The sequence below is a fragment of the Haliotis cracherodii genome, unplaced genomic scaffold (assembly GCF_022045235.1).
Source record: "Haliotis cracherodii isolate W230 unplaced genomic scaffold, xgHalCrac1.p SCAF_7, whole genome shotgun sequence".
NCBI classification, from domain to species: domain Eukaryota; kingdom Metazoa; phylum Mollusca; class Gastropoda; order Lepetellida; family Haliotidae; genus Haliotis; species Haliotis cracherodii.
The window spans coordinates 14,376,595-14,520,773 of NW_027266330.1; the positions used below are offsets into that span (position 1 = coordinate 14,376,595).

General features: G+C 39.7%; 2 protein-coding genes and 1 pseudogene across 2 annotated transcripts; 2 read left to right on the top strand and 1 right to left on the bottom strand.

The window, feature by feature from the left end:
- Positions 1–8,058: 8,058 nt before the first annotated feature.
- LOC139448455 (gamma-aminobutyric acid type B receptor subunit 1-like) lies at positions 8,059–84,074 on the top strand. Its single transcript, XM_071230005.1, has 16 exons — positions 8,059–8,399; positions 11,700–11,837; positions 35,208–35,378; positions 39,846–39,947; positions 55,791–55,856; positions 57,066–57,402; positions 60,662–60,817; positions 61,125–61,208; positions 62,898–63,048; positions 69,129–69,246; positions 69,917–70,024; positions 71,503–71,622; positions 75,672–75,815; positions 79,780–79,968; positions 81,426–81,575; positions 83,894–84,074. Exons 1-16 carry the CDS (start codon positions 8,142–8,144, stop codon positions 84,017–84,019), a joined length of 2,418 nt encoding a protein of 805 aa, XP_071086106.1. The 5' UTR covers positions 8,059–8,141; the 3' UTR covers positions 84,020–84,074.
- A 16,985-nt stretch (positions 84,075–101,059) lies between these two features.
- Positions 101,060–104,669, top strand: LOC139448682 (uncharacterized; annotated as a pseudogene).
- Positions 104,670–106,459: 1,790 nt separating this feature from the next.
- Positions 106,460–109,377, bottom strand: LOC139448347 (uncharacterized). The gene is made up of 3 exons (XM_071229890.1): positions 109,107–109,377; positions 108,574–108,759; positions 106,460–107,661 (listed from the first exon to the last, which is right to left on the bottom strand). The coding sequence occupies exons 1-3, from the start codon at positions 109,371–109,373 to the stop codon at positions 106,522–106,524; spliced, it is 1,593 nt and encodes a 530-aa protein (XP_071085991.1). The 5' UTR covers positions 109,374–109,377; the 3' UTR covers positions 106,460–106,521.
- Positions 109,378–144,179: the final 34,802 nt, after the last annotated feature.

The window sequence follows — 144,179 nt, forward strand, 5'->3', positions numbered from 1 at the left end:
TGACATACTGTTGCACACGGCGCTAAACCTACCTCACTCACTCACTCTATAACGAGGTTTCTCTGTAGAAAGCATACCAGGACCATACCCTGGTGACATTACACCTTTGGGAAAGGGTCAAGATGAAGTGATATTTTGCATGAATAAACAAACGCGTGTCATACAAATTTCGTGTTACTGATAAGTCGCAATGTTGGAAAAAGGTCACTGAAGTAAAATTAGGAATCTGTAAATAGGAACATGAATTTGATTTATTTTTTTCTCAAATACGGCTGCAACATTTGTTACAATAAACATGTATTTTAAGATCTCCAACAATCTGATAAAACAATACAGTTTAAAAAGGATATTTTTCTATTTTTTAAACCAAACAAATGATATAAACGTTTAATGAAGGTCAAACGAATATCCATCGTATTTGAAAACGAATCGCATTTAATGTTTTCATGCTATTGTATATTATTAAGTGACAAGTATGGGTTTTCGTGACTTTTAGCTATATTCCATCAATATCACGGAGTGGCAAATGAGCTTGACACATTTTGCCCATATGGGGAATCAAAGTCTCAGCTTCATCTTGTCAAGGGAACGCTTTAATCACTGGCTACCCCACCGCCTGCTTAGTGAAATGTAAGATGGCAATGGCGAATTTAGTCACATAATACGTTGAAGTCATGTTTATGATAATTCACTACTAATTCTAATATAGTAAAGTTTCGAATTCACAATCAAATCTGTGCCTGCTACTATCAATACTGTTGGACAATACGTCGGAAGTGATACGTGGATACGCAATTGTGCATAATCATGTATCTTGGGTCGTATTCAGTATGCCTTTCTGACAAGACAACCAGAACAGATGGTCCAGGTGAAGTTGAACTTCATTCGGTAGAACTCTGTTGAACAAGGTAATAGTGATCATTCAAATACAATCGGATTAATATCGTTCGATAATGGTAACATGGCCTATGCCCTTTACTGATTTACCCACCGGAACTAGGAATAAATAAGACCAGCGATGCCGCCTCCTCTGTCTTACATTTAGATCTATGTAAAAAGAATCAGAGTTACAAAACATCCCCCACAAAGCTGTTTGACAAGAGCGAGGACTTAAACTTTCAAAGAGCCATCTGTTCCTTTTATGTCGAGCAATATTCCTGCAGCTCCAGCCTTTGCTGTCTACTTTTGCACAACTTGTGAGGTACAATAGAGCATGCTCTAACTACCATGATTTCAAAGGGCATCATACGACTCTTTCACCAAAGATTTTTCATCAGTGTTACCATAATTATGGCCTCATCAAAGCTTTCAAAAGGTTTTACTGTCTGTCTGTGCCTTGGTTTCTGACGGGCGCCACGGGTGGTGCAGCATACGCCCACATTTTCGCGAACACTTGGTATCATCACTATTTGACAGTGATTCATAAACACATGCGTATGATAAAGTCGGAATCGTACCATCGACTCATGTTTATGGAATAGTTTTATCAAAACTTCAATATGTTGTTTTGTTTCGTTTCTTTGTGATCTTTCATCTATGTGACGGCGGTCTGTAAATAATCAAGTGTGGTAAAGTCAATCCTTCTGTGATTGACATCAAGAGCACCGAACCTGGCGTTTCAGCTAATAGTTACGCTGACATGTTCGGAATACGATTCCACAACATTTACACTTCAATCGGTCAATAATAGAATTCTTCATTTAACAAATTCATCAGAGTCCATAATTGAACAGCACTGTGAAATTGTTCAATGAGATGTGTGGTTTATGTTTTGGAAGCAACGGTTAATTATATTACTTCAAACACATACATAACAAATAAAGGCGACAACACCCTTGCCTTATTCATAAGAAACCTCTGCTGAAAGCAGAGTCGATTGTACGATTCTGACTTTTATCATGAGCATGTGTTCATGAATCACTATCAAATAGTGATAATACCAGGTGTTCGCAAAAAGGTGGGCGTATGCTGCTCCACCGGAGGCACTCGCAACAAATACATGCAAAGGCAAATCAACTGTTCACCTGAAAAAACAAACACTAGTTCATAAACTCTTCTCCAATTAAGCCCACCTAACAAAAAAACGCTATCCGTTCTTTGAGCGTCCATCTCATTCTATTACAGATACGAGATTTCATGTTTGCTTTTGAAAAAGTGATTCGTTGTTCGTTAACACCAATCAATTGTCGGCGACCGCGCTGCCTGTACCTATCTCACTCCTGTATGGGAATATAATGGCTGAAAGGTTCAGATCTCGAGAGAATTACGTTAGCTTGCTCTAAATCATCGCGGAAACAGGAGCAACGGATGGAGCTCGGGCATCGAGAAACATAACGATCTACGGTAAACCAATCGGATGAATCCACACTGGAGTGTGGGCCAGTGAGAGAAATTACAGAAAGATAATGCTTTAAGCGTGATGGCAGAATTCGCACAAATGGTACTGCACGTTTATTATCGCCGTTGCTGGACGTTACAAGGGGAAATATACGTTGTTTGTAGTTCAACCCCTGCCTGACCGTGCATGAGAGTACAGCTGTTCCTTGATTTCATCTTAAAGGAAATTTATTCTTTATCGCTGTTTCGACCAGTCACACGTATTTGGAATGCTTTTGAACAATTGACAAGGTTATCACTTTAAGAAGGAGGCAGTGTCACTCATCTACCATTGCTTCAAAGGAAGGGACAAGGCTGTGAATAAGAAGTCACCAACCACTGCAAGAACAGCTTTAAAGTCGAAACCTGTACTGCAATCGGAGTATTGTTGCGATTGTTCCATTCGTGGTGTCGGATTGCTCACTCTGATATGGAGATAATCTTGTATATCATGGTGGATGTAGATATGTTACTTTAAAGAGACCTGGTGAAGGTATGTAACTTTATTTTCTGAATAGCATGTACCTTCATACGTTATAGCTCGCTAAATGTCACTCTATCATGTAAGCTTTCTGTCAGGTACACATAGAAAACTACTTCAAGTTATCCAATGTGTATCACAGCAGCCATGCCGAACTTTCATTGTTTGTAGAACACTATAGCTATCCACCAGCTTACTAAATAATTCATAATTAGGAATACTGTCTGTGTGAAAGAGGTTTTGTGTTTCTCTGTTTCCTTTGACAAAAAACAGTGAAAATGAAATGGCTCATAAAACGACAATACAAATATTATTTCCTTACAAAATTGCAATGTGTACGTTCGCGATAATGCATGGAGGTCACGACTTAGCAATATACATGTATGCTACTGGACAAATCAATATTAACACCATATCGGATATCTGCTGTATCTGTGTACGTAGCCCCATTTGGATCATTCATTTGTCTAGAAAATAGTACACATGTCCCCTGCCCAACAGTCACTAATAGCTACGTATTACTGCTTGAAACCATTTTGTCATCCCGCATGGGAAATATCTATTCCGTTTTCTAGATTTGATATTCTGACATCTGTCCGCAAATCTATTTGATCAAGACCTAACGTTAATAAAACAATGGTTTACCACATCAGAACAGTTTTGGAGTTGAGCCACTTTATTCATCAACGCCTACTTACGATTAATGAAAGCGGCTCTCTGATATTTTATATATTTTTTGCTAACAGCCAAGGGAGCTATAACTGCGACCGGCGCTGTGAAGGCTGAAACACTTCATTCTAAATTGGCATGTATGTTGATGATATCCTCCAACATGGTACCATTCTATTCCAACAGTTTCGACATTGATCTTTCTAATGACCGAGTAGTGTCACGAACCGAATATAATACACGGCTGTTATTCCTGAATACCTAAACCTTACCGCCTATAAAATCTCAATTTAAAATGCACGGTGGATATTAAAGGAGGGTTGTACAGTAGGAAGCGTTATATATCACATGTAGTGCTTTCCACATTCTTTACAAGAGCTTGCTTTCAATAAGCCGTACATAGGATGTATCCGTCCACGTGACAGGTGCCTGAGGCGTTAAACGACAGTTGCGTCCACGTTTTATTACTCTATTAGATATTACACCTACTGGTTTGATAGTTTCACTTTAATCTGTCTGCGGAACTGGTTTTCATCATCTCTGAATGACATTTATTTCCATGGCGACTGTGGCTTCCCAAGTTGGCGTGTTATTATTGCTGTTTCGCATTTACATACTTTAATGGTTCGGCATGGAAGTCAGTTTACATGACAGTAACGTGGACAGAAAATAAGAAGGAAGAGAATTTAGGGACGTCAACTTCATTATTATGATGAAGACAGCGTTTCGGCGTATATGCTTACTCCTTCATCAGGTGAAAGACGTAAGGACATGATGAAGGAGTAAGCATATAAACTATGAAACGTTGTGTTTCTCCTAAATTTAGAAGTTGACATCCATCAATTCGCTTCCTTATGTGTATCACTCCTAAATGCCTCTCACCGACTAGAAAATAAGAACACTAACATTTGTTACATTTTAGTTTCACTTCTGCAATTTTATGTAAAAACTCGTTAAAAATAATTATTAATTAGAATCATTGTCATCATACCACCAATTTTGTTTTAAAATGTTCACTCAAATCACAGACAAAAATTAACCTCATGTCGTTGACACTAGTTTTCTAACATCTTATTTCTATATGTCTAATTCTCACGTCGTTGATACTAGTTGTTATAACATCGTTGATACTAGTTGTTATAACATCGTTAAGACGCACGTGTAGCTCAGTGGTCTGCAGTTGAAGCACGATGGCTGTGCCGAAATGAGTCCTTTTGGCATACTATAATCAGATGATCGCGTCTTCGAATCTAAGATTCGACCATTTTATGATTCTAGTTCCTCAGCACTATGACGTGCTCGTCAGTTTCGCACAAATACAACGTCTGATACCTGCATCACTTCAGGCTTTCCTGCCACACCAGGCTGACACGACGAGATGTAACTGAAATATTGTTCAAAGCAGCGTGAACCTAACTCAATGACTTCGATGACATCAATTGTTTTTAGGACATCGTTGATAGTAGTTCTTCTAACGTTGCGTGTCACGTTGCGAGTACCAGTTGTTTTAACATCGCTAACACCAATATTTCTCCCGTGGATGATTCCAGTTATTGTCACATCGTTGGTTCTAAGACTATTGGAATTAGTTATTCTAATAGCATTGATTCCAGTCGTTTTACAGTCGTTGACCTTAGCTTTTCTTAAATTGTTGGTTCCAGCTGCTCTAAAATCGTTGGCATTAGTATTCTTATATCATTAATTCCGGTCGTTCTAAAAACGATGCCATTAGTTATTCTCACATCGTTGATTCAAGTGATCTAAAATCGATGGCATCAATATTCTCACGTCGTTGATTCCAGTTGTTCTAAAATCGTTGGCATTATTTAGTCTCACATGGTTGAAACAAGGTGATTTAAAATCGATGGCATCAGTATTCTCACATGGTTGATTCCAGGTGTTTAAAAATCGATGGCATCAGAATTCTCACATGGTTGATTCCAGTTGTTCTAAAATCGTTGGCATTATTTAGTCTCACATGGTTGAAACAAGGTGATTTAAAATCGATGGTATCAGTATTCTCAAATGGTTGATTCCAGGTGTTTAAAAATCGATGGCATCAGAATTCTCACATGGTTGATTCCTGTTCTTAAGGTCGTTGGCATTAGTTATTCTCGCGTCCAAGGCGATCTAAAATCCTTGAAATCAGTACTCTCACATTGTTGATTCCAGTTGCTCTAAAATCTTTAGAAGGAAGTATTCTCTCATGGTTGATGAAAAGTGATCTAAAATCATCGGCATCCGTATTCTCACATGGTTGATTCCAGTTGCTCTAAAATCTTTAGAAGGAAGTATTCTCACATGGTTGATGAAAAGTGATCTAAAATCATCGGCATCCGTATTCTCACATGGTTGATTCCAGTTGTTCTAAAATGCATTATATTTCCCCACATCGCTGCTACAAGGACTTCCAACAATATTGATGTCTTTGGGACGTCCATCCTGGCGAAGAGATAGTCTTGCATTGTTAGTCAGTTCAAAATTGCTACACGATATCCAGAGGTAAATGAGCACTTGCCATGACAGGACTATTGTTTATGGAGCTTTTCTCTCTTTTAGTCATGGTACAACCCAGCGGAGAGGTATTCTTCCCTAGCTGACCAATTCAATATTGCTTCACAACGTTTAGTTATGACTCGGCACTAGACAAGCGTAGATAAGATTATGGCTTCAGGGGAAGTTTGTTTTTGCACTTCATTACAACACATATACATATGTTTGACACAACTTGGGATTTATTAGACAGTGCCGCACACAGTTTGTCGCAACACACGTAAACCTCGTACGGTTTAGGGCCGGAGGGCTCGGGTTCAGTCTGAAATATTGCATTAATGCCAAACGTGATTTGATTTACAGATCAAGGGCATGAGTTCCGACAACTCATTGTGTACATGTGTCAAAACATCTCTGATGTATACTCCAACGATACGAGTGAGTTAAAGTTTTAAGTCTCATTGGCAATATTTCGGCCATATCGTGACTTTCAAAGACATAATATACATAATAAATACATGATAACTATAAAAAAAACTGCCAACAAGGGACAGTAAAATCACTAGACGTATCACAGATTATGATTGGAACCATTGGAAGAATGGAACCATAAAAATACATCGCTAGACAGTACAATACATCATTAAAAAGAGCTATAGATCTTTAGTAACTGAAGGTAGATCACCTTACTAGGGACCATGGGGACTTACAGTACCTTTGCTACCTGCAAGGACCCCAGCAGGATTTACATCATTCCTTCAGTTGTTGGCAACGATTACGAAATTTATCCAAATTTAAAAGAACATGCAACCCCCGATTAAAACTTTGATAGGAATAACGCACTTCGAATGATTTGGACTTACTGTACCCTCTCAGGGTGTATTTTAAAGTACTTTAACCCACGTCAAGGGCACAGCCAATAACAAACTCAGTTAACAATTAGACACTACCAATTTGAGAAACAACTATGTACATCAGAATTAAGTAATCAGTTCAATTTCTTTTAAAAATCTAATAATTAAATGAGGACTTACACTATTAAAAAGATCCTTAAGCGATGATCATTTGAAATAGTTATCCCTTGATTGCAGGTTTTTTAAGTGTTGGATGTCGAAATCTGACACGATTTGCATTAACCCGACGTGATTTCAAGAACAACGAATCCACGTTAGTCCAGTCGCAATTGTTACGGGTACACCAACCTTACAAACACATTTCCATATCAACGAGTTGTTAGCGTATAGAAACATTACAACGGCAATGGTCCGGATTACGGGCTTTTATGGCATCAAGGAGATTCGGACTCAAACAATTTCACCTTAAAAGACGAATGCATTCACCTTCTCATGACATATAATGCTTGTGTATCAAAACGGTCTACAACTCTCGATATCAGTGCAGGACATGATGGGTTAGCGCTGTATACTTAACACGAGAAGCTTTCGCGAATAACCAGTTTATATTTATTGTGACGTAGTTGATATGTTATCCCTAAACCAGACACTGCCCTAGGCAGCAACTTAACATTGCTAAAGGAACTCTTTATTGACACTATGCACTATGAACACCAGTGTCATTATAACACCCGTTCATTTCTTTTATTTCTGCCCACAGCAAGTCTGGAACAGATGGCTGACGTTTAACTGGTGATCAAGAGACTATTTACCTACCCAATCAACGTTTACTGACCTGCTAATTTTAGCGCTGCATAATTCCCAATCCAGCAGATGGCTGCGACCTGTGTGGCGTGGCCTTCCTTCCACAGTTAAAACGTTTATGAACCTTTAATTTATTACATTCTCGCTAATGGTGTAACACTGGAGAGATGTGTTACAAATAGCCTGACCTTGTTTACACTAAAATTACCTTGCCAATCGATGATATTTGTCTGGTTACGAGCTGATACTCATCAACTATAGTGCCAGGATCCTCAAGCCCCAAGGAGAGCTACAGTTATAGAAGTGTGTGAACAGCATCGCTTAAGAAGCCAGACGCGCACTTATTCATACGTGTTGAGGACAAAGCCCCAGTCTCCGTGTCACGTTATCCTCATCCTACAACAAGATTGTGTGGTTGCTGCTACAAACCTTGTAAGACTTGACGCATCTCAGAGTCTGACATCATGATGGCCAATTATAAAACTATAGCATTCCTCAGTTTCTATTTCATCATTGTGACTATGGATCTCCAGACACTAGGGAGCCTTCAATACAGCAATGGTCTTCGGAATCTGACAATCCTTGGACTTTTTCCACTCACGGGAGGATGGGGAGGGGGAGAAAGCGCTTTGACGGCTGCTGAGATGGCTCTTGATCATATCAATGCACGGACGGATATCCTACCTAATTATAACCTCATAATGGAATGGAAGAATACTAAGGTAGGTTAACGATATTCATTAAAACCAGTAGCTTTGATTGATTAATCAACTTGACCTGATCAATTGATCTCATTTGATCCAGACTTCTATTGTGGTAATTTTTTCCGCGGTACCACAACAGTAATTTTGTTAATTTGACTTGTATTATTGCTTGATAAGGTGTATTTGATGAACAGCATGGTAACAAGATACGCGATGCAGACATAATCGGAAGCTTATTAAAATACTGCAATGATGTTTTCGTGCAGAGCAGTGCAATCTCGATTGTGTCGGTCGTCTTAAAGAAACAAGCGTAGGCGCTATTAAGTCAAGAGTACTCTCAAATCAAATCTTAAGTTCCTGGTTTGCTAACCTACTTCATACATGATCCTGGTATAACTGACAACGCTCAGAGCTGGAGGAGTCTGTCTGATTAATTGTGACAGAGCACGTGTAAATATATTTGATACATGTGGAGACACTGACAATTCGAAGTTTTATTAATATCATACCTAATTCTTCTGTATTAGAACCCTGAGCATCTGTAAATCCGTGTGTGCTTATAATACCCTCTTTTCACTTGTGTTCAATTTTGAGATCTTTTCTAGCGTGACATTCTACTTCATGTGCAAATTTGTTTTGTTCCAGAACATTAAGAACTTTACGCTATTATTAGCGGACTTTGCAAATATATCACGTTCTTCATAACCTAATTACTTTTTCCATTAATATGATTTTAGTGCTACTTCTTGCTTGCATATATAGCTACAATACGATGTTAAGACGAGTGAGGAAATATTGTTTTTTCTTAAACGTTGTCAGCAATATGGCATCTGTTTTAATGGCGAATTTTGAATAATCAAGCCTGGATGATTATGATCGCGACTCAGCGCCTATTGTACATGTAATCCTCTAAAATCTACAAAGGATTTAGTGAAGCGGATCTGTGACGCTCTATTACTAGTTGAATTTCCATTAAAATGTCATGGAGTCTGCCCTATTATATTTAAAGGTCCGAGTATTTCTCCCACTGGAGAAAAATATTAGCCCAGCTCATGCTAACCAAGCGGAGGGTGACTGAACTATGTTTGCTTATTTGTTTGTTGTTTAACGTCGCACTCAGCAATATTCCAGCTATATGACGGCGGTCTGTAAATAATCGAGTCTGGACCAGACAATCCAGTGATTGACATCATGATCATCGATCTAAGCAATTAGAATCGATGACATGCATCAACGTCGTCGACGAGCCTGACCACCCGATCCCGTTAGTCGCCTTTTACGACAAGCATAGACGCCTTTGTAGCAAGCATGGGTTGCTGAAGACCTATTCTACCCCGGATCTTCACGGGTCGACTTAACTATGAGTTTGACAGATCCCTGCTGTGGACACGTGTCTGTGCAGGCGTGTGACGTATGTCATCGAATGACACGTCTAATGTAAATTTAGTGGAGTAAATAAAGTAAATATAAAATTCAAGGTAATTTTTCAGACATTTATTTTTAAAAATACGAATACTTTCTCCTTGCCAATAACTCCACAATATCTGCAAAGCACTGGCAATAACCTTTGTGTATATTTTGTTCTACTACTATAGCAAATCTCCATCAGAATTCTAATATTTGAATTTTGAAATTACCTAACATCTGTTACTTTATTTTCATTTCTTCATTTATATAATTCATCGTGTGTATATATACAGTTTGCTTTTGTTTGTTCTCTAACGCCATACTCAGCAATGATCGAGCTTTATGACGGCGGTATGTAAATAATCGAGTCTGAACCAGACAATCCAGTGATTGACATCATGCACATCGAACCACGCAATTGGGACACGATCATATGCATTAACCAAGTCAGCGAGTCTGACCACCCGATACCGTTAGGCTACTGAATATTAGATGTTATAGAAATCAACAAAATCGAACACAATTTGTACTAGTTGTCAATCACTCCATCTTTCCAATGAATAATGTTCTACACATTCTCCCACTGATGAACTCTTTTGTTCGTAGTGCCCTTTGCGAGCTTTAGTCCATAGGTATACAAGGAGAATATTGAAACATTTGTGGTGACAGCGCTAATGATCCCAGATAACCATATTTCTACATTCCCCTCCTTCACCAGGTCCTGGCTCCACTCGTATCGCCTTATAACGTTCACAGATGGACTCGTTAAACGTTAGAAGATTTGATTGGTTTGGTTGGTTTGTTGTTTAACGCCGCACTCAGCAATATTCCAGCTATATGGCCGCGGTCTGTAAATAATCGAGCCTGGACCAGACATTCCAGTCATTGATATCATGAGCATCGATCCACGCAATTGGGATCAATGACATGCATCAACCAAGTCAGCGAGCTTGACCACCCGATCCCGTTAGTGGCCTTTTACGACAAGCATAGTCGCCTTTTACGGCAAGCATGGGTTGCTGAATACCTATTCTACCCAGGAATCAGAAGATTTGAATTTCTAGAATTTCTTTGCAAAATATCTACTCATGAATGTTATTTGAATATTGACTTTACTGTCTGAAATCCCTGAAATAAATGAAGTAAAAACTGAGCATAAAAATATGCCTTTGAACTATAAATATTTTCAAAAGAGCAGTCAAAGTGCTGTAGGGTTTCAACGGCTTCAAGTCAATATTTTGCCATCTTTGGGAGAGGTCCACTATTGTAAGGGAAGTAGGCCTTTAACAGTTCAAATAAATAGCAACACAAAAACAGTTCTCGTTAGGACTTTCCTAACTGAAGGAACATTAACATACAAATAAAGATTATCCTGTTAATCCCACGGCCAGAAGAATAATTCATAATCCAGGGAAACAATGATACTCTCCCCATTCCTTCCCATCTCCCTATTATTGCAATCATTAGCTGATTTTATATGGACATTTGTGCTACTAATCGGTAGATTTTCGTGGTTTACAGCCTAACTGACGCTGCCAATAATTTCAGTTAAAGTTTAAAAGCGGCTTTGGTCATGCCTTATGTCGAGAATGTGGCTCCCTTGGGACGACATCGCAGATGCAAATGAGAAGAAGCATTATCTTGATAACAACGTTACCAATATGTAATATCCACGTGTTGTCGACCCCAAACTGCGCCACTGAAAACAATTATTGATAATGTTGAAAATGGCAGACAGAACTTTGTTTGAGGTGTACGCGATGATTAGTGCTCCTACAGTTATAATGTAACACGTCATCTGATGCATTAGTTGTATCCGGCACTATAAAAATAAACCAACTCTGTCACACAGAAAAAAATAATTTTGTGCTTGGTTGTCAAACATCATGTCTCCGTCTTCATCATTTCCAGTGCAACCCAGGATTGGGAATCAATGAGATGTACAGGCTTCTGTATGATCCCCCGACGAAAATCGCCATCCTCGGAGACGGTTGTTCCTCCGTCAGTGAAGCAACAGCGCAGGCGTCGTTTTTATGGAACATCACGCAGGTTTGTACACGTTAAACTACTCAGTGAGGTGTCTCAGAGTCTCATCCAGTGACCATCCACGCCATGCTGATACTTTTACCGTCGGCGTTTGTTGTTGCAGCACAGCATGCTTCTGTTTGGCATGTTTAACTTACAAAGCATATAGTTTTCTACTCACGAATGCCTTTAAAATGGACGATGTTTGATCAAGGTGACACAAATAACGTCCCTAATAAAGCTTTAAAAAAATGGGATGGCGCAAATGTGGAGGACATTTCCAGATTTGATGCATCAGTGACAAATATGACGTCCGATGCAGTTCTCTATCTTAACCTGTTCCCGAGATTTTATGTTAACAATTGACTTTCCTTCGCATGTGTTTCTGACTGGTGCCACTGGTGGCACAGTATACGCTCACAGATTCGCCAAAACTTAATTGTGATAGTGACTAATAAGCACTGAAGGATAGACTGTGTATCTTTTTTCGGTTCATTGAGGTATGAATCGAAAAAACCGATGTGCAAACTGTATGAATCTGCGTCAGCGAGCCTGACCAACCGATCTCTTACGACAAGCATGGGTTGCTGAAGACCAATTTTGTCCATGATCTTCACGGGTTAGCAAATAAATGAATACGAAAACGAAATAGTCACATTGGATAAGAATGTCCTTCTAAGACATTTGATGTAAAATGTCGTTAAGACGTCTAAAAGAACGTTTCGATATTGTGATGGATAGTCTGTTTATTATTGTGGGCGATCGCGATGTGTGCACACAATGTAATCGAAATTCTTTTTTTTTTCAAGAACCATGAAATACTCTCCGACTTGTCAAACTCTCTTTCAGTATGAGAAAATGTAGCCTGTGTTATCCTAATTCAATGATCCAGTGAACGTTATTCGAATTAATATTACAGATTTGATGGGTTTAGAGAAGGTTGCTAACATGTGCCTGTGTTATACCCAAACTGATTCTTTTAGCAAATTAACATACATGTAACGTTCACAAATTAACAAAATCAGTCCATTTTGATCATATAAGCCATTGCAGCTCGAGCATGAGACCCTATACCAGGAGGCTCTAACACGTTTTGTTGTGTTCGTTTGTTTTGTTAACGTCGCACTCACAATAGTGCATATATATGACGGCAGTCTGTACAAAATTTCAAGTCTGGACCGGCCAATCCAGTTATTGACACTAGGAGCATCATGGGATACGATAACATGCAAGAAATGGGTCTGCGAGCCCCCCGATCCAATAGTCGCCTTTTACGACAAGCAAATCTTACTTGGGGCCAATATTCTTTTCGTAATCCAAGTAAAATTGCCAATTATCAGTCACATCATCTTGTCCTGTCAACTGCATGCCAATCTTTCGGGCAGTGGGGTGGACTAGTCGTTAAAGCATGTCACGTCACAACGAAGGCCCAATTCAAGTCATTTCTGTCTCCATGTCGTTGCATGATTGGAATATTGTTAAACTCACTCACTCATAACAATATTTCTAATTTGTTCTTAAGTTGATCATTTTCGATTAAACGTATTCTCCCTCTTCCATTCGTTGCCCCACTGATGATGCCATACACATCCACGACAATTAAAGCCATGTAAATGTAGGGTTCGGAGAAAAACAGAAACTGAATAATTCGCAGCCAAGCTGAACATTCGTGTGATACAATGTGTCATGTCACCTGCTTACTATCCTGCATTTTAGGTTGGTTTGTTGTTTAACGCCACACTCAGCAATATTCCAGCTATATGACGGCGGTCTGTATATAATCGAGTCTCGACCAGTCAATCTAGTGATTGACATCATGAGCATCGATCCACGCAATTGGGATCGATGACATGTATTAACCAAGTCAGCGAGTCTGACCACCTGATCCCGTTAGTCGCCTTGTACGACAAGCATAGTCGCCTTTTACGGCAAGAATGGGTTGCTGAAGACCTATTCTACCCCGGATCTTCACGGGTCCTGTATTTTAACTTATTATTCGTTTTTCTTCCTACAATGTAAACAATCATTACGATTTCCGGACTTAAACTCCCAACACATGGCAGTATTACATTCCCATTTGATTCACAATATCTTTTGTGAAGGTACCCGAAGGCTGCCGAGTCGGATAATGCACGTCAAATATTTGTACATTGGCATTAAGCAATCACTGGGCGGATATTTTCTGTCTTCTGTTCGCACAGAATAAAGGATCCAGATAATGTGTTCCAACTAATTCTGCAGCTAATATTGGCCATTGTCATGTTCCATTACTCTTGAAGAAACTAAATGTGTGTTATATTGACATGGGGACAAACTTCATCGTTCACAGCATGCCATGCGTAACAGATCTGAGGTAAATTCATTTTAAGATTAAAGTTTTCTGATTGGAAAACTTTCTATTTATCCGGATGTTAAAGTAAATATGTAATACACTGCTCGACACACGGTGTGTTCGGGTGTTTTATCAACAGTAATGGCTGCAAAGTCGATTTGGGTGCATTAGCGACAGCGCATTATTGGCATGTTTATTTGACTGAAATAATTACAACAAAAATCAATTTCTTGGTTTCTGTTAACAGAAAACACGGTGTTGGATTGCCCGGCTGTATGATCATGTAGCTTCTGTCAATTCTGAGTTTTAGTGTGCAGTTTTGCAGCCAATATGAGTGAGTGAGTGAGTGTTTATTTGTGTGTGGTTTTGATGCCGCACTCAGCAATATTCCAGCTATATGACGGCGGTCTGTAAATAATCGAGTTTCGACCAGACAATCCAGTGATTGACATCATGTACATCGATTCACGCAGTTAGGATACGATGACATGCATCAACCAAGTCAGCGAGCTTGACCACCCGATCCCGTTAGTCGCCTCTCACGACAAGCAAAGTCGCCTCTTACGGCAAGCATGGGTTGCTGAATACTTATTCTACCCTGGGTCTTCATGGGTCATGGTTTTACGCCGCTTCTAGCGAACTCTGTGTTGTTCACCTTAAATGATTCAATGAGTGAAAATGGTAAAACGCCGCTTTCAGCAATATCCCAGCCCTATCACGACTGAGGACACTCATCTTACCGCGACAAAGGTTTTAACTTTACTGACTTTATAAAAGATCAGTTTCATGAAGTCAGTTAACACCTTTGCCCCGTGAAGATTCCGGGGTAGAATTAGAAGATAAATACTATGTGTGTGTCTATTTTCGAGTATTTGCATCTTGGAAATTCATCTCGAAACTCAAAAGCGTTAGCTTGAGGGGCTCGAATGAAAATTTCCAAGATGCAAATACTCGATAACATTCCGGAAACAGACACACACATTGTATTTATCGATATTGTAAACCTATTGTTTTATTTAGAAAAAAAATGCGCACTCTATAACACCACGTACTTACTCGGTTGTGAGGCGTCAACATCGAACGTTCTGTTGTTGCTATGGTGATTGTTATTTTGCTAATGACCCCTGCGATCAGATGATGACGGACTACTTTCCTGAGTGTAAGTCATTTATAAGTTGCTCGTGCTTCAGTCGAATGTCCCTCCTCTTCAACCCTCACTTCGAAATCGAATAAAATTCAAAATACATCACGCAATGTAATACACTTCACAGTTTTGAATGTCCCCTTCTGTTTATCATTTACTGTCATTTAAGGCAATTCAAAATTACTGAAAGTGACTTCTGAGAATTAGGTACATTGTAAATCTCGCCAAATCACAATTCACGGCGTTATATAAATATTTACTGTGTGTTTAGAAATCTAAATATCGGATATTTACTCGAATAATTAAAGAAGAAAAATAGCATATTAGCGTTCACGGGTATCAAATCACTACTGATAATTCTGAAACGTCGCTGATCAGCCTAGAATCGTTTAGAATGTTTTGGCAAATACGCATACACGAACGCCGAAGTGTACGTTCCGCCATATTGGATTGTGTTTACAAAATGCCGGTTATGAGACGCCTATTCGATCAGGTAAATTTCAACCTCAGCTGCTCTACATGCATCCCTGAATTCCTAATACATTTTCGAAACAATGGATAAATGGTCTTGGTCACCGATGCAAATTATCTAGATGAAATCATGCGAAATAAATTAGGTATGGAAACGAAAACTGTGCTCGGAAAACTGTACTTGCTGAAATGTAAACAAAGCAAAATTCAGATTTAACACTGTGTAGCATTTTTAGAGGTACTTTCGTCTAATTGTTGCATACATTGGCTCGATCACGCGTTTGAGAATTTTCATGGGAAGAGTATCGCAGCACTAATTATGAAATTACACATATATACATTACAATGATGTGGTAAATTCAACAGAAGCCGTTTACAAAAGTTTCCGTCCTGTGTGGCGCAATGACTGACGCTAAATCACGCACAACGATGACGGTAGTTATCTGCATTTCTGACTAATTCTCTTTGTTACATTGGAAAACATGGTAAACAAATAACAGTACGCAGATTGTCAGAATGCTTCTGATTGCTTACGTGACCCATTTATGTGTATACGATCCCTCTATCAACGAAAATCCTCTTCTGGAAATCCCACGTACTGTTGTGAGTGAACACGCCATTTTGTATAAGTCGGTCATCGGAAGTGATGTCATGCGGAAGTAAACATTGTTGTACATATTTGGTAATTTCTTCGAGGTGTAAACTTTCAACTTGGCACCCAGCGTGTTCTTTGTGTTTGTCTAGTCTGTATTTTCATCATCGCCTTGATAATCCAGATATGACGGAAACCTTTTAGTGTAGGGTCACATTATTTATGAGTAGTGGTGTCATGTATTAATGCGCTACTGCAATCATGAGAATAGACAAAATTCATCGGTTCGATGCTAAAAAGGTGCGATTTTGGGGGGTGTAAGAAACAGATTACTGCACTCGTGCCTGTCAGATACTCGTGTAGTAATCTCTATTTCCTACACAGTGATTCGGTCGCTTGCTTCAGGGAATGCAAATCATATTTTCACCCTTTGACATTTGGTCATGCCACCCAAATAAGCCAATCACAACACAGAACACACTTTCTATAGGTTTACGGTAGGTCTTCAGCAACCCATGCTTGCTGTAAAAGGTCATTATGCTTGTCGTAAAAGGCGACTAACAGGATCGGGTGGTCAGGCTCGCTGACTTGGTTAATACATGTCATCGGTCCCAATTGCGTGGACCGATGCTCATGATATTAATCAATGGATTGTCTGGTCCACACTCGGTTATTTACAGACCGTCGTCATGTAGCTGGAATATTGCTGAGTGCGGCGTTTAGCAACAAATCAACCAACCACTATACTGCACCCATGTGGGGAATCGAACTTCGGGTGTTCGGCGTGACGAGCGAACGCTCTAACCACTCGGCTACCCCACCGCCTGCACCCAATATGAAGCCAAACAGAAAGCATCTTAATGATATGGCATTCTAGAGACCTTTGGTCTGAATATGTGAAAAACAAAAGATGAAAATGAGACGCATTTAGAAATGTTGGGTGGCATTAAGTGGGTAGTCGCCATCGGCATCGTCATCATCAAAATCAACTTCAGCAGCATCGCCATTAGCCTCATTGATTGACACTCATGTTACCACGAGACCCGTGAGGATCCGGGGTAGAATAGGTCTTAAGCAAGCCATGCTTGTCTGGTTTGTTTAACAGAACACCGTCGCCTGTTAGGAGTACCGCTGTGCAGCATCAGGCAACAAACAAACCTTTACGTCGTTATGCAAATTGTAAGTGGCTGTCGTACTGGTATTTCTAGACATGCTTACCCTTGTCACGAACACCCGATGCCATCACTGTATTTTAGTGAGCCATTCATGTAATCTTCTCCGTTAGTTTGCATTAGAGCTATTCGCCCTATGGATAATCGACACTCTGGCGTTGGCTTTGTACGTGTTTAGCAATGTCCTTTTGAATTTGTTCATGCGTTATACTGGAATGAAATTCATGAATTCACATCTTGCTTCCAAAATTGTAAAGATTGCATCACAATATTAACATCAGATTTCGTGAACCGAGTTCCAATGATAATGATCTTCATCACTGGCGACAGTGTATTAATGTGGGCGTAGACATGACAGATTTGACTGCCTGCGGTGATGTAGCATGATAAAGCTTTTCCGGCCTTCAAACATAATGTATTGGTCTACTTGAAAACATGATCTCATGTCTGCAGAATCTGGAGTTGATGCGTGAGATATCTTTCTGGCATAGTCCAAAGCCACACAGTCATACCCTTTCTTCAAACGCTCAAACGTACTTACATTTGCTTTGGTTTGTTGTTTAACGTCGCACTCAGCATTATTCCAGCTATATGACGGCGGTCTGTAAGTAATCGAGTCTGGACCAGACAATTCAGTGATTGACATCATGAGCATCGATCCACGCAATTGGGATCAATAACATGCCTCAACCAAGTCAGCGAGCCTGACCACCCGATCCCGTTAATCGCCTTTTACGACAAGCATAGTCGCCTTTTACGGCAAGCATGGGTTGCTGAAGACCTACTCTACCCCGGATCTTCACGGTTCCATTTTGTTTTCAAACATGCTTACAATAAAACACACTTAAATCATAACAGAGTCGGAACACACGCTTAAGCACAATACACATGCCGCGTTTCACAATTAAACTATGGGGAATTGATGAACATAGTTTCCATCAACTAAATATTTATACATTGCCTATGTACTCTAATCCCACGAAGTTAGTTTAAATGTCGTAATCTTTTCTTTCAATTTGATAATATTCCATTGTCCCTTTTTTAATGTCTTCTGTTAGGTATGTTGTTTTGCAATCCAAAGAAGAACTACTGTTTGATAAGAAAAACTGTTTTACGAAACTTCGTACATCTGCTGGTATATTGCCAATGGATTAAGATCAAACCACAGTGCGTTTCTTCGTTCTTCGTTTGTCCTTTGTTGAATAATACTGTGGACCAGACTACCGTCACGGTGGCTTTACGTGCTCCTGTATTGCAAATGTCCCAATAAGACACAGCAATGTCGTGTATCCTCGACCTTCTGAAGATCTCCAGAATGGATTTGTATGTATTTCGCTGCAGTAATTCCGAGATAACCAGACGTTCTACAAATTCAATAGCAACGTTCTTAGATAAAAAGCATGGAGCTGAACATGAAAAAGTTTCGGTTCGTTTCTTGTCGAATTTGGGATTCATCATGCATGTATAATGCTTCGTTGCCTGTTATTGAAGTCGTAGATGGAGACGAGTAGGAAAGGGACATCACATTTAATAAACGTCAAAGAGATGCTAGTTTCAAAATCTGGGAGTTGTACTGCGTGCGCATTTGGGGGGAATTGTCTACAAAAATAGTTATTGAATGAGAGTCATGATAGGTGAAAGCATGTTATGCATTATGAATGAAGGAGTCTGGGTTTACTCCCATTTGCGCAATGTTTCATAAACACTCTAGAGGGGACTTGGCTTCACACATTGTATCCACATGGTCAACAGAACCTGGACCTTCGGCGTGACGAGCGAACGCATTATGTAATTAACCTCTATGCAACTCCACCGCCCTCAAACATTATGAGGTCGTACACTAGTGTCTGAACGACGTTCAAATTTTGCAGTTCTTTATCTACTTTAATACTCTGAAACCAAATCTTGACTTCTTCATAAGTCACCTCGCCAAGTGTTATAATCCAGTTATATCACAGCATGTCAGCGCAATGACCGAAGTGATGCAGGTCTCAGAGGTTTACCTCTTTAGTTAAACCTACGAGCACGGGTATGGTGCTGACAAACCTTAAATGACTGGGCCACCCCGCCAAGCTTTACGTTAAGTGGAGAAGATATGATGTTTGTTGTATTTTAGTTCTTTTCGCCCCTCTGAGCAATAATCCGGCTTTATGATGACAATCTAGTGGTTGGTTGGTTTGTTGTTTAACGCCGCATTCGGCAATATTCCAGCTATATGGCGGCGGTCTGAACCAGACAATCCAGTGATTAATATCATGAGCATCGATCCACGCAAGAGACGGGAGACAATCTAGTGATCCACATTGTGAGCAACTATTTACGCTGTCAGGGTACGATGACACGTGACCAAATAAGTCACCGAGTCTGACAACCCGATTCATTTAGTCGTCTCTTACGACCAGCTTACGTTACTGGGGGTTGATAGTGCTTGGACGTTACCTACTCTTTCATAATCATTTTTATTACACGTCCCACACTGAAATTGGAATTGGTATTTGGACAGGAGAGGCAATCCAATTACTGTTTCGAAATAGTGCCACTGGGATCCATAACAAAGTTTCATCAAAATGAAATGAGAGAACAAAGTGGACGCTGTACTTTCGGACCTATAATCTTGGTTAGAATAGGGAAGGGGGGGGGGGGGGGGGGGGGGGTACGGGTGGACCAGTCGTCCAAGGCGCCGCGATTCGCTTTGCAGAGTTGCGTCCCCTAGGCACGCCAGAAACCTATGATTGTGGGTTCGAATCCCGGTTCACCCCGGTTAAGTTTCTAAGTTTGTCAGCACCTTACGCGTGCTCGTGGGTTTCACCGAAGTGGTAACATCTGAGACCTACATCAATTCGGGTTTTTCCTTCCACATTAAGCTGACACGCCGTGATATGACTGGAGTACTGTTAAAAGTGGGGTTAAACCAGACTCACTCACCAACTAGAATAGGTGTTCAGCAACCCATGCTTGCCGTTAAAGGCGACTATGTTTGTAAGAGGCGACTAACGTAATCGGGTGGTCAGGCTCGCCGACTTGCTTGATGGATGTCATGGATCCAAATTGCGTGGATCGATGCTCACGATGTCCATCTCTGGATTGTCTGGTCAAGATATATTTACAGACCGCCGTCATATAGCTGGAATATTGCTGAGTGCGGCATTGAATAACAAACAAAAAATAAACTTAATATCAACAGTTCGTGCTAGATGAAGAAGGAAACGTTAATGAAACTCGGGTTTATGTGAAGTGAGTGAGAGAGTTTTTAGCAATATTCCCGCAATATCACATCGGGGACACCAGAAATGGGCTTCACACATTACCTATGTGGGAATCGAACCCGGGTCTTCGGTGTGACGAGCGAACGCTTAAACCACAAGGCTACTCCATCGCCCCGGTTAATGTGAAGACCAAGAGAACATGAATACGTTCGGATACAAAGATGAAATCCAAGTTAATTTAATCAAAAGAAGTGTCAAAATTCCATACAAAAACTATCAAAATTATCGATTTTAAATGTCAGATCTCGCTTAGGGTCTATGTAGTCCATACATTCGTGATTATACATAAATAAAATCCATGTTTCAAATATCCATGAAAAAACATGCAAAATTATCGAATTCAAATTTAATATCTCGCATAGTCCATTAAGCTCTATACTTCAACCGAATATAGTTTTTAAAAGAAACTGTTCAAAATTAACGAATTCAGATTTCATTTCTCAGTTCTTTAGTCAATGATCTTGTACAAAAGTAGCGATTTGGACGTGGGGGGACTTCACACAGATGAGGCATACTCCTTGGTCATGTTGAAGTCTGCCAGTGAGCACGAAGTCGGTTGGATATATCCAGTGCTCAAACGTTAACACCTGCTCGCGCCTTGATCTTGTCGCCTCCACCTACACAAAATCAATTGTCATAATTTTACTCACTCACTAACTCACTCAGGCCATCGTCATCAGCTGTTGTGGGAGACACCATTTTGGCACTTATCTAGTTAACCCCAATTGACCAACTGTCCTTTGTGAGCCAACTGTTATCAAGAATTCAGTACGCTTTCTGGTGTATTTTCCTCGAGTGCCCTGGGGTCTACGTGTCATGTACGTTTAATTCTCGAAGGGAATACAGAAATTGGTTGTCATGGCAGTTGATAGTTGAATTTGATTTATTTCTGAACATGACATCGTGATGTGAATAATATTGTTTAGCAGGAATGCAGTTTCAATACCCTGTCAAGCCCAAACAAATTGCATTGATATGGAAAGACTGGGAATTTTTCAATTACTCCATGTCAATTGAAGCTTTCACGTCCGAAACAATGGCTGAGTCGCAAATTCATCATTTCCACATAGTTTCATTAACTCTCCTCCCCGATACATTCTGAAACGCGACACGTGTATCGTGCTGGTGCGTGTGTTCTAACTCTGGTATTTATCACAGCAGGTTTGAGCGTTTGAGGGCATAGGGATGGCCAGTTGGGGAACGCGTCCGCTAGTTAAACCGAAAACCCTGATACGCTTCCCAACATAGGGACATTCTTGATATGCCCAGCCTCGACATGACTGAAATAATCCTTAAATGTTTGATTTTTCTGCACATTGCATCCTAATATTTTAACATTTTAAATAGTTTTTAGATATCCTAAATATTTTTTAATTTAAATTCTAACAGTGTTTTTTGGCGTTTGGCATCGGAATGTGCCTTAAACGTTAATGCCGTCAAAATCGAAACGTCGCATCTCCGTCAACATAATTTTCCATCATAAGAGTTCATAGACAACATATTATAAGTCATTGCCTGGGAATAACCTGTAGAAGCCTTTTTTTAAACTTATAAAAAATAAGCTTTGTTGTGGTGTAAAAGACGAAACAATTTATATGATTAAGATTTTCAAAATGTTACATGTGCGTGTATTAACATTCGGTAGATTTCAGTCTACTGTGCATGCTTCGTGTGTGTAACCTTGGTGAAAAGCATACCTATAGTTTAGATTATCAGCAGATTTAGCCAAATAACATATGTTTTATTCAACATTTGAATACACACGTGCTATTGATGAGGACTGAATAAGTATAATGCTTTCGAAAATGTCTATTTTTGTTTGAGACTCTTGTGTAAGATTTTTCAATGGAAGAATACAATACCTTAACAAAGTTAACATGGTTGTACATTTTGACCTGACCCGTGAAGGTCCGGGTTAGAATAGGTCTTCAGCAACCCATGCTTGTCGTAAGAGGCGACTATGCTTGTCGTAAGAGGCGACTATGCTTGTCGTAAAAGGCGACTATGCTTGTCGTAAGAGGCGACGATCGGGTGGTCAGGCTCGCTGACTCGGTTGTCATACAAATGCAGTTGTGTAGATCGATGCACATGATGTCATTCACTTGATTATCTCGTCCAGACTCAATTCTTTACAGATCACCGTCATATAGCTGGAATATTGCTGAGTGTGGCGTTAAACAACATGCAAACAAAAAACAACAACTAAATACATTTAGACGTAAATGTACATAAGTATATGTGAAGGACTTATATTTCCTTGTACAATCCTATCAAATGTACATTTGTATTTACATAAATTTGCAAGTAAATATGAAAGGTCAAGTCCAGAGAATCATCAGTTTCGATTATCTGCCGAAACAGTGTGAGTGAGTGAGTTGGGTTTTACGCCGCTTTTAACAGTATTCCAGTTTTATCACGGCGTGTCAGCTTAATGTGGGAGGAAAGCCCGAAGTGATGCAGGTCTCAGACGTTTACCACTTCGGTGAAACCCAACTGCACGGGTATAGTGCTGACAAACCTAGAAACATAATCGGGGCGAACCAGGATTCGAACCCACAATCATAGGTTTTTTGGCGTACCCAAGGGACGCAACTCTGCACAGCGAATCGCGGCGCCTTAGACGACTGGGCCACCCGTGCCCCCTGCCGAAACAGATTCCAAGGCAAAATAGTGATGACAATAATTTGAATGGATCACTGAAAATCAAATCAGGGATGACACCAGGTGTTCGCGACATGGTTGAACATGTTTGCAGCACCCGCACCTCACATAATGTTCATGTCAATATGACTATAAATGTTTGTTTATTGCCCATCGCTGCAGCCATCAACAATTTCTTCCAGGATCTGTATTTTATCATATTTTTTTATTGTGTACATTTATGAAACGCACTTATCCATATACAAGTATCTCCTCAAATACGATTTATGTGTTCCCCGATAAGTGGATCCGTATGCATTCTAGTGATTTTGGATTTGGATTTCTCCATGGATTCTATATGACCCAAGCTGCCTGGTGCTAGAGGGTTTTTGCATCCATCTTATACATTTGGATACTGTTGGGTAAACAGAGCCACAAGGATGACACCACACGTTCATTTGATATTGACCTGTGAATAAATCTCTTAAATGTTTGATTATGTATATTTAAGTACTTATTGGAATTCCCCAATGGGAATAAACACAAAAGATGATTTCGAAATACATTGTCGGGAGTAGCATTCTTTTCATGACATTTCTGTATTACAATGTTTCAAAAGGTACATTTCGAAATAGTTTCATAGTTACAGAAACTTAAATGCCTGCTTTTTGGGCAAGTATCCTAGACTAACTGTGCTCGTAAGTGGTGGAATACTGCATTGAGGTTGAATTTCCTCAGCACAGCCCGTCTCAAGCACTGATGTCGGCTTCCATCCCAGGGGACCCGCGACACTGGTATAACTAGGTACTTAAAACCACTTTCTTTACGTCTGAGTTTCCAAACAGCCAGAGAACATCAATGTCCATGACAGCCTTTACGGCTAGATGTATTCGTTCGCTACAACCGTAAAAGGAGTTTCATGAGTCTTGGGAAATCTCGAATGATAGCGCGTTCAATGAAAGAGCGTGACTGTGCGGTACTTGACATTGTGATAACTCGTGCAGATATCAACCATGGTTGACTCAGGTCACGGGTCTTAATGTGTTCCAACTTTGATATATCTTTACTTTACTAAATGGCTTTAAAATGAGTTATGACATTAAGTTGATGGGGTCAATGCAACGTCAGCAGATATACACCAGAGTCCCGTTAAGTGAAGGAATTCTGACTTTTGGACTATCACAACGCCAGTATCGAAACATCGATTACGCGTCCAATAGCCGTGTACCATGATAGGTATCTGGAAATCTGGAGATATTTATTGATCTCGGCGTTTAGTCAACGGTGTAGCACTACTGTGACAAGATACAGACTCTCGGCACTAGCAATTTCACGAGCCTAAGTGACAATTATTATTCACGATGCACATCTGATTTTTAAAAAAAATTTTTTTAACGCATCCACTACCTCATCCGCGGACTTAACTTAAATCTAAAAGAACCGTCCTTCAATCGATATTGATTTCCTGCATCATACACATAAACTGAGGGACACTTGCTACGATGCGAAAACAACAAAACACTTAGATAAAAGCACCAGTTCTTTCTGTAACGCAATCACAGAAGTGATGTTTTGACCTTCATGTGAAATAATAATTGAATTCTATACAGAACTGAACATAATTAGAATTCTGTTTTAATGTTTGCAGGACGAGGACTTGAAAATTTATAAAAATACATTGTAAAGACCCATTTGCTTATTAGGGAGTAAAAGGTCGATAAAAATATCATATTTGGAAACTTGTTCAAAATTATATATTTTTATTGTTATTAGGTACGGTCAGATCAATCTGCTTATTTTGGAGTAAAAGGTCGTTAAAAATATAATGTTTTGAATCTTGCTCAAAATTATATATTTTTTATTGTTATTAAGTATTGAGGATAACTGGGGTCCTTTCCAAAAAGCGATCACAGCGCTAAGGTGATAGGATTTTTTACGTGCTTTAACATAGACTGACGATAGACGTAGTCCTACGAACGCTTTGAGAAATGGGGGCCCTGATGCTACTAATTCAAAGCCTTGTCTGAACTTGCTAAACAAACTGCTGTTCATGTTCAATTGTTACATGATTTAAGAATAACTTCAGTTTCTATTACAGTAAACTACGGTTATAACGAACTCAAAGGAACCACTAATATTAGTTCGTTATAACCGTAGTCCGTTATAAACTAATGGCCGGGACTAAAAAATAAGTTCGGTATATCGGTCAGTTCGTTATAAGCGTGTTCGTTATAACCGTAGTTTACTGTATATTGCAAAATTCTCCCAAACAACGAGCGTTTTGTTCAACATTTCATGTTTAGTGTGTATTTCAATCCACATGTAAATGACATGTCCTGACAAATTACTCGCCAGATGGATACATCCTAATTGCCGTTAACACTGACCATGTGATGAATGGGTTGTTAACACGTTTAGCCATGACGTGTTGATGTGAACAGTCTCTCTGGATTGTTAATGCCTACACCCATCAAATGGACTTCCATGTATTATAAACGACGAGCGGAGGAATGTTACAATAGGCATTTGTAACATCGTCGCCACAGCATACGAACCTTGTCGCAATCTGCATCATCACTGCAAAGTTACATCTGGCTGGGCAGTGCTTGTTGGATGACATAACTAGATCTGGACATGGAGCACAGTAGCACAACTACACACACTCTTGTGGGACAGATAGCCCAGTAGGCTAAGGTGTAGCAATTCGTTGGACGTGTCAGAAACCGATAATTGTGGGTTCGAAACCAGGGTGTCCTAGATTGATCAGGGCCATACCAGTGCACGTTGGTTTCAACAGTGAAGTATACATCTAGGACCTTCCGCCCATTTCTGATGCCCCCCGACGTGATTTTGCTTGAATATGGCTATAGGGACGTAAAATCATACTCACTCACTGTAAGACCACTTCGGGCTTTCCTCGGTCTCTTTGGGAACAGGGGCGGTCGGGTAGACTGATGGTTAAAGCGTTAGCTCGTCACGCCGAAAACCCGGGTTCGATTCCTGACATGGGTACAATGTCTGAAGCCCATTTCTGGTGTCCCCCACCGTGATATTGCTTGAATATTGCTAAACGAGGCGTAAAACCATTCTCACTCACTCACTTTGGGAACTTTTACTGTGATATTCGAGTGTTGTTTAAATGCAAATTTCAAAAGTAACAATAACTGCCGATCGGAAAATATCGCACTTATTCGCCGTGTTTCCTTCTAAAAATGGTAATCTTGAGTAAATACTGGTATAAATGAAATATAAAACATATATGTACACAGTGGCCCTTAAAATCAGAACTTGTTCATCGCTCCACTGACCACTGATGTGACAGTCAAAGTTGTGCCGCACACTCCTAACACACGAACACGTGCCAATCAAATCACACTGCGCATGACCTAGCCGCGGTCAGAAATGACAAGGACACTCTGCGATTGAATTGAGATAACGACCCTTTCTTGGAACACCGAAAAGAGACGATTAAATGAAGTCACTGTGTCAGCATTCTGATCAATAATTGAATGAATGCTGGTTTGATCCCAGTCACCAATATTTCAGCTGCATCACTCTAACTTTAAACAGGTTACATACAAGCATGGGTTTCAGGGTTACATACAAGCATGGGTTTCGGGGTTACATACAAGCATGGGTTTCAGGGTTACATGCAAGTATGGGTTTCAGGGTTACATACAAGCATGGGTTACAGGGTTACATACAAGCATGGGTTTCAGGGTTACATACAAGCATAGGTTTCAGGGTTACATACAAGCTTGGGTTTCAGGGTTACATACAAGCATGGGTTTCAGGGTTACATACAAGCATGGGTGTCAGGGTTACATACAAGCATGGGTGTCAGGGTTACATACAAGCATGGGTTTCAATGTTACATACAAGCATGGGTTTCAGGGTTACATACAAGCATGGGTGTCAGGGTTACATACAAGCATGGGTTTCAGGGTTACATACAAGCATGGGTTTCAGGGTTACATACAAGCATGGGTGTCAGGGTTACATACAAGCATGGGTTTCAGGGTTACATACAAGCATGGGTGTCAGGGTTACATACAAGCATGGGTTTCAGGGTTACATACAAGCAGGGGTTTCAGGGTTACATACAAGCATGGGTTTCAGGGTTACATACAAGCATGGGTTTCAGGGTTACATACAAGCATGGGTGTCAGGGTTACATACAAGCATGGGTTTCAATGTTACATACATGCATGGGTTTCAGGGTTACATACAAGCATGGGTTTCAGGGTAACATACAAGCATGGGTTTCAGGGTTACATACAAGCATGGGTGTCAGGGTTACATACAAGCATGGGTTTCAGGGTTACATACAAGCATGGGTTTCAGGGTTACATACAAGCATGGGTTTCAATGTTACATACAAGCATGGGTTTCAGGGTTACATACAAGCAGGGGTTTCAGGGTTACATACAAGCATGGGTTTCAGGGTTACATACAAGCATGGGTGTCAGGGTTACATACAAGCATGGGTTTCAGGGTTACATACAAGCATGGGTGTCAGGGTTACATACAAGCATGGGTTTCAGGGTTACATACAAGCATGGGTTTCAGGGTTACATGCAAGCATGGGTTTCAGGGTTACATACAAGCATGGGTTTCAGGGTTACATACAAGCATGGGTTTCAGGGTTACATACAAGCATGGGTTTCAGGGTTACATACAAGCATGGGTGTCAGGGTTACATACAAGCATGGGTTTCAGGGTTACATACAAGAATGGGTTTCAGGGTTACATACACACATGGGTTTCAGGGTTACATACAAGCAGGGGTTTCAGGGTTACATACAAGCATGGGTTTCAGGGTTACATACAAGCATGGGTTTCAGGGTTATATACAAGCATGGGTTTCAGGGTTACATACAAGCATGGGTTTCAGGGTTACATACAAGCATGGGTGTCAGGGTTACATACAAGCATGGGTTTCAGGGTTACATACAAGAATGGGTTTCAGGGTTACATACAAGCATGGGTTTCAGGGTTACATACAAGCATGGGTTTCAGGGTTATATACAAGCATGGGTTTCAATGTTACATACAAGCATGGGTTTCAGGGTTACATACAAGCATGGGTTTCAGGGTTACATACAAGCATGAGCTGCTGGCGTTACCCATGGTAGCATGGTATACTGGGGTTACATGAAAGCATGGTCTTCTGGGGTTACATAGAAGCATGGTCTACTTGGATTATTTGTAAGCATGGTCTACTGGGGTTACATGGAAGCATGGTCTACTGGGGTTACATGGAAGCATGGTCTACTGGGGTTACATGGAAGCATGGTCTACTGGGGTTACATGGAAGCATGGTCTTCTGGGGTTACATGGAAGCATGGTCTTCTGGGGTTACATGGAAGCATGGTCTACTGGGGTTACATGGAAGCATGGTCTACTGGGGTTACATGCAAGCATGGTTTTCTGGAGTTACATGGAAGCGTGGTCTTCTGGGGTTACCTCTTCCGCACTGGAAGTAATGTGTATGAAGATATTCGATTCTGATAGGTCAGCAGGAAATCAGCAACAAACTTGACCAACGAATCTTTACATGGACCATTTTACATTTTTATTGGAAAAGCAATGATGCACACATATTGTGTTATAATAGGGCACGATGACTTGTCTACTTATGGGTGTTGTACATTTGACATTAAACAAGAATTGGCCAGTCAACTGTGCACCTTCAAAGACATTTCCCTCGGCTATACTTCCCTCTAGGAGTTGATTTAGTAAGACAGATGATGAGAGCAGGAACACACATATTTCACACTGGCATTAGGAGCCCAGGCAGGTTGGACATCCATAGCAATAAACATGTCCGCTCTGGGTGCCGTTTCGAACCAGGGAAACTAAATTTATTGCTCTTCCATGTGTAGAGAAAGATAATTCACAACAGAACTCATCGTGTGTTATGCAGAACATATTAGGTATGATTGTAAACGTTCAATAAGAGTACGTTGGCAAGCACACGCTGATGCATATATAATGCAGACGTGTGCGATTATTTATTTGACCGCTTCATCTGTTTCATATTTAGATTTATGCATAAAGATTCAGAGTGACAAAAAAACTCCCCACAAGACTGTATGACAAGAGGGATGACTTCAACTTTCCAATAGTCAACTTTCCTTTATGTCGAGCAATATTCCTGCAGCTACAGCCCTTGGTATCTACATTTCACAATGTTTTAGGTTCAATCGAGCATGCTCTTTCAACAAAGATTCTAAAGGGCGTCATACAAATCTTGCTCTGAAGTTGCTCAAGGTAACAACATTCAAGGCCTCAGTAAAGCGTGTGGACGCTTGTACTAGTCCTGCACAGTTTTACAGTGCTAGCCCACTTAGGTAACATGCCGCAGTCAAACACATTATAATGACCCCGAGCGGACCAGTCCTTGTTGAATCCCTTTTGATGCCGAGCGTCAGGCAGGGTAACAGCAAATAATCGTTTGACGCCTCATAACGCGTCCAGGGGATCAGACCATCGAATTTCCGCTTTCCGGGCAGACGCTCTATGCATGAGACATCTTGAATAAATAAATTTTACGACATCAACGAAACACTAAAATTATTCAAAAGGAAGGTTAAATTCTTAAAGAAAAAGTTAAAGTACAATGGGGAAAGCTCTCGTTACGACGTTTTTTTATAGAGCCTTGTAGTTGTAATAGAACTGCTTTCAGAGAAATCGTGTTTCAACAACTGGTACATTTTTATCGGCTTACAATAGCGTTAAATGTTGTATAATGTAAGATATTCATTAAGTGAATTGATTTCTCTTTTGTGATCTACAATCACGATCAAAGTGTCAATGTAACAACACGGAAGAACACTAGCTTCATGATGTAATGAACAAAATTATGTAGTGAAACCGAGTAGGCCCCGAGGTGATGATAAGATGAATAACACCACAAGTATATTGATTAATGAATATTTTTTTCCAAAATGCTTGAGCTATGAATGTGTTTCATAAAAAGGTAATCGCGGGACAGGCCCATCAATTGCAATCACACAATCTTCATTCGACATTTTACTGAGAAAACAATATCTGAAATGGACATTTAGTATAAGATTGCTTAAAATTATGGAAAGGGTTGTGTATCAACATATTGAAGATTTCAATAGGAACGTGCAATTCAAATATGAATGTTTGTTTGTTGTTGAAATAATAGGATCTGTATCAAATCAATTTTCGCTAACACTAACAACTATCCACATCTTCGGGACACATCGTCAGCCAGGACAAGTATTATGATCCCCTGATTCCCATTTATTTGGACACGAGGCCAGGTGTGCGGAGTGACTTTCCTGCCTATTTCAAAATCCGTGAAGATCCGGGGTAGAATAGGTCTTCAGCAACCCATGCTTGCTGTAAACGGCGACAATGCTTGTCGTATGATGCGACTAACGGGATCGGGTGGTCAGGCTCGCTGACTTGATTGGTGCATGTAATCTTTTCCCAATTGCGTGGATCGATGCTCATGAAGACAATCACTAGACTGTCTGGTCCAGACTTGAATATTTACAGACCGCCGTCATCTAGCTTGAATATTGCTGAGTTCGGCGTAACACAACAAACCAACCAACCAAACTATTTCACAATCTCACACATGACATGAAGCAGCATGAAGGTGCATATTTCATCACCAACTGCCGCTTTCGAGATAACGGAATACACTGGCCATAAGTTGAGGAAAAGAAATTACAGTAAAAATACAATTCTAAAATTCTGAACACAATGAAGTACAACGAGTTATCCCAAGTAAAACTACCGCAACCATAAAGAAAAAATACCGATATGTCGATTCATATTATATTTCCATATTGATATGATTTGTCTTGTATATACATTCTTTGACGTAACACAGATGCTTTTGTTCACATACTTACACTGAAATACAGAAACTGAAATAGATAATCCTTATATGATGGCATGGTATGAAACTGTTCCAGTTTTTTTACACTTGCAGATGCTTACTCTGCTTCTTTGCGACATATGACGTAAACAGTATATGTGTTCAAGAACATATGACGTAAACAAGTATCTGTGTTCAAGAACATATGACGTAAACAAGTATCTGTGGTCAAGAACATGACGTCAACAGTATCTGTGTTCAAGAACATATGACGTCAACAGAATCTGTGTTCAAGAACATATGACGTAAACCAGTATCTGTGTTCAAAAACATACGACGTAAACCAATATCTGTGTTCAAGAACATATGACGTCAACAGTATCTGTGTTCAAGAACATATGACGTCAACAGTATCTCTGTTCAAGAACATATGACGTAAACAAGTATCTGTGTTCAAGAACATATGACGTCAACAGTGTCTGTGTTCAAGAACATATGACGTAAACCAATATCTGTGTTCAAGAACATATGACGTAAACAAGTAGCTGTGTTCAAGAACATATGACGTCAACAGTATCTGTGTTCAAGAACATATGACGTAAACCAATATCTGTGTTCAAGAACATATGGCGTAAACCGGTATATTTGTTCAAGAACGTCGCCATTACAGTATTACGGAATTTATTATCCACAAAATGAGTCTACTCTGTCATCCGTCAACTTCTAAGTAATGCCTATCAAACAATTGATATATACTTTATATTATAGACATGTTCAATTTCTTAACATGTCTAAGCTTTAAACAATGTTTAAATTCTAAAAATGTTAAATTATTGATATGTGTTTAGGTGGTGTTTACGCTGTGAGACGATAGCTCATTTCATATGTTTTCACCTAAAGTCTATTCCGTTTTTGATTTATACACATTTCTAATCATGCTTTGATCTAAACATGCCGTGTGTGTGTTTTCATTCTAAACATTTTCATTCATTTTACAGTGAGGAACATCATTTTCATTTTTCCAATTTTCATCAGGTAGACAGTAATTAAAATGTCATGTTAAAATGTTTCAAAACGTTACATGGACGTTTATGATATGAGTGAGTGAGTGGTTGAGTGGTTGAGTGAGTGAGTGAGTGAGTGAGTGAGTGAGTTTAACGTCGCTTTGAACCGTATTCCAGTTACATAACGGCGTGTGAGCTTAAGTTGGGAGGAAAGCCAGAAGTGATTCAGGTTTCAGATGTATACTACTTTAATGAATCCCGCGAGCAGGGGTATGATGCTGACAAACCTGGAAACATGGATTCGAACCCACATAACGCAACTCTTTATTGCGATCATGATATGTTTTGTGTATGGTGTGTAGTTACAAATTGCGCTGAGGATCGTCATACATGTATATGACCATCTAGGTCCGTATTGAAGTGTTTCTTTAGTACTCTTGCCTTTATTCTAGACCTATCCTGTACGATGTAATATAAATGTTTCGTGTACATGGCGGTGTATTCATTCAAACAATTCGGTCCTACCGAGTTCGTTAGTCTCACGGCAGATTCATATAATTTCACAGCCTGTAGGGAAAACATCAATCATACATAATTATACCCCAGAGAGCATCTAATTGTGCGAGTCATATGTCAGGGTGTAACTCGATCAGGCTATTCACCCCCAGTGGACGCATCTGCCGTAGTAATGGTTTACAAATAGCAACGGCCTGCTTGAACCAGCTGACTTGAAAGGAAGTGGCCGTTAAAACATAAGTGTGGTGGCAGCTCTAATACACACTGAGTGATCTGAACCAAAAGGGCTGATGAGATTTTGCGTGTTCTCAGACAAATTATAATGAGTGGGACTTTATAATGTGTGAAGATTCCCAGTGCTCAAATATAATTCTGGAACTTGTATTGTAACATTGATTTGATAAATGGCACCGTGAGAAAGTAATTTATCTAAAATTATTAATGATTGATTGAAAATGGCCTGTAAATCAAATGAGACATATTGCAACGAGAAGGATTTTTCGGATAATTCAGCACATTACTCTTTTCTTATCATTCCTTACATGAATTCTGTTCCATTTCGAAATTCGATTCATTTTTTAAGTTACAGTGTCATCGTGTGTTCTAAGATCTTATCTTTATTGAATTCTCATGTCTTCTTCCGTGAACTTTTGGTTTTTGGTTTGTTGTTTAACGCCGCACTCAGCAACATTACAGCTATATGACGGCGGTCTGTAGATATTCGAGTCTGGACCAGATAATCCAGTGATTGACATCATGAGCATCACGCAATTGAGATCGATGACCTGCATTAACCAAGCTAGCGAGTCTGACCACCTGATCCCGTTACTCGCCTCTTACGACAAGCAACGTCGCCTATAACGGCAAGTATGGGTTGCTGTAGACCGATTCTAATCGGATCTTCATAGGTCACAAATGTATGAGGAAATCAACGAATACAGATATGGTCCCGACAAATCAAAGGCCCCAGTCACATCTGGAATTGGAATCTGATACAAGATATCTAGCAGCCACAATAAAGGACGGTTGCCAGAAGACCACTTCTGCACCGTATCTTCACGAGTACTTGATGAAGTATATTTTACGTAAAAGATATATATTTTGGATAACATTATTGAAAATAACGATCATTAACTGAAATTCTTAGGATCATTGGCAATAACTGAACACTCTCTGTCATGGTGGGTTTGGTTTATCAGATTTTGAACCGAATGTGAAATCATTTTTATTGAGACTGTCCGCTTCGAGAACAGGTGAGGTAAATTTGGGTTTGACGTGCCGTTCAATATTATTGCACTTATATAGAGACAGAAGTGAATGCTCGTGTGTATTTGTGTGCGTGTGTGTGCGTGCGTTCCTGCTTGTACTAGACTGGACTTGAGCCGGTTGTTTAGTGCCACCCCACTGAGGCACCATGCCATAGTATGACATGGATACCCTACTCTGACACAGTATATTGACTCCGAGCCGACCAGTCTTTGTTTTAACCCTCAATGCCGAGCGCCAGGCTGAGTAAAAAGCAAGTATCACCTTTTAACGTCGTTTGACATGATCGTGAAGCGACCGGAGATCGAACCCACAACCTTCCGCTCTCTTGGCAGATGCTCTGTCTACTAGACTACGGAGGCGGTCACTTCGAAAAGACCTATTCAATAACTATAACGATTGTGTCGCAACCTTTTGAGTGGTGTAGGTTGCATTGTTCCTTCAGATTGTTTTTTACATGGCGTGTGGTTGTTGTTTGTTTGTTTTTTGAAAGCACACCGTTTGTTGTATTATATCGCCATATTACCATAGTCTTCACCACATTCGTGAAGATTCCGGGGTAGAATAGGTCTTCAGCAACCCATGCTTGCCGTTAAAGGTAACTATGCCTGTCGTTAAAGGCGACTAACGAGATCGGGTGGTCAGGCTCGGTGACTTGGTTGAAACATGTCATCGATCCCAATTGCGTTGATCGATGCTCATGATATCAATCACTGGATTGTCTGGTCCAGACTCGATTATTTACAGACCGCCGTCATATAGCTGGAATATTGCTGAGTGCGGTGTTAAACGACAAACAAACCAACCAATCACCACATTCACCACATTCAACCCGTGAAGACCCGGGTTAGAATTGATCTCCAGCTTGTAAGAGGCGACTAACGGGATCGGGGGGTCTGGCCTGCTCACTTCGTTGATCATATCCCAATCGTCTCCCATTTGTGAAGTTCGATGTTCATGATGTCAGTCACTGGATTGTCTGGTCCGAACGATTATTTACAGACCGCCGTATATAGCTGGAATATTGCTGAGTGCGGCGTTACAACACAAACAAAACAAAACCAAATCACGACACTCATGATGTCATTTCCTAGTTTCTGTCATGTGATGCTAATGTTTGTATGTTTCAGATTTCCTATCTGTCCAACTCCCCTCTGCTGTCCAACAAGCAGCTATACCCGTACTTCTTCCGTCTGTCAGTGCCCGAGGAATCCATCAATCCAGCTAGAATAGCATTCATTAAGAAGATGGGATGGAAGAAAATTGCAACCATACATCAATCATACAAAATATTTTCATCTGTAAGTACCAGTCGTAACAGGATCGCGGCTTTAGACTGTATGTAACACCAAGCTCTGGAAAGTGCCAATTGCGTACACTAACCACACCATCCACTTACAAACAGAATATTCAGTCGCGATTATCTGCCGAAACATATTCCATTAGGCGTAAAAGCCAAAGTGGTCATGAAAATAAATATCAAAGGATCACTGAAATTCAGTGATTACACCAGGTGTTCGCGTCAAGGGTAAGCCTGCCCTGCTCCACCGATAGCACACGCTACTCACATACTAGTAATTTGCATACTTATGTGTTTGGACAATTTATTCCCCCGCAGGAATGTATTGTCCTTGTTGTGAAAGCTTGTGTAAGTTTGGTTCTGTGGTAACTAAATTATGAAATAGCTTGATCAGTTTTGAAAGTGGCGTTGTCACAAATATAGCGGAACTTAGCTCAGGCTGATTGCCAGTTGTGGCAAACTTGATTCAAATCCCTCTGCCCCACTTTGTATGTCTGCAAGTTCAATTTCATTATGTATATCAATTTACTAAACAATTATTAGCCTGTCTACACAGAAACGAGGTCTCAGTTTCACACCTCACGCTAGTTTCAATATCTTGAATTAAGCAGAAGATGGACAAATGGATGTTCAAGCATAGTCGCCTTTAACGGCAAGCATTGGTTGCCTATTCTACCCCAGGTCTTCACGGGTCCATGTCGGTACAGATGCTGGTGCCTTTATCAAGCAACCCGTGAACATCCGGGTTAGATTGGTTGGTTGGTTTGTTGTTTAACGCCGCACTCAGCAATATTTCAGCTATATGACGGCGGTCTGTAAATAATCGACATCCGTGTTAGAAATGATCTTCAGCCGCACATGCGTCTCGTAAGAGGATCGGGTGGTCAGGCTCGGTGACTCGATTGATGCATGTCTTCGTATCCCAATTGCGTAGATCGATACTCGATTATTTGAAGGGTTGGAAAGCAAAACAGCCTAAGTCCTACTTGTCCTAAGTAGGACTTAGGCTGTTTTGCTTTCCAACCTTTCATTTACAGACCGCCGTCACATAGCTCGACAATTACTCATTGCAGCGTTAAACAACAAACAAACTTTATCAAGCAAGTGAACTGAGGTTGAATCATTAAACACCACCTGCCAGAAAAAAAAAATAGATTAAAGTTGGAACATTCTTATGTTTTAGGAAAGTATCAGCATCTATACCGAAACATTGTCATGAAAGGATTCAGAATTAGTGAAGATGAAATCACTAAGCCAACTTTATTCCCCTCAGCGCAAAGAAGATACATCAGGTTTTCAACGAGAATGAAATACTTTTTCACACTACTGTTTCGCTGGATTGAATTTCATAAATTGACTTGACGAAAAACGACACGCCACAGGTCGCCGACGGGCGCAATCGAGAGTCAAGAGTCGGACTAGTGTTCTAACTTTTTAATCTGAAAATCCGAAGCTATCAATCTTGATTTAAATACCCCAGATGAAAACTGATGACATTTTAACAATGAATGAAGCCATTTGATGTGAGAAAGTTATCTTACCAAAATCATGCAAGAGCCACTTTAAAGAAAAATGTACATCTCTTAAAACACTTTAATGCACCTTTTGCTCCTCTAATGCTACACTGTACATGCTGCTGGCTCGGATTGACTTTACATCCGAAAGGATTTATTGGAAATTACCTCCTTAATATTGGTACAGCTACACCCGACCCAATTGCCTGGCCGATACCTCCAGGGCTCACTCGGAACTATCGCGTGTAATTTTGAAGATTCTGTTGTAGCAATCATGAGAATCGATCTGCAAGACATACTGTCTTAGCTTTTGTGTATGAGGCATTTGTGTACCAGCCTCTTTTTGTACTTCTCAAGCTGGTTGGACAAGAATGCCTTCTTTTCCCCGAGGCGCTGGAACTTCCTTTAATATAGCGTCGCTATGTTAAGAGAACTAGGTGTTCAACTCTGAGGCGCCATTGCTGTCTAAATATAACCGATCTTGCATGTACATTTACTAATTTTCTAGTTTGGCTCTCTATATTTTACACTGGCCAGTTACGAATTCCTAACTTAAGTCGGAAGAGGGTCGCATGTTGAAACTTTATCTTCAGTGGGGTCAGGGTGGGATGATGATGAGGGGTGCAGTTCCAGATGATAAAGTAAACGGCAAAAGACTGTGAAGTAGATAAAGTGTATATTTATGATAAGGTGTCTTGGGGTCATTGGGGGTTCATAAGAGGATGGGGGCGGTGGGGAATGAACGTTATTGGCACCATTAGTGGGCTATAGATAAAAATCAATTCTTTGTCACAAATGTGGACAGTTAAGTTAGTCCCACTGTCAGGTATTGTCACGCACATTACTACTAGGCCATGGATTTTTTATTATTTGTTACGAAAGCATTATATATTCTCACGCTATAAAGCAACACCGGGAAATGATCTCTACAGCCTAGTTGAGAGAGTTGTCACAAGCATTGATCGTGGGTCATAATGCTATTAGATGGATTGGTTGATTGTCTGTTGTTTAACGCCGCAACATTCAAGCTATATAACGGCGGTCCGTTAATAATCGACTCTGGGCCAGACAATCCAGTGACTGACATCATGTCCATATACCGCTGTTAAAAGAGTATTTTCAATCATAGAAAGGCGAGGCAGGTCAAAGTGACAGACGCAGGTTGTAGATGTTTGGTACTTTGGTGAACACAGGGGCAGGGTATCAATTGCAACCAAGGATTGTGATTTTGGATTTGAACACCCCAGTACAGTCGGCCACCCGCGGCCCCGTTGTCTCAATCACATGCCCTGTACTCGTGCGTACGAGTAATATGCATGAGTTCTAAGTAAAGCTTGTATATTGGAATATAATCAATTCCGTTATTATAATAATAATAATAATAATAATAATAATAATAATGGGAGGGCGTGGTTTCATTAACGTCGGGGCTCTTTATGATGAAATTGTTTTGTACACTTTTGCACACATTTATATGTCTGATGATCCTCTTGTGAAGCATGTCAAGACTCATGATGAAAACAAGGCATTCCACAGTTTTCATACACGAGCCAAGGATGGTACAGAAATGAGAGTCAACCAAGTGAAGTGCCATCTCAAATCGGCCTAGACTCAGTTTTTCAAGGAGAGGCTATCTGAACGACCACTGTATAGAGTTTATGTGCAGTGTGTTGAGAAGATCAGCATCCCTGCATCCTTAGCTTGGATGAAGTCGTCTGGCCTGAAACGTGAAACAGACGGCTTTCTGTGAGTTAACTGACTATAAAAGTCCAGTTTCCACCCTTGCCGAACTAGGCTGATATTAGGGTGTTACATTTTGGCTAACGAGTCTATGCACAGTCCAATCAAAATCGCGCACCGAAATCCGGTTCGTAAAGTGTCATGCAGATTTCGGTGCACTGCAGGATCTGCAAAGCATGTGCACCGCTAACTCGTTGTCAACAGATATTTTCTAAATCTTTTCATGCTTTTAATCAATGTGCTCATGTGATTTGATGCACTTCGCGATGTAAGACTCGTTGTATCGCAATATAGATCTTGATTATCAATCAGATCGTCTTGACTGGGCGCCACCGTTTTGTTTGAAGCAAATGCAAGTGGTACGAGAGGTTGAATCTGATTTGTCAATAGGAGAGGCATAGAAAGGACATAAATGGTAATAGCCACTGGTGGCTCTACGATCGAGCCCAGGAATTCCAGACTAGTTCGGCAATGGTGGAAACTGGACTTTTAAAGTCAGTTAACTCTCTTTCCTCGGGAAGATGGACCCGAATATGTAGAGGGCGTCATAGAAAATGATAAATACAAAATTCTTTGGAATAGGCCCGTTTACAGCCTCAGATGTATCCAGGCCAACACACCTGACCTTATCCTTTTTTGAAAAATCCAATGAAATCATTTATAGTATTGAATTTTCTCTCCCTTTTGACACCAATCTGATTGACAAATTCAGAAAAACATGGCAAATATGCGGGCCTCCCTTTCGAAATGTCACGCTTGCATCTCAAGTACTAAGTTGTCCGACTCCCCATTGATCTCAGTGCCTTAGGTTTAGTACCTCCCAATCTGTTGACTGACATTGGGAGAGTACCCGGGTTTGCTACCAGGAATCCACTTCAGCCCTTCTGACAATGTGGATAATGCAGAAGGTTGCAGTGTTGGGGAGTCTTCACATTCTCCGAAAAGTTCTGGGTGGGTTTGACAAGGGAGCGCTTCCTTTTGATCTGTAAATAATAATGATAATAAAAATAATGTTTACTATTATCATAGTTACGATCATGATTCCAGTAGTGATGAACAAGACGGCGAACCCACGATACTCGATCACGAGCAGCAAATGTGAAGTATCTTGTGTGTAAATATATGTGACAAATTCAGTTTAACAACAAAAGAGACCTCTTCCAGAATATCAGCTGACCCGACATATTAATACCATTTACATATTGCTGTTGCAGCTTGTCGATGATCTGGCCGTTCGAATGGACAAGGAAAATATACACATGCTTACTATGGAAGTCTTCAATGAAGATCCGGCAAGGAAAATAGAAAACCTAAAGGTATACTTTTTATATTCAGTCCCGGTTTGGTTTGTTTGACCGCCACTAGCTGCCATCGGCGATTGTCCTCCTGTTCCTGATTATTGAAATAAGAGGCTACACTGCTATGGACGTATTCACAAGGACATGGAAATTTCTTTTGGCAAATATCTTGAGAAGGTCAAAAGGTCATGGTCACGAAGTAGATAATACATGTATGGCTTCTTTCATCATATCACATGTGGTTTTCTTTTTCTCGGATGTGGACACGCTTTGAAAAGGTTTGGGTCTAGATAAGTCAAAGGTCATGGTCAATGTTAAACTCTCTCATAAACATGGTACATCATCGACAGTCTGCAAGTATGAATCTTGACATCAGAGTACATGTTGTCAAATCCTACCCTATCACATATTAGTGGCCTGTTCAGTTCAAGGCCGTCTTTGATGCGATTGTGAAAGTAGGTACATTATTCATTGCCAGTTTCTCATTTACCTTTACTTGAACAATCATGATACTTTAAGTTGAAAGTTTCATCATGAAGGTCAAGGTCACTCTGAATTCTGTAGTTATATGACCCACCAAGCCATATTTTGTATTAATAATAACGAATGGTTTCCATGTTGGCACTAGCAGTAAATGTTGGATTTGGTAAGTCACTTATGAAGTTGTTCGTGTGTATTGGACTGGATGTGCTTGTGGCCATGGTATGTTTTGAGTTTAGAGCTTTGAGGAACTAATGACGAAATCGCTTCTGACACCTCAAGATAATTAGAAATTGCATTTCTTATTTAAGGACACGTTTGTTTTTATATTTGTGGAGATCGGTTCTGAATATACATAATACACGGGGTAGTGAGAGGAAAATGTCATTGTATCAGAATACGTCTCCAGAACCCTGTACGTGGCGACGAAAGACGTTTGGATTGTCTGGCTCAGTGACGTGGCTGAAGTGGTTGGTTGGTTGGTTGTTTAACGCCGCACTCAGCAATATTCCAGCCATATGACGGCGGTCTGTAAATAAGCGAGTCTGGACCAGACAATCCAGTGATTGATATCATGAGCATCGATCAACGCAATTGGGATCGATGACATATTTCAACCAAGTCAGCGAGCCTGACCACCCGATCTCGTTAGTCGCCTTTTACGACAAGCGTGAGTGAGTGAGTATAGTTTTACCCCGCTGGTAGCAATATTGCAGCAATATCATGGTGGGGGACATCAGAAAGGGGCTTCACACATTGTACCAATGTCGGGAATCGAACCCAGGTCTTCGGCTGTGAAATCCTGCCTCGAAGATATGGATCATTACTTGCGTTTTTAATCGCTGGTTTGACGGGTCCAAAGTCTGCCGGGCAGAATATTTATGACAGTGGCTTGTTAATCAAATTGCAAGAGACGGTTGGATATATACTACTTAAAGGAAGTTCGAGAACATCCGATTCTTTCGTATTACTATTGTGCACATAATCACATTTAACAATAGTAATTTTAAACGAAAAGTGTCCATGTTGAAAGCGTGTTCGCAAAACGTTGTGGAGTCATTTTGATGGCGTGAAATCAGAGTCCCTTTCTCTCTATATATATATATATAACAGAAACAGACACTTCGGAAAACTTCCATCTATTTCTTCCTTCAACCTTCTGAGATAAAATGTGCATTTGATACAAAAACAGGATGCAATAAACTCACAAACCTCATCTTATATTTTTTAACACACATGATATACAATAATTTGTTAAAATCGTGAAGAAGAGGTGCATTTTTTCTCACTCGAAAATTACACTAACCTAGCCTAAGCTCTTGTTCGCTATTTGCGCCCTCCTAAATGTTTTCATGGCACTTCCACGCTCTTAGGTCTCGAAAATCGTTTCTCCGGCGTCATGAAATCGAAGATAAGGATGCACCAACTGTATCAGCTCATCAAGTGTTCTCTCGCCTTTAGCAAGGTCTCGCGATCCTTGCTCTGTCAATAGTTTCTATGCCCCTTACCTTATATGCTGCTTCTCCACACGCAAGTTGAGTGTTGATCACTGTTACTTGCCCCGTGTACAGCATGCGGGGTGTACAACACAACTATTGGAAAGTCAGTTGCAGATTGAATTAACGTGTAGACATATAAACAGGGACCTGGCCTTATATATTTGTCAACGCTCCTTTGGCAGCAAATTGAAGACACGTGCTAGAATGTATCAATCGATATTTGTTACTGAATTGCATGATGGGGCAGTCACTGCCTGATTGTATTTATCGATATTTGGTTACTGGAATGCATGTTGGATCCAACGACAGGATAAAATACGATTCCAATTTCAAATAAACAAATAATTGTTTCACGTAGTTCTTGGTGACCGCTGGTGTACCCGACCAGACTCGAAACTTGATAGGGCCTTGTTATAAAGTTGTTATATTGCTGATTGTTCAATTGTACATGCACTTCTTTTGTTTGTTTGGTAGTTTTTTTGTTTAAGGCCGCACTCGGCAATATTCCAGCTATATGACGGCGGTCTGTAAATAAACGAGTCTGGACCAGACAATCTAATGATTGATATCATGAAGATCGATCCCACGCAATTGGGATCGATGACATGCATCAACCAAGTCGGCGAGCCTGACCACCCGATCCCGTTAGTCGCCTCTTACGACAAGCATAGTCGCCTTTCACGGCAAGCATAGGTTGCTGGTGACCTATTCTACCCCGGATCTTACTGACTGGTACAAAATGTAACACGCAAATATGTTTCGTGCATATGATGCGACACCAAATTTGGCAACATAAATACAATGTATATATCGCGCCGTACGCTCAATAAGTAATATTTTTTTAATTTGAAGTTTACACGACATACGGCTTTTCAATAGGACGAGAGGACGGTCGGTCGGTCACCTGACCGCGAAATTGACGTTCATAAGTGTACGTTTTTCACGAGACTGTGTTCTTGAATTGACGTTACAAACACTGACGGACTACTTCCACATTCCTGGGGAAATCCCTGAGAAATCCCTAGCACGAATACATAAGCTTTGTTTCTGATCATTTATATAATTAGAGCCATTAATCTTGAACTCAGCGTTTTTGCATACATTGAGAAACGTCAGAGAGTTTGACTGCATTATCGTTTGCGAATATCCTCGCTACGACCGAAACGAAGAAATGCACATCCAAACTATCGTCGTACCAGGTCTTTGAAAGGCATTTAGAAGTGTTTCACATAAGGAAGAGAATATATGGATGTCAACTTCTTTATTATGAGGAACACAACGTTTCGTAGTAAATGCCTACTCCTTCATCAGGTGAATGATGAAGGCACCTGATAAAGGAGTAAGCATATACTCCGAAACGTTGTGTTCCTCATTATAAAGAAGTTGGCATCCATATATTCTCTTCCTTATCGTGGTAGCGTCTCGATCCGTGTCTATGCTGACAGTGATAGTCTACAGCCATCTATGAGTTTAGCTTTGTGGCTGTTTGACACATCTTTAATCATCTTTCAATGATCGGCCAATTAATCAATGATGATTAAAACATGTAACCGCCACAGGTTCATTAGCAACTCTCGAAATATCTCCCGTCACGTTTATCGTGTCGGCCATTTTGACGTCTTGTACTTGATGTCAATGTATTACAACGCGCTGTCATTGTGACTGACTTACTGAGGTAGTTCTTTACAGACCGACCCGTGAAGATCCGGGGTAGAATAGGTCTTCAGCAACCCATAGTTGCCGTAAAAGGCGACTAAAGGCATCGGGTGGTCAGGCTCGCTGACTTGGTTGATGTTGAACAGCAAACAGACAAACAAATCTTTACAGACCTTTCTCATCTTATGGTGAAAGTACTTGAATACATGTGTCGAGCAAATGTTTCTGAAGAGCGAGTTGTGCATCCATACGCTCATGTCATCTCTCTTTTAGAGGGACTATTTTATTCCGCGGTTGTTGGTTGTTGTATGGCTGTCAGTGTAAACAAGAAGTCAAAGAAGTCAAACATACTAAATAATATTGTGTATAGATCTTGGCCTACATCCTTTGAGGTAAGAAATTGTAATAAAAAAGTATAATCTACGGCGTTCATACAGTTTGGCCCTCATTATATGAAGGTTCATACTCCAATGAACTCAAACAAATTGAAAGTCGATTCTTCAATATTTACTATGCTTGTCGTCAAAGGCAACTAACTGTATCGCGTGGTCAGGCTCGGTGACTTGGTTGATACATGTTCATTATGTCAATTACTGGATTATTTTACAAACCGACGTCGTATACCTGGAATATTGTGGCGTTAAACAACAAGCAAACAAAACAAATTCTATGTTGTAAAAAAATACACTTCGATGTCGAGAAAAATTGGAATAGATATCGTGACAACTAGTTTCCCTACACTGAAATAACGTCAATGGAATCATGAAACTCCGTATACTGACGAGTACGGCTGTCTCCTGGCCTGTCTCAATCGCGGAAATGAAGTCACGAAACGGCAATACACATGAGCTTCTGCAATAAAACTCATGACACCAGGTGTTCAATTTAGACAGAATTGCCACTCAGCTGTCTTTGCTGGATGACATATCCCTGTGAATGATAAGGCTTAGATTGTGAAATTGAGTAGTGTGGGTTAAATGAGAGTGTTGCTTCCACCAATAGACACGAAGAACCTGAAGCAATATGGCATCTTTGTTAAGGTAGTATCGATAAAAAACAGTTCTGCTGACATTTTGAAATCTATACGCACTGCACAGGGTCTGCGTGACATGATCTTATTCCACTTATTGACATAAATTCTTAAGGATTTTTACATGTATGTTTTTGTGTTCACAACGCAGCTGGGGTGTTTTGGGACACAGTTTAAGCCCGTCTAGCTCTAGGATGAAGCGATGCAAATGGCAATTATGTTTTGTCTTGTTGGTCGTTGTAGGACAGTTTTACATCTATGTAACATCGTTAAAGATGCCTCGTAATATTTCAAACAAAAATTGAATGGGAGTGCAGTACGTCCAATACCTTTACTCCATTTCGTGAGAGGGGATTACATTGTATCGTGTAGTCAAGCAGTATGGTTTCGTGTCTTAGTGGCGCCGAAGGTGGTGGCCAATGTTTTTCAGTCACGGGTTTGTCTGGTCCAGACTCGATCATTTACAAGCCGCCGTAACATAACTGGAATAATGTTGACTATAGTATTTAACAAGATTCTTTCAATTTCAATCATGACCTCATTGCAATCCCAATTGTCAACACGACTTACAATATAATATACTAAATAGCACCCGCAAATTATCCAAAATGCAATTATTATGTAGTAAGTTAAGTATGATTACAATACGATGCTACCCGTGAGGATCCGGGGGAGAAAAGGTCTTCAGCAACCCGTGCTTGCCGTAAAAGGCGACTATTCTTGTAAAAGGCGACTAACGGGATCGGGTGCTTCGTGGACTTTGTTGATGCATGTCATCCTATCCCAATTGCGTGGATTGATTCTCATATCGATCACTCGATAGTCTGGTCCACACCCGGTTATTTACAGACCGCCGTCATATTGCTGGAATATTGCTGAACGTTGTGTGAAACAACAAACAAACAATACGAGTCCCGTTTAAATGTTGTGAAAATGTAAACTTAGCGTTGTTGGGTTAATTAAAAGAGCATTTTTAGGTCTGTAATTGTACAACCCACACGAAACTTTAAAGCGCTAGCCAGGAGGTGTGGCTTAACTAGCACGGTCTAGGCCTGCAAGCTGATTGGGGATTACCATCCGCAGGGTACATTATTCACGCGATCGTGTCATAAGTTGTGCGGAAACCTGTTTTGTGTATGTAATACCGGTATCGATTCTGTGTATGTGTGATTCAACCCCGGAGCCATACACATGGTCAAATGAAAGGAAAGCTGAAGTAACCATCTCACGCCTCGAAAAGAGAGATGGTCAGCCACTCGAACGTTTTTCAAAAGAGCAGCCACAGAAATTCTATTTCCAGAAATAAAATATGAAATCATATCAATACAAACACAGATATGTTTTCAATACTAAAACTCCCAATAGACATCTGTACCCTACTCACACACATGAGTCCAAAGAAGGGAAAGTGAGCCGAAATTGCTGAAACAGAAGGCGACCTTTAAAACACTTTTAGCAACAACAACGATGTATGTCAAGAGTGTGGCTAGTGAGGGCGTGTCGAGTAACCTTGATTTAACATGGGTATTACTTTTAGAAATATTCCAGCAATATCACGACGGGGGACACCGGAAATGGGCTTCACATACTATACCCATGTGGGGAATCGAACCCGGGTATTCGGCGTGTCGAGCGAACGCTTTAACCACTAGGCTACACCACCGCCTGATCAGTTAAATAACTTGGCAAAGTTGTAAATATTTTTAATAATTATTTTTTTATCCCCCCTGGCATATAATGATCATGATATAGCGATCAGCCAGTCTGTCAGTCCGTCCGTCTGTCCGTCCGTAATCATGTTCTTTTCCGGGGCACAATTCCAAAACCATTCGGTGTATTTGATCGAAACTTGGCAAATCTATCAGGCACATACTGAAGTGGTGCCTTTTGATATTTGGGGATTTTTCTCATTTTATTTTTTTTAAATTTTTATGGAATGAAGTTGGACATAGACTCAATTGGGGATGGGGTTCGTTTCCGCGGCAGAATTCGAAAACCATTCAGTGTATTTGATCGAAATTTGGCAAAGCTATCAGGCACATACTGAAGTGGTGCCTTTTGATAGTTGGGGATTTTTCTCATTTTTATTTTTTTAAATTTTTATGGAATGAAGTTGGACATAGACTCAATTGAGGATGGGGTTCGTTTCAGAGGCAGAATTCAAAAACCATTCAGTGTATTTGATCGAAACTTGGCAAATCTATCAGGCACATACTGGAATGGTGCCTTTTGATATTTGGGGATTTTTCTAATTTTAATTTTTTAAAATTTTTATGGAATGAAGTTGGACATAGACTCAATTGGGGATGGGGTTCGTTTCCGGGGCAGAATTCAAAAACCATTCAGTGTATTTGATCGAAACTTGGCAAATCTATCAGGCACATAATGAAGTGGTGCCTTTTGATATTTGGGGCTTTTTCTGATTTTTATTTTTTTTAAATTTGTATAGAATGAAGTTGGACATAGACTCAATTGGGGATGGGGTTCGTTTCAGAGGCAGAATTCGAAAACCATTCAGTGTATTTGATCGAAACTTGGCAAATCTATCAGGCACATACTGAAGTGGTGCCTTTTGATATTTGGGGATTTTTCTGATTTTTATTTTTTTTAATTTTTATGGAATGAAGTTGGACATAGACTCAATTGGGAATGGGGTTCGTTTCCGGGGCAGAATTCGAAAACCATTCAGTGTATTTGATCGAAACTTGGCAAATCTATCAGGCACATACTGAAGTGGTGCCTTTTGATATTTGGGGATTTTTCTCATTTTTATTTTTTAATTTTTTTATAGAATGAAGTTGGACAAAGACTCAATTGGGGATGGGGTTCGTTTCAGAGGCAGAATTCCAAAACCATTCAGTGTATTTGATCGACACTTGGCAAATCTATCAGGCACGTACTGAAGTGGTGCCTTTTGATATTTGGGGGTTTTCTAATTTTATTTTTTTTTAATTTTTATGGAATGAAGTTGGACATAGACTCAATTGGGGATGGGGTTCGTTTCCGGGGCAGAATTCAAAAACCATTCAGTGTATTTGATCGAAACTTGGCAAATCTATCAGGCACATAATGAAGTGGTGCCTTTTGATATTTGGGGCTTTTTCTGATTTTTATTTTTTTTAAATTTGTATAGAATGAAGTTGGACATAGACTCAATTGGGGATGGGGTTCGTTTCTGGGGCAGAATTCGAAAACAATTCAGTGTATTTGATCGAAACTTGGCAAATCTATCAGGCACATACTGAAGTGGTGCCTTTTGATATTTGGGGATTTTTCTGATTTTAATTTTTTTTAATTTTTATGGAATGAAGTTGGACATAGACTCAATTGGGAATGGGGTTCGTTTCCGGGGCAGAATTCGAAAACCATTCAGTGTATTTGATCGAAACTTGGCAAATCTATCAGGCACATACTGAAGTGGTGCCTTTTGATATTTGGGGATTTTTCTCATTTTTATTTTTTAATTTTTTTATAGAATGAAGTTGGACAAAGACTCAATTGGGGATGGGGTTCGTTTCCGGGGCAGAATTCAAAAACCATTCAGTGTATTTGATCGAAACTGGCAAAGCTATCAGGCACATACTGAAGTGGTGCCTTTTGATATTTGGGGATTTTTTCTAATTCTAATTTTTTTAAATTTTTATGGAATGAAGTTGGACATAGACTCAATTGGGGATGGGGTTCGTTTCAGAGGCAGAATTCCAAAACCATTCAGTGTATTTGATCGACACTTGGCAAATCTATCAGGCACGTACTGAAGTGGTGCCTTTTGATATTTGGGGGTTTTCTAATTTTATTTTTTACAATTTTTATGGAAAGAAGTTGAACCTAGACTATTGGGGAACGGGTTCGTTTCCGGGACAGAATTCGCGAACCATTCAGTGGGTAAACAATGTATGCTTCTTAAAGAACATTCAACTGTTGACTCATTACATAGAGAATTGCACATTTACTAGTGGTTACTTTACAGACAGCTGCCGGGAAGATAACTTATCTTTCTGATGCCTCTTGTTTAATGTATTTTATACATTCTTGTAATATTATTTGATAATGAACAAAATCAGTGGAAACATGCTAATTGTTAAAATTGAAACGCAAAATGTTGTGAGTGCGGGTATTTTTTAACCATGAACCCTACTTCTCTATGAGTCACCTCCCTAATGCTAATATGGCTACTTATTTACTTATGAAGCCGACCCGTGAAGATCCGGAGTAGAGCAGGTCTAGATCTTCAGCAAGCCATGCTTGCCGTAAAAGGCGACTATGCTTGTCGTAAGGGACGATTTACGGAATCGGGTGGTCAGGCTCGCTGACTTGGTTGATGCATGGCATCGATCTCAAATGCGTGGATCGATGCTCATGATGTTAATCACTGGATTGTCTGGTCAAGACTCGATTATTTTACGAGCTGGAATATTGCTGAGTGAGGCGTTAAACAATAAACAAACAACTAATGTAGCTGACAAGTCAATTATTCACGTTTTCAAAAGTGATAATACCTCGGAACGTTTCCCGCATAGTAATATGCATAGTGGTATGTCCCCGTCCCTCTCAACAGGCAGATTCCGTTAAATGGGTCAACGTTTTACCGCAGGATACTGGATGGGGAAATAGGTCGGAAGGAGCTAGACTGGTACCCTGCCTTTCGGCCCCTAACGGCTGCAGGCGAGGAGCGCAAGCGCTCTAGGACAGGCACACCAGTCTAGGACAGAGGGTGGCTCCCTCTTATGATTGTTCTCAAATAACACAATCGTGTTTTGGGTAATAATTTACAGTAATGAATGTTTAAAAAAATATTTTCACCTTTTTAAGTATTTCGTGTGGACGCATACCATAATACATTATAGGGGTTCACCTAAATTACTAATTCACTTTCTTAGATATTCCATGAAAACTCGGGGGCACTGGTGGCCCAGTCGTCTATTCGCTGTGCAGAATTGCGTCCCTTGGGCACGCCAGAAACTTATGACAGTGGGTTCGAATCCCGGTTCGCCCCGATTATGTTTCTAGGTTTGTCAGCACCATACCCGTGCCCGTGGGTTTCACCGAAGTGGTAAACGTCTGAGACCTGCGTCACGTCGGGCTTCCTTTCCACATTAAGCTGTCACGCCGCAATATAACTGGAATACTGTTAAAAGCGGCGTTAAAACCAACTCACTCACTCATTCACTCCATGAGAACTCGAAAACGATCGTCACTGTCAGAGTTGGCAAATTATGATCGATTTGGGTTCGCGATACGGCAAACAGGAACGAAGGAGATACGATCGATGCTTCATCCGTTTACACACAGATCACCAGATTTTAAACAAAGGAAAGTGTCACAACAAAAGAAATGAAAGTAACGAAACGTGAACAATAATCGCAATTGAAGAAATGGCATGTTTCGCACATTTTCGCACAGAATAGTAAACCAAATTTGTGATATAAAAGGCCTTTGTCACATTTCCGTTGCTGAAAGAAAGAAGAGAACAATTTTTTTTAAAAAGAAAAGATTATTGTGGATAGGATAAGGTCTAAGGATTAATAAGGTCGAAGAATAGGTTTGCTTTGCTGAGGAAGTGTGCAGACTAACTTTACCATAATCGGAGATTTGCTTGCTAGGAGGGTTGGAGCTTGTGCAATCAAGCGTGTAATTTTGGAGGAAATCACCCCCAGCATGACCATACACATGTATGTAGGGCCTCTATCTCCACCTCCGTTGTATTTTCGTTTCAGCCATTGAAATTGATAGACAGGACTTAAAGTGCGCCGTTTTCGATGTTTTGAATACGACATTGGCATAAACGATGTTGTAAGATCTGTCTAATTCTGCCAAGTTGTGTATACCCATGAAACTTGCACGTTAATACTTCATCCATAAAGTGACAGGGAAGAGAGGGCGCGGAGGTACATTTAATTTCCGCTGATATATTGTTGAATTCCCACAGAAAATGAACGAAATAATTCTAAATGTCACATTTGGCGAAGATTGATAGAGCGTTGCTATTTGTTTTATTGTCAAGCGGGGGCTCGAATTCATCTCCAAGCGTCGTCTGAACGTACAGGTCGGTGCAAGCGCTGTCAACGTCCCGCTAGATCCCTTGTCTTTCTGAATAGGACTGTGTTGGGAACAATCAATAACTAAAACAAAAGGATAAAAGTGCTGCAGACCCCTGTCGATACATGCTAACAGAGTGGGCACGTTAAGGCGCATTGATCTTAATTTACCAATTACTAGTTTCTGGTCGAGTGTTTATTGTAAGATTAACTGCTGGACAAATGTGATCACTCTCCACACATTTACAAAGTTTCCACTTGGAAGTAAGTTATGTACAAACGAAACTACCATATTTCAAAATCTTGGAAAGATGGACATGTTTTAAGGTTGTTGAACTGTCTGGAGATTTGTCGATGGTCTTGAAGAGGAGGAACCCCTCTTTGAAACACGAAAAATGATTGTATTTCTTAATTATACATATAGTGTGGGTGATCGGTTTTTGTACTTTGGGAAACTTTAAATGATCAGTTATTCCGAGTCTTTTGCATATTTGGAAAGTACTGTTTCTTCCAATGATAGATATTGTGTCTGTGATCATGTGTTGATAGCATAGAACAAGTACGCATAGTAATATGCATAGTGGTATGTCCCCGTCCCTCTCAACAGGCAGATTCCGTTAAATGGGTCAACGTTTCAACGCAGGATACTGGATGGGGAAATAGGTCGGAAGGAGCTAGACTGGTACCCTGCCTTTCGGCCCCTAACGGCTGCAGGCGAGGAGCGCAAGCGCTCTAGGACAGGCACACCAGTCTAGGACAGAGGGTGGCTCCCTCTGATGATTGTTCTCAAATAACACAATCGTGTTTTGGGTAATAACTTACAGTAATGAATGTTTAAAAAAATATTTTCACCTTTTTATGTATTTCGTGTGGACGCATACCATAATACATTATAGGGGTTCACCGAAATTACTAATTCACCTTCTGAGATATTCCATGAAAACTCGGGGGCACTGGTGGCCCAGTCGTCTATTCGCTGTGCAGAATTGCGTCCCTTGGGCACGCCAGAAACCTATGACTGTGGGTTCGAATCACGGTTCGCCCCGATTATGTTTCTAGGTTTGTCAGCACCATACCCGTGCCCGTGGGTTTCACCGAAGTGGTTAACGTCTGAGACCTGCGTCAAGTCGGGCTTTCTTCCCACATTAAGCTGTCACGCCGCAGTATAACTGGAATACTGTTAAAAGCGGCGTTAAAACCAACTCACTCACTCATTCACTCCATGAGAACTCGAAAACGATCGTCACTGTCAGAGTTGGCAAATTATGATCGATTTGGGTTCGCGATACGGCAAACAGGAACGAAGGAGATACGATCGATGCTTCATCCGTTTACACACAGATCACCAGATTTTAAACAAAGGAAAGTGTCACAACAAAAGAAATGAAAGTAACGAAACGTGAACAATAATCGCAATTGAAGAAATGGCATGTTTCGCACATTTTCGCACAGAATAGTAAACCAAATTTGTGATATAAAAGGCCTTTGTCACATTTCCGTTGCTGAAAGAAAGAAGAGAACAAATTTTTTTTAAAAGAAAAGATTATTGTGGATAGGATAAGGTCTAAGGATTAATAAGGTCGAAGAATAGGTTTGCTTTGCTGAGAAAGTGTGCAGACTAACTTGACCATAAACGGAGATTTGCTTGCTAGGAGGGTTGGAGCTTGTGCAATCAAGCGTGTAATTTTGGAGGAAATCACCCCCAGCATGACCATACACATGTATGTAGGGCCTCTATCTCCACCTCCGTTGTATTTTCGTTTCAGCCATTGAAATTGATAGACAGGACTTAAAGTGCGCCGTTTTCGATGTTTTGAATACGACATTGGCATAAACGATGTTGTAAGATCTGTCTAATTCTGCCAAGTTGTGTATACCCATGAAACTTGCACGTTAATACTTCATCCATAAAGTGACAGGGAAGAGAGGGCGCGGAGGTACATTTAATTTCCGCTGATATATTGTTGAATTCCCACAGAAAATGAAAGAAATAATTCTAAATGTCACATTTGGCGAAGATTGATAGAGCGTTGCTATTTGTTTTATTGTCAAGCGGGGGCTCGAATTCATCTCCAAGCGTCGTCTGAACGTACAGGTCGGTGCAAGCGCTGTCAACGTCCCGCTAGATCCCTTGTCTTTCTGAATAGGACTGTGTTGGGAACAATCAATAACTAAAACAAAAGGATAAAAGTGCTGCAGATCCCTGTCGATACATGCTAACAGAGTGGGCACGTTAAGGCGCATTGATCTTAATTTACCAATTACTAGTTTCTGGTCGAGTGTTTATTGTAAGATTAACTGCTGGACAAATGTGATCACTCTCCACACATTTACAAAGTTTCCACTTGGAAGTAAGTTATTTACAAACGAAACTACCATATTTCAAAATCTTGGAAAGATGGACATGTTTTAAGGTTGTTGAACTGTCTGGAGATTTGTCGATGGTCTTGAAGAAGAGGAACCCCTCTTTGAAACACGAAAAATGATTGTATTTCTTAATTATACATATAGTGTGGGTGATCGGTTTTTGTACTTTGGGAAACTTTAAATGATCAGTTATTCCGAGTCTTTTGCATATTTGGAAAGTACTGTTTCTTCCAATGATAGATATTGTGTCTGTGATCATGTGTTGATAGCATAGAACAAGTACGCATAGTAATATGCATAGTGGTATGTCCCCGTCCCTCTCAACAGGCAGATTCCGTTAAATGGGTCAACGTTTTACCGCAGGATACTGGATGGGGAAATAGGTCGGAAGGAGCTAGACTGGTACCCTGCCTTTCGGCCCCTAACGGCTGCAGGCGAGGAGCGCAAGCGCTCTAGGACAGGCACACCAGTCTAGGACAGAGGGTGGCTCCCTCTGATGATTGTTCTCAAATAACACAATCGTGTTTTGGGTAATAATTTACAGTAATGAATGTTTAAAAAAATATTTTCACCTTTTTATGTATTTCGTGTGGACGCATACCATAATACATGATAGGGGTTCACCGAAATAACTAATTCACCTTCTGAGATATTCCATGAAAACTCGGGGGCACTGGTGGCCCAGTCGTCTATTCGCTGTGCAGAATTGCGTCCCTTGGGCACGCCAGAAACCTATGACAGTGGGTTCGAATCCCGGTTCGCCCCGATTATGTTTCTAGGTTTGTCAGCACCATACCCGTGCCCGTGGGTTTCACCGAAGTGGTTAACGTCTGAGACCTGCGTCACGTCGGGCTTTCTTCCCACATTAAGCTGTCACGACACAATATAACTGGAATACTGTTAAAAGCGGCGTTAAAACCAACTCACTCACTCACTCACTCCATGAAAACTGTGATATAAAAGGCCTTTGTCACATTTCCGTTGCTGAAAGAAAGAAGAGAACAATTTTTTTTTAAAAGAAAAGATTATTGTGGATAGGATAAGGTCTAAGGATTAATAAGGTCGAAGAATAGGTTTGCTTTGCTGAAAAAGTGTGCAGACTAACTTGACCATAAACGGAGATTTGCTTGCTAGGAGGGTTGGAGCTTGTGCAATCAAGCGTGTAATTTTGGAGGAAATCACCCCCAGCATGACCATACACATGTATGTAGGGCCTCTATCTCCACCTCCGTTGTATTTTCGTTTCAGCCATTGAAATTGATAGACAGGATTTAAAGTGCGCCGTTTTCGATGTTTTGAAAACGACATTGGCATAAACGATGTTGTAAGATCTGTCTAATTCTGCCAAGTTGTGTATACCCATGAAACTTGCACGTTAATACTTCATCCATAAAGTGACAGGGTAGAGAGGGCGCGGAGGTACATTTAATTTCCGCTGATATATTGTTGAATTCCCACAGAAAATGAAAGAAATAATTCTAAATGTCACATTTGGCGAAGATTGATAGAGCGTTGCTATTTGTTTTATTGTCAAGCGGGGGCTCGAATTCATCTCCAAGCGTCGTCTGAACGTACAGGTCGTTGCAAGCGCTGTCAACGTGCCGCTAGATCCCTTGTCTTTCTGAATAGGACTGTGTTGGGAACAATCAATAACTAAAACAAAAGGATAAAAGTGCTGCAGATCCCTGTCGATACATGCTAACAGAGTGGGCACGTTAAGGCGCATTGATCTAAATTTACCAATTACTGGACAAATGTGATCACTCTCCACACATTTACAAAGTTTCCACTTGGAAGTAAGTTATGTACAAACGAAACTACCATATTTCAAAATCTTGGAAAGATGGACATGTTTTAAGGTTGTTGAACTGTCTGGAGATTTGTCGATGGTCTTGAAGAGGAGGAACCCCTCTTTGAAACACGAAAAATGATTGTATTTCTGAATTATACATATAGTGTGGGTGATCGGTTTTTGTACTTTGGGAAACTTTAAATGATCAGTTATTCCGAGTCTTTTGCATATTTGGAAAGTACTGTTTCTTCCAATGATAGATATTGTGTCTGTGATAATGTGTTGATAGCATAGAACAAGTACGTCCTGCCTGGTTATAATGCCACCTTTCGTACATGGCATCATATCAAGGGTGGCATTATAACCGGACATGACTGTATATTAATTTTCAGCATAAGGTACAGTAAAGTACGGTTATAACGAACTCAAGGGGACTACTAATTTTAGTTCATTATAACCGTAGTTCGTTATAAGCATATATACAGCAAATAGTCGGGACCTAAAAGTAAGCTCGTTATATCCGTCAGTTCGTTATAAGCGTGTTCGTTATAACCGTAGTTTACTGTATAATGTAATTAATGTTTGAAACAACCGGGATTCGGGATATTGTTACAGGAAGGGATGTTATCATTAACATCCAACTAATTTGTTTTTAAGGAAGTGAATGATTCTATGTGTGAGGAAAAGCTCAGTTGGTTGGTTGGTTTGTTGTTTTACGCCGCGCAGCAATATTCCAGCTATTTGACGGCGGTCTGTAAATAATCGAGTTTGGACCAGACAATCCAGTGATTGATATCATGAACATCGATCCACGCAATTGGGATCGATTACATGCTTCAGCCAAGTCAGCGAGCCTGACCACCCGATCCCGTTAGTCGCCTCTTACTACAAGCATAGTCGCCTTTTACGGCAAACATGGGTTGCTGAAGACCTAATCTACCCTGGATCTTCACGGGAAACTGAAAGTACTGGTTATTCTTATTATTGTATTTTTTTCAGAAACATGATGCAAGAATAATATTTGCTAGCTTTTACGAAGAAACGATTTTCAACGTCTTTTGTGAGGTAAGTTATATACATTCTACAGCAGCTTTTGATGCTACAACCACTTTTACGTTACCCACAGACAAATATCCCAATGTCACAATTATTCCAATTTTTAAATATATCTGAATTATATAAAATAAACAATTTTGTCTCAGGTGTCCTAAAGAACTGTTCTCTTGACATACCAGATGCCCTAAACAATTGTAAATGTGTTGTGAAGAAAATATATGGAAAATACAGACGTCTTTCAAGGCCACGCCATTTTTTATTAGTCTGAAAATACATGATACTTATTCGAAATATCACGATACAAAGTGGAGCATTCAAGATAAAAGCCTAAAAATGCAAGAAAAAGTCTTGAAAATTAAAGAATCATAAGTTGAAAATTAAAATTGCTGTTTCTGAAATTCGAGATATAAATTGTACACTTCAAGATAAACTGTATTCAGCAAATGATTTAGAACCTCCCAACGCTTCACTTTCTGTTTTAAGCGATGTTGTCAGACAGGAACGAGAATTGTTAAAAAAAATCATTTCAAGATAAAAACTTGATTTTCAAGATTATAAATAATTGCGTCGCCGCCCTTATGGGATTCCTTACGAACAAAAGCAGTATCTTCAACACGCCAGGCCTATTCCAGAATAGCAACTGTCATTTCCAAACTACCATTGATGGTGTTGCAAACTACCAACAAGCTGCCAGTGTCTCAATAATACAATTCTAGACAACGTTGTCACATGTTATTTATAATGACTGTAGTGTCAGAAAACTTAATTTATCTATTTTACTTATTGCATAGCCACTTCCAGTTAACACACCTGCGTACTATATAGGGTTGTACATTAACCAAATGGGCACGCCAGAAACCTATGATTGTGGGTTCGCCCCGATTACGTTTCTAGGTTTGTCAGCACCATAACCGTGCTCGTGGGTGTCGCTGAAGTGATAAACGTCTAGGATCTGCATCAATTCGGGCTCTCCTCCCACATCAAGCTGACACGCCGCGATATAACTGGAATAATGTTAAAAGTGGCGTTAAACCCAACTCACCCACCCACATCAACCAAAAGCACAGAAACGAGAGTATCCCGCAGCTTAGATGTTTTAAGAGCGGGCGTACATGTACACAAATGACACATTTTATTTTTAGGATAAGCCATTAGGGCCATCCGTGCTGCTTCGACGATGTGCTGATTACTTTTGATTTGTCTTTACTTTCACTTCAGATATACAAGCAAGGGTTATATGGGCCGAAATACGTGTGGTTTATTTTGGGCTGGTTCGATGACAGATGGTGGGAGAAGGCCTACGATACTTCCGGATGTAGCAAGCAGCAATTACTTAAGGCCATCAATGGTCACTTCCGAGTTGGGGAGACGTTCATTCTACGCTCAAAAGCCACGGATGCTGCTCAGATTAGCGGTTTTGACTTTCTCGAATCATTTCGGATACGCAACGCCAATCGGTCGGACCATGGTCAGAAGACAGCCGCCCAGGCGTATGACTCGGTCTGGGCTCTCGCTCTTGCATTAGACATGGCAGAAAAGAGACTCGTGCAAAGGGGTAATTTTATCAATTGATTTTGCTTAAGATTGACTCGCCTTTTATGTATCTTGTCAAGTGTTATTCAGGGGACGATAACGTCGAAGCACATTTCTAACATTGGTTTTCGTTTGATTCGTAAAATATAGACACAACATTTCATCAATTACTTTTTACATCAGTAGGTGAGTGAGTATTATGAGTATTGTTTTACGCCGCTTTAGCAATATTCACGCAATATCTCTGCGGGGAACGCTTTAGCAATATTCACGCAACACCAGAAATGGGCTTCACACATTGTACACATGTGGGGAATCGAACCCGGGTCTTTTAACCACAAGGCTATCCCACCGCCTTTGAGTGTTGTAAGATAATGCTCTTGGCGACCTACAGTCTATATGAAAATATTAGCCCGGAATGGTGTCATTAATGCGTTTGTTTGTTGGAAGGCCCCACTCAGCAATAGTCCGGCTGTAGTATGTCGTACTTACGGTAATGAAATCTGACCAGACAAACCAGTGACATTATGTGCAACGTCCCACGTCGTTGGGGTACAACAACACCATTCACCAAGTCACCGAGCCCCATATGTTCAGATGTCTCGTACGACAAGCTTAACATGCGATGAATCTATTGTTAGCAGGTATTCGGGTCATTATAACACAGTACACGTAATTCACATAAACAGGAAGATATATTTCAATCGTTTCGTGAATTTTTAAAAATATATTCTTATTTTTTGTTTGTTTTTTTGTTGTTGAACGCCGCTCTCAGCAATATTAGATAGATATATTTATAAGACTGATCATTAACGTCTTGTTTTTATGCCTATTGTTAAACATCGGAATATACTTTTCTCTAAGATGTTCATACTTATCACATACTAAAAACATGAAATTCATACTCAATTTCTTCTAATTGGCAGTTTTTACAGATACCCATTTCAACGTCCCTTTTTTCACACCTACGTCTAACATTTAAATTGTGTAATGACACTCTGAATTTGCATAAAACCCTAACAAGCGATTTATCATCTAACATACTTATATACTTCTCAGGTTCAAAAACAGACTTGATATCCTTGTAATGGCTAAGGAAACGAGAAGATATACTATCGTGCCAGTTTTGACTATACATAAATTGTAACCTTTGTTTAAAACATTATAAGAACAAATGTGTATCCCTACATCTTGGCATATCCACACAAAGGAATAGCCACATGAAAATAATAAATATCTGATATTGGAGACCCAATTCGTTTTGCCTTTGTCATCAAGAGCTTTCAGTAGTTTCTAACATTGGTAAGGATATCTTTGTGTCTCCATCCTCATTTTTTTAACCAATATTTTGTCATTCGAAGTTGAATGAATTAATACATGAATGGGATAATGTCCTGTTTCATATAAAATAGCTTTGTTGGAAGCACATTTTCCAACAGTATGAAGTAGGAAGCATGAACTTTTTCAATAGCGTCATTATATTTTGCGCCCCTTATTTCTGCTCCTTATAGCACAATTGGCGCTATTTTGCCGTCAAATATAGTACAAGCTGTAGAAAAGGATACATGTGTATTTTGTTTGAAAAAATTATGGATAGGTATAATTGCTTTTGATGCTTGCGATGCTAGTTGACTGCACGCAACTGACTATGATAGTTAAGATGATCGTGTCAAGCCTAAATATTTATAGTGAGTAACGATTTTTTGGCGATATTACTATATGTCCTTTTTTTCATTTTTGACAATGATACCTCGATTTCTAAAAACAATTGTTTCTGTAGACCATTAACAGAGCATGAAAACATAATAATATCATCAGCAAATAGAAGTCGCATTAAACTCTAATATCTTGTGTGACAAACACACCATGATGACATTCGTTATATATTTCTGTCACGAGCTCATAAATGAAAAGACCCGTGAAGATTCCGGGGTAGAATAGGTCTTCAGCAATAAATGTTTGCCGTAAAAGGCGACTATGCTTGTCGTGAAAGGCGACTAACGGGATCGGGTGGACAGGCTCGCTGACTTGGTTGATGCATGTCATCGATCCCAGTTGCGTGGATCGATGTTCATGATATTAATCACTGGATTGTCTGGTCCAGACTCGATTATTTACAGACCGCCGTCACATAGCTAGAATATTGCTGAGTGCGGCGTTAAACAACAAACCAACCAACTGCCTTGACTAGAAGTTCATTCCCCTTACACGCGTTAAGATGGAAGGTAACACGCATAGCAGACAGGTTCCACACGAACGACCAACGGGTTGCGTCACGCGATTCTCTTGCTTTTAAGGGGAATGAACTTCTAGGCAGTAGTGTGCATCTGAGCCAATTGGGGTTGGTTGATATCATTTCACTTCCTCCGTTTATTGTGGGTACAATTCTCATGAAACTCTTTGCCATAACATTGATTTCATTTTATCAACATAGAGAGTAGCATGCTAACTTCAGAAAACCGAACATGGTGGTTGTTCAGCGGGTATTCCGGCGTTATAAATGAACATTTGTACGCCCGAGATTCAAAGTGCAGAGATTTTTACTTTTAAGTTGTTCTTACAGTTTAGCCTACACACACCCATGTATACCAATTATCATCAGATACAACCGTGTGGATTCTGGATCAGACCTAAAGTTGGTTGGTTTGTTGTTTTACGCCGCACTCAGCAATATACCAGCTATATGACGGCGGTCTGTAAATAATAGAATCTGGACCAGACAATCCAGTGATTGATATCACGAGCATCGAGCCTGACCACCCGATCCTGTTAGTCGCCTTTTACGACAAGCATAGTCGCATTTTACGGCAAGCATGGGTTGCTGGAGACCTATTCTACCCCGGATCTTCACGGGTCATCAGACCTAAGGTCACCAGCAGCCAATGCTTGTCGTAATCGGTGATTCACTGCATTGGGTGGTCGGGCTCAGTGACTTTGTCATCGTGTCCCAATCAATGGATTGTCTGATCCTGAAATGGTTATTTGCAGACTGACGTCTTATAGCTGGAACATTGCTGAGCATGGTGTTAAACAAAAACAAAAGCACGAGGTAAAACTGAAATAAAGATTTTGATCGTTGCTGATGCAAAGAAATGTCAAAACACGTATAATACTAAAATACCACACTCGTTGGACACAAAAGTCGTGATTTCTTAAGTGTCATCTCTTGACGTCTCCCATTATGTGCCGTAGAATGTCCTCTCGTTTTGTAAAATGATTCCAAACGAGAACTCGTGAAGTAGTCGCATTTATTTCACGCTGTCTAGTGTTATCATTTACAGGGGACAGCCTTGGCTCCTTCAACTATGATAACTGGCTCACTGGTCGAACCATCTACGAAAGCTTTAGGAATCTTTCATTTGGCGGCCTGAAAGGAAAGATTCGTTTTGATGAAAGTGGGGACTTGGTCACGCTGTTGAAAGTTGATCAAATGATAGGTAATGTTGATCGTTGATTGCTATTATTGTCAAACATGTCACGGATATTTCAACCAGTGTCAGTGTGTAGTATTGTCAATTGAGTTTGCATTTAAGAAAACAGTATTCAGAGACGCTATCATATGTCAAATGTCAGCACTCTGATGAAGATGCATACGTTAGCATCACTCAAGCGATCTTACATGTATTTCTACATTAAGGTATAGGCTATAGGACCATGTATGTAATGGTTCTTTGAATGTTAAAAGTGATACTATTCACCAGGGAGGAGTACATTTATATGCAGCAAATGCGAATAACGTTTCAGACGGAGTTATGCACATGACAGCTGTCTACTACCCTGACAGAGACAAGATGATGATCATTGAGAAGCCTTACTTTGGACATAAAGGTCAGTGCTCATCGAGCTGATGCCAGTGCTCAAAATGGGCGTCGTGATAAGCATCACCTAGCAGTACATCTCTACGTCGAATCTGAAAAAAGAGAATCCTGTCAAAAAAAGACATGGTATTTTGTTAATTGTCTAAAGAGTGGGCGTTGAGGTTTTTACGTTGCCTGTTTATCCCTCTGAATGTCCGTGCATCTGTTCTTCGGCAATGTGTTCGTAGTTTGAAGGGAATAGTCACCAAGAACATATTTTTAGGGTTTAGAGCTGGTACAAAATGATTCAAAAGTTAATAAATGATCTTGAACATGATCTTGGTTGATGCATGTCATCATTTCCAAATTGCGTGGATCGATGCACATGATGTCAATCTCTGGATTGTCTGGTCCAGACTCGATTATTTACAGACCGCCGTCATATAGCTGGAATATTGCTGAGTGTTGCATTAAACAACAAACAAACAGTAAATAAAAGCGATAAAACCATTTCATAATTACAAGAAATCAAAAGCATTGTCCATTGTACAATTCTAACTATATCATAAGCATGTTTTTAAGAACCACTATCAAATAGTGATAATGCAAGGTGTTCGCGAAAAGATTGAACGTACCGTGTCATACCAGTGACGCCCGTCACAACCATATGCCAAGGTATAACAACACATCTACATGCGTGGTGTTTGATCCGGTACTGATTCTATTATGGCAACAACTTCATGTTGGCGGACAAAGACGAAATGCTGGAACCTTTACGTGAGGGCGTATGGCGTACGTGTTGACCACAAACCACGAGCAAAGACGCGTTTTCAAAGCCTATTTCATTTCTAAGGAAGCAGTGCTCGGGGGCATGTCTGCCTGTCAATTAACCCGCGAGAGCAATCACGTTTCTACTGTCTAGGTTTGCTGTACCGTATGAACATGTTTACAAGTGAATATCTGTTTGAAAAGGCGGCTTTCGCACAAAAGCAACTGATTAATCTCTTTATCAAGACGGGTCTCTGAAACCTTATTATGTATCCTCGAGGTCATATAGCTGCAATATTGCTGAGTGCGGCGTTAAACAACAAACAAACATAATAATTATGTATTCGTACGCATGGTGTGTAGTGTTGCGTCTCCCCGTAACTCTATGGTCTTTGTCGTCTTCTCTGTTCCTTTTGAAATTATAATGTCACCTAACAGTGCCGTCTAACATTACCCCTTTACAGTGCCGTCGTCAAACATATTCGTCTAACAGTGCCGTCTAACAATGTCGCTCAACAGCGCTGTATGACATTGTCGTCTAACATTGTCGTTTAACAGTCGTCTAACAGTGTCGACTAACAGTGTTGTCTTTACATTGTCGTCTAACAGTGTCGCCTCACATTGTTGCCTAACAGTTCCCTCGAACAGTGCCCTCGAACATTGTCGTCTAACATTGTCGCCTAACATTGTCGTTTAACAGTGTCGCCTAACAGTGTCGCCTAACAGTGTCGTCTAACAGTGTCGTCTACCATTGTCCTCTAACAGTGTTGTCTTTACATTGTCGTTTAACAGTGTCGCCTAACATTGTTGCCTAACAGTGCCCTCGAACAGGGCCCTCGAACATTGTCGCCTAACATTGTCGCCGAACAGTGCCCTCGAACACTGTTCTGTTAACATTGTCTTCAAACATTGTCGTCTAACATTGTCGTCTAACAGTGTCCTATTCCGCCAGGTAGATACTTCCCCCGAGATAGCACGCTGCTCATCCTTTCGCCTGAGTTCATCAGTATGGACCTCTACATCTCCCTGTCCGTCCTCGCCTCAGCCGGCATCGTTCTCGTCATCTGCTGCCTCATCTTTAACATCAGACATCGAGAAGCCAGGTGAACATATATTACATCAACGATTCCTTGTCCCTATGGGAGTCTTGGATTTGAATTGGCCCCAGTAATTAACCTATGTCGGTCTTAAGATGCTACTTAATGGATGATGGGTGGTCAGGCTCGCTGACTGTTGATGATGTCTCTTCGTACCCCGACAGCGGGTATCGTTGATGTCAATGTCATTGATGTGATGTCAATCACTGGAGTGTCTGGTCCAGAAAGTTATTGACAGCTTGCCGTCATAATGTTGGAATATCGCTGAGTTTTTGCACTCAGCAATATTCCAGCTATGTGACGGCGGTCTGTAAAGGGCCTTTTTCTCTTACCTGGATATTTACGCAATCATGTCAAAATATTCATTTGCATTGTACATGTATATAAACTGCAAATATGTCGTAATTTTGACTCTGTCAGCATTTAAAATAGGTTGATGGCAAATCTGACAGCATGAACGTGTATTTCTCTAGATACAAATGTAGCATAAAGATCTGAACCGTTTGCATGTTATGATCCAGGATCTAAGTTTCAAGAGGCAAGGCTGGACCCCAGGGCGAATCCTGTTGGCATAAATGTATTATTCTCTTCATAACAAACAAATGTATACAATGTATCTGTTCATTATAGGGTGGGGATAATATCGGTCTGCACGTTATATTCAAGGTTCTAACTCCTTTGGGAGTGCCGAACAGATGGACAGAAGGGCCAGTCCTGGTAGCATATGTGCATTCCTCACATTATACTCAGAAATTGTACATATGTTATACGGTGGTGATCTTAACTTCTTAATTGTGTCCAAGTTATAAACTCTTTTTAGCATCGCCCCTCAGTCGGGGTGGGGGGGGGGGGGGGGGGGGGGGTGGGGGGGGGTGTTGTTCAGAGAAGAAGTCGTTTAATCCAATTTTGCGAAATTACCCTTATTTAGCCCCGCCCCTCAGCCCCTTGGGGGGTCAATCCAAACCATTTGTACTATTTTGAATCCCCTGGGGTTGTTCCAGTCAAATTTCGTTAATTTCCAATATGTGGTTCAGAAGGGTCAATCCTACCATTTGTACAATTTTGAATCCCCTGGGGTTGTTCCAGTCAAATTTCGTTCATTTCCAATATGTGGTTCGGAAGAAGTCGTTTGAATAAATTGTTGACGTACGGACGACGGACGCCACGGTATTGCATAAGCTCACAGTGGTCCTTCGGAACCGGTGAGCTAATAATCGAGTCTGACCAGACAATCCAGTGATTGACATCATGAACATCGATCCACGTAATTTGGATACGATAACATGCATCAACCAAGTCAGCGAGCCTGACCATCCGATCCCGTTAATCGCCTATTACGACAAACACAGTCGCCTTTTTCGGCAAGCATGGCTTGATGAAGACCTAATCTAACCCGGATCTTCATATCTCTGAGTGCGGCGTGAAACACCATGCAAAGGAAATTAAACATCACCTTGGATTCCCCGTATATGTATACATGTACTCACGAGATGGTTGACATCAGTGAAATTGTTTCTTGTGTCCATGAGAAAATTTGTTTTGCTTTATGCCCATTTTGGATGATCTGGCCAATTGTTCCGTTGTTTTAATTGTTTACAATAATTTGATTGTTGGTGACTGGTTAATGAATGGAAAAACCGACTCGCCATTACGGAATATCTCTACACATGACGTTGAGATCTGGAGGCTCGAAATTTCAAGAATGTGTAAACTTGGGACATAATCCGTTAAGCCTGTAGGCTATCCTCGCAGAGTTCACAAATTAGCTTGACATGTCTTCGGGCCTGCTCCACACTGAAACACATGTAGTGAGTGAGTGAGTTATATTTTTACGTCACTTCCGCAGTATTTTAGCCATATCGTGACGAGAGGTCATACATTTGGAATACATATATTTACACTAAATAAAACCTGTCATGAATTGACAGTAAAATTGCTAGAATATCACAGATTAATGTTTAAAACTAGCATACAACGATAAAAAATATCACTATTTGAAACAGTGCAATATTAAAAAGGGCTACAGTTCGCCAGCAGCTAAAGGTAGATCACCATGCTAGGGTCCATGGGGACTTACAGTACTTTTGCTACCTGCATGGACATCAGCCGGATTTACATCATCCCTTCAGATGTTGGCGATAAATGACAAATTTAGCCAGATTAAAAGAACAAATATACTACGATTAAAAAAGTGGCAGGAATAAATATATACTTTGAAAGATGTGGTCTTACATACCATCTCAAGGGGACCATAATTTTACACTAATTCAACCCCCTTCGAGGATATAGCCACTAACAATCTCAGTTATTGCAATTGATTCATACTACCAATGATAAAAGTGAACTTATTTATATACAAAACATAATCAAAATTGATGAAACAATTCAATTTCCTTTAATAAACAAAATTTAGGATCATAATTGTTTGTCAAAAGTTCGTTTCTATGAGAAATGGAAAATGTGTTTGGGGTAAAAGATGGTTGATTTTAACCAGAAAACTTTGGCCCCGAAGACAGTGGAAGAAAGCCTTTTGAACAAGAGACATTTCCTTCACGTATCAAGGAAAGCCGCGATAGCGAAGATGAATACTAATCCCATTGTAAGACAGTTCGAGATCAAGGAGTGTGAGTGATGGGGAGAGAGATAAGATAAATAACGAGTTAAGGGCGTGGGGTTCAACAAAAAACGAATCAACAATATTTGTTTTTTGTTGTTATGTCGGTTCTAGGGATAGCCTACAATGTAATCCAAACGTTTGCCACTGAAACTCAATTTCAAGGTATTTGGGTTTTGTGTAACAACATATATCCGTGTTGTGATTTATCTTACGGACGAAAACGTCACCTGACAGCATTACTGGATTTGAATCTTCAGAGCGTACCATCCATGGTCTTAGAATTAAGTTCACTGGCAATGTATCTGCTCAACAGCTTCATCCTTGATAATAATTGTGGTCCAGCAGGCGCTCGAAGAAGTATTACACGCGCAAAAAAAATTGGTTTGATAGACGACTTTTATTTCATTCATTATCTTTGATTAATTACATTGAAACGTGCTTTGCAAACTAAAAAGTCACCATTATAATCACATAAAGTTAACAATAAAGACAAAATGGTAATTCCTAAACATCCAAGGGAGGTTAAATGAGCACTGCGCAGCTCTATCTTAAGGGCTTAAAGGAATGGCAGCGTTTTTTCTGACATAGGCCTCTATGTTACATCTGTACATCTCTATACACAAGTGTATTACTTTTTCCATTGATTCTCAGCTTAACTCTCAAAGATTGGGCAAAAACAGAGACTCTCTTGTCGGTTAACTCAGGAAACGGGAGTCGCGTGATTCTCAGCACACTTAACATCCAATAAGAGTTTGAGAGACAAGCTGTTAATGAGAGAGGAAATTGAATCTCACTCTGCCTCCTCGCAACACGTTTGTCCTGACAGACATGACTGTGGTGTTTGTGCCATATGTACGTGACAACCACATGGGCAGATTACGTGTAAACAGTTGCAATGATTTTATTTAGTTGTTTTTTTGTTTGCCTTACGCTATTAATGATTAATAACGTAACGTGAAGTCAAAGAGCATCCCTGATGTCATCGAGCGCATTGAATCAGAGGGTGAGTGAAAGAGTAAGTTGGGTTTAACGACGCTTTTAACAGTATTCCAGTCATATCACGGCGTGTCAGCTTAATGTGGGAGGAAAGCCCGAAGTGATGCAGGTCTCAGACGTTTACAACTTTGGTGAAACCCACGAGCACGGCTATGGTGCTGCCAAACCTAGAAACATAATCAGGGCGAACCAGGATTCGAACCCACAATCATAGGTTTCTGGCGTGCCTAAGGGACGCAACTCTGCACTGCGAATCGCGGCGCCTTAGACGACTGGGCCACCCGTGCCACCCATTAAATCACACACCGTCAATGAACTAAAGTTGACATTTCCAATTTCCGAAAACGTGTCTGTTTAAAGTTTTAGATCCGATTTTACAGAGGATACACAGGGTTCATTTAAACTGCAACGCGGGAGAAAGGATACACCCATGTTTGACTAAACTTTAAACAAAAAAGAAAGGATTTTTCGATGGTGATGTATTTGATACGGGTGTCATAGTTGTGTGTTGGACATTACGATGGCTGTGTTTTGGAGACTGATTTCAGCCAAGTAACGTTTTGATAAAATTTGTAATTGGTCAAATCCAATACTTCCAGACTTGTGTACTTTCTTTTCCCCGGCAGTATATAAATCTTATTCCTTTTACGTCTAAACTGATACATATTATTCATAACAATACTCAATATATTTATAGTGTAAAAACTATCCAGTCTACCTAAGTATGATTGAATTGCCGGAAAATAAAAAATAAAAAATCATTTTTATGCTGTGAGGCCGTCCTCTAACTTTATTCATACATGTGCAGAAAAACTACACGCCATATCATTTGCACAAGCAAGCACATGACTTTGTAACGTTTCTCTAAAAGATGACGAAACGCTTGCTTGATATCAGTTTCCACTCAATTTTATTATCAGATCACCCGTCTTGAAGTCCCAAACCGTATTAGCAGGAATGATAGCCCATTTGATTTATAACGCTACCGAGCTGAAAGAATACTACTGAGGATCACACGCTGACACGAATCTTGGTTTGTGGAGAGACGTGTTATACCCATAAGCGCTCTGATATCTACGTTGTTGAAAAAGACTCGACTAATGGTCGGTGTTGGGCAAATGTGTCTGATTGACTGAATGACTGATTGATCATGTCCTTTCGAAGCTCAAACCAATGTAGGTCACCTTACAAACGCCGCACTTTCTGAACTTGGGTGTATTATCTACATTGTAAATTAAGTCCTGTAACCCTGTAACATCTCATGGGTGTTTCGGTAAAGATCCAGTTCTTCTGGATTTCGTCGCCCGCCGTCAAAGCACGTTTTACGTAATTCAATTTAACGCCGTTTGGCTGTACAGTTGTTCTCCATGTGGAGCTGCTCTTACCGTCGGTTGAGCTTCACGGCTACATACAGCTCTGCCAGATCAACTAACGTCTATGTCGGTGTGACTGGAGTATTAAGTGTACTAGGTGTAAAATGTGGATAAGAGAAGAGGGCTTTTTGTTTTAATTGAATGAAATCGATGTGCCTATTGGAACGAGAAAGCAGCATAACCATCGAGTGGTTGTGTGCCTATATATAAAACATATACGTCCTTGAGAAACATGCGAGTCAAGAAAAAAGAATACTGCCTATTTTTCACAATTGACAGCATGATGGATTTTGCTTGCTGTGTAACGTCTCACTTAGCATTAAAGGCTTAGCAATATTTAATACATTTTAATTATATAAATAATCGAGCCTTGTAGGAATAATCCACTTATGGGTATTATGAGCTTGTTTGTTTGACACCCCACTCAGCAATATTCCAGCTATATGACGGCAGTCTGTAAATAATCGAGTCTGGACCAGACAATCCAGTGATTGATATCATGAGCATTGATCAATGCAGTTGGGATATGATGACATGCATCAACTAAGTCAGCGAGCCTGACACCTCTTACGACAAGCATGGGTTGCTGCAGACCTATTCTGCCCTGGTTCTTTACTGGTTGATATTATGAGCAAGTATCGGGGTAGGATGACGTCCAGCCTGGTCTAACCCAAGTTTAGGGGCGATCGGGTAGCCCCGTGGTTAACGCGTTCGCTCGTCACGCCGAAGACCTGGGTTCGATTCCCGACATGGGTACAATGTGTGAAGCCCATTTATGGTGTCCCCCGCCGTGATATTGCTGGAATATTGCTAAAAGCGGCGTAAAACCATACTTACTCACGCACTCACTCTAACCCAAGTTTAAAGTTCATGTTACTGAATAAGATTGCATACCTTAAATGCCTACGTATGAGGGACAGGGGTTGGGGAGCATTGGTCTCACACGTTACTGTTAGTAACTGGATCTGGGGGTTCGAATCCAATATGCAGTGATGTAACTGAAATAATGTTCGTGGCGACGTTGGAACTAACTCTCTCACTCACTCTTGCTTCAATCACACAGTATTAACATGTTTTAAATGAAAACTATGTCATTCCAGGATAGTGAAGCTGTCGTCTCCAAATATCAACACCCTCATCCTGTTCGGATGTATCCTCATCTATAGCTCTGTGTTCTTCCAGGAGACGGAGCAAGGTTTAAACCTTGTTTTCTGCCATGTAAGTATATTGGCGATGCGATTTGTTTTTGTTTTTCTAAACAAAAATGTTCCACATAACAATATTCAAAAATAAGCTTTAAGTTTTAAGGTTCAACTTACAAAGATTACTCTGGATTCCTTGCAAAACCCGGATTCTCCTTCAAAGATAATAATAGTACTTGTATATCTTGAAGCAGTGTCAGAAATAACTAGTTTGTCTCTGAAAATAAATCTCAACTATCGCAAACGTAATTTTGTTGGAAATATTCCTCTGTTCACACAGCAGTATATGTGTATCCGTTAGCATTATTATCATTATGTCAAATGATTACTCCCTTATTATTATTATTATTATTATTATTGCAAATGATTGCTCACGTATTCCTATTGCAATCGTAATATGTTCATTATCCTGCCCTTCTCCAGGATTTTGTAAGTAAACGTGATTATTAAAGGAGAACAGGTGTTCTGTTCCCGTAGCTAATCTTCCAGGAAACAGGTTTACTGACGACAAGGAGAGGAATATTTGAATGGAAGATCGGAAATTATTTGTGTTGCTCTTTTGCTTCTTCTAGTAGATCGACATATCGACCAACGTTAATAACAAAGTATCACTCAGGATATTTACCATCGCAAAACACACTCGCGTGATAACCTCTATTCATTGATAGTTTCAATGTCCTTTCCAGATGAGGTACATAGTGATTGCCATTGGATTCTCTCTTGCATTTGGAGCTCTGTTCGCAAAGACGTGGAGAGTTCACATTATATTTAGGAGAATAAAACCAGGTCAAACGGTAATGTATATTTTTAAGAAGCACACGGGAGTATTTAGTCTAACATCTAAGAGGCGACTAACGGGATCGGGTGGTCAGGCTCGCTGACTTCGTTGATGCCTGTCAGCAATATTCCAGCTATATGACGGCGGTCTGTAAATAATCGAGTCTGGACCAGACAATCCAGAAATTAATATCATGAGCATCGATCCACGCAATTGGGATCGATGACATGTATCAACCAAGTCAGCGAGCCTGACCACCCGATCCCGTTAGTCGCCTTTTACGACAAGCATAGTCGCTTTTTACGGCAAGTATGGGTTGCTGAAGACCTATTCCATCCCGGAATCTTCACGGGTCCCAGTTGCGTGGATCGATGCTCATGGTATCACTCACTGTATTGTCTGGTCCAGACTGGATATTATTTACAGACCGCCGTCATATAGCTGGAATATTGCTGAGTGTGGCGGTAAACAACAAACCAACCAACCAACCAACATGCAAGTCAGTTTCTGAAAATGACGAGATTATCTGGGCTCCTTGTTATTACATATCAAAAGACAATTTCACAAAAATTGTCATAAATATTTTTATTTCTGATAACAAATGTTATAGTCTACAGAGTATTGTTTTGGTCAGTTTTTTATGAAACCTGTAAAATATTCTGTTGTTGCAAGAATTCATTCATATGAAGCATAATATTTTTCTTAATGACTACAAAAAGAAGATTCCGGGGTAGAATAGGTCTCCAGCAACCCATACTTGCCGTAAAAGGTGTCTATGCTTGTCGTAAAAGGCGACTAGCGGGATCGGGTGGTCAGGCTCGCTGACTTGGTTGATGCATGTCGTTGGTTGGTTGGTTGTTTGTTTTGTGGATCGATGCTCATGGTATCAATCACTGGATTGTCTGGTCCAGACTCTATTATTTACAGACCGCCGTCATATAGCTGGAATATTGCTGAGTGCGGCGTTAAACAACAAATCAATCAATCAATCAAAATCATTTATATAAACTTGGGAGCAACAGAAAGTATACACTAAAATGGATTTGACAAAAACATACAAACGTTATATAAACGTTACATCACAGTCGCCTGAAATACTGCAGACACTGCTTCAAAACACAACTATGATACCCGTATCAAATACATCACCACAGAATAATCATTTCTTGTTTGTTTCAGTTTAGCTAACATAAAATAAGTGTTTCATTTTTAGCGACCATCAAACATGGGCGTATACTTTCTTTTGCCCTGCATTTTATGTATCGGTGCGGGCGTAAGTGTCATGAAAGTGGAGTGATATCGATACACATCTCCTTTATTGATATTTACAAATTGCTGTTTCAGTTCTATCACATCAAATACCTGTACTGAAATAGAATATAACGTTGTAAAATCTGCAAAGCGCGACTTAACACAGGACATAAACACCACACAGATTATTTGTCTGCATGAGAGCACAACGTCCAACGTCACAACAATTTTCCTTCCTTTCAGGTTGCCGACAAGACACTGTTTGCTCAAATCACCGTCCTAGTGCTGATCAATGTGATTGTTCTGATCACGTGGTTCAACATAGACCCCCTGCAGGTCGTGACACACAACACGTCTCAAGCAGTGAGTAAGAAGGATGTCCATATCGGTTGTGGCTGTGCATGAAATTGCCCTCCATCAACCCCAATCAGGCTGTTTGGCGGAACCATCCCTACTTACATCCAGTTTGAAAAGAACACGGCTGCCATCCGTTTTATCCAAATTGGACTCAGCACACACCGTTTATTAAGGCCATTTGGGGTTTATTCGGAACCATTTTGAAATGTTAAGTGTTATTACCAGGTTGACGCAGACGTGTAACTTTAAGTTAGTTTCCTCTCTGCAGTACAGTTGGCATGAATCTTGAGATACTATTTAGAAACTATTGATAAAACTGAGATGAGCGTTTAGTTTCAAAGGTGAAAATGAATCTAATTACGTTCCTGACTACTGCATTGATTTTACAGAAACAGACGAAAACACGCTTGACACGCTCTCTTAAAGTATTGGATCAAGTTACACGGACGTCTGTTAACTGCGATAACAAAGACATAAACATATTTATATAAAAAAAAAAACATTACAAAGGGAACTAACTACATGATATTAGGCCCTACATAATGATTTTCCACCTGCGACACGTGGACTTCCCTAACGGCATACATGTAGCTTGACTAGTTCAGCTGGCACGGCTTACTCCCAGGACTATAGTCTGTTTGTTTGTTTGTTGTTTAACGCCGCACTCAGCAATATTCCAGCTACATGACGGCGATCTGTAAAATAGTCGAGTCTGGACCAGACAATCCAGTGACTGACATCATGAGCATCGATTCACGCAATTGTGATCGATGACATGCATCAACCAAGTCAGCGAGCCTGACCACCCGATCCCGTTAGTCGCCTTTTACGACAAGCATAGTCGACTTTTACGGTAAGCATGGGCTGCTGAAGACCTATTCTACCCCGGAATCTTCACGGGTCAGGACTATAGGGGATTATAAACTACGTTCCTCCACTATAGAAGTGCCTTAATCTTGACCGCGACGTTAAACGTTAAATCCTATTTCCCCTCCCTTCATAGTGCCACTTTCAGTGTGGTATATTCGGCAAGGTGACAGGCATTGCTTGGAAACTAGTAGCTTCGCAATGAGAGGAAGGTGTGTAAGAAACAACACAAAAATACATATTGTTCTTCATCCAAAATGCAGGATTCACAAATCTCCAATTTATCTAACATTAATGTTAACAGGTCTAGAGCAACCCATGCTTGCCGTAAAAGACGAATATGCTTTCGTAAGAGGTGACTAACGGGATCGGGTGGTCAGGCCCGCTGACTTGGTTGATGCATGTCATCGATCCCAATTGCGTGGACCGCTGCTCATGGTGTCAATAACTGGATTGTTTGGTCCAGACTCGATTATTTACAGACCGCCACCACATAGCTGGAATATTGCCGAAGGTGCCGTTAAACAACAAACATACAAACTATTGTGACGAATGCCTATACCTATGCGAGTCCCTTGTTTACCTACGCACAGTCGTCTAAGGCGCCGCAATGTGCTTTGCAGAGTTGCGTCCCTTTGGTACACAAGAAAGCTATGATTGATCCCGGTTCGTCCCGATTATGTTTCTAGGTTGCCTCTCGCATTAAATTTACACGCCGTCATATAATTGGTACACTGTTTAAAGCGGCGCTTAACACAACCCACTCACTCACTTTACCTGAAATTGTTTTAAAACAGCTTTCCGACCCAGGCTACCACTCGCTTATCCATTTGGAAAGAACCACAACCACACAAAGTTGATCATTTATCATCATAAATATGATACTCGCAGAGCTTCGCTATTAAGAACAGTTTCTATGGTTTCTAAACATTAAGATGGACTTTTTATATCCCCTTCGAGGTTTTGCAACATTGGGTTCTACAAGAGACAAGACTACTTCAATGTTCTCATAGCCTTGAATATTATCCTTTGATCGTAATAATGAGAGGTTCTGGGTTTCTGTGATTAAAGGTACCTCCGACAAGTTGCTGCATATTGATTGAATTAAGGGGAGACGCATTCGTCTTTTGACATCAAACATTGTTGATGTTTGTGACCTGTCACTTTGATTTGTACGAGGTCCTCCAATTAGGGAGTATTGAGTTTGAGATCGATCTTTATCCATTTTAGTTGAGGCGATCGTCATATTAAATGTTTTAGCAGGAACATGTCAAGTGATTTGGGACGTCCGATTACTCTTGCTTTACGACGCAGTGAGCAATATGCCAGATATAACATTGCTGCATGTACATAATCGAATCTTCAGTAACCCATGCTTGCCGTAAAAGGCGACTAACGGGATCGGATGGTCAGGCTCGCTGACTTGGTTGATGCATGTCATCGATCCCAATTGCGTGGATTGATTGGCATGATATTAATCACTGGATTGTCTGGTCCAGACTGAATTATTTACAGACCTCGGTCATGTAACTGGATTATTGCTGAGTGCGGCGTTAAACAGCAAGCATGTATTTAATAAGAATTTTAACTATAAATGCATGTACTAATAAGACCTTTAACAGAGAATGTATGTACGAATTACAAACTGTAACTAATAATGCATGTATTAATAAGACCGTTAACAGAGAATATGTGTACGAATTAACAACTAACAAAGAATGCATGTCTTTAATAAGACCTTCAACTAAGAATGTCTGTAATAATTAACAACAGTAACAAATAATGCATGTACGAATTAATATCTTTAACTGCGAAGGTAAGTACGGATTTCTATAATCTCAATCGGCTCGCTGACTTGGTTCATGCATTTCATCGATCCCAATTGCGTGGACCAATGCTCATGATATTAATCACTGGATTGCCTGGTCCAGACTCGATTATTTACAGACCGCCGTCATAGAGCTTAAAGATTGCTGAGTGCGGCGTTAAACAACAAACCAACCAACCAACCAAAAATCAATGTTTCAAACTATAAACTTCATCTTTTTCATCATGTGTCTCAATATCAATACAGTTACGTTTCAGAATGATTAATATGTGCGCCTGTTTGCATCCTAAGTTTGACATATGTATTTCAATAACTAACTGCTCGTGTTTAAAATTGGTGTGATGTTTTTATCAACGGAGATTTCTGAAGGCTCTACCCAGGAGGTTCAAGTACAAGAGAAAATGTTGTGCCCCCGAGTGACACCGACTGACGTAATCCCTAGCATAATCGATACTGCTGTCATGAGTCAGTTAGTCTCAGGCCAACTCACTGTTGAGCATTATTTTAATATTGGCCAGTATTGTGCACAAACAGCAGTAACTAAGGTGATGACGTCAATCCTGCTGGGGTATCGTGCAGAGAAGTTGATACACCTAAGTCCCCATGTTCCCTAGCTAGGTGGTCTAGTTTTGATTGCTCATGGCTTATAGTCTGTGTATTAAGAGGTTGTAAATGTTATTAAGATAAATAAGTTCGACAAATTTTCTTTTGAAAATAGCTTTGATGTATACTGAGGAAATGAATAAGTGAATACTTAGTTTTAGACACAATAAAATGATATGCTATCAAGGGTCCCCAGCCTTGTCTACCAAATACGGGGGCCAAGTCGTTCTAGGCGCCGCGATTCGCTGTGCAGAGTTGCGTCCCTTGGGCACGCCATGCACCTATGATTGTGCGTTCGAATCCCGGTTCGCCCCGATTATGTTTCAGCACCATACCCGTGCTCGGGGGTTTCACCGAAGTGGTAAACGCCCGTGACCTACATCACTTCGGGCTTTCCTCCCACATTAAGCTGACGCGCCGTGATATGACTGGAATAATGTTAAAAGCGGCGTTAAACCCAACTCACTCACTCACTCTACCAAATAGGCGATGGCATGCCCACAAACACAACATTTAATTCTGACGTGTTGAATTTGTATGCGCGCTTTTTCAAATGTACTGAGAGAAAAGCTTGTTTCCTATATAATTCATTGATCCCATTTTCGTTTCTATCCGTATATCTATATGGCATGCTTGTACCCACTAAAAGTAGTCCTCTTCTCTACATGGCTAAAATAAAGCCGATGTGACGTGAAATTGTTGGTCACACACTCACATATGCGAGCAACATGACATTAACAACCTCTTTTTCAACCAGCTGAACGAGGCGGAGGACATACTGCTGCAGCACCAGGTGGACGTGTGTGTCTCCGACTATCACCAGTACTTCAGTGCAGCCCTGTACATCATACACGGCGTCATGCTACTCATCGGAACGTTCCTGGCTTGGGAAACTAGGAAAGTAAGTACAATATCAAAGAACCAAAGTTGTCAATTCTAGTTAATACAGCGTTTAAGAAAGAAGACCAAGTTCACCCAAATTATCAAAGCTTGCAAATCTGATTCACGTCACTCAAAGCTTAAACGCTGGTTAATTGTTTCAATCTAACAAAAAAAAGCTAAACAATATAGAGATGGTAATTTTTTGTCAGCTATCAGATCGGATTGAGACTCTCCAGCATTAAGCTCACACGCCGTATGACTTAAACACTGTTCAAAGCAGTGCTAATCCCAGCTCACTTACACGCTCTCTTGAAAGGCGAGATGACGTCAAATGCCTCACGCCTTTAAATATTGAAACATTTGGATGAAAATGAAACATTTGAGGTAATTAGACCTTAATGGTATATAACCGCCAGGTGCAGTGGGGTAGCCTGGTGGTTAAGGCGTTCGCCGAAGACACGGGTTCGATGTCCCACATGGGTACAATTTGTGAAGCCCATTTCTGGTGTCCTCTGCCATGATATTGCTGGAACATTGCTAAGGGCGACGGGGAACCATACACTCAAAAAACTCCTATTCTCACTCTGCAGATAACGGTTTTGTCTGCTGTTGCATATCGTTAAATGTGAATTTTATGACACATGTATGAGAAGGGTTGATAAGTTAGTTGATGTGTTCTGCATAAAGGACAAACTGACAGCTGGCCCGATTACATTTCGTGCAAATTAGAGACATGACATCCCTGTCGGGGAACAGACTGAAGTACGTAGGCGATCAACTGTTTTGATTGTTTCAACTGTCGACCGCCTCCGTGGACTAGTCCCATCTTAGCCTGGCGATTTTATGAAGGGGATAAAACAAAGCTGTGGGCTATCCATGTTAACGGTCCATTACATCATCATCAATTAAGGATCTTTTTAATAGAATCAATTCTCATTTAATCATAGGTTTTTTAAAAGAAAATGAACTTTTTGATAAATTTTGAATTGTGTACATAGCTATATTTTATATTGGTAATGTATAGTTTGTTACTTAGGTTGTCAGTGGCGATATCCTCAAAGGGGGTTGAAGTATCGTAAAATTATTGTCCCCCTGAGAGGATATGTAAGTACATTTATTCTTGCCTCGGTTTTAAAACGTAGTATATTTGTTTCTTTTAATGGTTGGCTAAAAGTGCATACCATTACCAGCAGCTGAAGGGTTGGTGTAAAGCCTACTGGGGAGCCGTGCAGGGTAGCAAAAGTAATGTAAGTCCCCTCGGTCCCTTGTAAGGTGGCCTAACTTTGGTTGCTGGTGATATATAGCCCCTTTTTATATTGTCTTGTTGATTATAAATGTATTGTTTAAACTGTTATCAACTAGTTTTACAATTGAACCTGTGATATTCTAGTTATCTTGCTGTCCATCGTTGACAGCTTTTTATTAAATCAGAATGTAATTATTATAACTGTTTCGTCGCGATATGGCTGCAATACTGCCGATGTGACGATAATTTTCACTCACTCACTCAATATATAAGTGCAGTGATGGTGAACGTGCCATCAAACCCTATTCCAGGACCCCCAACTCTCGCCCGCGTGTTTGTGTGATTGCTGATCAGTTACTGGGATGTCATGTACTCACATTAACGTCGCTAACGGGAGACATCTTGGAGGTATTTTATGCGGAATTATTTTTTATTATTAAAGGCTGAAGAAGCTTATTCCCCTCTGATCGTGATCTGTCGGTTTGCGAGGGCGTCACAACATATTTCATCAACTCATTTAATTAAGACGCTCAGTTCCTCAACGGTATTATTAGGGGTTTAGCGCTTTGAACAGAGGACAAGCTTTTTACACACGAAAAAATTGATTACTTGCTTGCACTTGTATGTTTTTGAAAACTGATATGGTTGGAACACGTGATCATGAAACAGTGGGTTATTTTACCTTTGCAAGGGTGTTCTAATGGTAGATACTTCCCTCTGGAAGTTTTAATAACATGCATACACACAAACATGTAACATCTTTAATCACTATGTCTCTCTTCCAACATTGCACAATCAATCATTTTCTTGCAACTGCTGGTTACATGTCAGGCGTCTGGATAATATCGCTTTATTTTCTGGTGGCACGTGATTCAGTGTTCACAAAGAGACAATGTTGGTTGGTTGGTTTGTTGTTTAACGCCGCACTCAGCAATATTCCAGCTATATGAAGGCGGTTTGTAAGTAATCGAGTCTTGACCAGACAATCGAGCGTTTAAAATCATGAGCATCGATCCGCGCAATTGGGATCGATGATATGCATTAACCATGTCAGCGAGTCTGACCACCCGATCCCGTTAGTCGCCTTTTACGACAAGCGTAGTCACCTTTTACGGCAAGCATGGGTTGCTGTAGACCTATTCTACCCCGGAATCTTCACGGGTCTGTTCACAAAAAGGCAATGTGAAGCAACTTGATCGCGGTGAGTATGTGGATGGGTCATGTTTTTGGCAGCTTGACCCAAGTTTCCAGATATACTAGGGTCCTGCCTCACACTAAAAGACCGTGAAGATCCGATTATGTACAGACCGCCGTCATAAAGCTGGAAAATTGCTGATTGCAGCGTAAAACAACAAACCAAACAACCAACTAAAATAGCGGTCTCCATGTGCAGATGTTTTTCTTTTGTTTCCTTGCTTGTTGTTAAGCCGTATTCAGCCTTTAACGGCAAGAATGCTCCGCTGAAGACCTATGACGTGTGAGTATTAAATGCTTATGGTAAACTCGTTTGTGTAGAAATACTACGCGGAATCATACATCCATTGTAAGTGCGTGTTACTATAGAAAGAGAATGTCTGTACGACCACAAACGTTAGAGCATTCTGATATGTCCCAATCGAGGGAAAGGATTTCACATGGTATGATAAGATGATGTGATGATGATATTTGTCAACGCCGCACTCAGCACTATTTCAGCTACATGACGGCGGTCTGTAAATAATCGAGTCTGGACCAGACAATCCAGCAATTAATATCATGAGCATCGATCCGCGCAATTGGGATACGATGACATGCATCAACCATGACCACCCAATCCCGTTAGTCGCTTCTTAAGACAAGCATAGTCGCCTATAACGGCAAGCATGGGTTGCTGAAGACCTATTCTACCACGGATCTTCACGGAACGGTATAATGTAGGATACGAAAAGGAAGGTGATGTTATTCGTAATATCGCCTAAGTAACTTTAGAAAAGAATTTGCGTTGCGTGTGGGATAAAGTCTAGATAAAGAGAGCATTACAATTTTACGCAAACGCAATGGTGCCGAAACCGTCATTTTGTGTCATTGCTGAATTAACGCAAATCAGTGACCTTGCTCTTTAATACTTCACAAACACGACTCTATCTTATTTTACTATTTCAACCAAGTAGTATATTGGCTATATAAAACGCAGATTCTCTTGGGACTTCTGGGTAACAATAGGTCACCAACAACCTATTCTTGTCGAAAATCAACTAAATGGATCGGGTGGTCAGGATCAATGACTTGGTTAATTGTTATCTTGCTCATAATATCAATCACTGGATTATCTGGTCCAGACTCACTTATTTACATACATCCACCATATAGCTCGAATATTGCTGAGTCGGACGTTATACAACAAGGAACAAATTATCTTTGTATGTCTTGTCCCCGCAGACAAAAAACAACAAGGTGGGTATTTGCAGGTGGTAAAGACTCTGTTTCGCTTCTCATACTTGTGACCCGTGAAGATCCGGGGTAGAATAGGTCTTCAGCAACCCATGCTGGCCGTAAAAGGCGACTCTGCTTGTCGTAGGGCATCGGTTTGCAGGCTCCGTGGATCGATGTGTATGACGTCAATAACTGGATTGTCTGGTCCAGATTTGATTATTTGATTATTTTACAGACCTCCATCATATAGCTGGAATATTGCTGAGTGCGGCGTTAAACAACAAACAAACTAAACCAACCTGTTGTATCCATTTTATCCTTTCAGGTTCAGATCGAGGACCTGAACGACTCCCGCTACATCGGCCAGTGCATCTACAATACATTCGTCTTTAGTATCATATCATTGGTTTTCTCGTTTGTGCTCGAAAACCAGGTACAAGTCCTCTATGCCCTCCATTCTGGATTCATACTCTTTGGTACAACGATGAACATCATTTTATTGTTTGTTCCAAAGGTAGGTCACTAGGTAGACTGCATGTTCCAAGCATGTCACGTACATTTTATATATATTTCACGTATGGGACACGGCTGTCCCAATCGTCCAAGGCACCGCAATTTGCTGTGGAGAGTTGCGTGAAAACGAGACTCGTCAGTGAATAGAACCTGTTCCCACTGCATGGCCGCCCAGCGTAGACTCTGTCTGCACCACTGTAGACGTGCTTGGCGGTGGTTTCCTGTCAAAATGGGACGTCTGGCGGGTCTTCTGGCGACAATCCCTGCACATCTGAGGCGACTACGTACGGTTTGTGAAAATATTCGTCGAAGGCCAGGGATGCTTCTTGCAGTTACTGTTGCTGGCTGGAATCGATTTCGTAGGTGCGTTGTTCGAATCCAGTTGTATCGATTATTGGTTATTGGCCTGCCACTCCAAGGATGGTCTCTGACTGCATTTGTCTGTTGCCAACGTTGCCATAAACACCAATTTGTGTTTCTGTGGACGCTAAATTGTCTTGCAACATCACGTTGACTCGATCCTGCTTCAAGAATACCAATGGCTCGCAGACGCTCATTTTCGGACAGGCATGGCATTTCGTAATGTTGAATAATTGCGTAATTTTTTGTTTTCCTGAGTGGTTTTTGTCGGCACGATGCTAAACAATGCATATGGAATCCCGTTAAAGCACATGTTTTTATACCCATTCTTGGGTAGAGTTAAGCATGGGGCTTGCATAAAAGTCAACTTTTTCATAGAATGCATGCTTTTATGTAGCAGTTGCGTTTTTGTGACTTGATTCCATAAATGTACTACAATATTGAAAACCAAACTTTACTTGTTTGAAATATACACTAAAATATTGGTGTCACAGGAACTTTTGTTGTTGAGTATATATTCACAATTGAGTCATTTATGCAAAGTTATATTTAAAAACAATTTATGAAACATATTTGAGCATAACAGTATCATGTAAACAGTTTTATAACACGGGCTATAGGCCAACAGTTACCAAAGCTAGGCCCCTCGCTGGGGTCATGGGGACTTACAGTACCTCGGTTTCCTGCATGATACCCCGACAGGAATTACGCCACGAACTTAGCTACTGGTGTTTGTGCATAATACTAGCCAATATAAAAAAATACTCAGCAATGAGCTGGCTTCAAAACACTGGTTGATGATAGTTACATCGATTATGCTAGGATTACGTGTCACACAGGGGGGGAAATGAGTTTACGATACTTTAACCCCCGGGACAGAGCCTTCAATAACATCAGTTGATAATAGCATCACACCAAATTTAACAAGCATTTAATTATGTACATACATATTTAAAATTGATCATACAGACCAATTTATTTCAAGTAACTTAAGATGAGATGCCTCGCATTGGGAACTTCCGCTCTTTGCAGCTCTAATATCGATGTGTGGCACTGGGCCCAGAAATAGTTGTGTAACAATAGTTGTATATTTTGCAGATAATCCGTTATAAGAAAGCTCAGTTGGAGTTAGACGGCTCCAGTGATCGCATGAACTGCACTTACACGCACAGACGGGCCAGCCAGCCTCACATCCACGTCCATGCTCTGGAGGGCAAGATTGGCAGACTAGAAACATTATTAAAAGCGGTACGTTTTGGGCATACAAAATAACATTAAAGGTAGCCGTCAATCGCACCTTTCAATTCCCTTTTAATCCATAATGAAGCTTACATTGTCATGCTATAAGTTGTTGTTTTTTATCCACAGGTTCATGCAGTTAGGGACGGTGTTTACAAACACCTAGCTAATAGGGAATTCCAGTGTGACGTTTTTAGGTCACGTGTCACTTTGTGGTCTTCCGGTCTTTGAGTATTGCGCCATGGCTTCCTTTAACTAAAACGAAATGAAAGAGAATTCGTTTTAAACATTATATATGCCGTCTTATGCCTACATGCCCTCTATTAATCACAGTGGTTAGTTTGGTGTTTAACGCCGCACTCAGCAATATTCCAGCTACATGACGGCGACTAATCGCGACTTCCTTAATATATACGTAATATATCCTGAGCAAATATGTCCCGGCTTAGATTTTGTCTTGACTAACGTGATTGGCTGGAAAGGCTCACTGACTTAGTTGACGCATGCAATAATATCCCATTTGCAAAGGATATGCGCATGATGTCAATCACTGAATTATCTGGTCCAGACTCGATTATTTGCAGACCGCCTCATATAGCCTGAATATTGCTGAGTGTGGCGTTAAATAACAAAGAAACAAACAAAACATAAGTGCAAAAAGAACCAATTGTTAAACAGAACGAGACCAAATGACAGTAAAGGAAGGTATTTTACGCATGTTTCAAAAGAATATATCTGTCCATCACCTCTAGGGCCTATTGTCAATCAATGGGTGAATTAATTTGTGTTTTTGCATCTTCTCCTTTGAGGAGGAGGAATGTCTGTCACGATGACAGTACAAAGGAAGCAACAAATTTTTACTTTACCCAAGAATTGCAAAAAACGCTTTCTTTGGAAGATAAGGATGCAAGAGATGCCTCTTTTTGACAGGCACGTTACTCATAATTCTTGCATACTTATCGATCTTTAACGGCACTTCTCCCCGGATCAGATTGATTTGAAATTGCGTAGGCGGGTGCGTCACAGATTTGAGTTTTAAACGTTGGAATCACATATTTTTTGTACTTGTTTGTTGGTTAAAGCCGCGCTCAGCAATATTCCAGCAAAATGACGGCGGTCTACGTGAATAATCGCGTCTGGGTCAGACAATCCAGCGATTGACATCATGAGCATCCGATCCGGTTAGTCGCCTTTTACGGCAAGCATAGGTTGCTAAAGACCAGTCCTAACCCGGATCTTCACGGGTGCACGAAACGAATTATAATTGTGTCTTTACATGGTAGATGTTATCTTAAAGCAAACATGTTCACTGAGATTGCATCCATTTGTGCGATTATAGTCTTGAGTAAATTAGACAATTTCTTAAAACATCCTTAGAGAGCCCAATGTCAAAAGATTTAGGTGTCCAGAATGACTGCAAATGAATACTTACCATGACTCGTATTCGGGGTTTGGCTTTTTTCTGTTTTGTGTTTCAGAAAATATTGCATTACAATTATTTTGCCTTAGGTTTCACGAAAACATGTATTGTTTCGTTGATTGGTTGGTTGGTTTGTTGTTAACGCCGAACTCAGCAATATTCCAGCTATATGACAGCGGTCTGAAAATAATCGAGTCTTGGCCAGACAAGCCCTACCACCCGTTCCCGTAAGTCGCCTTTCACGGCAAGCATGGTCACCTTATACGGCAAGGATTGCTGAAGACCTTTTCTACCCCGGAATCTTCACGGGTCGATGACATGTATCAACCAAATCAGCGAGCCTGACCATCCGATCCCGTTTGTAGTCGCCTTGTACGGCAAGCATGAGTTGCTGAAGATCAGTTCTACCCCGGACCTTCATGTTTCGTTGGATATGCTTGGTGTTCTAACCGTTAAATATTCTCTTCCTAACAATGTCTCCAAGCCTGACCCTACCATTAAGACCCGTGAAGATCCGGGCTAGAATAGGTCTTCAGCATCCCATGCTTACCGTGAAATGCGACTGCGCTTGTCGTAAGAGGCGACTAACGGGATCGGGTGGTCAGGTTCTCTGACTTGGTTGCATGTCATCGATCCCAATTGCGTGGATAGATGCTCATGATATCAATCACTGGAATGTCTGGTCCAGACTCGATTATTTACAGACCGCCGTCATCTATCTGGAATATTGCTAAGTGCGGCATAAAACATCTAAACAAACCAAAAAGCTTATGATATCAATCACTGGATTGTCTGGTCGACTATTTACAGACCGTCGTCATATAGCCGGAAAATTGATGAATGCGGTGTTCAGCAACAAAGAAACAAACAAATCACTTTCAGTACATGGTATTCTTGTTGTTTTCAGCACGAAGAGACCATAAAAGACCTGCGGGATGAGTTGAAGATTCACGAGAACCGAGCCATCTTGGATATTCACCTCGACACGCTTAGTTCAGAAATACCTGACAGGGACTCGAGATCATTTTCTTGACAGATGTAGTTAGAATAGGACTATTTTCCATCTCAGCGTCGTAAGAGAATGTGGATTGGGCCAAGCAGTGGCCCAACAATACTGGACATTTTAACTGATTAATTCAAAGATTATACCAAATCTGCAGAAATAGGTTTCACCACTTGTTTTCCAACTGATAAGGTGATATTGGTCTATTGGTGGTATTGTAGGTCTAGACAGTCTCAACAAATGTCTGTGTGCCATTTGAACGCTGTCGTTTTCAGTTTAGGATTAATGGGGATTATTTCTATTTATCTAAATACTTTAATTAGTCAGATGTTACTTAAATTATTTAATGCACAACTCTTAATGACAGGAAGACACGAAGTTCTTTAAACTACGCCATGCATACAGTTTCACACCGTGCCACAACTCTGTGTGAGTCCGAGCAAGTGCTAGGTAGCACAAGATAACATAGAACGACAACGTCAAAAACAGATCGGTTTCTTTTTTCTGCCGAAACAGATTATCTTGGCGAAATATGGAAAGTTTTGACAGTTCGTATCCCAATTGCGTAGATCGATAAGCCCGTAAAGATCCGGGGTAGAAATGGTCTTCAGCAACCCATGTTTGTCGGAAGAGGCGACTAACGGGATCGGGGATCAGATTGTCCACATTAGAAGCGATGAAAACGAATTATTTACCGTCATATCATCGTGAATAATATACTTAATTATGAGTAACCTTTGAATCATATGAACTTAATCTTCAATCATCTGCCTTATTTTCGTTGTTTGTTTTCCTCTGTGTACCTTCTATCACTATTCCAACATATGACCAGTACATTCCTGGCCCAATACAGGTCGCATATCTTTCGTGTTTGTTGTTAAACGCCGCACTCGGGAAAATTAGAACGGCGGCCTTAAATTATCGAGGCCAGTGATTGATGTAATGAGCAACGGACCTGTGATGATCCGGGTTAGAATAGGTCTTCAGCAACCCATGAGTGCAATAAAAGGCGACTCGATTATTTACAGACCGCCGTCATAGAGCTGGAATATTGCTGAGTGCGGCGTTAAACAAGAAACAAAGTTAACAAATATACCTGATTACATACCAATATTTTAAATATGTACAATCAAAATGCGACAACAGTTCATGATCGTGCATACACTATTTTGACATAGTATCTATCAGAACACCATCCATAGCTGACGGCTATCAATATATGCATGTCTAACTAGATATATATAGAACCAAAAACTACTGATGTCACAAATTCTTTCGGATAACCATTTTACAATGAGACATTATGAAAACGCATTATAAATTTAAATACAGCCATTGATTCAGATAGGGCCGATGACACTGTAACCGGAGACAAGAAGTGTGCTTATTATTTGTAACCATGACAACGCTCATTTTTTGCAGTATCACAGCATTCTTATATTTGTTATTGTTTAAATTGTAACGTTATATTGACTATGTAGAGAATTTTAGGATATAGTGAGATACACAAGTAAGTTTGAAAATTAAGAAAGTTTGGTTGTTTTGTCACTATGATAGATAAAAATGAAACATTCTGTGATTGCTTTCTGTTGTTGATTGTTTTAACGCCGCACTCAACACGTTTCCAACTGTATGATGATGACCTCTTACTAATCCATGAATACCCCACTCAGACACAGTACACTGACTCCCAGTCGACCAGTCCTTGTTTTTCCCCCCCTAAATACATAGCGCCGGGCAGGGTAACAACAAGTACCATCTTTTAGCGTCTCTTGATATGACGCGTCCGAGGATCAAACCCCCGTCCTTAACGCTCTCCGGGTGGACGCTCGGATGTGATGGAGTGAATGAGTTATTATTTAACGTCACATCGGCGGTATTTCAGCCATATCGTGACGAGAAGTTATACATTTATGATACATATATTAAGACTAAATAAAAAGCTGCCAACGATGGACAGTAGAATAACTAGAAGAATAGCACAGACTTGATTTAAAAAACTAGTTGAGAATATCAAAAAAGCAGTAATGAACAACACCATATAAAAATGGGCTAGACATCGTCAGCCACTGAGTGAGTGAGTGAGTTATTATTTAACGTCACAAGGGCAATATTTCAGCCATATCGTGACGAGAAGTTATAGTTGTGATACATTTATGATACATATATTCAGACTAAATAAAAAGCTGTCAACGATGGATAGTAGAATAACTAGAATATCACAGACTTAATTTAAAACTAGTTGAGAATATCAAAAAAGCAGTAAGCATTTATGAACACTACAATATAAAAATGGGCTAAAAATCGTCAGCCACTGAAGAGAGATCACCATACTGGGGACAATGGGGACTTACAGTACTTTCGCTACCTGCATGGACCCCAGCTGGATTTATATCATCCCTTCAGTCACTGGCGACAGTGTACCAGTTAAGCCTTAGATTAAAATAACGAATATACTATGTTTAAAAGCCTGGCATGCAGAAAAATACCTCGAATGATATGGGACTTACATACCCTCTTAGGCGGACAATAATTTTACGCTACTTCAGCCCCCTTCGAGGGTACAGCCACTAACAATCGCAGTTATAGATAAGCACTACCAATTTATAAAATAATACACTAAATACATCAAAATTTATGGATGTTCAATTTCTTTAAAAAAAACATAATATTAAATGAGAATTAACAACATTAAAAAGGTCCTTAATTGTTTTAACACTGAAATATTTATCCCTTGTGATGGAAAAATCAATAGTCAAGCAGGACATGCCTTTTTATATTGTAATGTTTCATGACTATTTAATGATGTCATTTTAATTGTAGTATGCTAGTTATAAACGTAAAATCTGTGATATTTTAGTAATTTTTCTGTCCATCGCTGACAGGTTCTTAGTTGGTTTAAATATATGGATAAATACAGTACAACTTCTCGTCACGATATGACTGAAATACTGCCGATGTGACGTAAAGCATAAACTCACTGACTCACTGACCGTGATACTTTCATCACAAGGGATACAAAACGGAGGATCCTCACCTTTTAATAAATGCTCATGCGTATATCTCGAATGGCCAATGCGACATCGTCGCATTATGACCTCTTCAAATCTGGACTGACAGCCCAAGTAGGTGTAACCGTTATTTGGTTTAATTTCCTGTAATTTATTTATACCTACCTGGGTGTCCCACTTCTTTTGCATCAGATCACGGATGTAATATCTGATTACAGGTTTATATAATCAGTATATGGGAAGTGGTGTCACAGATTTCATTATTGATTCTGCATTCTATGAAACTATAGGGAATGAATTGTTGCATGACCGGGAAACTAACGACCAAGAACATGCTGTAGCACAGAAATAAACATCATTCTAATCAGCTCCATGAAGAGAAACAAGGTTATTTATGTGTTGGAAAGAGCACGTCCGGTTTTTTTATGATATTTAAAACCCGATATCTGACGCCCCTCGGTTTTATCCCAAGGATAAAGGTTTTAAATATCAGAAAAACACGAGGGGAAGTGTTTTACATAACATTTATCAACATTTGTATGTGTCCAACGTTCTTTCCATGAATCTTTAGGAAACGGTCGTAAAATACCTGTTGCTGGCGTATGGTTCTTGAAAAAGACATAATTCTAAAAAGCACTGCGATTTATCTGTGCCTATGTAGCCTAGTGGCACGCTCACTGGGCTATCGATACAAAGATTGCGTGTTCGATCCTCGGGCAAAATAAAGAAAACATTTGTCATTTGATTTCGCATTTCATTTACAATCTTAACGGAATGTGTATTACTAAAATAACACACCATATATAGCAAATAAGCCTAGAGTATCCTATAAAATCGGGGAATTTATTATAAAATCCCAGGGACTTTACAACATCCCTGGTTATGAGATTTAACCCGACTGGAGAACAGTAGGATGACGTCACTTGAGGTTTATAAGTGAAGGATAAAACACGTTCCGAGGTTTTGGTTGAAAATGTAAACCCGCCGAAGACCCGCAGGATCTTTCCGACCAGGCGGGTTTACATTTTCAACCAAAACCGAGGATAAGTGTTTTATCTGACTTATAAACCGAAAGTAAGAAACTTAAATCAACATTTATCAACATGTTTATGTTTCGAACATATTTTCCATGAACCTTAGGAAACGCGCGTAAAATATCTGTTGCTGGCGTACGGATCTTGAAAAGGACATTCTAAAAACCAGTGAGGCTTATCAACACTCACTGGGCTACAGATATGAAGGTAGCGAGTTCGATCCTCGGGAATATAAAGAAAACATTTATCATTTGATTTTACATTTCATTACATGTTACAACCTGAACGGAAGACGTCGCTATATCAGTGCAATAATCTTGGACGCGACGTTAAACCCAATTTCACCTCACCTCACCTGAACGGAAGTTATAAATAAAATACCCAGGACTCGTACTTAATAGTGATCCCAATGAATAGGTTTATAAATAACGATGAAAATGTGGGTCTTCCACAGTAAGTGCCGGGTTTTCTACGCAAGTAAAACCTCATGTGGGTCTTTCTCAAGTTTAAAGAAACCTAACGATCAATACAAATGAACACTCATTATTGACTGCCAAAAATACAAAAACCTCGGCAGTAAAGGAACAGAACTATGAATATGTGGAAATAAAGAACCCAAAAGACCAGTTAGACTTAATGTTGGAGGCCCCAATAGCCTACGCAACGTTTGAGCAATATAATTCTGAAATCTATCACGAAGAAAGTTCCAAGTTTTGTTCGAGATGATATAGGCGTTTTAAGCCGCCTTCCGGAAGTCATAACAACGGTTGCTTCTCCAGTTACCGTTTACGTGAAACGTGTATATACTAGTATACCCTATGATCTAGAAACCCAGGACTTGAAGAATCAATGACATATCTCCAACAACAAGGATATCCATGTGGAGTGGTTGAAGACATTGTAAATAAAGAATGACAATTCCAGAAAAAAATTGATGAAAACAGATACAGACACTGACATTCTCCATTTGTACCTACAATCCTAATAACTGTTATGATATGCCTTTTATAAAAGCTAATCTTCCCATTTTACAGCAAAATAAAGCCATAGAAAAATGTTTATCTTAGCGTAACCTTATACGCAGCACTAGACAGCCTAAAAATCTCAAACAAATTCTTTGTACACCCAAATACTAACAACATACATATACCGCCAGTGTGACAAAATGTCAAACCTCCATCATGTGGAACTTGACCAATAATAATTGAAGACTGCAAATGTTCCTTTTGCGAAGATGAACTGTGTACTTTCAAAAACAGCTTGAACTGCCGCTGGATGTGGTAAAGATTATTTTGGAGAAACTGGTATGCATCTAAAACACCGATTCACTGTACACAGTCAGCAAAATCGAGATCCAAATGTATGTTGTAAAAATGTAAGCAAACACTTTGATGAATGCGGGAGTGGCCATTGTACTGTCATTCCGTTTTATAAATTGTTTTAACAAATTCAAACACTTACGAATGGAAATAGAACAGATTTTCATTAGGCTTTTGAATTTCAAACCTAAATTTAATTTAAAAGTATAATTTTCAAAACTTCCTCATTCCTATAATGATTAAATTTCCGTTGTGTTCATTGAAATTCCTTCATTCTGATAAGCTGAATTGGTCACGTGTTATCGCATTCTTTTTCCCAGTGAATGTGAAGAATTAAGCCACGCCCACCGAGGAGGACTACTATTATAACTACGAAATGTCGGGGAATTCCAATATTACAGTCGAGGGAATTCCCTTTCTGCTCGAGTGTATCGTCATGCACAGGACATTTAGCCAAATTCATGCATATTCATTGTCCGTACAACTCTTATAGACCGAAGGCCGAGAAGGAATGAAACAGCAAACGTGCAGGCTCGCTCGCCTGGTTTTTTTCCAGCTCGCCTCCCTCGGTTCCACAACTTCCACGTCTTCGGGTTTCATTTCTAACGTCACCTTCTCTCTGATATACAACTGTGTCACCTTTGGCATGCACATCTACACGTTGAAAGTCATATGGTATGTCATCCCCGGCTTGGATATATCTTACTTCTGCATCTTTGGCATATACAGATATGCTTTCTTGACCTGGTGATATTTCATCACCACCGTGATGACATAGTAACATGGCATCTGAACAGGCTGTGATTTACACGGTACACTTCAATGTGAGTTGAGTGCAGGCCTTGCATGGCGCAGAGTTGTGTCAAACTGCGTTAAACTTCAACTCGTATGAGCAGTTATACACATTAAGCAGCGCTCGACTAATCACGTGATTCACAAGTCACGCATGTTATACACACACTAGAAAACACCGAATGAACCAACAAACACCCGCTGAATGTAATGGATACACCTTATTCCAATGCATAGTGTTCAAGGCGTTTCGTTTCAATAAATTTAAGAGAGGGAGTATCTCCCCTCTGGCAGTTGTCTGTGTAGGCTGTCAAACATAAATGTACGAGTATCTCTAGCTGGCAAACAGTCCTTGAAGGTTTAGTTGATGTTTATATCTCAGAGCGACGTTTAGTAACCGTGATATTTTCTCTTCCAAACTTGTACCGTTCCTACACCCACTTGATAAACACCAATGCGATAATATTGCCACGAGAACAATAGATCATCAGATGAACTTGACTGTTAAATGCTCAAGCTCGTCGAGCATTTAAACAAAATAAACGCCAATCATGGCAAAGTTATGTCTCTAAAATAAATTCCCGTACTCCAATATCTAAGGTTTGGAATATGGTGCAACGGATAAAAGGTAAAGGATCAAAATCTGGTGTTCATCATCTTAAGGAGGGTGATATACTATTAACCGATAAATGTGACATAGCAAACTAGGAGAAACTTTAGCTAAACATTCTTCCTCATCAAATTATACACCAAAAATTCAAAAATTTAAAAACCTGCAAGAAAAAAAGACAATTAATTTTCATTCTGATAATTGTGAGGATTATAACGAAATTTTCTCCATCCATGAGCTGCATACCGCCCTATGGCAAGCTCATGATAACATTTACCCGAGTCATGCTTAGAAACATTATTAAATATTTTTGATCACATCTGGACAACTGGGAATTTCCCTTCATCATGGCGAAATGCTGTTGTAATACCTATACCAAAACCTGGCCGTGATCATACTGATCCTTCGAAATATGGGCCGATATTGCTTAATAGCTGTGTATGCAAGAACATGGAAAGAATGGTAAATAACATGCGGTATCAATATTTTTCGATTTAGAAAAAGCGTAGATACCACCTGGAACATGGAATTTTAAAAGATCTTTATGAAATGGGATTGAGAGGGCGTTTGCCAAATTTTGTATCTCAATTTTTAACAGATAGAAATTTCCAGGTTCGTGTGGGATTCACCTTGTCTGATTTTTACGATCAGGATCAAGGTGTCCCACAAGGTAGCATATTATCGGTAACGTTGTTTAGCATAAAAAATAACAGTTTAGCTTAGGTTTTAAATGACTCTATTGACGGGTCTTTGTTTGTTGACGATTTTAATGTATCATGTCGAGGTAAAAATATGCACACGATTGAGAGACAAGTGCAATTTTGTTTGAATAAAATCAGTGTTTGGGCAGAGCAGAACGGCTTTAAGTTTTCTAAGTCTAAAACTAATTGCATTCATTTCTGTCGTAAATATAAACCACATAAGGACCCAGATTTACATCTAGCTGGATCTCCAGTTAAAGTTGTAAAAGAAACTAAATTTTTAGGAATAATTTTTGATCATCACCTTACGTTTATACCACATATTAAATACTTGAAAGCTTAATGTCTGAAGGCACTAGATTTATTACAGGTCGTTTCTAATTCCAAGTGGGGAGGAGATCAAACGTCCCTCCTTCACTTATATAGATCACTTGTCCATTCTAAGCTCGATTATGGCTCCATCATCTATGGTGGAGCCTGTAGAAGTAATCTTAAATTACTCGATCCCATACATCACCAGGGTCTAAGACTTTGTCTTGGATCTTTCAGAATTTCTCCCATTGACAGTCTGTACTTTGAGGCTGATGAGCAGCCACTTAAACTCCGCCGAACTAAACTATCTTTGTAGTATATCACAACGTTATATTCTAATCCATCTAACCCCGCTCACAACTGTGTTTGTAATCCTCTTTATGAGGACCTGTATAGTAAGAGGCCTCTCTTATTCCGCCTCTTGGAATAAGAATATAACCTTTTATTTCTGCTGCTGGTATTAAACTAGAAAATATCTCTCCTTTCCGCCTGCTTTCTTCACCTCCTTGGCAATTGGTAATGCCACGGGTGGATCTTACATTATCTAAACTAAAACAATCGGACACTAATCAACTACAATATCAACAGGAATACAATCGGTTAAGGTGTGAATATGATACCTATAAATCTATCTTTACTAATGGATCCAAGGATGATGATGATGCTGTTGCCAGCGCCACCGTCATTGGATCCAGAACTATATCAACTAGATTACCGGATGACTCTTCAATTTTTACAGCAGAATCAAAGGCCATTTTAACTGCTTTAGAATATTTTAATAAACAATCTAAACATAAAGAATTCATAATCTTTTCAGACTCTCTCTCTCACTTCAGGCTATTAATAACACTTTGTGTCAGCATCCAATTTTACTTGACATCATAGAATTGCTACTGGCCAACACGACATCGTCTTTTGTTGGTTACCAAGCCATGTTGGAATTGTTAGCAATACAATGGCTGCTGCTGCTGCTGCAAAAGCACCACTCGACAAATCTGTGACAGCACTTCTTATACCATACAGTGATTATAAACCTGTCATTAGATCTTACGTCAGAAATCTAATGCAGAAGAAGTGGGAAACCCAAGTGGGTATAAATAAATTACATGCAATAAAAGCAAATATTGGTTATACCTTCTTGGGTTGTCAGTCCAGATTTGAAGAGGTTGTATTTAGACGATGTCGTATTGGTCATTCTCGCTATACTCATGAACATTTGTTAAAAGGTGAGGATCCTCCATTTTGTATCGCTTGTGATGAAAGAATCACGGTCAAGCATGTCCTGCTTGACTACATTGATTTTTCCATCAGAAGGGATAAATATTTCAAAGTATCATGTATCTTTTTCATCAGTTAAGTAGTCATTTAATTATTGTTTTTTTAAAGGAAATAGAATTACTTCATAAATTTTGATTGTTATATTTTGCAAATGAATAAATAACTTTTATAATTGGTAGAATTAATCAGTAACTGAGATTGTTAGTGGCTATATCCTCGAAGGGGGTTAAAGTAGTGTAAAATTATTGTCCCTCTGAAAGGGTATGTAAGACCACGTCTTTCAAAGTATGTTTATTTCTGCTCGTTTTTAGACGTAGTATATATGTTCGTTTATTCGGCTAGATTTGTCATTAATCGCCAACAGCGGAAGGGATGATGTAAATCCGGCTGGGGTCCATACAGGTAGCAAAAGTACTGTAAGTCCCCATGGACCGTAGCACGGTGATCTTCCTTCAGCTGCTGGCGATCTATAGCCCTTTTTTATATTGTACCGTTATATATAGTGATATCTTCTATAGTTGTATGCTAGTTTTAAATATTAATCTGTGATATTCTAGTAATTTTACTGTCCATCGATGACAGGTTTTAATTTAGTTAAGACATATGTATTAACAAGTGAAGTTTCTCGTCACGATATGGCTGACATATTGCCGATGTGACGTAAAGCTTAAACCCACTCACTCACCCAAAGTGAAATTAACTGTGTGAAAAAATGTATAAAAGATATGCAAGAGCAACAGGAGGGGGTGTCCAACTGAGGGAAGGGGATCAGGGGTAATATTTAATATTTACCTCAGAGCGTCAATCCAAGACACGTACTGTAGCCAAACCTAGCGACATCCGCAGAAAGCCCCGTGCATACAGAATCACAGAACAACCGGACATGGATCCAGTGACATGCTATACGATCAATCGGGAAAATCGTCCTACTTCAATGTCTAACCTGACAGTCCCTTTTACCTCGCCATCAACCATGGAGGAAAGGCAGATTCACCCTGGTACAAGAACTCTGCAATGGGCCTAAATAAATTGTACAGCATAATGAATGTTTGTTTGTTTGTTGCTAAACTCCGCACAAAGCAATATTCAAGCTATATGACGGCGGTCTGTAAATAAATCGAGTCTGGGCCAGACAATCTAGTGATTACTATCATGCGCATCGATCCACGCAATTGGGATCGTTGACATGCACCAACCAAGTCAGCGAGCCTGACCACCCCATGCGGTTAGTCGCCTCTAACGACAAGCATAGTCGCCTTTCACGGCATGCTTGGGTTGCTGAAGACCTATTCTACCCCGGATCTTAACGGGCCGGTTATGTGCAACAAAATCATTTTAAGTTTTCTTTCATTGTTCATTAATCAAATGGCTAATAATTTGAATAAGTATAAAAACTTGCCATATTAAGTTATTTCATCCCAGAATATTATACTTGATAAGAAAATAATACTTGATGAACATATGTGTTACTATTCAGCATGAGAAAGCACCGTGTACAGAAACTGGTGAAAGAAGGTGTTTCTCCTAATCAGATCATGAAACATACAATGGAAAAAAGGCCCTATCAATATGAACATAACATATATTAAAACATAAGCACACGTTATATATTTTTCTACCGTAATAAAAGTGTATATTTGTACACATGAAAACTATAGTAAATTGTGGTGATAATTAGCAAAAATGTCATTTTTCAAAGAATTATATATCGAACAGTATCTGATAATTTGCAAAAATGTCATTTTTCAAAGAATTATATTTATCTAACAGTATCTATTCCGGGGTAGAATAGATCTTCAGCAACCCATGCTTGCCGTGAAAGGCGACTATACTTGTCGTATGAGGCGACTAACGGGATCGGGTGGTCAGTCTCGCTGACTTGGTTTGATGCATGTCATTGATCCCAATTGCGTGGATCGATGCTCATGATATTAATCACTAGATTGTCTGGTCCAGACTCTATTATTTACAGGCCGCCGTCATATAGCTGGAGTATTGCTGATTGCGGCGTAAACCAACCAATCTAACAGTATCAAATATAGCTAAATAAATGAATGATTAACTGTTCTCCCCTTAGGGCACGAGAACACAAACTCCATCCCGAATTACTCCAATCTGAAACCTGATAAGCAGCGTAAAAACTCCCACTTGTCGAATGTTCAACTGTCGCCGCCTGCCTCGTCCGCCGTCACATCAGCCGCACGAATGTCAACATCCGGTGCAACCGCTTCAATGAACATCACATCAAATCAACTTGAGCATCAAAGTCTCCTTTACAGCATTCTGTCAAATAATACAATCACTGGAACTATCAATATCTGTATCTCTCAAAGTGCATATGGTTTTGCAATCAATGACCGAACTATTGCTAAGCGAAGCCGCAATCATCAGTCGACCGACCAGGCTTGTGTCACGTTGATCTTGTGACTGACGAAGCACGTAGGCCAATACGAAACAGCTCGTACACAAACTGTTATTTGGTTGGTTTGTTGTTTCAGCCGCCCACAGCAATATTTCAGCAAGTGCAGTTTTCCGACCTCCGCGATCGTTTTCAAACATATATTTTGCTTTATTTCATCTAGACACTGTATGTATATTTCGCAGCTGAGTTTAAACGTACGTAATGTTACAGGCATCTCATAACCTGTATACCTGAAACGTAAACACTATCCAATATGGCAGAAAGTTCTCTTCGGCGTTCGTGATCGCGTATTTTCCAAAACATTCTAAACGATTCTTGGGTTATCGGCGACGTTTTGGAATGGACATTGGTGATTTGATCAAAGACAGATACATGTGATCACTAATATGCTATTTTTGAAATTCATTTCTCCAATTAAATATTCCCCTGGATGCCAGAGGGACATATATAGCTGACGTGTGTAGTTCATGTGTCGAGTTAATTATCATGTTTCTCTAATCGGGGGAAAGGGGATATTTTCACGAGTGGCGTAGCCACTTATTTCATTACAAATGAAAAAGATTCACAGAGACGTTTACCACCCCCTGCAATTACGACTTCCGGTTTCCATCTTAGCCAAATATTTGATATCACTATAATTCTTTTCATACATTTGGATATGACTATATACTAAATCAACTTCATCAAAAAATAAATTTCAAATCGGGTGTTGGAAGCGAAAGACAAGTAACAAAATGGCACTTAGTGAACCGAAATTTCTCGGCTGACAAATTAGTTGAGAACTTCACAGTTAATTACGAATCAATTTCCACAAAATAACAAATGGGTGGTCAGGCTCGCTGACTTGGTTGAAGCATGTCTCTGTGATACCAATTGCGTGGATCGATGCTCATGTCAATCACTAGATTGTCTGGTCCAGACCCGTTAATTTACAGACCGCTGTCACATGGCTGGAATATTTCCGAGTGCGGCGTTAAACAACAAACCAAACAAAAAATACACTTAACTAGTGCTAAGAATAGCGGAGTAATGCCCTCTTTTCCTTGTACGTGTGTAACCTCTTTGTAGTCTGTTAAAGTCATAAAAGAATATCAGTTTATGTCATTTACGGCAGGCTATGTTTGGTAGGCTATGTTTGGTATTAAATGTACCACGTTATACATGAGCATATAAATCCATTTGGTATGTGTTTATGTCGTTCCGATATTAGGCAGTATTTTGTTCGCTCAGTTTCCGTAAAGCTGCTAAATAAAACAAAACATCGCACAGTACAAGTAGTGTAATTTGCTGTTTTTCAACGCAGAAAACACTTCGTATATTTTTTTTTTCATACCGTATTAATATTAGCAGTAAAATTTACATCATGCGTACTTTAATAGCTGGAGATGACGAGGGACACGAGAGCGCAATTCTCGCACAACACCTCATGGTGCCTGGGCGTCAGCTGGGGCGCGTCGCCAGCCACGATCGTTCAGAGTACGTTTTGGTTTGGATTGTTGTTTAACGCCGCACTCAGCAATATTCCAGCTATATGACGGCGGTCTGTAAATAATTGCATCTGGACCAGACAATCCAGTGATTGACAACATGCACATCGATTCACGCAATTGGGACCGATGACATGCATCAACCAAGTCAGCGAGCCTGACCACCCGATCCCATTAGTCGCCTTTTACGGCAAACATGGGTTGCTGAAGACTTATTCCACCCCGGATCTTCACGGGCCATTAGAGTAAGCAAATTTATCATCCCAAACTGGCTCCCACAGGAGATATCGTTTGGGTGTGATCAAGCGATACCTTCTATACTGTAGATATCGCTTTTCTAAATAACTGATTGACTAATATAGGTCACATGACCATTATGACCTGTGGGACTACCTTTACATAATAAACATCAACAAACATGGCCGACATTAATATCAAAGAGTTGTATGCAGGTGACAAAGCAAGGGTAAGCAACAATTGTTAAGAATGATGGCAAAGGAAACTATCTGTGTAGACTGGATGGAATTGACTACGAAATGGAGCTAATGGAGACTAGAATCAAGCTCATCGGCACATCAAAGAGATCAGGTGGGCGGCCGTTAGCGTCAACGTCATCAAGGTCAAGTTCAAGATGCACAACTACTTGGTCGAGTGAGTCCCGTAACTCCCTGAAGCCAATCCGAAACCACGCGTTATCGAAGTCGTTGACAATGATATAGACAAAATGATTTCTATGCAGGAAAATCAAAAACTGCTAGAGAGAAGAGACCCTTCATGACATGAAATTGTTGAACCAGTTTTTATTGTCTATCGGCGAAGGTCGTCTTATTAATATGAAATTCCACTCAAACATCGAAATAAAATAATCTGCAAATTCATAATTTATGTGCGGAAAGAGGATGGGAGTGAATTTAACAATGCTTGGTATTGGGTCATCACTTGAGAGATACGCTCGATTTAGAGACATCATGAAAGTAAAACAAAAACAATTAAAGTCAATGGGTAAAGGTAACTTACCAAACAGGTGTGACGCTAGGTCCGACAATGAAATTGAAATGTTGTGGGAGACTATACAATTAGGAAATTCGTCGCCAGACGCCATAATTAACACTCTTTGGTTTAGTAAACACCACACATTTTGGTCTCCGTGGATCTGACGAACACTAAAAAGAATGGGGGGGGGGGGGGGGGGGGATGTTGAGCTTCGCGTTGACACAAATGGTCTGAAGTATCTCGATTTCACAGAAAGGGTATCCAAATCAAGGCAAGGCTCTGATCCCAACGGCACTAGGGATGTTACTCCTAAATTGTTTGGCCATTCCAAAAAATAAAGCTCGTTGTCCCATCATTGAAATGTACAAGCTCTACCGTACTTTGAGATCTGACGATTATTCCACTCCAGATAGTCCTTTCTACATTTCAAGCTGCACTGTCAAAAATCAAGGTTCATTATCAAACGCCCCGCCGTCTCATGTTATGCAGATATTAGGCCACAAAAACGCACACAGCATCAATAATTATTCCCACATTAACTCTGAACAACAGAGGGAAATATCCTCCATTCTTTCAGGATCAAAGTCCAGAGCATTTGTACCGCGTTCTTCTGGGGTGAACAGGGAGGTAAACAAATTGCCAGCTATTCGCGGTTTAGCGAGGTTGCTACTATGACGCCTGCTTCGTACGTTACATGCGCGTCTTCAATGAAACGCGATCCCATATCCTCAGTTTTGGGATCGAGTAACATGATAAAGGCATTCTTGCATTATTTTTCCGTGTGAACTGTGTCTTTAGTGCCGATAACGGAAATTTCATTGGGCACTATTTTTTTTATAAATGAAGGTACACACTAAAAGTCGTTTGTTTTTTCACATGAGAAATGTATTCATACGGCAATAACAAATAAAGTTCGCTACTCAAAATTTCTATTTTCGTATTTCGATTTAAGATTGATAATGGATGATAAATAAAATCTCACCCTCGTGTCTTTTGATATCAAATATATCAACACTCTATCACTCATCCCGGTGTCTGCAACAGTTCTAAGCGCTTGCGCACTCTTCCAAAATGGCGACGCAACTACCGCTTGGTTGCCTTGTCCTAATGAAGAACGTAATGAAAGAGGCTCGATGACGAACTAATGAAATTTATGACTACTTTGAAGATGCGGAGCAGACTGAGGATGTTGGTTGGCTTTGCTGTTTAACGCCGCACTCCGCAATATTCCAGCTATATGACGGCGGTCCGTAAATAATCCCGAGTGTGGACCAGACACTCCAGTGATTAATATCATGATCATCAATTCACGCAATTGGAATGATGGGTTGGTACCCGCCTTAGGTCATTTCCCCGTTGATCCAGGCAAGAATTTCTTGTTCCGCTGTCCAAACTCGGCCGACATTTTGGTTTGAGAATGTAGCGACCTCAGCCAGCGATTGTTGGTTGTTTAACGCCACACTCAGCAATATTCCAGCTATATGACGGCGGTCTGTAAATAATCGAGTTTGGAGCAGACAATCCAGTGATTAATATCACGAGCATCGATCCACGTAATTGGGATCGATGACATGCATCAACCAAGTCGGCGAGCCTGACCACCCGATCCCTTTAGTCGCCTTTTACGTCAAGCATGGGTTGCTGAAGACCTATTCTACCCGGAATCTTCACGGGTCCCGGTGCGCAACAATCGCTGGAGACCCGTGATGATTCCGGGGTGGAATTGGTGTTAAGCAACCCATGCTGTAAATAATCGAGTTTGGAGCAGACAATCCAGTGATTAATATCACGAGCATCGATCCACGTAATTGGGATCGATGACATGCATCAACCAAGTCAGCGAGCCTGACCACCCGATCCCTTTAGACGCCTTTTACGTCAAGTATGGGTTGCTGAAGACCTATTCTACCCGGAATCTTCACGGGTCCCGGTGCGCAACAATCGCTGGAGACCCGTGATGATTCCGGGGTGGAATTGGTGTTAAGCAACCCATGCTTGCCGTAAAAGGTGACTATGCTTGTCGTAAAAGGCGACAAACGGTATCGGATGGTCAGGCTCGCTGACTTGGTTGATGCATGTCATCGTTCCCAATTGCGTGCATCGATGCTCATGATATCAATCACTGGATTGTCAGGTCCAGATTCGACTATTTACAGACCGCCAAACCAACCAATGTTGCGAATCGCTGTGCATCACTATGAATAACGCGCAGTGCCTTTTCTGGCGTCAAGGACCTATTCTCTACTATACCCCGGTAAATAATCGAGTCTGGACCAGACAATCCTGTGATTAATATCATGAACACCTATTGACGTGCAACCTCCAAAGAAGTTAACTACAGAGGAGGAAATATTTAGGGAGAAGCTCCAGAGAATTCAGGACAGCAGGATACTGACGAAACTGAAACAGAAATTAACAAGCTTTGACAACTTGACCATTTTTTTTATTGTTTGTTTGTTGTTTATCATTAGACATTACTAAGTAGTTGACGGATGAAAAAGAAGAGACAATTTATGAATAACAACTTATCATGTGTTCTCTGGCCATCATGTTCTTACAGTATATTCCTGTTGTCGTTTTGGCGGTCTGTTTAATAATCGAGTCTGGACCAGACTATCCTGTTGTCATTGTTTAACCTTCTCATGTTAATCTCTCTTCTCATGTTAATCTCTCTGACATGCAATTGTTGTTACTGTTAATCCTCCATCTACTATAAGCATGCTGTGTACCATGTACATTATTACAAAGGATCTTTTCCTAAACTTCGCCATTACAGTAAATAAAGAAGTTGTTAGCCATCTACTTTGTCAACCTGTAAGACTTGTGACCCGTGAAGATTACGGGATAAAAAAGGTCTTCAGCAACCCATGCTTGCCGTAAAAGGTGACTATGCTCGTCGTAAAAGGCGACTAACGGGATCGAGTGGTCAGGCTCGCTGACTTGGTTGATACATGTCATCGATCCCAATAAGCCATTTAATCGATTACGTCAGAGTTTATGTGCACATACGCGTCACGTGATACACAATAATATTTCGAGGGACAAACATTGCAGTTTTTCGCGCGCCTCTATTTGACAGTTGTTTTGCCGTTTACCCACATCAGTATTAGCATGGCTTCTACCTCGCCTTTGTTTAATGTTTCTCTGCTGCCCGAAGATGTCCCTGGAGCTCAGTTTATTTATCCAGACGTCGATAGACATTCAGTTGTTCAGCTGAAACGGTGGTTGGAGTGCCGAGGCCTGTCGATGACAGGAACGAAGACCGAACTCGTCGAAAGGTAAGTCGTCTTTTTTATTGGATTTCGTTAAAAATAGTATATGTAAGTTATGAGAATCTATGAAATATATATCTTTGTTAACGGTATCGTGCCGTGATTGTTATTACAATGGTATTAAGGTGCTCTGATGATTAACCCGATGAGCATATAATTTACGGGACAGACGTCATATCAAAATCCAAACCGGAAGTGATTTCCGTAATATTTGTTTATGCTAATAACGGATAATATTGAAATACATTTTTGTGTTTCAACTCCATAAATGTATGTGGGAATAATAGATTAAATCTGTCGTGCTCTGTCGTATTCGTTATCAGAACGACATTTGCCTGGATGAGAGAATTCGGGCACTAAACGTTCGTCTGAAAAAGGGCAATAACTGTTTTCACCATTTTAATCTAACAGCTTGGGCTATGATACGGTATTTCCTCTATTATTTTTATATATTCATATGATGACCACAACCTGGTCTGGCAGCCACAATACTATATGTACCTCTGCCAATTATTCTATTTACACATGCAAACGTTGTTGTTATTATTACTATTATTTTCCAGATTTTTTAAGGCATAAATAATCCCACACAATTTCCACGTAAAAATAGAATCGAATTACCAAACACCTTTATTGTCATTTTCATCTCTATGTAGTGTTTTTCTTCACACACTTGGGCTAATATGAACAGAAGTATACAATTAACTTAGTTATTAATATGTATAATTATTACTTCAAAATGACAACAGGTTAAGTATATAACACCATTGCTTCAGGTCACGAGTAAGAGCATTTCGGCATTACTATACTCTGCAAAAAATTTGATCTTATTATCATGATTACCCCATAACAATGATTAAAGTGAGTGGACTAATATTACTAGTAATAATATAGATGGAAAGTAATCATGCAGTCATTTACTAGTAAGCTCAGTGGTTGGAAACTGAATTCATCTACTCATTGATCAATATCTGAAATTGTAACATAACTGATGTTTACCCATTGTTTTCCCACAGATGTCAAGAGTGTATCAGAGCTCAGCAGGACACAGACATTGCCATTTCTATTGATAATGGGAAATGGTACCAAATAAAGGTTCAAGATGTTTTGGCATCTCTTAACAGGTAACTATGAAGTTTCAATTCCAGATTTTATCTTTGACCAAATGCAAAGATTGCCTTAGAATGGGTTGAAATATTATTGATGCATTTCCATTTCTGGATTGAAATGGCATTGAATTCTGTGAACTTTTGTCAAATGGATTTAATATTGTGAACAACATTTGTATTGGAACATCATTTAAAAAGTACCCAAAAATAAAATGTAAGGGAATTTTAATTACTGTTCACAGCATATTTTATTCTGAGAAAATTATATTAATCACTTATATAATTGAATTAATCAACTCAAAAAAGATTTTTTTACAGGAATCAGAAAAGATTTTTCCATCAGGTTAAAAAAAAAATGTTCGGAATATTCTAATTTTCAAAAGCTTTATGTCTTATGGGTCTTCAATATCCTATGGGTCTTCTGTTATGAAGTCCCAGGACCCCACACCCCACCCCCAAATTAAATCAAAATAATTGGTCCCTTAAGAAAGATAATACTTGCATCACATATATATGATATTACAATGTCCAAAGCTCGGTTTTAAGGAAGTTGATTTAACTTGAACCAGGTGCATGTTGACATGAAAACGCAGTTGCACTAAACAAATTCAGCTAGCCCTGGTCCAATATATATATAAAAGTTGAAACAGGCTGGTCTGCTGCCTGTGTCTTGTTTATTTTTGGATTATTGCTGTGAAACGTAAAATGAACATTTGCACACAATCTAGAAGTACCTACAATGTGACAATGTCAAGCCCACGAAATCATAACAAATTACACACAACACAGATTAGTTATGTAGTATGGTAAATAAACTGTACAGGTATTGAATGTGATCCAAGATTGATGTGTGGATACACAAGGGTTAGACTTATAGACAAACAAATTTGGATATATTTTGTTACATGCATTTAGTGCATTTTGACATCAATATTAGGTTGCATGTTACAATAATATGTTGCACTGGTGCATGAATTATATAGCCAAATAGTTACCCGTGTCATGATTGTGTATTGCACTATTTTCTCATTGTATTACAGTTCAAGTCCGTGTTCGGCTGTGAGGCAACCTCCCACACCACCTATCACTGGATGGAAGGCCTTCCCTTCTGGCAACATCCCACCAACCTTCTCATATGGTGATATATACCTGTATATCATTGCATCAGCCAGACTACAGCCTCTACCACAAGTCACTCCTATCAATGACAGTGATGATGATGATGATCAGGACAACACCTTCAGCACTGCAAAGCCAATGAAGAAGGGACAAGCTTTTTTTAAGAGTGGCCACATACAAAATATTCAAACATGTTCTAAAAATGAGTATTATTATCTTAAATGTGAATGTCTTCCATCATACAGACTAGGTATGATGTACCATGTACATGTTACTCTTGATAATTTTGCTGTCATCCAGGATGCATCATGTGATTGTGTAGGTTCAGCCACTGGACGTTGTAGCCACATTGCAGGATTGTTGTTTGCATTAGAGGATTATACTGTCAACTTTGGCTATACAGCACCCTCATGTACTTCTTTCTCTTGTTCCTGGAATAAACCCTGAAACAAAACTAGAAACCCACAACCAGCCCACACTTTGCAGTACAGCAAAAAGAGAGCTCCTAACCGTGTTATTGATCATGACCCATGTCCTGTTGCAGATCAGTCTCATAGAGCTGACAGTAGTTTTGCAACTGCTTTCATTTCTTCTGCACTAGCCTTGGATACAAATACTTCATGGCAGAGTATCCTAGAAATTACTTATGATGATTATGAATTGTCTAATGACTTGAAGTTACATCTGATGGATAAATGTGATGTTTTCATTGAAAATGTGAAAGAAAGTATTTCAGAGTATGGGGTTGGCCCTTGTGAAGTACCTGGTACTGTGGGTCAAGCAATTTCTGATCAGTGGCATAATGCCAGGTGGTACAGAGTGACAGCATCTATTTGTAAAGACTGTTCTATGGTATCCACAGATCGAGGTAGATATCGCTTGTTATCATCACATGTATGGGGTATTGATTGTTTTAATACTGTTGACATGAGTTATGGATCACATAATGAAAAAAGAGCCTTTGAAGACTATTCATTAAAATATGTAGAAACATTTACCTGCCTTGCAAGTGGTTTCTGGATAAATTTGAAGTATCCTGAACTAGGATGTAGCCCTGATGGCATCTTACAGTCTCTCAGTACAGATGTCGCTGATGGTGTTTTAGAAATTAAGTGCCCATCAGTACTTGAAAACATTAATCCAACTGAGGCAAAAGAAAAACTTACAAAGAAGCAATACTATTCATATTTTTTTAATACACTGTACAGTGTCTCCTTGTGAGGTTGTCATGAGTATTAGTACAATATACTTCATGTGTAAACTTGACATTATACTAAATGAGCTCCATATCGTACCACACTTATGGTGAATATTTTTCTTGTGCCGCATTCATGAAGAAAGTGAAACACATTTGCTCCCAGTTAGTATCGTGAGGGCTAGAACTTGTTCTCGTTATTCAAGTTAGTAAACATTTCAACATTTTTTCACTTCTAACATTGTATATGCAATGTGATAATGATGAACGTTAATAACTAGTATGCATGGTGTACAGCTTTAGCAAAGCAACTAACTGTCCAGATAATGTTATTCAAGTTATGTTAACAACCATGATAACAATAATGTGCAGTACTGTCATTATTTTTTATACTTCATGGACTAAGTATTTCACAAATGTGGATACAAGTTAACTTTGATCAACACAGCATGAAGAGATTTTGTCGCATACCTACTTATTGATGCAAGTACATGTACTGTCATAAATCGTACATAAGTAACAAAGAAGATTCAAAATTGCATGTGGTACCTTCAGAATCAGGAAGGAGAAAAGGACACATTTGAGTTTAAATACATAATTGGTAAAAGAAACAATCATATCATGAAAACAAAACCAGTAATGAATTCCTGAAACATTTGTTATTGTTTTCAAGGAACAAGAGGTACTAAGTTGACAATCAGAACATATTTGTCATTGCTTAGAGTTTAACAAACAATTATGGCGGTGAGAAAATGGTTGGGCTGAAAGGCATAAAAATGTTTTGCATATCTGCAGTGGTAATGTTATTAATATTTTTCATTATTACTATTTTCAAAGTAATAGTTACATTGTTGGAATATTATTTTATCATAAACTAGATCAGTGGAGACATGCAGATACTGTTACAATTGAAACAATGGTTATGAGTGTAGTTTTTTTTTATATAACCATGAATCATACTTCTCGCTGAGAGATACCTCCGTAATGTTTACCCTTTTCTAGTTGTAGTCTTGACATGTCAATTATTCACGCTGTACAAAAGTGTGCATACCTCCTATACGGAAACTGGGTCATACCTCCTATACGGAAACTGGGTCAATGTTTCTGGCCTGTTCCCATGACAGACATATCAATTTGTACAACAATACCATGTTCAAATGATCATTCCAATACATACTGCAGTTGTTGGGGAAAATACCTTGATAAACAGTGAAATAATTGTAATATCTGTTTTCTAATAACAGTTATGACAATACATCTCACCCTCAGGGACATGTAATAACACAAATGAAGTACTACAGCCAACAATGCTGTTAAATATTAAAGTGGTTCAAAGCTCATATGATGATGGCTTCATGTCCTTGAAGAAAGTTAAGCATGATTCCAAAAACGATTTTCTGGGATAATATGTATGAACATTATGACACAGAACAGATCACAATTGTGAATGATTCAAACATCTATCTTCACAAAAATAAAACTGATCAACTAATTAGTAGCTATTTGATAAGGACGCAGTGAAAACTGCAACAGACATGAGTCTAAAATTGTTCACCAGCGCCAGTCGTGGACATATACATGAGGTGTCAATAAAAATTTGACAACAATATTACTCTTTGTTATTATTTCTTGCTGCAGGTAGTCACAAGTCATGATTGAACACCAAAATATGGCATCGCAATTGGAAACTGGCGAAGGATGCTGAGCAATGACTTGGTTCATGATGTACATGTTTTAGTGCGCTTTTTATTGTATAAAGAAGTAGTATTTATGAGATACTGAAAAATAATCAGCTAATAACGACAACTACTCGGGCTAGAATTATCGTACCTCCTATCATATGTAATATACATTCAATCATGGTAATGGGCTAATGCCCTATTTAACAAGTGGTGGCTGATAGTTGGAAAGCATTCCTATAACAAAAACTATCTGGGACGCTAAGTGTTTCATTGAAAGAGGAATAACTGTGTTTAATATACGATACTCCCTCAACCTTCCCACTGATCTCTCCACATGTATTCTTGTTCTAGCAATAGATCGAGTCAAGATATCTTCTTGAAGAGTCAGCTTGTCCCTTTTGCCTAGAAATGGAGGAATATTCAAGTGTGCTCTACGGCTCATGAGGAGATCTTTGATATTGAAGCCTCTATCGGCTAAGATCAAATCACCTGGGTTAATTTTTTCCAGAAAGCCTGATTTCCTGATAATATCTCTGTCTGATATGCCACCTTCATATGCATCAGACAAAAATGTAACAGCACCAGTTGGAGAAATACCAAGTAAAACTTTCAAGGTGTTGTGAGTTTTGTACTGAGAGTACATGTTGCCTTGCTCACCATAATCACTTGGTCGCTCAGAAAACACTTCGAAACAATCAACAATAACTCTGATGTTTTTGAAGCTTTTAAACACAGATGGCAATGTTTTCCTGATAAGATGTCTAGAAGGAAAGATGTGATCTTTCAAAGTAATAAATTTCATGTACAGAAACTGAATCCAAGTGGTAATGATACAGGAAACAGAACCGACACTGATGTTATATCTATAGGATAAATCTTTTGTTGGAAAGTTTCTCCTTAATCTGACAAGTGTCAAAACAAGCTGGTCTTTGATTGATAAAACCCTGCACTTGCCAGGTTTACTGGAACTTATCTTATTTCCACGCCAGTAACAAATGTCATTTACACTGTCACCAAGGGAAGCAAAAAGATGATTAAAATGAACAGTTTTCATGCCAGTATAGTACTTGAATTTCTTCTTATTAGATACCAAATTATCAAATAGTAAATCACAGCTTTTGTTGTCAAGATCCCTGCTTATTTCACAATCTGAATCAGGGACTTGTGCAGTCATCTTTTCATAAATTTTAGATACCAGAATGCTGGAACACACAAACTCAGTCTGGTTGGACTCATGCTTCGTTGTCGGCATTGCTTGGCAGGCAGCATCACTGGACCTGAGCTCAGTCAAGGTAGCCTCTTCTGTGTCAGCACCAGTAGCACAGACATTCTGTTCCTGTTGACATAAAAATTAACTAATGATACATAGTGTTTGCTCATTTACATCTAAGGCATGGTTAGGAAATTGTTGTATCTTAGTGGCAATGTCATGGTTGAAGTAAGTTCCTGGTGCCTGAGTGAGTATGGCTTTACACCGCTTTTAGAAATACTCCAGCAATATCACGACAGGGGACACAAAAAATGGGCTTCACACATTGTGCTCGTGTGGGGAATTGAAACCATTCTTTGGCATAGTGAGTGAACACACTAACCACTAGGCTACCCCACCGCCCCTCCTGTTGCCTTGAGGTCATACTTGTAAAATATATTTTTTCAACAATACCATAATACCACCTACTACAATGACTGCATCAGCTGCTATTAATAAGATAAACAAACGGTGAACAAACAACGTGCTTAAATGCTTAATGCATCAATGAAAACAGTGTTATCAATTTCAATGAAATTGAAAAGGACAGGGAATAACTTTCAAATTACAACTGCTTATTATCTAGCCATGGTGAAATGACATTAATGAGTCTTCTAGTTGAACCTTTATTCCAAAAGGCACACCTAAAAATGTTCATGTGTGACTGTGGCAGACAAGAAAACAAAAACAGGTCTAACCCTTTAAGGTTAGGTGTAAGGTGACATTTTCATAAACAAGTTATCTGCTGAAGCTAACTCTGACTTGCAACTATGTCTATATACAAAGTAAATATTCCTTTAGGATAATATTATTAATGGTTTACATTCCAAAATTGCATACCATAATTTTTTTTACTTAAACAAAATATGGATCTAATATTTACCATTGTTTACATAGTTAAATATGATTGCAGAGCCCATTTTACATCTGATTACAGGCTTAAATTATTTTTTTTTACAAATGTTATACATTTATGGCAGTATAAAATTTGGTCCATACCAATTCGGTATTGACTGTTTTCTGCCACTCCAGGTGCTTTCTAGAGGTGTATGGGTGGTCAGCTGCACACACTGCAAGTAAAGATAGGCCATCACCTGCTGTAGAAGTGGGCTCCAACCTGGATACCTTACATGGAAGGGGACATCTCTCCACAGGGCTCTTTCTTTTCTTTGAAAATTTCACCACCTTGAAAAAAAATAATATATGGACTGCACAAATCTGCAACTATGTTTGGAACATAGGCCTAGAATCTACTTATTCCTCACATGGTTGCTTTAATCAATTTTCCATGACATTTGAACCCAAATTAATGCTTGTCATAATTCCTAATTAAATAAATCTGAATCAGTTGTTAAATCTGAAAACTGTTCACCAAATTGGCAAAATGTCGTATGACATATCCAGTAAACACTTTGAACATCGAACATTAATTTGACCTTCTAGGCCTAGTCTACTTATGGTGTATCGACATAGATCTAGATGTATGTATCTGACGTTATAATGACAAAAATACACAAAATCATAACACGTACCTGATCAAAAGTATACGTTGCCGGGATAGGATCGGGATGTCCAAGTGAAGGACCATTCCCGCCGATAAAGTGCTTGGAACAGATGTAGGTGTACTTGTTGACCTTCGTAAAGCCCTCTCGACAACAAGCGCGAACCCACCTTGCACACTTCTCAGGCTGCTTGTGAAACTTAGGAAACAAAATAAAATGGATCCCTGCCATGTCAGGCCTATCCGTATAGCGGTTGTCACTTCGGCAGATCCCATACGCACAGTGTTTAGCTGGCATCGTGTTAAAATATCCGAAACAGCGCTACGATTCTAACAAGCGGAAGAGGGACAAATGGCAATGTTTGTCCCTCGTTTTTCGCGCATGCGCGAACCTAAAATAGAGCGGAAGTATCTAAAATTCTATTTTTAGTAGTTTGGCCTTGTTGATGAAATGGCTTAATATGGCGTGGATCGATGTTCGTGCTGTCAATCACTGGATTGTCTGGTGCAGACTCGATTATTTACAGACCGCCGTCATATAGCTGGAATATTGCTGAGTGCGGCGTTAAACAACAAACAAACAGAACAAACGATTTCGGTTTGTATTTTTTCTAACTGAAGTAGCTCTGGGCAATGTGGTCTCTCATGCTAAATCCATCATTTCTTCATAACTGCTGCTGTTGCTGAACTGTCACCTCACCTATTTGATTAATTACTATATCCTGTTTGAAAATTCCTATATTACGTAAAATTGCTCAGGAAACAACATATTTACATGCTCTGATTGGATTGGTTCTCAATCTAAGAGGTAGACAAGGAAAGTGCTCGATCGATCATCGATCCCAATTGCGTGCATCGATGCTCATGATATCAATCACTGGATTGTCTGGTCCAGACTCGATTATTTTACAGACCGCCGTCATATATATAGCTGGAATATTGCTGAGTGCGGCGTTAAACAACAAACCAACCAACTTTAAAATACTTAGAGATGGATCCAAGGATGGTGCCGCAGTTGCTAGTGCCACCATCATTGGATCTAGGACTATATCATCTAGAATTCCTTATAACTGTTCCATTTTTACAGCCGAATCAAAACCCATATTAACAGCACTAGAATACATCAGTAAACAATGAAAACATAAACAATTTATTATATTTTCTGATTCTATTTCCTGTCTTCAGGCAATTACAAATCAGTCCACTAAACATCCACTTTTAATCGAAATTGTTGAATTATATAATGAACTTGCTACTGGCCAATACGCCATCGTTTTCTGTTGGTAACCCAGCCATGTTGGACTTACTGGGAACACAATGGCTGATCTTGCTGCAAAAGCAGCACTCAACAAATCTGTGACAACACTTCTTATTCCATACACAGACTATAAGCCAGTGATTGGATCATATATCCGAGATCTGATGCAGATAAAGTGGGACACCCAAGTAGGTATCAATAAATTAAATTAAATAAAACAAACAATCGGCTAAACCTACTTTTGTTGTCAGGCCAGATTTGAACAGGTCATAATACGACGATGTCGTATTGGCCATTGGAGGTATAGAAATGAATATTTATTGAAAGGCGAGGATCCCTTGTGATGAGAGAATCACAGTCAAGCATGCCCTGCTGTTGATTTTTCCATCACAAGGGATACTTATTTCAAATCATCATCTCTTAAGGATCTTTTTAATAGAATAAGTTCTCATTTAATTATTGCTTTTTTAAAAGAAAATGAACTAATTGATAAATTTTGAGATGTGTAGATAGTTATATTTTATAATATTGGTAGTGTGTAATTTGTAACTAAGATGGTTAGTGGCTGTATCCTCAAAGGGGGTTGAAGTAGCGTAAAATTATTGTCCCCCGAGAGGATATGTAAGACAACATCCTTCTTAGTACCTTTATTCATGCCACAGTTTTAATCGTAGTATCTTTGTTATTTTAATTGATGGCTAAAATCCGTATTATCGCCAGCAGCTAAAGGGATGGTGTAAATCCTGCTGGGGAACCGCGCAGGTAAAAGAAGTATCGTAAGTCCCCACGGTCCCTAGTATTTGGTTGCTGGTGATCTATAGCCCATTTTTATATTGTATTGTTGAATGATAATATATTCTAAACTAGTTTTAAAATCGAAACTGTGATACTCTAGTTATTATACTGTCCATCGTTGACAGCTTTTTATACATCTAAGTTTAAATTGTATTAATGTTCTCGTCACTATATGGCTGAAATATTGCCGATGTGACGTAAACTTTTAACTCACTCACTCACTTGAAAATACCAAACGTTTGTTCAATAAGAACGTGTTCTGCAGAGGGAATAATTGTATCCGTCTCTGTGTCTGATGTTGCCAGTGTTGTGGTAGGGAGTCATCAGGTATCGTCTACAGGGGTATCCAGAGTCATCCATCATGAAGGCCTGAAACATATATGTTCAATTTGTTTTGATGTGTTTTCAAACTTTGGTTCAGAAAGGATAACTATGATAAGAGACCTCTTTTAACCAAAATTTCTAAATAAGAAGAGAAATTGACATAAACTTGGTGCTGTAGTTATCTAAATGTTTATGTTAATAGTAATTAGCCTTTGGATGTTTTGGACTTGAATCAACACTGGATATAGATGCTTATATCCATAGAAATCCTTTCAGTATTTTTGACATTTCAGGGAAACCTTAAAAGGTTTCCAAGGATATGGATAAAGAATTCATCTTGGGTCACATAATATCTTGTAATGTTGGATATCTTTGACCACATGTATTGCCGTTTGCAAAATGTCGATTGGAAACATATTTACATTCTAATTTGCAGGGATATTGTTCATTGTGTGTTCGGGATTTGTTAAATTTCAGTGCTCCCATATTGATCATAAATCATGATATCTGGCATTGAGACATATCTTAATTTGAAATCAACATGCCAAAATATCATAACATCATATCCTGATTTATGAAATTTATGTAAAATATATTTGTGAAACTTACAGGTTTCAGAAGCAAAATCTGATGATTTGGAGCGAAAAAAGCTCATGCTAAATACAACAGTTATTGAATACATCCAGGGTTGGTTGGTTTGTTGATTAACGCCGCACTCAGCAATATTCCAGCTATATGACGGCGGTCTGTAAGATAATCGAGTCTGGACCAGACTGCGAGCCTGACCACCCGACACTTGTCAGACATGACCTAATTTCCACTGTACGTGTCGCTACAATATTTACATCTATGAATAATATACACTACTGCCTAGAAGTTCATTCCCCTTACACGCATGGGCAACGCGTTACGCAACCAGTGTGCATCGGGTTGGTCACGCGTGTGATACCCGTGTGCAACGCGTTGCACACGGGTGTGCACCCCGTCCGCCACTCGTGTGCAACGAGTGACACACTCATTAGAGGGGGAACAAACTTTTGATCAAAGGAGGACCCGTCTTAAAGGGGCACTGATCTAACGCAATTCCCCGGGACTGGTTGTTGCCTTTGTTATTGTTTTTTCCCAGTGAGTACCCGGATGTAGAGCAGAAATCTAGACTAGCTCGCGACCTCTGTTGCGCAATTCGTAAGCGCATTAGTCACTTTTATGGATACCGGTAGTAATAAGAGCGTATGGTCACATTGATCAACAAAATGAAATACAGTTTTCGAGATAATAAGGAAATGTAGGTATTTTTGTGGGTAGCATCGGTAATGGTGACGAAGTTTTGATAAGTCACTTGCTTGGTAATTTTGCGATTTTCGTTTACACTATTTTGACTTGCAACACAAAGTAAATATTTCATCTGAGCATTGCTTTTTTTATAGTGTGTATATTTTTTTACTGTCAAAATGTGTAACATATTTATCAAACGTATAAATATTCAGTTATTTTACAAAGTGACTGAAAAACATTTCCATCTGTATTATTATGATAACGAATTCCAAACATTTTGATGTTTAATGTCATCACCAAGAGACTGAAAATGTTACGTTGAAAAGTACATTTCTATGTTGTTAGGCTTCTAATCGTATTATCGACGCAATCCGAAATTGCTTTCACTGCATAGATACTTTTTTTAGTATTAAACTATGACCATCTGGGGTATTTCCAAATGACGACATCCGATGAGCTCCGCCGTTCTTTTTGTCTGTTTGTTTAGGCTGAAGAAATTAATCAACATGCGCCCTTTGTCGAAATCTTTATAGATCACAGTTAACCAATCAGTGTTTATGCAAAAATTCGTAAAGCAAATATTGCCTCCAGCCTCCAAGTTTATTTAGCTGTCTTTGCAGACGGTAGCCCAGTCTCTGGTCACGCTCAGTTGCGTTGCGTATCATCCGGGTACTCAAGGGGGAAAAAACAATAACAAAGGCAACAACCAGTCCGGGGAATTGCGTTAGATCAGTGCCCCTTTAAGGCATCTGTGTACAATTGCTGTCGAAGGATGCGATTCACATGCAACATGCGTGTTTAGTGGGGCTACGTGCACGGAGTAGGAACACACATATTAGTGATATTTCTATTTCTAGGAAGTTTGAGGCAATAGAATAATGTAAGGCGGGATGTTTTGTAGTCAGGTGGGAAAGGATGATAATCTATTAATTAATTTTGAATGGCCTAAAGTAGCGACTATGGTGTCGTGTAAAAACATCGGACAATCTCATTTTAGCCGAATGCTACAAATTGGTCTTGGAGAATTTTGTTTAGATGAATAATAATGTGATTATTTCTGTAACTGTTACAGCAATACTGCTGATGTGGCTTTAAGCAATATTTACTCTATCACTGACAGTGATATATATTGTTTCCAGGTTCCTCACACTTTAATGTTTTCACTATCCATGAACATTCATGTACACAATTTCTTTTGTTAAATTATGTTTAGCATGTTGAGGGTTTTAATTTAAAGTACATAGAAAACAGCACCAAAGGGAGAGGAGTCTACTCTACTCTACATGGGTCTTTGTGTATGTAAATTACTTGATAGCATTTTCAAGCTCAAGTCATACATTTTCTAAATGCTACTTGGAGAAAGAAGAGAATGATAGAAGCATGACCACTGTGCAGGACTACTAATGTGCGCATGCGCCTTGACCTTCTGATATCACGCATGCGCACGGACAGCGTCTAAAACACTAGAACACGAGAATGCGACATTTGGACATGATGCAAAATCTGGTGGGGTTACTAACTCTGACTATTGTTTCCTGAATAAAATATTATTGACTTCAGATATACCTCTTATCTTTTGGTGTCATGTGACACCAGATGTTGTTATCAACCAATACTCCTGTAAAGAAATATGAAACATCAATGCTTGAGAATGCTAGTGAATAACCAATTTCGATTTGCCAACAAAACAAATTCCTGACAACGTTGACAATAGCGGTAAGAATATATTCATGGATCAGTGATGACCCAGTTGTTTCCAAAAAGAAGCTGTTGCCTCAGATGAATAGATGAAGTTATGCCAGCTGGGACCACGTCAATACATCATGTATGACTTTGCTGCAGGCTTCAATGCAGGGTTGGAGTACACAAAAACTATTCAGAGACAATCAATTCAATTCATTAATCAGTGTAACTACCAGTGCAAATGAAGAATGTTTATTATAATATGTCATTATTATTTTCCCAAAGATCAAAGATTAAAGCAGTTATCAAGATTTATTTTCCATATCTTTAGAAATACTTAATCGTTACATTGAAACTGCCATCATGATGTATTATGATTATGATTATGATTATTATTATTATTGATGTACATATGGTTCGCACCATATGAATATATATCAAGTTTCCTTTTGCAAGAACATATGCATGCTGTTGTGTTTTTTCAAGGTAATCTTCGTTCTCTCATTGATAACAATATTAAAAGAACAAGTATTATAAAATATGATACGGGAATATATTACACACGTTATTTACGCATCCGATTGCTCATAATACAATGCTAGTAAACAATGTTTTTGTTCCAGGGAGTGAATACCAATTAGACCAAGCCAGCTCAACATCTCATTCACTTATAAAAGACAACTTCATCATAAACATAGTCATCATCGGAGTATTAACAGTTTTTATGTGTGACGCCACATTCCCCGCAATAGTGCAAGTATCCATGATAGAAAACGTATGATGTCTGGAAACGTAAGATCCGACGATTGTGTTATGAATAATAATAAAGGCATGTTTGATGCTGAACGCTCTGAACGAAAACAGGACAATCCGCCATTGTAGTCCGGCAACACAATGTTTTCGTAGTATTTTTAAAAAATAATCTTTGATAATATTTTGTAGATGATTTTTGCAAGGACTACCGTTTTACGAAACGCGATTTTCCGCGTTTCCGCCGATATTTCACATTATAACAATGTATATCTACAATGAAACCGACAGCTCAGAACAAACCAAATTCAACATTTTTAAGTAGTGATATCATAACTTGTTTGATAGGCATTACTTAGAAGTTGACGGATGACAAGATAGACACAATTTTTATGGATAACAACTTCTTTAATACAGTAAAAAGGCGACGTTTCGGTTTGGATCCTTATACCGTTGTCAAGCAAGACTGAATGAGGGACATAGTGCAGAATATATATAGCAAGTGGATGATTAACAATAGAGGATTAACAGCAACAACAAGGGCATACTTACTTACTTACTTACTTACTTACTTTGGAGATTTAACATGCGCTTTCCGACTGATGCGTATTTCGCACACGGGCCCGGCCAGGCCATTTAATGTGTTTCCGAAAGGGGCGAGGGTGGTCTGTGCAACCCAAGAGGGGGCTTTAGGGGTTGCTTATAAAGAATTTGGGAATTTTGAGATTTGGAATAGATGCCGATGGGGTTGGGGAGGAGAACTAAGGGAGCTGGGTATGGTGGATGATTGTTTGTTTATGTGATTTTGATTTGGTAGGTTATTATGGTTTTAGATGCGTTTTATTAGTTCCGTTTTGATTAAGAATACGCCTAAGGCCTTGAAGTTTTCTAGTTTATTTTGTGGGTTTAGTATTGCTTCTAGAGTGAGAGCCTTGTTTAGATTGAGGGTGGTTTGTAATGCGGTTCGATGTGTTAGGTAGTGTGTGCAGTGGATGAGTGCGTGTTCTGGGGTTTCTGGTTGTTTGCAGTGTGGGCAGTTACCTGTAGTGTGTTTTTTTAATTTTTTTAGGTGGTTATTTAGGTTGGTGTGTCCTGTTTGGAGTTTAGTGATTACTCTGTCGATTTTTTTTGATGGATGGAGAATTTTTGGTTTGGTTAGTGGTTTGCTGAGCACTCTTTTGATTTGGCTATTTGAGTTTAGATATAGGTTATGCCATTTTTTGTGATTTTTTGTTTGTTTACACTTTTAATTTCTGATTTTGAGATGGGTAAGTTTAAGCTTATTTCTGGGATTTTGAGGGATAGTTTAGCTGCTTTATCGGCGTTTTCATTACCGTATATTCCTACGTGGGCGGGTATCCACAAGAAGGTTATTTGTTTGCCTGCCTTAGTTAGGTCGTTGGAGCTTTTAAGTATTTGATTTATTAATTTAGGTCGGTTTTTGGTATTTTTGTTTTGTAGGGCTTGTAGTCCACTTAGGGAGTCAGTAAGTATTAGGATTTTTTGGTGGTTTTTGGATTCTTGATTGTGGAGGGCTGAGGCCATGCCCATTAGTTCTGCCGTGAATATTGATTGGTTATTTGGGAGTCGGAAGGATTGTGTGGTTTTAGTTGGTTGTGTGGTATGGACTCCGAAACCCGTGTGTTTGGAGGTCGGATCTGAGGATCCGTCCGTGTAAATGTGACACCAATTTGGCCAATTTTTGTGTATGTATGCTAGTGTGGTAGTTTTAGCTATGTTTGGGTCGGTTTGTTTATTTATTTGGCTAGCTAGTGTTGTGTCTATTTTGGGTATTTTAAGTTTAGGGGTGAAGATATTTGATTGTTTGCAGTTTTGTTTAAGATTTTTAATTTGGTGTTCATTTAGGTAGTTTGTTATTCTTTGGGATATTGGGGTAAGTAAGGGGTGTTTACGAGCTAGAGCTTGGTTTTTAGGGCTGATGTTTTGGTTTATTAAGTTTTGGATGAGAGGGTTTGATTGGGACGCGGCCCAGAAATTTAAGCTTAGCTGTTCCCTGCGTAGACTTAGTGGCATTTCTCCTGTTAAGGCCTGAAGTGAGGTGTAGGAGGTGCCATGTTGGGTGCGTGTAATGAGTTTGAGAGCCTGATATTGTATTGACGACAAATACACAAGTGTAGGGTTATACGAGAAAACGTTGATGACAACAAGGGAGTAGTAATCGTATTATCGACGCAATCCGAAATCCGAAAATGCTTTCACTGCATGGATACCTTTTTTTAGTATTAAACTATAACCATCTGGGGTATTTCCAAATGACAACTTCCGATGAGCTCCGCCCTTCTTTTTGTCTGTTTGTTTAGGCTGAAGAAATTAATTAACATGCGCCCTTTGTCGAATCTTTATAGATCACATTTAACTAATCAGTGTTTATTCAAAAATGCGTAAAACAAATATTGCCTCCAGCCTCCAAGTTTATTTAGCTGTCCTTGCAGACGGTAGCCCAGTCTCTGGTCACGCTCAGTTCCGTTGCGTATCATCCGGGTACTCACAGGGGAAAAAACAATAACAAAGGCAACAACCAATCCGGGAAATGACGTTAGATCAGTGCCCCTTTAATGCGAATTCTGATTGGCAAGCGGTGGATGTTTCGACTCAAACCGTAATAAACGCGAGAATGCGAGATCGCGACACCTGACCAATGTTGGTATCTCGCGATCTCGCGTTCTTGTGCTTTTGTGTCAATTGCCTTTTCAGTCATATGCAACTATTTTCAAAAACGCGAGAACGTGAGATTGCGACCCTTGACCAATGTCGCGATATCGCGTTCTCGTGCTTTTTCTGCCAATTACCTTGACAGTGACCTAGTGGCTCAGTCCTCTGAGGCGTCGCAATTCGCAGTGTACGTAAAGTTGCGTCCCTTGGGCGTGCCAGAAACCTATGATGGTGTGTTTCGTCCCATTTAAAGCTGACAAGCCAGGGAATAACTAAAATATAAATACTGTTCAAAGCGGTGTTGAGCCAAACTCACTCACTTATTCAGAGCCATGCCGGTCCCTCAGGCTGGATATTGGGGGTACTTACTCAGTATACAGATGTTATTGTTTTCTTGTCGAACTATTTAAAGGGGCACTGATCTAACGCAATTCCCCGGGACTGGTTGTTGCCTTTGTTATTGTTTTATCCCAGTGAGTACCCGGATGTATAGCAGAAATCTAAACTAGTTCGCGACCTCTGCTGCGCAATTCGTAAGCGCATCAGTCACTTTTATTGGTAGTAATAAGGGCGTATCGTCACATTGATCAACAATATGAAATACAGTTTTCGAGATAATAAGGAAATGTAGGTATCTTTGTGGGTAGCACCGGTACTGGTGACGAAGTTTTGATATGTCACTTGCTTGGTAATTTTGCGATTTTCGTTTACACTATTTTGACTTGAAACACAAAGTAAATATTTCACCTGAGCACTGCTTTTTTTTAAAGTGTGTATATTTGTTTACTGTCAAAATGTGTAACTTTTTCAAATTTATTAAAAGTCTAAATATTCAGTTATTTTACAAAGTGACTGAAAAAAACATTTCCATCGGTATTATTATGATAACGAATTCCAAACATTTTGATGTTTAATGTCATCACCAAGAGACTGAAAATGTTACGTTGAAAAGTACATGTCTATGTTGTTAGGCTTCTAATCCTACATAATAATCTGTTGTGATGTTTGTAGGCCCTTTTGATCACCTTAATCAATCTGGACAGATTTTTTAGTCAATATGACTGAAATATTTACACATTTTATAAATTGCCTGAGAGAATCACATTTTACAAATTGACGGTAATATATACATACTTACAAAGGAAAAGACCTGTGAAAACAACGTCTATCGCGCATTGAAGAATTTCTCAACCAAGACGTAGAGAAACAAGAAAGAATCGGTTAAAATGAAGGAAATCAAAATGCAAATACCATAATTGCAACCTACCAAATTTCTGTGTATAAATTTTAGGAGCTTCCTTGTTCGAAGAATGTATCCGTGAATATCCACACAAAGGAACAATATCCCACCCGTCTGCAGCTGTACAAAGAAACTTATTCGATGTCGCGTGTCTCTGTAACAATCAAATATTTTAAAAGATCTATATCGTTTCGGGATATTATAACCCGTGTTCGTTTCTCAACTGATCACTTGGATTGTTTCAGGTGTTTCACATAGGTGTCAAGTCTCAAGGGTCGGCTGAGAAAGCCCACGTGACAACTATTTTCATAACGTCCACGGTTCCTAAAAAATCCTTTGAGTGATAGATAACAATGATCAATCAATCAACGTATTATCAGTTAACCCTTGGAACAAAGTATGTTGTTTTTACATCGGCACTTCACGCCATGACATGAGTGTATTCCCTTTGTTTTAGTAAACCTAGACATGTAAACACTCACTTTTGACATATCCACTGTGCAAGATAACAGTGATTAATCAATCAACATATTTTCTGTTAATCCTTTGATGACTAGGAACGATCCGTTTATTTACAAAAAAAGTAAATCAAGTGATCATTCACCTCTTGCTGGTCTGCCACGTGCATATTACATAAGACACATTTCACCTCACTTCAAACCTGGATTTAGATTGAATAATTACCCCAGACACAATAAATGCAAAATGGGAACCTTTGTCAGGTAATCTAAGTGGTACTACCACTAATTGTACCTGTAATAAATTCATTAACTGAGCATCAAGTGAATGACGACAAATACACAAGTATAGGGTTATACGAGAAAACGTGGATGACAACAAGGGAGTAGTAATCGTATTATCGACGCAATCCGAAATTGCTTTCACTGCATAGATACTTTTTTTAGTATTAAACTATGACCATCTGGGGTATTTCCAAATGACGACATCCGATGAGCTCCGCCGTTCTTTTTGTCTGTTTGTTTAGGCTGAAGAAATTAATCAACATGCGCCCTTTGTCGAAATCTTTATAGATCACAGTTAACCAATCAGTGTTTATGCAAAAATTCGTAAAGCAAATATTGCCTCCAGCCTCCAAGTTTATTTAGCTGTCTTTGCAGACGGTAGCCCAGTCTCTGGTCACGCTCAGTTGCGTTGCGTATCATCCGGGTACTCAAGGGGGAAAAAACAATAACAAAGGCAACAACCAGTCCGGGGAATTGCGTTAGATCAGTGCCCCTTTAAGGCATCTGTGTACAATTGCTGTCGAAGGATGCGATTCACATGCAACATGCGTGTTCAGTGGGGCTACGTGCACGGAGTAGGAACACACATATTAGTGATATTTTTATTTCTAGGAAGTTTGAGGCAATAGAATAATGTAAGGCGGGATGTTTTGTAGTCAGGTGGGAAAGGATGATAATCTATTAATTAATTTTGAATGGCCTAAAGTAGCGACTATGGTGTCGTGTAAAAACATCGGACAATCTCATTTTAGCCGAATGCTACAAATTGGTCTTGGAAAATTTTGTTTAGATGAATAATAATGTGATTATTTCTGTAACTGTTACAGCAATACTGCTGATGTGGCTTTAAGCAATATTTACTCTATCACTGACAGTGATATATATTGTTTCCAGGTTCCTCACACTTTAATGTTTTCACTATCCATGAACATTCATGTACACAATTTCTTTTGTTAAATTATGTTTAGCATGTTGAGGGTTTTAATTTAAAGTACATAGAAAACAGCACCAAAGGGAGAGGAGTCTACTCTACTCTACATGGGTCTTTGTGTATGTAAATTACATGATAGCATTTTCAAGCTCAAGTCATACATTTTCTAAATGCTACTTGGAGAAAGAAGAGAATGATAGAAGCATGACCACTGTGCAGGACTACTAATGTGCGCATGCGCCTTGACCTTCTGATATCACGCTTGCGCACGGACAGCGTCTAAAACACTAGAACACGAGAATGCGACATTTGGACATGATGCAAAATCTGGTGGGGTTACTAACTCTGACTATTGTTTCCTGAATAAAATATTATTGACTTCAGATATACCTCTTATCTTTTGGTGTCATGTGACACCAGATGTTGTTATCAACCAATACTCCTGTAAAGAAATATGAAACATCAATGCTTGAGAATGCTAGTGAATAACCAATTTCGATTTGCCAACAAAACAAATTCCTGACAACGTTGACAATAGCGGTAAGAATATATTCATGGATCAGTGATGACCCAGTTGTTTCCAAAAAGAAGCTGTTGCCTCAGATGAATAGATGAAGTTATGCCAGCTGGGACCACGTCAATACATCATGTATGACTTTGCTGCAGGCTTCAATGCAGGGTTGGAGTACACAAAAACTATTCAGAGACAATCAATTCAATTCATTAATCAGTGTAACTACCAGTGCAAATGAAGAATGTTTATTATAATATGTCATTATTATTTTCCCAAAGATCAAAGATTAAAGCAGTTATCAAGATTTATTTTCCATATCTTTAGAAATACTTAATCGTTACATTGAAACTGCCATCATGATGTATTATGATTATGATTATGATTATTATTATTATTGATGTACATATGGTTCGCACCATATGAATATATATCAAGTTTCCTTTTGCAAGAACATATGCATGCTGTTGTGTTTTTTCAAGGTAATCTTCGTTCTCTCATTGATAACAATATTAAAAGAACAAGTATTATAAAATATGATACGGGAATATATTACACACGTTATTTACGCATCCGATTGCTCATAATACAATGCTAGTAAACAATATTTTTGTTCCAGGGAGTGAATACCAATTAGACCAAGCCAGCTCAACATCTCATTCACTTATAAAAGACAACTTCATCATAAACATAGTCATCATCGGAGTATTAACAGTTTTTATGTGTGACGCCACATTCCCCGCTATAGTGCAAGTATCCATGATAGAAAACGTATGATGTCTGGAAACGTAAGATCCGACGATTGTGTTATGAATAATAATAAAGGCATGTTTGATGCTGAACGCTCTGAACGAAAACAGGACAATCCGCCATTGTAGTCCGGCAACACAATGTTTTCGTAGTATTTTTAAAAAATAATCTTTGATAATATTTTGTAGATGATTTTTGCAAGGACTACCGTTTTACGAAACGCGATTTTCCGCGTTTCCGCCGATATTTCACATTATAACAATGTATATCTACAATGAAACCGACAGCTCAGAACAAACCAAATTCAACATTTTTAAGTAGTGATATCATAACTTGTTTGATAGGCATTACTTAGAAGTTGACGGATGACAAGATAGACACAATTTTTATGGATAACAACTTCTTTAATACAGTAAAAAGGCGACGTTTCGGTTTGGATCCTTATACCGTTGTCAAGCAAGACTGAATGAGGGACATAGTGCAGAATATATATAGCAAGTGGATGATTAACAATAGAGGATTAACAGCAACAACAAGGGCATACTTACTTACTTACTTACTTACTTACTTACTTACTTACTTTGGAGATTTAACATGCGCTTTCCGACTGATGCGTATTTCGCACACGGGCCCGGCCAGGCCATTTAATGTGTTTCCGAAAGGGGCGAGGGTGGTCTGTGCAACCCAAGAGGGGGCTTTAGGGGTTGCTTATAAAGAATTTGGGAATTTTGAGATTTGGAATAGATGCCGATGGGGTTGGGGAGGAGAACTAAGGGAGCTGGGTATGGTGGATGATTGTTTGTTTATGTGATTTTGATTTGGTAGGTTATTATGGTTTTAGATGCGTTTTATTAGTTCCGTTTTGATTAAGAATACGCCTAAGGCCTTGAAGTTTTCTAGTTTATTTAGTGGGTTTAGTATTGCTTCTAGAGTGAGAGCCTTGTTTAGATTGAGGGTGGTTTGTAATGCGGTTCGATGTGTTAGGTAGTGTGTGCAGTGGATGAGTGCGTGTTCTGGGGTTTCTGGTTGTTTGCAGTGTGGGCAGTTACCTGTAGTGTGTTTTTTTAATTTTTTTAGGTGGTTATTTAGGTTGGTGTGTCCTGTTTGGAGTTTAGTGATTACTCTGTCGATTTTTTTTGATGGATGGAGAATTTTTGGTTTGGTTAGTGGTTTGCTGAGCACTCTTTTGATTTGGCTATTTGAGTTTAGATATAGGTTATGCCATTTTTTGTGATTTTTTGTTTGTTTACACTTTTAATTTCTGATTTTGAGATGGGTAAGTTTAAGCTTATTTCTGGGATTTTGAGGGATAGTTTAGCTGCTTTATCGGCGTTTTCATTACCGTATATTCCTACGTGGGCGGGTATCCACAAGAAGGTTATTTGTTTGCCTGCCTTAGTTAGGTCGTTGGAGCTTTTAAGTATTTGATTTATTAATTTAGGTCGGTTTTTGGTATTTTTGTTTTGTAGGGCTTGTAGTCCACTTAGGGAGTCAGTAAGTATTAGGATTTTTTGGTGGTTTTTGGATTCTTGATTGTGGAGGGCTGAGGCCATGCCCATTAGTTCTGCCGTGAATATTGATTGGTTATTTGGGAGTCGGAAGGATTGTGTGGTTGTAGTTGGTTGTGTGGTATGGACTCCGAAACCCGTGTGTTTGGAGGTCGGATCTGAGGATCCGTCCGTGTAAATGTGACACCAATTTGGCCAATTTTTGTGTATGTATGCTAGTGTGGTAGTTTTAGCTATGTTTGGGTCGGTTTGTTTATTTATTTGGCTAGCTAGTGTTGTGTCTATTTTGGGTATTTTAAGTTTAGGGGTGAAGATATTTGATTGTTTGCAGTTTTGTTTAAGATTTTTAATTTGGTGTTCATTTAGGTAGTTTGTTATTCTTTGGGATATTGGGGTAAGTAAGGGGTGTTTACGAGCTAGAGCTTGGTTTTTAGGGCTGATGTTTTGGTTTATTAAGTTTTGGATGAGAGGGTTTGATTGGGACGCGGCCCAGAAATTTAAGCTTAGCTGTTCCCTGCGTAGACTTAGTGGCATTTCTCCTGTTAAGGCCTGAAGTGAGGTGTAGGAGGTGCCATGTTGGGTGCGTGTAATGAGTTTGAGAGCCTGATATTGTATTGAGTCAAGTTTTTTAGATAGAGAGTTGTTTAGGGTGTTGTATATGGCGCAGCCGTAGTCTAGTTTTGATCTAATTAGGGATATGTAGAGAGAGAGGAGAGTATCTTTGGAGGCTCCCCAGTTAGAGCCAGTTAGGCATCTTAGGGTGTTTAGGTCTTTACTGCATTTAGTTGTTAGGTTTTGGATGTGAGCATCCCAGGTGAGATGTTCATCGAAAATAAGTTTTAAGAATTTGGTTTGTTTTTTAAATTTGATTGTTTGATTGTTTAGCTGGAGGATTGGGGAGGCGGGTTTCATGTTTTTATATTTGAATACTATTCCTGTTGTTTTTTCTGAGTTTAGGGAGAAGCCCCATTTGTCAGCCGATTGTTGTATTTTATTAAGAGATTTTTGGAGTAGATTTTTGGCCATTTTCATGCTTTTAGTGCGGATCCAGATGGCTCCATCATCCGCGAATTTTGATGTATTTACTTTAGGGGATAGACCCTCGAATAGATCGTTTATCATTATATTGAAGAGGGTGGGGCTGAGGATACTGCCCTGTGGAGTGCCATTTTCTAGGGGACATTGGTCCGATAGAGTTTGGTCTATACCCACGGTTATTTTACGATTGTTTAGGAAGTCCTGGATGTAGTTTATTATCTGACCTTTGAGTCCTATTTTTTAACGTTTTTGTATTAGCCCATCGTGCCATACCATGTCGAAAGCTTTAGAGAAGTCTAAGAAGATGCCTGTGGTATATTGTTTATTTAGTTGTCCTGTCTTAATATCTTGTTCTAGTCGGGCGAGGTTATCTAGGGTTGAGCGGCCAGGAGTGAAACCGCTTAGGGCATACAAGAGTGGGATAACATAGGTAGGTGTGACAACAAAGGGATTATGCTGTCACAACACGATGGACAGAAAACACATAGCTAGAAGCCAATGGGGGCATGAAGCCAATAAACAGGTGATTATTGGTTGATTGATGATTCTGGTGTTGATTGGGCGGGATGTTTCACCTACGTAAGATTGCCCACAGTTGCAGTCAATTTTGTAGACTACACATCTAAGCCCCAAAAGGCTAAAGGTGTAGTCTACAAAATTGACTGCAACTGTGGGCAATCTTACGTAGGTGAAACATCCCGCCCAATCAACACCAGAATCAAAGAGCATAAAACCTCCACCATCAAATCCGACAGCAAATCAGCCATCTCGGACCATATCATCAACTGTCCCAATCACATCATCAACTGGGACAACGTCCAAATCCTCGCCAACAACCTCCATGACTTCACCAAAAGAAAACTTAACAGGAGAAATGCCACTAAGTCTACGCAGGGAACAGCTAAGCTTAAATTTCTGGGCCGCGTCCCAATCAAACCCTCTCATCCAAAACTTAATAAACCAAAACATCAGCCCTAAAAACCAAGCTCTAGCTCGTAAACACCCCTTACTTACCCCAATATCCCAAAGAATAACAAACTACCTAAATGAACACCAAATTAAAAATCTTAAACAAAACTGCAAACAATCAAATATCTTCACCCCTAAACTTAAAATACCCAAAATAGACACCTTTAGCCTCTTGGGGTTTAGATGTGTAGTCTACAAAATTGACTGCAACTGTGGGCAATCTTACGTAGGTGAAACATCCCGCCCAATCAACACCAGAATCAAAGAGCATAAAACCTCCACCATCAAATCCGACAGCAAATCAGCCATCTCGGACCATATCATCAACTGTCCCAATCACATCATCAACTGGGACAACGTCCAAATCCTCGCCAACAACCTCCATGACTTCACCAAAAGAAAACTAACAGAAGCAGTCCATATTCGCCGCCACAAGCCATCAATCAACTGAGATCAAGGCTATTTCATCCCATCCGCCTACCATGAACTCATCAACCAATAATCACCTGTTTATTGGCTTCATGCCCCCATTGGCTTCTAGCTATGTGTTTTCTGTCCATCGTGTTGTGACAGCATAATCCCTTTGTTGTCACACCTACCTATGTTATCCCACTCTTGTATGCCCTTGTTGTTACTGTTAATCCTCTATTGTTAATCATCCACTTGCTATATATATTCTTCACTATGTCCCTCATTCAGTCTTGCTTGACAACGGTATAAGGACCTATACCGAAACGTCGCCTTTTTACAGTATTAAAGAAGTTGTTATCCATAAAAATTGTGTCTATCTAGTGATATCATAGTTTTCATCCTCTGTGCAATCCACTCTGTTGGCATATGAGCACGAGCATGTTACAAAACACATCGCGGCCTCCCCGTAAAACGAATCCAAGCTCAAACACTTTCAATACAGAAGTTACCGCCAATGCAATCGCCCCCGACAGCTAATCCTCTCTGTGCATTTGACCATAAAGTCTACTCACATACCAAGCACCGCGCCAGGAAAAGTACCAGACGCCTCAACCGCCCACCCGTCAATATCATTGCAAGGACAGTATGTACTCCGCTAACAGTGTGGAGTACTAATTAAACATTCCAGTAATGTTACCCGCCACTATATCAGTTTTTTGTAACTTGCTGATACTATTTTGCACATACAAAACAATTATAGAGCAATACATAGCAATTATCCTCCTTTACCAACATCTACAAAGAAACACAGTGCTTAACTTAAAACACTTCAATTTGCACATATATAATAATTATACACAAATACATAATCATTATCTCCCTTTACCAATATATACAAAGAAAACAAATTTGGATACACCATATATACAAATTTGTATATTTTTGTATATGTCGTATATACAAACTTGTATATTTTGGTATATATCATCATTCCAATCTTGTATATCCTTTGGAAATATCATCTTTCCAAAGGATATACAAGCTTGTATATATGGATTTTTTTTGCAGTGAATTAATGCTGCACTCAGCAATATTCCAGCTACACTACTGTCTAGAAGTTCATTCCCCTTACACGCATGGGCAATGCGTTACGCAACCAGTGTGCATCGGATTGGTCACGCGTGTGATAACCGTAGGCAACGCGATGCACACGGGTGTGCACCCCGTCCGCCACTCGTGTGCAACGCGTGACACACTCATTGGAGGGGGAACAAACTTTTGACCAAAGGAGGACCCGTGTTAAGCTTAACCTGGGGGTGGTAACAAGGAGAGAAAATTTTGTTATCCTGACGAAAAATGATGATACACATGTATTTGCTAATGTCTCCTTTCTTTATGTGATTTTGTGGGAATAACATGAATACTGTTGTGTTTAAATAGATCTGTCTTGTTTTATACGACCATTGCTTCTAAATCCGATGGTGTTAAGAGAATACATGGTCCTGGAACATGTTATTGCAATTGAAATGCTTTTATTGTGATTTGACATTAACCGTCTGTAGTACGACTTTCAGTGATAATATGAATGAGGTTTGGCGGCGCATTGTTTTTATCGGACCCTAATTACTTTATGATGACTTGGACTCTTTACCTCAGCTTCATAGCCGTGAGGCTGGAAAAGAGCAGCATGTAATTAATGAGGGTGGGTTATATCATTGAGGATACACTTGAGGGAGAGAATACTAATTACCGTACTACAGGAAGAGACCTGTAGACGTAAGCGCGGGGTGGTGTTTTAGCTGGCCATTCGATAATGGCCGCCAGGAGAAGTGAGCTTTGACTGCGTCATCTAAAATAAATAATAAGATACAGCAGTGTTATTTTCACGGGTCTGTTGAATAAACTCCCAGCGCTACGGTCAATGTATCTTCTACTTGATCCTTGATACATCATTTTGGCATTCACAATATATTAGTATATCAACGTACTAAAGAGCACTGATCTAAAGCAATTCCGCGGGAGTAGTTGTTACCTGTGCATTACTGTATTTTCCCAGTGAGTACCCGGATGATATAGCAGAAATCTAGACTCGTAAGCGCATTTTTATTGAAAGTAGAAGGACGTATGGTCACATTGATCAACAAAAATGAAATACAGTTTTGGAAATGTAGGTATATTTGTGGGGAGCATCGGTAATGGTGATGCAGTTTTGGTAAGTCACTTGCTTGATAATTGTGCGATCTTTGTGTACACTATTTTGACTTGCAACACAAAGTAAATATTTCATCTGAACATTGCTTATTTTACCGTGTGTATATGTTTACATTCAAAATGTAAACAGATTTCACTAAGGAAATTTATTAAACGTCTAAATATTCAGTTTATTTTACAAATTAACTGAAAAATATGCCCATCTTTATTAATATGATAACGAATTCCAAATATTTGTTTATATTTAATATCATCACCAAGTACAGTTCTGTATTGTTTGGCTTCTTTTCTTAGCATAATTAATATATTGTGATGTGTTTAAGCTCTTTTGGTCGTCTTTATCATTTTTAGTCAGTCGGTTAAATAAATGAATGGATTATTCAGTCAATTTGTAAAATGACTGAAATATTTAGATATTTAATAAATTGCCTGAGTGAATCATATTTTACACATTGACTGTAACATATACACGCTTACAAAAGAAAATACTTGTGAAAACAACGTCTATCGCGCATCGAAAAACTTCCCAACCAAACGCCTCTTGAAAGGAACAAGAATGATTCTGTTCAAAGCTGCAGCGAATGAATGAAAACAAAATGCAAATATCATTATTACAACCTACCAAAGTTATAACGTATCCGGGAATATCAACATAAAGGAACAATACCCATTGCGTATGCAGCTGTACAAAAATACTTATTCGATGTCAAATGTCTCTGTGAGAATCAAATACTTTGATAATAATTATTTGGAAACAATATTTGGAATATATATGAAATATATTAAAATATTTAAATATATCGTTTTTAAACGTTATTTAAATGTATCGGATATTATAACCCGTGTTCGTTTCTTAACTGATCACTTAGTTTGTTTCAGTTGTTTCACATAGGTGCCAAGTCAGCTGAGAAAGCCCACGTGACAACTATTTTTATAATGTCCCCGGTTCTTAAAAACATCCATTGAGTTCGATAACAATGAACAACAGTCAGTGTATTATCAGTTACCCTTTGAACAAAGTATGTTGTTTTTACATCTGTACTTCACGCCATGATATGAGTGTATTCCCTAGGTTTAGTAAACCTACCTTCATATGTAAACACTTACTTTTGACATATCCACTGTGCAAGATAACAGTAATTAATCAATCAACGTATTTCCTGTTGATCCTTTGATGTCTGGGAATGATCAGTTGATTTACAACAAAAAGTAAAGCAACTGATCATACATCTGTTGCTGGGCTGCCACGTGCATATCACATAACTCACATTCCACATCACTTCAAACCTGGATTTAGATTGAATAATTACCCCAGGTACAAGAAAGACCAAATTTGAACCTTTATAATCTGAGTGGTGCTACAACTAAGTATACATGTTATAAATTCATTAACTGAGCAGCAAGTGAATTACGACAAATACACAAGTGTAGGGTTATACCAGAAAATGTGGATGACAACAAGGGCGTAGTAATTGTATCATCCACGCAATCCGAAATCCGAAAATGCTTTCACTCAGGGATACTTTTTTATTATTAAACTGTAACCATCAGGGGTATTTCCAAATAACGACATCCGATGAGCTTTCGCCGTTATTTGTCTGTTTGTTTAGGCTGAAGAAATTAATTACCATGCGCCCTTTGTTGAAATCTTCATAGATCACGGGTAACCAATCAGTTTTAAAAAATGCTTAAGCTTATTTAGCTGTCCTTGGTAGCCCAGTCTCTTGTCACGCTCGGTTGCGTTAACGAGCAAACTGACTCACGGCAGCTAGAAAGCCCAAGCGGAAATCCAAAGGTCGTATTACCTGAAGAATCAACCTTCATTTGCGAAATATCTACTGCTCTCAAAATTAAAGTCAGAACTTTCTAACCAAGGATTACCAGTTGAAACTGGTCGATGGCTGAACATTCCCAGGGAAGACAGCCAGTGTCCACTCTGTGAATCTTTCGCTGTGGGAGATGAATTGCATTATTTATTCCAATGTGAAGCTTTTCACCAACGGCGATATGAACTCTTAAATAAGCAATATCTTTCCAAACATTTAAGAAAATTATGACAACTAACAGTGTAAGAAATCTGAAAGGCCTATCTAAATTCCTTAACAATGTGTACAATACAATTGGTAAATTGTATTAGTATCCACGTATCCTATTTTTATTATTTTTGTTAAATTGTACATAATAAAATTGTAGATAATTGTATGTCATGTTATTCTAAGAATAAATGAGTTTGAGTTTGAGTCCAACACCCGAGAAGAAGCCAGAGATTAGTGCCCCTTTTTGAATAGTTTACAATCAGGTGTTTTAGGGTTAGCTGTGTTGGCTTAAACGTATTTTTATTTCGAAAGAAATCTGGATCGGTAAACAAGCAAAACTTGCTTATGTAATACCTCTCCAGGTAACAACTTAACAACAGCTGGATATATATAAGAGAGTGATGAACATAAACATACAAAATGCACAAATGAAATACACGAAGCCAATACACTGAAGCAAGTGGTGTCTGTGAAATAAGGTAATGCAGTTTTCCTTTACTACATGCATAAAATTAAGCTACTCAAACCTTTTGCTATTGACAATGATGTCGTGAACTGATTTAAGAAGAGTCATGTTTGTAGAACTGCTTAACTACTGCCACGTAACATCATTTTTAGACCATACCCATGTGTGTAGAAATACACAGTGTTTCTGATATTAGCGTATTTTTTGACAGTCATAAAAAAATTAATTGCATCTTCAAGGTGATATCCACAAGTGCAGTCTGGTATGTCTGATACATGTCGTCTAAACTTATCAGCGTTTAAGTCACTGCAGCTGAGCCTAAGGCGACAGTGGACAATTTGGCAATCTATGAAAATATTTGAAGTCAAAATTATTAGTAATTGCATCAGAACGATTAATTAATGATTTGATTTCTTTTAATGAGCGAGCATTAGTTACTTCATCGGATAGAGGGTTCCGCAGGTTGATAATATCCAGAAGAAATTATTATTAAGCATAGGTCTGTGTTCTACATTTGATTGTTTGTATGTTGAATCTATTTCTAAGGTTATATGTGCTGTTATCAGAGAATTGAATATACACTTTTCAAATATTTTGGCTAAGCAACTTGTGAGTGCTACAGGTCTATAATTTGAGCATTCATGTTCATCGCTGACACTGACACCGTATCAGCCCGGCAGTGGACTTGACACAGTTATTTGCGCACCGATTATATAACTCCTACAGACAGGGTGGGGGTGGTTGTTTAAAGCGAAACGGACGACCCCGTCTGTTATCTAATAAATGCTGTGCGGCGCCTTTGATCTTCAAAACATACACCTTATAGTAGTAAACGACGATCAGGATGGCCTGGAAATAAACACAATTCTGTCTGCCCAGTGTATCCACAATTAACTAGAATGCTTCATATCCACAAATATATATATAGAAAATAGATATTTGCCCACAGCAAATATTCATTTGCTTAATTGCATCAGTGTGGTTTATCAGAACATATACAATGCTTTCTTACGCTTGGTGAGGCAGACTGAAATTGAACATTAGGAAAACGTCACCAGGGATAAAAGAGGTCATACCAAAGAACATTATTTATTAGTGGAAAAGTCAGACATTCCGATCAACCACTACAAGCCCCGGCCGGATCTCAAGGTTGACCAGATCAACACCCCAAAGGAACATCTCTACGCCAAACAAGGAGTCATGGTGCACAAGAAGGGGGGACAGGACATCGAGTACGACATCACAAACTACACATACTTGTACCACTTCTTCCAGAGTAGTGGCGTACCGACCTCAAACCACTTCGTCGCCAATACCGCCGCCCTCCTTGCCAAGAGCCTCTACCAGAATCCCGACCCCCAGGATGAGAAGCTGACCAAGAGACTACTAGAAGGATACCGCCGCTAGACTTCTAGCCACACATGCTCGCCAGCCGACGCCGTGCCTTCCCACGCTTGCCACCCCCACCCCCCCCCCCCCCCCCTCCCCCCACCCCCCCCACCCCCAGGCCCAAACTTTTCCATATTATTGAATATTCTTTTATCACCCACTCCCACCCAGCCAAACCCCAACCCCCTTAACTTTATTAGAATAGGCTGTAAACTTATACATTTTTTGGGGGGGTGCACTTCTTTATTTAATCATTACGCTTTTTTACCCTAATAGTATAAGTGCTTCCCCGTGTGCGAGATAGGCTTAAGTCGGAAAGCGCACGTTAAATCTGCGAGGTACCTATCTACCAGAACTTTATTTGCTGTTCTGGTCATACATAAATATATGTAAGTTACGTACATGGAGAGGCTAGATTATTTACAGCTAACAGCAATATAGTGCAAATATTATGTTCAATAAAAGACAACGTTGATATATCTATAACACACTTTTTGTACTATTAAACAAACTGTGGACTTTTAAGACATTTTCGCTTATTGTAATAACATCTAGCTAACAAATCATGTCTATCTCTGAAATCCACAAGCATAGTTGCTGTCAAACCTAAAAAACATATTCAGGGAGGTCAGTTTTGACTTGCCAAGCACCTAAAGGTGAGTTTATTTTTAAACTGTCAAAAGCGATTGTCCCTTCAATGCTAGTATATGGCTGGAAGCTGTTTCTCGGACTGTTATGAGTTATGATGTATTTTATGATATTACTTGGGAATGTTCAAATTAGTTACTGTCATTTAATCCAACGTTCTAACTGTCAACTGTCTCAACAGGACCATAGGTTTGGTTATATATCTCCTCCCTGTCTCTATGTCTTAAGTTGTTAATCGGTAACTGCGGTCCAAATGTATCAACTTATTCATCTATTGTTGCAAACTTGACTGATTTAAACATATCTAATTGATCATAAACTACTCAGTCAGTCAAGCACCTGTATCAGAAATGTAAAACCAGCCATGTTTCATGTAGTCCCAATATCATTGAAAAATGCCGATGAAACGTGACATATAAATTTACTCACAGACAATATATTTTTCGTGAGAGTGAAGCACAATTTTATTAAAGTTTTATTAACAATTTCATAAACTATAATAATATTAATATCAAAATTCATCATCACTTGCCAAGTTTATGAAAATGGCCCCATTTGGGAGATGTCACATATAAACAAGGATTTGATCGTCTTTGACACTGAGGTTTATCCCCACTTTGTTTATACAAGAAAAGATGTTACGCCAAAAACGCTCACAGTAGTTAGTGAGTAAACTCACGGCCTGACATGACCTGGTTGAGTGACTTCCTCCAATCAACGTGAAAGGATTACCCACAGAGAAAGAAAAGGATTAATGTCACCCATAAATCTTATCCTAACGTAGTACTCCAACTTCTAAATGCCTCTCAAAGAAGGATTAAAATCCTAAAGATATCCTATCTACGTGGTATAGGTACTCACAACCTCTAATAATAAACTGTTACGTTTGGTATCCCCAGCAATACTCACTATGGTCATTGGGCAAATGTAAAAATCACAAACCCTAACGAGATTCTGTCTACATGGTCACACCCGGTGATTGTGAAGATCTCAAATTCTATCAACAGTCAGACAGCATGGCTGTTCATATTCATTTACAAAATCCTCTTATAATTAGTATAAAAGTGTCCCACACAAAACCTTCTTTTATTTATTCTTTCAAAATACAAAACAGAAAGTGGGGTGTGGGGAAATGGGACATATTCCTACGTGAAATAATGAGACATTAGTAGTGGTGGCGGCTATATCATAATTGTACTGTCTAAAGCAATAATTTGGCGAACGAAAACGTTACATTTGCAATCAAATGGAATGACTCGTGAGGGCAAATGAATATGTTCGCAATCCACAAACAATCATTTTATTAATGGCGAACATTTACCAACCCGCGACAATCGTGTCAACACTCGGGGGGTTCCCCTAGCAATAAACTCGCATCTAAATTCACTACTGTTCTACTGTCGGCTAGCCACAATGGCTAGACGGGACCCTAGTGGAATGGTTCATGCCATAAAAGTCTAACAACCGAACACTAATTAAGACGGGCCAACCTTGTATTTACGGTCTGGTGAACACAGCTCAATGGCCGCTCATTAACTCAAATTTCACATCTCACTGTTTTGTTTTATCTCACTATTCATTTGATAATTTTGTCAACTTCAACTGGAACCCGGTCCCGTGTTACACGCGTGGCACACGCGTGTGCAACGGGTTGCACACGCGCTGCACACCCGTTGCACACCCGTGGCCAACGGGTGCTCACCCCGTGTGCAACCCGTTGAGCACCCGTGTCACATGCGTGTTACACGCGTTTTCAACGCGTGTTAGGGGAATGAACTTTTAGGCAGTAGTGTACCTACTTTGGTTGGTTGGTTAACGCTGCACTCAGCAATATTTCAACTATATGACGGCGGTCTGTAAATAATCGAGTCTGGACCAGACAATCCAGTGATTGAAATCATGAGCATCGATGCACGCAATTGGGATCGATGACATGCATCAACCAAGTCAGCGAGCCTGGCCTGACCACCCGATCCTTAAACGACAAGCATGGGTTGCTGAAGACCTATTCTACCCCGGCATATTCATTGGTCGCAAGCATATATTTAAAAATGTTAGATGCGTTTTGCATTGGCAGAATATTTATAACACACAGCCGTTATTGCACGTAGAAAATATAGTTCTAAGAATAAAAATAGAAATGTTCAATACACACACACATTTTGTGTAATCTAATGATAGTCAAAATTATTCCAAATGTGGCCTTAATAACATATTTGCTTTTATAGCAGCATATATAACTAAGAGAAATGTAAGTATATGACCTCATCTTACCCCTCTTCCTCTCTGCCCTAGCTTTGTCTTCGGTTGGTTTGTTGTTTAACGCCGCACTCCGCAATATTCCAGCTATATGACGTCGGTCTGTAAATAGAGTCTAGACCAGACAATCAAGTGATTAATATCATGAGCATCGGTCCATCCAATTAGGATCGATGTCATGTATCAACTAAACATCACTTCGGGCTTTCCTCCCACACTAAGATGACACGCCGTGATATAACTGGAATAATACTAAAAGCGGCGTAAAACCCAACTTACTCACTCTCATTGGCCTCAGCCAATACGAAGTATTTTCAGTCATCATAACTACATACAGCATCATCCGAACACAGTTAACGATAACTACTCATATGCGATGCATGCAGAGTTTGAGTTAGTTAACAAAGGCTTAATGGAGGAACTGTTTCCTACCAAATATATCGGTGACTTGGTCACATGGTTGATGCATTGGAAACAACAAACCAACCAATCACTCTGTGAAGATCCTTAGTAGAATAGGTCTTAAGCAACCCATGCTTGCCGTAAGTGGCGACTATGCATGCTTGTCGTAAGAGGCGTCTAACGGGGTCGGGTGGTCAGACTTTTGCGACCCTTTGCACGCCAAAAACGCATGATTGTGGGTTCGAATCCCGGTTCGCCGTTCGAATCCCGGTTCGCCCCAGTTATTATTCTAGGTTTGTCAGCACCATACCCGTGCTCGTGGGTTTCACCGAAGTGGCAAACGACCTGCATCACTTTGGGTCTTCCTCCCACAGCTGACACGCCGTGATACAACTGGAATACTGTTAAAAGCGGCGTTCAACCCGACTCGGTTGATAAGGTCTTCAGCAACCCATGCTTGCCTCAAAAGGCGACTAACAGGATCGGGTGGTCAGGCTCGCCGACTTGATTGATCATGTCATCGATCCCAATTGCGTGGATCGATGCTCATGATATCAATCACTGGATTGTCTGGTCCAGACTCGATTATTTACAGACCGCCGTCACATAGGTGGAATAGTGGTGAGTGCGGCGTAAAACAACACATCAACCAACCAGAATATCTAAATCATGTTCAAGGGGGTTAAAATCTGGGCTCATTGCTGGCCAGGGTAGAGTCCCTTTTGCAATGGCCCTCGTGTAATCCACGACTGCATGCGAACGATGAGGCCTGGCCTTGTCATCCATGTACTGAGGTCGAGTAGCAAAAGGGTGGTTGTCAAAATGAGGAACGACGACTGACCACAAACGTCTCGGATGTAATGAGCCCCTATTACGTTGCCCCGTATGGTGACCAAATCCAAACTGGAATCATGAGAGATACACCCCAAACCATTACCGAGCCCCGCCGAATGCAACAGTCGGTTTAGTGTTCCTGGGAGTGTAGGCCGTGTTCCAGTGCCTCCAAACTCTTGTTCTTCCATCAGTGACGTGGAGCAGAAAGCGACTTTCATCTGACCAATGGATCCGTCTCCAAATTCTCAGATTCCAGTTCTCTCGCGCAATACACCATGATAAACGAGTATTTTTGTGGTGATCTCTCAACAAGGGACGCATTATGACTCGTCTAGCTGCTTTCAGCCGATTCCTGACGGTTCTGCTGCTGAAACGACGATTTGGCAACCACAGCTGTTTCACAAGAGTACTTGTTAAAAAGGGTTCTAGGCGTATGAGACGAAGAAGGTCCCTGTCTTCGCGATGTGTCGTCACAGGAGGTCTCCCGGATCTGGGACGGTCCTGTACATCACCGGTCTGAGCTTGTTTCTCGACTAAACGGCTTACGACAGTGGGATGAAACCCCAAATTCCGACAAATGGCATTACAAGACATTCCTGCGTAATGCATGCCGACTATTTGCCATCTTGTGGAGTTTGATAATCGCCTGATAATCGCCTTCGTGCCATGGTCACACAATGTCATGGAATAACTGTTTAAAACCGAGCAATTTTAACGTTTGGATATACTGCTTTTAGAGATACTGGAGGGTAGCATGCGGCACGGGCAGTAATGAAATATATTGGGGTGTGCTTAACTTTTTTTCTTTATGTATATCATACAATGTGCATAATGTTACCTTATGTTAAAGGAACGCGATAGTTTGAGTTGGGTTTAACGCCGCTTTTAACAGTATTCCAGTTATATCACGGCGTGTCAGCTTAATGTGGGAGGAAAGCCCGAAGTGATGCAGGTCTCGGACGTTTACCACTTCGGTGAAACCCACGAGCACGGGTATGGTGCTGACAAATCTAGAAACATAATCGGGGCGACCCGGGATTCGAACCCACAATCATAGGTTTCAGGGGTGCCCAAGGGACGGAACTCTGCACAGCGAATCGCGGCGCCTTAGACGACTGGGCCACCCGCGCCCTCTAGGAATGCGATAGACGCCACCCCAACTGGGCAACACATGTTAAAGGTCTGATCTTTCGATATAGATTTTGAATAGAATGGTTGTCACAAAAGGTTGGAGATAGAGTATTGTTGCTAAATGTAGTATTTAACAAAGGTTGAAAGATTTTTACATCTTTTACAAGATTGGCAAGATATACTTGATACATGAAAACCAGTAGAATTATATTCTGCTTTAAAATCTTTGCTTGAATGTGAATTATTCTTGGTCAATATTTATAATTTACACTACAGAAGGGCATTAAGTAAATTTCGAAATGGTTTTAGTTCACATCGAATATAAAAGTTTCGTAGAGACCTTTGTGATATATAAACGATTATCAAATTATGTACGTGTCCAGTATGTCTAGTACCTGAAACCACCTGTCAAGATCCGGGGTAGAATAGGTCTTCAGCAACCCATGCTTGCCGTAAAAGGCGACTATGGTTGTCGTAAGAGGCGACTAACGGGATCGGGTGGTCAGGCTCGCTGACTTGGTTGATGCATGTCATCGATCCCAACTGAGTGGATCGATGCTTATGATATCAATCACTGGATTGTCTGGTCCAGACTCGATTAATTACAGAACGCCGTCATATAGCTGGATTATTGCTGAGTGCGGCGTTAGACAACAAACCAAAAGTTTAACAATAGCATTCGTCACCACTCGCCCCCTTCCGTAACTTACAAGAAGACTCGTCCCCCATTTGTCACCACTCGCCCCCTTCCATAACCTACAAGAAGACTCGTCCCCCTATCAATGAATGGTATGTGCGAAAATACGACAAACCAATCGGAATGCGCGTATGATTTCAAGTTCTTTGTCAAAGAATCCCTCAGAAATAATTTCTGTTTTTATATATGTCTTGCATCTAAAAATATACCCAAGACACAGTTAAATGTGTTCAATCATACTGTATAATTTCGCATGTCCTGATGTGCTTTTAATTGCATCTGAAATATAAATGATATGTGGGGAAATATATGTGAACCATTGCGCAACGAGTTGACAATTGTTTTAGGGATGCCCGTTTGCGCTAAGACGGAACCCGGTTGCAAAAATGGCCACGAGAGGGGCACGAGTCGCTATTCGGCTTGTCCCGGAATAACACGCGTTGGTCACGAATGTAACAATAGGTGTTAGCTTGGCCAATCAGCAAATGAAGTTTCTGGTCATGGGGCAGTTGGTAGGTAAAACAGGTCAGATACACTTTGTTATAGCTGACCGAAACTGACAACTAGTTATTTAAAATAAATATATGTAAAAACCTTAAATGAAATTAAAACAAATATAAACAAAAAACTACATCGGCCACATAAATGCAAAACATGATCAGATATGTTTTATTATCATGTAGATTCTACGATATACAACCCACGAGTCGCAATCTCGGGGTGAGAGGATGACAGCGGCAAGCAAAATATGAATAGCCAAACAATTACTTACATTAGTATTTTTGAATGAACATTGCTTCATTTCTCATCGTCGTATTTGTTAAGTGTGGGGATGGATTCGGTTAGGAAATTAATTACAAGCTGGAATTTACAAGTAAATTTCGTGATTGCTGTCAGCACAAAAAGCAGTGTTCATGAAATTCGTAACGAGGCTTTCGGAAACTTTCAGCATTGCGTGTGCATGTCATGTGGTCTAGCTAACATTCCTACTGGTCGATGAACGGAGCTACACTGCTGAGTTCGGTTTTCGATCACCAAACAGTTGAAATGAATTTTTTTTTTAAAATTGATGGGTTTTTTAATGTCATAGTTACTTGCGAATTTTGAACATTTTCTGGATAAAGGGCGAAATGAAAGGTAAACGATCACTATGTATTACAGGTGTGGGCAACTTTATCTAGATCTACCTAGATACCTTACATAGACCTAGGCCTATATATCGATCAGAAATCTTATACCGATGTATGGTATCTGTATCGATCGATTAAGGTGTAATCACGCAATTTCATTTTGAGATATGGCTATTTGGGGGGGGGGGGGGGGGGGGGGGAGTGTTTAAGACATTTATGTACATTTATGTTGAAATACAGAATTAAATATTTTTTAATTGATGCTAAATATATTTTACAAGACAATTTAACATGCCATATAGTTATTTAAAATTCAAATTAATGGTACACCTTTGATGAGGAAAAATAGATACTGCAGTACAGATTTTTCAGGACATTATCCATTGTAGAAAAAACATCCACATTTGATGTATTCTAACTAAAGATATATTATTCCAGTTTATCATTGTCCCTTTTCCTATGTTTACAAGCAATGAATTAATGAATGAATGAATGAATGTCTTTATTTCCTCCAGATTCTCAAAACATCAAGATTATGTAATTAAATAATAAAAAAACACAGTATTCAAACATACATATATATATATATATATATATATATATATATATATATATATATATATATATATATATATATATATATATATATATACTGAGTCAAATTAAAAACTTCACATTTTTTAAAGTAATCCCATATATGATATACAACGGACAAATGTATCAGAGAAGGTAATTTTTAATCATTAATGTCCAAAGAAGGATTTTAATTAACGGTGGTAACCATAATTTGTTCCAGGCACCTACGGTATTGGGTAATAACATCAACAGTTTAAATCATAAGTCCCAAGCACGAGAATCTGATGGCACACAAGTTCAGTAGGGTGTATGGCCACCATGGGCGTTGACAACTGCCACACAACGCCTCCGCATGGACCTTGTGATGCTTGTGAACACACAATTGGGAAACGACGCCACTGTCGCTGCAAAATGATGCCAAGATCTTGCAAATTCTGTGGTTGGCTCTGCAGAGTGCGCAGACTTCTGCCAAGAGTATCCCAGACGTGCTCGATGGGATTGAGGTCGGGAGACCTTGACGGCCAGTCCATGACGTTGACTCCCGCATTCTGAAGGAAATTCCTTGTCAATATTGTTGTGTGGGGTCTGGCATTGTCGTGTTGGAAGATCAAACCGGGTCCATGTGCAGCCATAAAAGGCAGAAGTTCTGGTGCCAGTACCTGGTCGCGGTAAGCAGCAGCGTTGAGGTTGCCACGGATGACAAAAAGCTTGGAACGTGCATTGCCACAGAAAGCACCCCACACCATGACACTTCCGCCTCGAAATCTGTCAACTTCCTGTACACAACACTGGGCGTAACGTTCATGACGGCGCCTCCACACCCTCGCCCTACCATCAGCAAATCGAAGATAAAATCGGGATTCATCACTGAAGACGACTTGATTCCATTTCCATCGCAAGTGTCGCTGTGCCCACAATTGACGTTGACGTCTGTGTAATTGAGTCAGAATCGGCCCGCAGTATGGCCGTCGTGCTTAAAGGTGAGCAGTTCTCAGACGGTTTCGAACAGTTTGCGCACTCAGTCTACCCCTAAACAGTTCCTTTCTGGTTGATTTAGCCGTCAAAAATCGGTAACGGAGGTGACGTAAGACATTCTTACGATCCTCTGCATGTGACGTCACACGTGGTCGACCTGGCCGAGGGCGATCAGCGGTGGTACACGTTTGCTGTAGACGCATCTGTAAATCATAAACAGTCCGTCGACTGCAACCCATCGTCCTTGCGACTTCAGCTACGGACGTTCCCATCTGCAACATGCCGATGGCACGTTCACGTTGCACATTTGAAAGGCTTGGCATGACAAATGACCGTAAAGACTTTTGTTTTCTTGTGTTTTTCTGTTTTTTGTTTATGACTGCTAACAAGTATGGCTGAAAACACGTGCGGTATTATGGCCACGTGACCAGTTGCACATGAAAAAACTCTTTTGCCACTAAGTGCTGTGCACGGGATTTTGATCAATTCAGCCGCACAAAAACGGGTTTTATCTGAAGACAATACGTGGCCATTACTGTTTAAATACACAATAAGGGCCCACAATGATAACTGGTCAAAATGTTTAAATTTTAGGATTGTGAAGTTTTTAATTTGGTTCAGTATACATATCAATGTCCCGCATATTTACAGGCTATAAACAGTGAGAAATATTGGTATGGTTACCACACGTTGTTTAGAATATGTTTAATTTGATATAAATACTTTGAGAATTCAATAATTGTGAAATGCTACGTTATTTCATCATTGTCATTGTTATCTGCACCAAGAAAGAATGCTAACATATCATGGTCTTCCATCGTCTCTATTTTAACATACATTTCAACATCAAGATTATCAATTAGAGTTGAAAAGAATGCATCTCTCTCTGAAAGTAGACATTCACAGTTTAAGATGACATGGTGATAAAAATCATGAGCAAAAGTAATATATTTTGTACATTCTTTTGATAATTTGCTTCCGGATCCAATCCTTATTACATACTCTATTTCTTCTCTCAATTCTGGATGTAACATTACAATGCTGTATAACACATGAGGAGTAAGTGTTGTGTGAATTTTAGAATATCGAGATAGGTCAGCTCTACATGATAGTTTATATTTCCATACTTCTTCCTCGTGGGTAGTTATTTCATTTAACACAATCTTTCTCCACTTAGTTTTCGCGGGGAATTCCCCTGTGCGAACGTAGTGAAATACATGATGAAGTAAGTTATATTTCTTGGCTGTTGAAAGCAACACTCCACATAAACTGTGTAAATTATTGTTATGAAAGAAATAGAGTGAAGTTGATGGACAGAAAACAGTTTTACAAATTGAGACACATGAGCAGAGACGCCCCAGCAGCTGTAGTCTACATTTATCTATATAACCAACCATGCTGCAAGGTCCCAGATTAGCAATAGTGGCATCAGTGGGGGAACGTTTGTCAAAACCTTGTACAATCCTTGCAAAGTAACGCTGTGTGCTTTCAGCTAATTCAAGATCTTTACCATGCAAAGGAGGTAGTAATTCACATCCATAAAAACTTGTTGTTAAGATCATTCTTTTCCATATCTCAATACTTGCATATTGATGTAAGTCACTACTATTTAGACCAACAGAGAGGAGAGAATTAATAGTACGCCTTGCTTTTGCACAGCTCTCTTAAATATATAATTTGAAAGAAAGATTAGTTTGTAGAACAACACCCGCATATTTTACATTATTAAACATAGGTATGTCATAGTCGCCAAAGCGATAAGCATCCGTACACAATAATTGCTTCTTTTTATGAAACACAACAATTTTACTTTTCGATGCATTATAACTTAATCGCCATTTGAATGCGTAATTAACAACTGTATCTAAGGCTGTTTGTAGACCTTTAGGGCTGTAACTGATAAGAGTAGTATCATCAGCAAGTAACACGCATGGTAAACTAACATTATATATACATGTTCCTGCATCTAACTGCCGAAGCTCAGTTATGAGGTCAGACAGCAAATGTATCAGATTGTTCGCCCTTGTACTGAACACATGCATACATGGAAGTATAACATTGATGTAACAGAGACCACATTTTACCTCTAATACCAAGATGATAGAGTTTTACAAAGAGAGTGCCATATTCGATCAAAAGCTTTCTCGTTATCTAGGAATGCTGTGTAGATACATGATCCTCTGTTAACATAACTTTGTACACATTCGATGAGGGTAAATAGCGACATAACAGCACCGTGCTCCTTTCTAAAACCAAACTGCAACATATCGGGAAAATTACAGGCATTTCGGGATGTCCACGTTTCTAATCTTTCTAGGAGAATTTTCTCAAAAAGCTTACTAAGGCAAGATGTTAGCGTAATACCTCTATAATTGACACGGTTTGGTTTATCTTTTTTACCCTTATAAATAGGTATAATTACCCCGTGTCTATAGGCTGCAGGTGTGTACTGAAGTTTAAGAATAGCATTAAATAATAGTGCTAACGTCCCTACTAACAGCTCACCACCAAACATCACATGTTCATTATTAATATTGTCAGGGCCAGGTGATTTGTTCCTCCTCAGTGTCTGTACATATCTAGTCACTTCCTGAACCGATATTTCAGCACATAGTACATTATCAACACGTGAGTTAGATTCGTTACTGGAGGCTAATTCCTCACTTTCATAGTCAATACCATCTTTAAAGTCTTGATCGAACTGGTCAGAGTCATATGGCTGTGCTAGATCCACATAGTACCTACCCCAAGGCTGACATATGTCAGTGGGGTTTGTTACATTACGGTCATCATATGTAAGTTTTTCAACTCCGATTCAGTTTCACAAGGGTTTTTTTCTAATTCCAAACAAAATGTCTTTGAATAGGCCTGCTTTGACTGTCTGTGACGACGTCGGAATTCTCGCTTAGCTTGCTTGTATGATGTATAAGAATGGAAATAACAGCGGCACGAGGGTGCGTTAACTTAACAGCAATACTACTGTCAGAAGAGACGAATGTAAACATTGCGTCCTCCATTTAGAGTGAATGTTCTGTAGAAGAGCTATACCACCGGAACCTCTCGTGGAGGTACATGCATCGTCACATATGTAGGACAGAAGTTTAAGATCTTTGAATCTTTGAATATTGCATGTTTTTAGCCAGTGTTCTTGTACAGCAATGATATCGACATAGTTCGGTAAAATAGAGTTGATATCTTCCGTCTGATGAGACACACCACGCACATTCCAGGTCAGCACACTTAGTATCGTCACAGTAGACAACAAAGTCAATATGAACATAGTCATTTTGTTAGTAGATGTTCCTTCTGTATTTTTGCTGGTGTTGTTGTTGTTTCGGATCAATTTGACGCTGCCTTGGCACATAGTCTCAACACACAATGTCCTCAGGCCAGAAGTAATCGTCATTCACCATGACGTCATGGCAAGTTTACCTGTACAGAGTAAGTTTCAGGCTTATCAAAGTGAATCCGTTTCTTCATGAGTCGGACAT

What these genes read in the sequence shown, in the direction of transcription:
- LOC139448455 (XM_071230005.1), top strand. Translation starts at nt 8,142, where the DNA reads ATGATGGCCAATTATAAAACTATAGCATTCCTCAGTTTCTATTTCATC. An exon ending in TTTTCAACGTCTTTTGTGAG is followed by an intron (nt 55,857 to 57,065) that starts GTAAGTTATATA and finishes CTTTCACTTCAG; the next exon opens with ATATACAAGCAAGGGTTATA. An exon ending in AAAGAGACTCGTGCAAAGGG is followed by an intron (nt 57,403 to 60,661) that starts GTAATTTTATCA and finishes TATCATTTACAG; the next exon opens with GGGACAGCCTTGGCTCCTTC.
- LOC139448347 (XM_071229890.1), bottom strand. Translation starts at nt 109,373, where the DNA reads ATGCCAGCTAAACACTGTGCGTATGGGATCTGCCGAAGTGACAACCGC. An exon ending in CAACGTATACTTTTGATCAG is followed by an intron (nt 108,760 to 109,106) that starts GTACGTGTTATG and finishes TTTTTTTTCAAG; the next exon opens with GTGGTGAAATTTTCAAAGAA. An exon ending in AAACAGTCAATACCGAATTG is followed by an intron (nt 107,662 to 108,573) that starts GTATGGACCAAA and finishes TTATGTCAACAG; the next exon opens with GAACAGAATGTCTGTGCTAC.